We start from the raw sequence: 136,534 nt of genomic DNA, 5'->3' as shown, positions 1-136,534 counted from the left end.
GTTATTTTAGTGTTTTTTTTGTTATTTTAGTGTGTTTTTCTGTTATCATAGTGAGGTTTTCTGTTATTTTAGTGTGTTTTTCTATTATTTTAGTGTGTTTTTCTGTTATTATAATGTTTTTCTGTTATTTTAGTGTGTTTTATTGTTATTTTAGTATGTTTTTCTGTTATTTTAGTGTGTTTTATTGTTATTTTAGTGTGTTTTTCTGTTATTTAAGTGTGTTTTTCTATTATTTTAGTGTGTTTTTCTGTTATTATAATGTTTTTCTGTTATTTTAGTGTGTTTTATTGTTATTTTAGTGTGTTTTTCTGTTATTTAAGTGTGTTTTTCTATTATTTTAGTGTGTTTTTCTGTTATTATAATGTTTTTCTGTTATTTTAGTGTGTTTTATTGTTATTTTAGTGTGTTTTTCTGTTATTTTAGTGTATTTTTCTGTTATCATTGTGAGGTTTTTTGTTATCATAGTGAGGTTTTCTGTTATTTTAGTGTATTTTTTGTTAACAATGTGTGTTTTTCTGTTATTTTAGTGTATTTTCTGTTAGTTTAGTGTATTTTCTGTTATTTTAGTGTATTTTCTGTTATTTTAGTGTATTTTTCTGTTATCAATGTGTGTTTTTCTGTTATTTTAGTGTATTTTCTATTATTATAGTGTACTTTCTGTTATTTTAGTGTATTTTCCTGTTTTTTGTAGTGTGTTTCTTATGCCTGTGTGAGTTTTAAAGCTGGGTCAATGAGGATCTTCTCTCTCCTACATCAGCCGTAAAGAGGAGCATTACATCAGTGATGTTCTGTGATGGGAACCAGAGCAGCACATGTGGTGATTTCCTGTTTCATGAGGAGCAAAATGAAAAGTGGAGTCTGAATGTGGGACGTATGAAGTATGAAGGAGTTCTACAGAAACATGAGTCTCTGTTTGATGTGAGGACGACTGTTAGTGTTCTGTTCTGTTCACAGACTGAATGAGATCAACATTAAATCCACAACAAAATGAACACTTAGGATGAAACTTCATATTGACATTATTCAAGCTTTTTGGGTTTGTCAGTCAAAATGTAACCAATTTAGGTCACATGACAGATGGAAAACTTTATTTGTACCTGATCTGACAGTCACATGATCAACATTGACCAATCAGAGCATTGACACAGGAAAGAATAAAGGACATGTGTTTGTTTACAACATTTTTGGACTCATTTTGTAGAGTTTTTCATCTTTCTGTATTTGTTTGTTGTTTTATAATCATTTAATGTATTTAAGTTGTTTAGTATTCTATTTTTTCTGTATGTAATTTTCTATTCCTTAAACATTTCTTTATGTGTTTTTGTATAAAAATTGCATTTTGTTTGTAATTTACTAAAGAAAAATAAATATTGGTTGCATTTGTGTTAACTATGTGTTTCTGTCGTCATTTTGTTCAGTTTGGGACCAAATCTGTGTATTTATGTTTGTTTTAGAAATAAGTTTGTATATTTGTTGTCATTCTATTTTTTTCTTCATACATTTAAAAAAACGTTTTTCCACACATTTTCTTTGTGTTTTATCACCATTTTGTGTGGTGTTTTTGCAGGCAAAATTTATTTTATTTTATTTTTATTTTTTAAATACATATTTACATACATTATATATATATATATATATATATATATATATATATATATATATATATATATATATATATAAATAATAAGTAAGTGTATGCAGTTTTGTTGATTTTGTGGGTGTGTTTTTTGCAGTCAAATTACAACTTTGTTGGTAATTTAGTAAAATGAAAATTGGGTGCATATGTGTTGACTTTTTGTGTGTTTTAATTGTCATTTTGTGCCTGTTTTGGACCAATTTTGTGTAGTTTTTCTTCTTCATATATTTTTTTTTACACATTTTCTTTGTGTTATATTGTAATTTTGTGTTGTGTTTTTGTAAGCAAAATGTATATTTTTACTTGTAATTTGTTTAAAAAAAAAAAAAAAAAATATATATATTTATATATATATATATATATATATATATATATATATATATATATATATATATATACACTTGTGTGTGGGTTTTACTTGTCATTTTGTGCCAGTTTTGGACAGATTTTGTGTATTTATATTTGTTTTGAAAATCATTTTTGTATATTTTTTGTCAATCTGTTTTTTTTTTCTGTATCTATTTTAAAAAAAATATTTTTCTGACTTTTTTTTAGTTTTTGTTGTCATTTTGTGTGTGTGTTTTTTATAATAAATCAATAATTGGGTGCATTTTTGTGTGTTTTTGGAGTCATTTTGTGAATTTTCTTTGTGAGATGAACATTTTTAGACTGAGTGACATTACAAAGCACTAAATAAACCTCTTTTTGGAGCAGCTACTGTGTATATGCAGATTTTAATCTAAAGTATTTTCCAGTTCTTCTCTGATGATGAACGCTTTGTTCACGCCCTGACTCTACACTTCATTAACACATGAATTATAAAAAGTGTTTAATGTCAAGGGTTTATTTTCTGATGTCACGATTGTTGCTAAAATCACAGTTTGTTGGTAAAAGCCTGGTTTGGTTCTTTATTTTGCCATGAGTGCATCTAGTTTAATCATTTTGACATGGTTTAATTCCATAACTGTGTAAAACACTTCATCTCTCTCTATCACTGTTTCTGAATAACCTTTGAAAGGTTCTGGTCCGTTCCAACTGGTCCACCCACCGACACACGGCACTGCCAGGATCCTCAAAAACATGAGTGTCTCATAACTGCTGCATCTGCTCCCAGTCAGACCTGCTGCTTCTGCTGGCTTCACCAGTTCATTCCAACGCCTTCCATCTGTCACTTCTTCTTCTCTACTTCTGTTTCTGTGTCTGCACAAGTAGAGGAATATATCAAAGATAAACGACACGGCACCAACATGTGAAAACACAGAAAACGACTGCAATAACACACAATATAATAAACAAAATGACACGACAAACACGCAAAGCGACAAAACACACATAATTAGTGGGAAAAAAATGCACAAAATGACTTAAAAACATACAAAATGCCAGGTAAATACAAATAGCAAGTTTAAAAATACACAAAAGAACAAGAAAAATACACAGAAATTAACCCAAAATGAAAGAAAATTCACATTATGACAACAAAATCACACAATGTGCCAGACATATACACAAAACTGACTAAAACAACACAATTTGACCAACAGAGATACAAAAAATGACTTAAATATACAAAATGATACACAAATCATACACGCACAATTAGAGAATAATAAATAAATAAATAAAAACACCAGGTAAAAAAATACACAAAATGACAACAAAAATACACAAAATGACAACAAAAATACACAACATGCCAGACAAATACACAAGAATGACTACAGCAATACAAATACAAAAAATTACAGAAATATTCAAAATGACAAGAATTATGCACAAACCAACAAAGCACACACACACACACACACACACACACACACACACACACACACACACACACACACACACACACACACACACACACACACACACACACACACACACACACACTTAGAGAAAATACACAAAATGACTTCCAGAAACACATGACATGCCAGACAAATACACAAAATGACAAGAAAAATACACAAAGCAACAAAACACACATAACAGAGCTAGACAAATACTCAAGAATGACTATAACAACCACAATTTGACCAATAAAAATACACAAAATGACAGAAATATACGCAAAGCAACAAAACACAGGCATAATTAGAGAATAATGCACAAAATGACAGAAATACCTCACAAAATTACCCTTGAAAAACACAAAACAACAAAACACACATGATAGAGATAAAGGCACAAAATGACTTCAAAAGCATACAAAATGTCAGATAAATACAAAACACAAGGTAAAAATAGACAAAAATCACTCCACAACCCCCCACAAATATGAGTAATAATACACAATTTGACAACAAAAATACCCTAAAAGGACTACAACACAATTTGACCAACACAAATATACAAAATGATAGAAATGTACAAAATGACAAGAAAAATACACAAAGCAACAAAACAGACACAAAATTAGAGAAAAAAAATGCCCAAACAGAATGATAACGGATAAATACAAAAAACAACAGTACAAAATACACAAGGAATGCTCCAAAAATCACACAAAATAAAAAAAACACAAAATACAACAGAAATAGACAAAAAAAACAACTCTAAAAAGACAATTTAACCACAAAAGTACACTGAATGACAACAGAAGTACACAAAAATGACAAAAAAAAAAAAAAAACCACACACAAAAAACTACAAAAATACACAAAATTACTCCCAAAAACATAAAAATCAGACAAGTAGACAAAAAAACAAAACTTCAAATGTACTCTTAAAAAGACGACAAATAAATAATAATAAAAAATAAATTGTACAAAACAGGAACAGATGCAAAAATAACTGATGATTCCTTTGCAATAACTTTTACAGAAAGTGAAAACCTCAGGTTTTATTATGAAAGAGTAAATGATCTACAGTTAAAATCAGGTTCTCTTTAACTCACTGGGGTGGACGATGTGAAAACAGACGAGTTTATTTAGAGAAACTCAATTAATCTCCATAAATCAGTTTAATATAAACTAACATTACATTGGACCATCAGTTTCTCTCCCTCTGATTGGTGATTAAAGGAAACCCAGACCAATATTATCATATATTTAAGTCTCACTACTTATTTTCACCCCCTGTCTATTACCATATAGTGTGTGTGATAATAGTGATGAGGTGGATGTATCACTTCTGTCTCCTTTAGCTCATCTATTAGCACCGAGCAAGAAATGTGTACATTTCAAACATATCCATTAAATACATGATTTTAATTTGTAAAATAAGTGTAAAGGTAAAAAGAACCAATCTGTCACATGTCAGTTGTTGAATCACAGACTGATCACATCATGGTTTATGTATAATTAACCAGAGTTAAACCAACTAAAGTCTGGATTCCAGTGAAACTCTGCCAAACATTGAACAAACGAGTGGGAAACGTTCAAACATAATAAATCATAAACCAATTTCCTAGTGGGTGAAGTAGAATATGAAATATTTCCATCCAGAAAAATAAAACGATGGTTCTCTCCATGTTTTATTTACCTTTGGTTGACTTTCATCAGAACCTGTTTATATTTACAACTGACGGAGCTCAACCTTTAGCAGATTTACTCTTTCATTAGATCTCCTCCTAAAGCACGTGTGTCAAACTCAAGGCCCGGGGGCCAAATCTGACCCTTTAGAGCATATAATTCGGCCCGCAGGAGAAAGTTAAATGACAGAAAAAACATGTATTATTGTGTAAATTACACAATAATACATCAGTTGTAGATATCTCAGTCCCTCCAAATACACATTACAAATTTCCCACGCTTATGTCAACATGATTAGTCATTTTTCAATCTAAAATTCAAATTAAATATTGATTTTTTTTTTAATATATATATATATATATCTTGCAAATTATTCTACTAAATTAAATAACAATTGTCCATAATATCAAGGAAATGTAAGTGAATTTAAGTTTAAGGTCACTTAACGCTTGGATATTGTTTGTCTCATATACTCTGTATGTAATTTATATCTGTAAGTGAAAACTAGGACACAATAGTGTGGAAATTTCTCTTTTTCCTGCTAAAATCTGTGGCCCAACTGAGATCAAACAAGTCTGTATTTGGCCCCTGAACTAAAATGAAATTGATAGCACTTTCCTAAAATAAATCCATTTCTGTCAGATTGAACAACATTTTTTGAACTCATCCTCATCCACTCCTGAAACTGCTTTGACCCCAAAGACAACAACAAAGAGACATTTCTGATGTTTTCACAGATTGAAAGTTGAAAAAACAAACAAAAATAAAGATGATGAAACTGTGCCTTTAACGGAAAAACAGGAATACGGACGAAATGTAAAGAGTAGAGTGACGTCACAATGAATGCAATGAACAAAAGTTACGTCTAGCCAATCACTGTCCTCCTCATCTGGTGAAGAAACACAAGAAATCACATTAAAAATGAAGGAAAAACACTTTTGAAATATCAGAAATGTAACTTTGAACATTTGACAGGATTCCCAATCTCACAATGCAATGAGTTGAAGTCACATGACCATGAGTCAACAAACACTGGCTGTGTTGTCATTGAGTATATACTGTCTAGTATATACTATTGGTATGATTAGGATGATGAGCGTTCTTCCCACTGAAGTATACTTTTTTCCCAAGATGCATTTGGAACCTACGGTGTCAAAAACCTGAATCACACTGAGGATAAACATCTCTGTTGATTCTCCACCTTTACTTTGAAAGTTCTGAAAACATGACCAAGTAGAATATCAACATGTGCTCATTTGATCCATAAAACTCCAGTTGACACATTTCATTCATACATTTTTAGAGACCCTCCATTGGTCTACTGACTAAACTTCCTGTTCACTTCAAAATAAGAGCCCTATTTACAAAAGAGTTAAAAAAAAAAAAAAAAACTAATGAAAGACTGGAAGAGATGCTTTTATTTTGAAAAAGGGATATTTGATTTTTAGCCTGAAATCAGTCCCAGGACCATTTTAAATTCAGCCCCCAATGTATCATGGGACGGATGAGTATGACTTGTGTTTTCAAAATACAGCAAACGTTTATGACTTTTTATGTTATTGACGATTATAAATCAATTCTTAAATCAAAATATTTCTATTTAATACAAACCAGGTGACTCCTCCTTCTTTGGATATTTCAGTTACACTACATAATCAGCAAAACTAAAAAATAAACCTGATAATTGTAATAGTAACTGTTTTCAGTTCAGTGAATGCAAACATTATCATTAATTAAACAGCAGAGATAGGGCTGTGCATTGCCATGAATCTGACGATGCATCCCGATACTAAACAATACGATATACATTGCGATATATTGTGATATCAACCATGACAAATTTCACACTTCAGCTGGTTCAAAATGCTGCAGCACGTGTACTGACTAAAACTAGGAGAAGAGATCACATTACTCCTGTATTAGCCTCTCTGCATTGGCTTCCCATAAAATATAGAATAGAATTCAAGATTCTTCTTCTCACTTATAAAGCCCTAAATGGACAGGCACCAGTCTATCTCAAGGAGCTTGTAGTGCCATACAATCCCCCCAGAACACTACGCTCTCAAAATGCTGGACTACTCGTTGTTCCATTCATCTCTAAAAGTAGTATAGGAGGAAGAGCTTTCAGTTATCAGGCCCCACTTCTCTGGAACCATCTACCAACCACGGTTCGGGGGGCAGACACCCTCTCTACCTTTAAGGTTAGGCTCAAAACATTCCTCTTTGATAAAGCTTTTAGTTAGGAACCAGCTCATAGCTCATAATTAAGATGCAATAGGCATAGACTGCCGGGGGGGGGGGGTCTGGCATGCTCGGTTGGAGAGAGGTTGGAGAGGGCGTTAAGAGAGAGGTCATTTAGGTTACAGAGGGACCGGAGAGGGTCCCATTCCTCTTTCAAACACTCCCTCTTTGTCTGCTTCTTCCCTTGTGTGTTTGCTCCTGTACTCCTTCTGGCTTTTGTCTTGCAGGTCCGTGGGATCCTTAGTGTGGAGTTACAGAGACTCAGCGGCTCTGTCTCCACCCTTTTCTCTGCACACACCCAACACAGCATAACGTGGATGGCTGTTCATCATAGGAATGGGATCCACACAAGGTTCCTGCTGCTTAACAGAAGGTTTTCCTTGCCGCCATGATGAATTCATGTTGGGTGTGGGATACATATGTATGTGTATATACGTATATATGCATATGTGTGTATCCATAAAATGAAGAGTCCGTCCTTAAGACTGCTCTACTGTAAAGTGTCTTGAGATACCATTGGTTATGATTTGGTGCTATACAAATAAAGATTGATTGAGATTGATTGATTGATTTACAAGTACAAAATACTATGAAATACAATGTATCGGATTTTTTTAAACTTGTGAGAACAAGTAAAGGGTAACTAACTGTAATTCAGGTAAAAATATCAAAAACAAGTGGTATGTTTATCAAAGTGTCAAATTACATTTTTCATTTAACAACAACATTTAACTTTTGCTTCTACAACAGATTCTAATTCTGTTAAGTTCTTAAATTCATTAATAAAAAGTAAGCACATACATCTGTCAAAGTGTCCAGTATGTTTTTATGAAAATAAAGCTAAAAGTCATTAAGGAATGAGGTAGTTAAACAAGGTCTGATGGTGCGTTCACTGACATCTAGTGACTCGGAGTTTACGTGCTATGCTAATAATAGCGCAATAAAAACTTTTCTATTTGGACAGTTTTTTTTTTTTTTGTCATTTTGTAGATTTTTTTTTCTCTTATTTTGTATGTTTTCTGTGTTGTTTTGAGGGTCTATTTTGTCATTTTGTTTATTTTAGACAAATTTGGGGTATTTTTGTTGTCATTATGTATATATTTTTTGTCTTGTTTTGTATGGTTTTTTTTATGTTGTTTCAGGTGTTTTTGTTGTCATTTTCCATATTCTACTCTCATTTTATGTATTTTTGTTGTCATGTATAATTTGGCTCTTATTTTGTATATTTTTTATGTTGTTTTGAGTGTTTTAGTTGTCTTTTTATATATTTTACTCTCATTTTGTATATTTTTTGTTTTATTTAGTGTTTTTTGTTAGTTGTTTTTAGATTTTTTGAGTGTTTCCGTTGTCATTTTGTATATTTTTGTCTCATTTTGTGTACTGTTGTCATCATGTATAATTTTTTGTTTTATTTTTTTATGTTTTTTTAGATTTTTATGTGTGTGTTTTTGTGGTCATTTTGTATATTTAACTCTCATTTTGTTGTTATTTTGTATATATATATATACCTAGTACCACATACGTCTATCAAAGTGTCCAGTTTGTTTTATGAAATTAAATGTAATCAACTTCCAGTTTAACAAGGTCTGAAGGTGCGTTCACTGACACCTATTGACCAGCAGTTTACGTGCAATGCTAATGTTTGCAACATTAAATGGGTTTTTTTTTTCATTAAAAAACATTATTACAAAATTTGATTTGCCCATTTTTTTCGGGATCAATACGATAATCCCACAGTGAAATATCACGATATATCGCCAAATGGAGCAAAGATCTGGAAGTTTTCTTCACTACGCTGCCAGTGTTTAGAAAACTTTAAATGGAGTTTCTCATTGAGTGATGAAGACTGTGGAGGAAGGCCAGGAGTGTGTGTGTGTGTGTGTGTCATCGATGACGCTCACACACACACACACACACTGTGTCATTCCTCCTCCCCTGGTGTTATTCTAAGTGGAGAATCATTGATCCGCCTCATTAGTTGTGACCCTTGTTTATTATCAGAGGAGATCAACATTAGAGGCTGAGCTCTGTTTAACACAGGCTGGGCTTTACTAATCTGATCCATCACAGTTCATGAGCACTCACTGAGGAACATTTATGTAAATAGAACAATGATTTTTAAGGAAAACTGTATCTACGGTATTATCTGTATTAGTAAGTAAGTGTGAGTAACGTTTATTTTTATAGCACCTTTCACAGACAGAGGTCACATGGTGCTTTACATATCAACTCATTCACATTCACACACCAGTGGGACAGAGCTGCCATGCAAGGCGCTAGTCAACCACTGGGAGCAACTTGGGGTTCAGTGTCTTGCCCAAGGACACTTCAACACATAGACTGGTATAGACAGGGATTGAACCCCCAACCTCTCGCTCAGAGGATGGTCCCTCTACCACCTGAGCGATGGTCGCCCCATTAACTCTCTCAGCCTAATATCTTACCTGGTAACTGTGGTATCTACGAGACACCACTCGATTTTGCTCTAAGGCAAGGCAAATGTATTAGTATAGCACATTTCATACACAAGGCAACTCAATGTGCTTTACACGATCAAAAAGTGCAACAGAAAACATTCAACAGCTTAAAATCTATAAGAACATTTAAAATCATCAGTAAAATCATTTAAAATCATCAATAAACACATTACATCAACAACATGACCAAAAATCTCTCTCTCAATCATATGCAGTAGAGAAAAAAAATTCCTTTATAATGTGTTCTGATCTCTTTGTTCTGGTTAAGACCCGAGCTGCAGCGTTCTGAACCACCTGTAGATGTTTGATGCTCTTTTGGGGGATTCCTGTCAGAAGACCATTACAATAGTCCAGTCTGCTGGAGATAAAAGCATGGACCAGTTTCTCCTGATCTTTGTGAGTCATTAAACCTTTCACTCTGGAGATGTTCTTTAGGTGGTAGAAGCTGTTTTTGTGATAGATTTGATCTGACAGCTGAATGTAAGATCTGAGTCAATCAGAACACCAAGGTTTTTGATTTGGTCTTTAGCTTTTAAAGATCCAGACTCAAGATTCTTGCTGATAGCAGTCCTCTTTTCTTTGTTACCAAAGACAATCACCTCCATCTTGTCATGGTTTAGTTGAAGAAAGTTTTCACTCATCCAGCAGTTTATTTTTTCTAAACAGTCACACAACACCTCAATGGGACCATGGTCATCTGGGTTCAGTGATAGATATAGGTGTGTGTCATCTGCGTAGCTCTGATAATCAGCCTCACAGTTGTGTAAAATTTGTCCTAAAGGAAGCATATAAAGGCTAAACAGAAGGTGTCCAAGAGCAGAGCCCTGAGGAACCCCACAGGACATTGGTAATCTGTCAGATTCAAAGTTTCCAATGCTTACAAAATAACTTCGCTCCTCCAAGTATGACTTAAACCATTACTTTTCCATTTAGTCCAACCCATGTTCTACTGTAAGATATTTATCACGTGTTCACAAATTCCAGTAATTCTCAAACTGGGGTCCAATACGTGGCCCATAAAATACTGTAATAATAATTGAAAAAACTATTATTCATTCATATGGTATCATTATCATTACCATTACAAAAGTAAGTATATGTGTGTAAATGTTAAAGCTAAATCAAAATCTAATGTTAAATTTATATTTAATATTTAGATTTAACATTTATATTTAGATTTAATATTTAACATTTAGATTAATACGTAACATTTAGATTAAGATTTAACATTTAGATTTAACATTTAGATTTAACATTTGGATTTAACATTTAGATTTAACATTTAGATTTAACATTTGGATTTAACATTTAGATTTAACATTTAGATTTAGATTGAATATTTAATATTAAATATTAAACATTTAGAATCAGAATCAGAATCAGAATCAGAATCAGCTTTATTGACCAGGTACAGTTTAGAACAATACGAGGAATTTGACTAGGTAGTTGCAGTGAGAGGAGACACATCAACACACCGGAGCAGCCATTTGCGGCGCCCACATATTTAGGTGAAAAAAGGGATCAATAACAGGAGGAGAGGAGGGGTGAGGGGAAAAAAACTGCCAGTTTGAAACTGATTTCCCTAAACAGAGAAAACAGTGTGAAACCAGGAAAAAAACCGCCTCTGCAAACATAAATGTAAGCATGACACAGTCAAACAACTCGAGACAAGGCATGTAGGAAGGGTTGGGTGGGAGGTTGGCTGGGGGAGGGGGTCAGGTGGGAAGAACAACAGGAGTCCAGCCGTTTGGGGACATGGGCGTGCTGCCAGTCGGCGCTGCAACCACGCCTCCATGCAGCTGCGGTTGGGGAGGTGGGGAAAGATGGCCGACGAGGCATTTGAAGTTGATTGATGTTATATTTATATTTATATTTATATTTATATTTACATTTAAGATTTAGCATTTAACATTTAGATTTATATTTGACATTTAGATTTAGATTTAATGTTTAGATTTATATTTAACATTTATGTTTAGATTTAATATGTGATATTTAACATTTACATTTAATATTTATATTTAACGTTCTTATTTATATTTAATATTTATATTTAATATTAATATTTAACATTTATATTTAATATTTAATATTTAATATTTAATATTTAATATTTAATATTTAATATTTAATATTTAATATTTGATATTTAATATTTAATATTTAATATTTAATATTTAGATTGAATATTTATAATTAACATTGATCATTAATTTTCACCAGAAAAGTACATATCACAAATTTAGCAAACTACTGTAAATCTGGTCAAAAGTAACATAAAAAATTCACATACTTTTTTTTTTAACGTAATTTGCTGCTAAATTTGCAAAAAGTTCATTTTAGCATGCGCAACTTTACAACCAGCGGCCCCAAAAAAACTGCTTCAAATTATTTTCAAATAAATGTAGATATTTTGTTTGTTGATAAATAATACATTAAACACAAGACTCGTCCACATTCTTTCTCTTTGAGTTAATTTCTATAAGATCTTAAATATGGAAATGTTAATAGAATAGATCATTCCTGTGGTTTTAGTAACAAAAATAGCAGTAAATTGTGTTTAATTGACGTGAGGATTATGAGGAGGTTCTTAGAAGGTTTTCTCTTTGAGAAGCCCTGATTTAATGAGTAATTGCATGGCAAACTCTTAGGAATGTTATTACAGTTGATGGAAATAACATATAATAATATTTAAAATAGTTTTTACAGAATAATGATAGTAAAAACGAGACAAAAGGCAATAAAACAACCTTGAAAAAGCTGCAATGATTTGACTTTCTTGAATATCTCTGATAGAGCACGTTAACACTTGGTTTACAGTAATACCAGTAACAACACTGATAGAATCATCATCATCATCTACTGGAATCCTCATCATGTACAGACACATGCACATAGAGAGAAGGATTATTACTCATCTATTGTTTGTTTGCAGTGAGCCTATTGTTGCCCTCTGGTGGCTCTAAAGTGTTTATTTACACATTTAATCACTAACTTTACTGGATATGATGTGATTCAACACAATCAATAGAAATATCTACACGACGTCAAACTAATCAAAAGCTGTTTCTCATTTTTTAATTTGTAGACTTCCCATCAGATATTAGATAAATAAATTAATTAATAGCTGTGCTAACTCCAGGGTATTTACATTAGTTTTATTGTTATGGATGTTCTTTAATGTGCATTATCTACTAGTAATATATTAATCGTTCCTAACACACATCCATCTTATTAATAAGTAACGACTTATTGATTCTGCTCCATAATCATATATTAATCAATAATAAAATAGGGTGCTAGTGTATTGTTTTAAATGTTATACGTGGATATAAAGCCATAACCTCTCAAAGTGATTTCATCCACTACCATAACGACACTTAGAGCACAGATGGGCAACAAACATGTGATTGTATCTGATCTGAGGGTCACATGATCAACATTCATGTCAGCATTAGATTAACGATTGATCAGAGCATTAACACAGGAACAAACAAACAAATGGTTTGGTGTATTTTTGTTGTCATTATGTATATTTTTTCTCTTAGTCTGTATGTTTTTACGTTGTTTGTGTGTCATGGTTGTCATTTTACTGTCATTTCGCTTATTCCTATTGTCATTATGTATTTTTTTTTTTACTTTTAATTTTTTCATGTTGTATTGAGCATTGTTGTTGCTATTTTGTATATTTACCTCTCATTTTGTGTATTTTTGTTGCTGTTATGTAAATTTTTTTAATGTTGTTTTGTGTGTTTTACTTGCAATTTAGTATATTTTGGTCTTCTTTGATGTATCCTTTTTTTTCTATGTTGTTTATTGTATGACATTTTCGTGTATTTCTGTTGTAATTATGTAATTTTTTCTTTTAGTTTGTTTGTTTTTGTTGTAGTTTTGTGTGTTTAATTTCGGGGGCCGCAGAACATTGGACCGAGGACCTTATGTGGCCCCCTGGCCATCAGTTGCCTATGAGTGAGTTGTGTCGAAATGGTAATATAAAATTCCTTTGTTATTCAGACACATTCTGCATGTTTGTCTATTTTTATTGGGCACCATCTATAATGCTATTGACACTTTGTAGCTGTTGCTATGGAAACAAAATCTTCCCGGAAGTCCAGCCATGGAGCAGAGAAAGGACTTTGTTTACGGCTGAAAAACAAAGTAAACAAACAAAACGTGGGACTACACAATGTGTGTTTGTCTAAGAGTGTTGTCTATGTGTGTGTTACACAAACATGTCAACACACCGTGTGCACGAGGACAATGTTTACCAGAGAGTCTGTAAAATCAGGGGTTCTAAACCTTTTCAAAATAAAGGTCCCAGAGAGCGGGGACCCCCACTGTAGCTGAAGGTGTTTGAACACAGACATGAATATTGAAGAACAGTCATGTGGAGACAGGGTCATCTATAAGGGGGAATAAAGGGGAGAGATTTTTGGGGTTCATCCATAAAGTCAGCAAAATGATGGTCTATTGTTTATGAATCTGTGATAAACACATTTATTTATTCATCTGAATATTATCCACTGTTATCCAGGAAGTTTATTATTATTTTAGTCATCTTAAAGATGGAAATACTTGTTTTAATCAGAAATAAAATGGGTTCAAAGTGACGAAAAATGCTGGAAGAGGCGGTGAAACGGGATTTTAAAAAGCACAGAAATTGGTTCAAAGTTGCGGTAACATTCTCCTAGAAGTTTTATACATGAATGCTGACATTACGCTGTCGTTATTTTGACATGAACACCTGTCATTAGCATGAATTAGGTGTCATGAAGGCTGTCATCAAGTGTCGTTTGGTGCCCTAACCCTACCTAACCCCACTAAATCCCTCCACCAAACACTAAAAATGCCAACATAACTCGAAAGGTGTCATAATTTAGCAAGCAACACTTAAAGACACCTTATTCAGGCTAATGACTGTTAATGACAGCGTAAAGTTAAAAACTTCAAGTAAAGTGTTACCAAACTTTCAAATTAAAGTGCTATTCGGCGCAGAGACGTTCCGAGGGCCGTAGTTCATCCAAACTTGGAAAAAATGTGATGAAAAAGTGTCAGAAATGAGAGTAATATGTAAAAATATTTACAAGTTTAGTGTTAAATTGTTAAAACCGTGTATATTTTTAATTGTTCAGAAAATGTTCTTAGTTTCTTGAAGGGGGGGCAGTTACGCGCATGCGCACTGTGTGGGAATCTGGGTTGAAAACGGGCAGCTATGCCTCGCGCCGCAGGAAACGGGCTGGACTCGTTGACTCGGAGCTTCGGCGGGAGAACCGGAGCAGAACCGGAGGACTGAACCGGACTTAACCACCTCCTCCTGTCCATTAACCCTTAACCGGCATCCGCTTTTCTCCTCCTTCTTCTTCTCCTTCTTCTTCCTCCGCGTCGTCGTCTGGTTCGGTTGTTCTGGTTCTCCGAGGCGTCGGTGGTCGATGTGTCCGTAGCCGCTAAATGTGTTGGAGGAACCCGGGCCTCGGGCAGTGAATGTGGGGCTAGCTTCAGGCGGGATTCACCATGGTGGCTCTGGTTCCCCAGAGCTGCTGGATGGGATGGACATGGACCGTATCAGTGCAGCTGCTGCTGGGGATTTTATGCTCCGTGAGGGGGGAGGAACAACCGTTCAGTGTGGAGGTAAGACACGTTCACCTCACCATTTACATTATAACATTAATATAGTGTTAACAGCATTTAGAACTACATTATTATAGTGTTTTTAAACCACATCTATCATTCATAACAACAATAATGTTGTAATGTTGTTGTTATAAATTTTTTACAACATTATTATTACAGTGTTTTTAATATCTATCACCTCACTGTAGCTCATCTTCATCTCTGTCCTGAACAACAACAACAACAGAGTCTTTGTGATGCCCAGCTGAGCTGTTCACACTTCTTTCACCTAGTGCTGGGCAATATATCGAGACTCAAGAAATATCAAGTTTTCTAATTTGGCGAGATAGAAAATGACAGTTTAGTTTATTGCATTGGATTTTGTAGTTGTTAATGGTGTTGTCGAACAAATCATTTCTGTTGAGATTTGTTTGTTCGTTTGCATCTATTGTTTTATTTGTTCGTTCGAAATAAATGTTATAAATAATATCGCCAATAACGATATATATATATATGTATTTTTTAATTTATAGCTTATTTTGTATTAAAATACTCATTTTAGAAATCTCTGATTTTGCTACTTCTCAGAACAGCATTTAAAGCTCAGTTTGATGGATTTCTGACCATCATCTAAACAAGCCACACTATAGAACTCACTCACACATGCTGTCCCTCAGAGGAGTGGTTCTCAACACATGATCTCATCCTGGGACCCATATTTTGCCACGGTCATTAATCGCGACCCACTTTTTTTTTTTTTAGAATTCAACCAACCAAATGTATTTTTTCAAAAATAGCTGTTGAAAACATATGATTTTTTTTTTTTTTTTTTAACATAAATCTATATATTTTTTTGTGCATCATGCATTTCAAAGCATGCCCTCGAAATAAAACTTTCTTTCAAAATAGAAGACAGGTCTAACATTTATTTATTTTTTGACCAGCTGTCCTTGACCCACCTAGTACAGGTCTGTGACCTTCTTTTGTGTCCCGAACCACTAGTTGAGAATCGCTGCCTTAGGGCAGAAAGAGTTTAAAGTGTCACATATTGATCAGCTGTTTGTTAATAAATGTGCCTGTGTGGCATTTTACATCAGCAAATTTACCCTGAATTGTGTTTTTCTGGTCAGACTTCATTTGAATTAGAAATATCAAGACTTATATCGTATATCGTCATTTTGAGGAAAAAATATTGAGATATAAGCTTTGGTCCTTATCGCCCAGCCCTATTTTCACCCATTTCCTCCTCTTCCTCACTTCCTTCCTCCTTAACAGTCTCACAATGAGGAAACAGTCTGTCTTAGTGAGGATTCTCTTTATTTAGTATAATTACACGTTTTAACCTAACAATCTGTGCGTGACTACTGTTATAATAATGTAATGTCATATACTAGTCATTGTCGTTGTGACTTTCAGCATCACATCACATGTAATCACTTGTTTTTGTAACAAAGAAAAGGTTCTCACAGGGTGTCAGGAGCCACACGAGGCTTGTTCTCATCTCCTGTTTCCAACTGCCTGCGCTGCCAGAGATAAACATCATCCTCTTAAAACACCTGTGTCAAACTCATGGCCCGGGGGCCAAATCTGACCCTTTGGAGCATCAAATTTGGCCCGTAGGAGAAAGTAATAATGACAGAAAAAAACATTGATTATTGTGAAAATGAAACTCAACAATATTTGCAGGTTCTCACTGATTCATTCCTGTACCTTGTGAAAATAATTTCTTTAAACCTGTTTTTAAACTGAATTATGTTTGAACATTGTTTTAGCTCCACACGCAATCTGTTCCATAATTTTACTCCACAAATTGACATACAAAAACTTTTATAAGTTGTTCGGACACTTAAAATCTTTAAATGTAATTTTTTTTTTTTTTTTATCATTTTAATCCTAAACAGTTGAAAAATTCAAAATTCTTACAAAATCCTTAAATATTCCTCAAATTATGACATATTTGCCTTAATTAAATAGAAATCGGTCACAAAATGTAGGAAATTTAGGCCCTATGTTACGAAGCGAGATTTCGTCTTATCGCACTAACTTCCGGGATTTAATCAGTATGTGTTGGCCTATGAAGCTCGCTAACGTCTCTGGAGCTAAATCGCCATAGTAACTTCGGCTGAATGACTAGCCTGGTTGGCACCAGGTTATGATCTGGCTAGGATCTGAGTGAGTGCTAAAGCCCCGCCTCCTGACCAATCAGTTCTCTTAGAAAACAACCTGGCTATTGTTAGAAGATCCTGGTTGGTGCAGATCTGACTTCTGCATTTAGGAAAAGAGATAATTATTGGATAAATTATTCCATTAAATTACTGATGACATCCTTTAGGAAAGATTTATATCTGATGTACTGATCTATAGTCAGCTGATGAAGCTTGTGTCTCCGTATGCGTGGACGGGTGAATTCATTAATTCATACTCTATAGTGAGGCTGACAGCATCAACAGGAACATACTACAGTGAAACAATGTGCTCTCATCCCAGTGTGTGTGTGATAAAAAGGTCTACTTGAATAGAAAAACACGTGTGTGCTGTAATAAAGTTTAACTGATCAGAGCGTTTATCATCCAATGGATTAATATCATAAATAATGTCACGCTTTTACGCATTCACTGAGTCGGCAATTCACTGCCAGCATTCCCTCCCGGTGCGCTGCACTAACGCTGTTGCTCTTCACTGTCATCATGGTTTTGAATCCATTATATTTGTTTAACATCATGAGCTGTTCCTTCATTGTTAAAAAAAAGGTCCCTCTGCCAGGTTTCTCCATTGTTGTGATTGGTCAGATGCTGCAATCTCTGCCCCTTTCACGTGAGCGTGCACGTAGCCAGGCTGAAAACACTTGGCTTAAATTAGTGTGTTGTTATCAAGATTCGTAGGACAACTTCTCTCTGACAGGGAATGTTTGGTTAGGCGAAGCCCGCTAACGGAGATGAATCCAGGATATAATTATCTAGATTTGTAGCATAATAATAATAATGGCTTGGATTTATATAGCGCTTTCTTCGAGGAGACTCAAAGCGCGTTACAGAAACCATTATTCATTCACACCAGTCACTCACACAGTCATACCGGTGGTGGTAAGCTACAATGTAGCCACAGCTGCCCTAGGGCAGACTGACAGAGGCATGGCTGCCATTTCGTGCCTACGGCCCCTCTGACCACCACCAACATTCATGCACACTCATAAAGTGCCTTGCCCAAGGACACAACGACAATGACTTGGTTAGAGCGGGATTTAAACCCCCAACCCTTCGGTTACTGGACAACCCACTCTATCATATATTGTTGGTTCCATATTTAGTATTTTATGTATACGTAGAAGTATAAACTTGGGCAAAATAATGATTTAATTATTATTGTTTTCCAGCATATAGTCCGTGGCCCACTTAAGATCAAACTGCTTTGTATGTGGCCCCTGAACTAACATGAGTTTGACACCCCTGGTTTAAAACCATCAGTAACCATCAACATGTCTGTGTTTTTCTCTCCACCACCTTTACATTAGTGTGTGTTACCATACACACACACACACACACACACACACACACACACACACACACACACACACACACACACACACACACACACACACACACACACACACACACAGGCTGTTGTTTTCGTCCACCCTTCCACACTTGGTGCTCAGCGTTGCCAGATCCAGTCCGTCCAGCTGCTACAGGTTATTCAGTTAAAAAAACTGGAGGTCACATGACAGACGGAGCACATTTATTCCTTTATTCAAAACTTTCACTAGGTTCTCAAACTTTTACTTTTTGGCTCAAGTCCCCCTTTCTCTGCAGGGCTCTACACTAACTTTTCCAGTGGTGGCACTTTTTCAGTTGGTCGCACCAGCACAGAATTTGGTCGCACCCTTTTTTGAACGGGGGGTGGGGTGGGGGGTACAGCATAGCTACGCATGCTGATGAATAGTTGACTTAACTGGCGTACCGTAGTTTTGTATGAAGTAAAGATTGGCAATGACGAGATATTTGCAAAATGTTTTCAGGTTTTAGTGACAATATTAAGTTTTTCTGCAACAAGCAGTGGCTGAAATAACTGGTCATTTATTTTATATAATTTTAAAAGAAGACTTAACTATTTTTTTCTTTTAATAACAGCAAAGCATAACAACAGGTTACTTGTATTCTGTTTTTTTTTATTTTGCAGAAATGCTGTACTTGAATTAACTTAACAGTAGCATAACCAACTTAGCATCTGCATTGCTTCACCCCATGGAATTAAATGGTTAAAGGGTCCAGCTCTTATAGTGGGGTCTCCTAACCCGGTTAGCCGCTCCGTCCAAAATAAGGTCAACCATACGCACACGCACGGATGCGACCAGACAAAATTTTCACTCGCATATGCGACCATTTTGGTCGCAGTCTCGAGCCCTGTCTCTTGTTTTTCAGTCCAAGTCCCCCCTTATGTCAGACAACTATATTTTACTCAGAATTATATGAAAAACAACTATTACAATGATGGAATGAAAGAGTGACAATAACACACATTTTAAAGAATCTCATTTTATAAATAAGAGAATGAAACAGTATTTAGTGCCTCCTGAATAGATTTATTTTTTCATTTTTTTACATTTATGGTCATTTCCTGCATGATGTGGAACCAACACTGACCTTTGTATTTTCAGTTCAAAGTCTAATCAAGATCATTTCTATCATCATTTTGTGTGTTTTTGGGGTCATTTTGTGTATTCTGTTGTTGTTTGTTCTTTTTATTATTCAGTACATTTTTCTCTTATTTTGTGTATTTCCGTTGTCGTTTTGTGAGTAGCTGGTAATATTTTGGATGATTATCATTTTTAACTTAAAATTAACATTACACAACCCTGCTTTCATTTGTTTATTTTCCGCTCTCTCTCTCTCTCTCTTAAGTACCCCCTGTAGTGCCATCACGTACCCCCATTTGAGAAACACTGCACTACACGTTAGCTGCAGTAGGCTGACATGCTTGGATCACTGTGTGTTTTCAGCCACATTCTGTGAGGAACTGAGCACTTATAACTTATTAACCATTATTATTAGACTGTAGTATTTCTTTACCCTTTTCTTATACACCCACTGTCTTTCTATTGTGAGCCTGAACATGTTATCAGCTTCCTTCCTCCTCTATATCAGGAGTTAGAGGAAATTACACTTCCAGTGAGAATATTTCTCACAGAGAAAGTTGTATAAGAAGCGTTATATATTTATATATATATCGGTGAATGATCACAGGTTGTGAACGTCTGGTGGAAACCATTTGTCTTGGAACTAGGGTTGTCACGATACTAGAATTTCAAACTCAATACCAATACTCAGGAGGAAAAAAAACGATACTCGATACCACGGTAGGGCTGGGCAACATGGCCTTTTTTAAATATCTCGATATTTTCAAGCTATATTACGATGTGCGATATATATCTCGATATTTTGCCCTTGCCTTGAGATGCTTTGAAGCATACAATTCAACCAGAATGGCGTTATTAAATATATATTAATGTTTTCTCTGTGATGTAATTGGGGATTCCCCTAACTATTATAGCATAACGTCCCTGTTATGTTTCTTTTTTCAGAGGCAAACCCTTAAATTAAGGTAAGTCAGTTAAACCCACAAATGTCACACAGGAACCTTTATTAACAGAGGCGTAGAGAACAGTATCATAATTTATAAAAGAAATTATAAACAATAAAAACAACTTCAGCTGACCAAAGTGCTGTACAGTTTTTTTATACTATAATTAACTATCAATTATTTATTATTACTGACAATTGTGAATTTATCAGATACCGAATATATAAACAGTTGCCACTATTAACACGCGCACACACGCACTCACACACACAAACACACGCACGCTGTAATGATGGCCTTCTGAGGACTGTCCCTTTAAGAGCCATGGTAACGTAAGGTCAGAACTGCCTTCTTCCTGATACATAAGGAGCGCATGTATGGAGTTTATTGTTAATTTTCTGTTACCGTCCTGTCTAAAACGACATCGAAGCAGTGTTTGATCTTCCCCTGCTTACAATAAATGTGCAGTGTGACGGTAACAAGTTATTTTGAGTCCTGTTCGTAACGTTATCGACTAGGAGTGTGACGATATCTAGATATGGCGATATATGGCAATATTTTTTCACAACCTTTTCCGCTTTTTCACTAAAATGTGCTGGTAGGTGTTCACAGAAATGTTGTCACCGTTTGTTGAAGGAATCAATATATTACATTTTCAAATTATTCTTTTTTTCGCTAACCAACTGATCTGTTGCGCAGGCCCCCCAGCAGCAGCACTAGCCATGCTGCAGCTGTGCCGACATCAGCTAGTGTTATGATGGGGTAGTGTGTTCAGCTGCATCTGAGGGGAGGGGCTGCACGTTTGTCTGTTTGTGTCTGCAGAAGCGAATAAAGTTGTCAATTGAAATACGCGAGGGGTAACAAAACTGGAGATGAACCATAGATATTAAGAGATGAACACGGCACTATTAGTATCGATACTTTAGCAAGTGTCCGATACTCACCTTTTGGTATCGATACTTTATTCAGTATCGAGTTTTTTGACAACACTACTTGGAAATGTGCAAAAATATAAATAGTTACACATAAATACACTTAAGTTTCAAAAAAACAACCAACTATAGCTATAGTTTTTACATTTTTTCATGAGGAGGTTTTTCATACATTTCGATTAGTGCTGCACAATTTGGGGAGATTTTGCGATTGCGAACATGTACAATATTGCGATTTGATAAATGGTGTAAATAATTACGTAGTGTGGGATTTTTAACCAGATTATGACATATTAGTCAGTTTGCTACACTTGCTGGATATCTAGTTGTATGTTTTATGGGTTAAAATAGCGTGTAAATGGGCATGTGAGGTACATCTGGGTCATATCGGGGCGTGATTTTAAATAAAGAAAAAGACAAACCTTTCAGATTACTTTTTCTGATTCAGGAAATGAATTTTCGAAATCATGGAAAATCCAAGGTCCCAATTTTGGAAGTCGGCAGGTTAACGCTATAATCACACACCAGATTACGCTGCGAGAAATGTGCACTTAATAGGCACTCAGCTAGGTTTAGGAACCCAAACCCAGTACGAGTATGACACTGGTTCCTATGTAAACGCTAGTAACAGGAACAAATATTTCCTTGCCTCTTTTCATGACGTGTTACTTGATTTAATTCCGATTAATAAGGTTCTGAATCAATTAATCACGATTCAATTTCCATTCAGTATTAATTTTTTAATTTTTTCACATTTTACTTTGATATTAATAAGACGGTTCCAAACTTCTGACTTAAGTTGGGGCATCTTACCCAGCGGAGCTTTGTCTATATTCACCATGTTTGCCCTGAATGAACTCTCACGTGGTACAGTAGTCGACTATATCGCAAGACTACTGTGGTTAAGGTAAAAAAAAAACAAAAAACAAAAGCATCACCTATGAATTGATTTTGAAAAATGTCAATAAAATAGTCCATGACACATTTTTTACTCAGCCGTAGCAGTAATTAGTCAGCATAATCGATTATGTCGACTACAAAAAAAATCTTAGGAATTTATAGCATAGACGAAAAACCCAACCCTACACTCAGCCATCACTTTAAACATGAAATTGTTTTATTGGTATATAGGGCCCGTTTTTTCCACTTTAATTTTTTAAATTCTGTTTTTTTTAAAAATATTTCTCATTTTTTAAAGAAAATATTAGTTTTTAACTCCTGTGAGGAAACAAAATAAATAAAAAAAACTCATAATTAAACAAAAAATTATGTACAAAATAAAGTACACACAATTAAAAGGTAGATATAAATTGTAGTGTCATGGATTATTCTGACTTCTCATATGTTATATAAAGATGTATGAGAACAGCATTAATGTCACCTGATTTCCTCTCAGGGATCAATGGTTTACTGAATATGATCAGGTTTATTAATTAAGTTCTATACAACTTAGTTTAAATTAACCTAATTTAAATTATCCTATCTTCTGTGTAATGTGGAATTTGACGTTGACTAAGTGTTGCACTTTGTTACTTTTGTCCTCTATAGTCAGGACAAAAGTACTGTAACACCATGCAATACACTGAAGTTAAAAAACAAAAGAAAACAAAACACCTTTTTTAGGAAAACAACAAAACAAAACAATGTTCTGGCTAGTAAGCCATGCACTCTAAATAAAAAAGATATTATATTTTTCATTGCTTAATTAAAAAAAAAAAAAAAATCAATTAAGTATAAACTTAGATTGTTTTCATTATTGGGTTTCATTAGTTATTTTTTTATTAATTAATTATTTCAACATGCATTTTACTGTAGCTTTGATGAGATGTTAGAATGTAACATTCTAATAACGTTGCTCCAACGGACTTTTATTTTGTAAACCGGAAGTTCCCACTGAAACGGTTGTACTTGAGGTAGCTTGCTGACTGTGAATGTGTACCTATGGACAAAAGGCTGGAATAAAAAGAACTAAAAGACAACATGGACTGAGTTATTCTTAGTTAGCCAGGCATAACAGTTCGAACACTGAGCAGGTGAAGATGATTAAATCTGATCACGTTTTCATGGAGCACCGCTGCGCTACATGAAACACGGGCGGAGCTTTACAGGCACAGCAAAGTTAAACTGGCACTAGTGAGGAGTCAGTGATTATTTGTGTTGTTTTAGAGGGTGTTTGTGGTGGTTTAAGATGAGTTTAATGCAGCCATGACAGGAGGAGAGAGGGCGATGCTACTAATAAGCCGTCCCTGGAAACATTTCCCCATAAAAAACGTTCTTTGCACAACAGTGACAGCGTTTCATGCCGATTTTGTCCATTCCCACCTTTAAACGGTTTTATTGGTCGATTCGGTGATTCCGTCTGTGATTCCATTAACGTGGATTTTATAGGGCCCTATGGTCCCAAACCATGTTAGTGAGGTCCATGTTATAGAGATTTATCAATGTCACTTTCACTGAAATACTGTTTGCATTAAAATCCTGTGCAGCCGTGTGATCACGTAGTGGCACATTTTAAAAGAGATCAGTGAAATTTGACAAATTCGTTTGTTTGCATTTCTTTCTAGACATCACTTGTTTACTGGAAAATAGTGTCTAAATGTGTGATTTTGTCTTAAAACATACATGTGAAGTATATTTGTGTCATTCTAAGACTTGATTTAAAAATAAAATCAGTTTTCAGTTTGTTTTTTTTAAATTTCAGAATGTGAATTCTTCATTTTTTTGTGCCTAGAAGACAAAATAGTTCTGTGATCCTATACAATCTTTAGTTTGACACTGTTGGACCTTCTAGTGTTTTAAAAGATTCCGACATGAATTATTGAACTATAATAAAAGGTTTGTACACTTGACTCATCCTTAGCTTTAGCTTTAGCAGCAGCTGTTTGAACTCTGTGAACTGGTTTTCATCTTCCTCCTGTTTTTATATATTTATTTTTATATGTGTGTGTTTTCACCTCCACCACATGTTACAGAGGATAATGATAAGGACATGGATGAGCGCCACCGCTAACTAGCAGGTGTGGTTAGCGGTATGTAGCCTAGCATGTAATTGCTGGTCACTGCGGTCTCAAAAGCACTTTCTCTGATTGGAAGAGACTTCATGGCTTTTTCTTTCCTTTCCTTCCACTCAGAGCTCTGTCTGTCAGCACACTGATAACACACACGCACGCACGCACACACACACACACACACACACATTAATACTAAGTCACATGTGTCACAGTGTGTGTGTTCACTCCTCAAACTCACCAAGCTTTTGTTTTCTATTGTAACCACTACACAAAGTCATTAACAACGACACTGAGTGAAGTCCTTATTGATATTATGTGTTTGTGTTCACACTATGATATGAAACAGACTAATTACTAGCCACATAATGAGGATTTGATGTGTTCTTTTGTCTAACAGTGCTCATTATTAAGAGATTTCATTAGTTCTGTTCTCTCATTGTGACAAGCATCTTTATTTTTAATGAGCTTGGCTTGTTTTTGCCATTTAGTGGGTGGTGAAGGTGTCACATGTGGCTCCTCCCCTGAGGCCCCTTGGAAAAACAATATAATATTGTACGTACAGCACATATATTATTGTATGTAATTTCTTAAAGAAATTGTTTTTTTTTTTAGATAGATTAGGTACAGTAGCTGATAGGGATGTAACGTTTCACTCAACTCCCGATACGATTCGATTCACGATACTGGGTTCACGATACCATTCTGTAAAACAATTTACTTAAAGCAATTTAAGTAAAAATAAATCTTGAATGAAATAAATAAAGGAATAATACAAATGAAGAAGAAGCCTATTAATTTAAATTCTGGTTCTATAGTAAACAATGCAAAACTGCATAATTGTTAATTTTTCTTTTTAAAAGTGCAACTGAAAATGTATTCTGTGTCTTAACAATTGGACTTTAAAAAAAATAATGTCATTGCACTGATTTACGTCAGATACTTGTTAGGACCAGTAGAGGGCGCTGGTAACCCAGTGGTCGGTTGGCATGCAGAAATTCTTGCAGTGAAGAAGAGATGCTATGCTAGCAGACAGAGCTAATAGAAAAACGTGACTTTTACAGATATTCACGTAATATTACAGATATTCTTTCGGTGCTAAAGGGGTAATGAATCATTTATTAACATGTTTAAGTGTAGAAGGCGACCAGAAGGAAAGTAGTAGCAGATTCCGCCCGCCGGTACACTGCTGGACAAGAGAAGGGATAAATATATAGCGCCCTCTGCTGTTTAAAAAAAGTACTGCGATTTAATTTTCAAAGTATCGATGTCAATCGTGATACCTATGAATTGATTTTTAACTGCCTCACGATTAATCATTACATCCCTAGTAGCTGATAAATAATAATAAATGTAAAGCCTTCCATTTCATCATCTTACTATACTATACTTTCCTACTATTAAACTTCCTCAAATTGTACCGAACATGCTAAATAGACCTAATAGTCAACTACTGTTTTTAATTGTGTATTCATATGCTTCAGATGAGTTACAGAAGCCTGGAGGGTTTCACTGAAATCACATTTAAATGGCCGTTTGCTTCACTTCACAGTTTTACATGAAAAATACAAGTACATGAGGCTTTAGTCCGTGTCATAGAGATATTCAAATGTAATTTACAGTGAAATACCATCAAGCGCGTATGATTACGTAGCACAAGATTTTAAGCGACATAAAGTACAAAAATGACAAAAAATAAATAAAACTCGAACAAAAATACAAAAAAGTGACTAAAAATACATAAAAGGACAGAAACTTTTTAAAAAGGACAACAAAATTACACAAAAATTACTCCAAAAACACACAATATTAAATGTGGGAGTTCATTTGATATTTAACTAGAGGGAGGGGCTCATTTATACATCGAAGGCAAATAATAGAAATTACAGTTAAAAATAAGCCTGCTAATGAATGAATCAACATACATAAATACTGATAGATGCAGCTAGAGATGCACAGTTTTATCAGCCCCTTATCAGTGCTGATATTAGATGAATATCTAATTAGAAAAGGATTTAAAAATAATGAAGTTTGAATTCTGCTGCTAAAAATAAGAACAACATGAATCTGATCTCCAATAGTTTTATAGCAAAAATGTGTATTTGTTCAAATATTTCTGACATGATTTTAGTCCAGTATCGTTGACCTAAAGCTAGAAGCAGAGAGATGAGTGAACTCTGGTGACCTATGGTCTTTGTCAGACTCAGTGTTTACATCATCATCATCATCATCTGATGGTGACATCAGAGTGAGTGAGAGGAGGAATCCCTGCTACAGCTCATATTACTGTAGTTTATCATTTGAATAATAAAGTAGCTGCTGTGTCTCTGCAGGTCACATGGTACAACTTTTAATGTCAATTCATAGAGAAATGTGGCACAACTTTTATTTCCTCACATTAGCAGAGCCTCTTTAAACATTTGTTTTGTTTCTGTATCACATGTCATTGCAGGCTATTCAACTCCCTGAAATACACTGAACTATTCAAATTAATTCCATATTTCTCAGCTGTATTTGCACCAAACACACACGTTGAGAAAATGCAAGATTTTGCGTCCATTTGCTAAGTTTCCAGATATCAGATTACAGTGGAAATTTGCATTTACATGTGTGATATTGTTCCAAAAGATGTTGGTGAGGCTAGGGATGGGCAATATATCAAGATTCTAGATATGTTGAGATTTCTATTTTGGTGATATAGAAAATATAGAAAATTGCTGCTTTCTCTACTGCTCAGAACAGCATGAAAAGCTCAGTTAGATAGATTGATGACCTTCTCCTAAACAAGCCACATAGAACTCACTCACACATGCTGTCCTTTAGAGGAGAAACAGACTAAAGTGGCACATATTGTGCTGCTGTTTGTTAATAAATGTGCCTGTGTGGCAAATTTAACCCAGAATTGTCTTTCTTGTGAGACTATTGAGTTAAAAATATCAATATTTATATCGTCTATCAACATTTTGAAGGAAAATATCGATATAAGTTTTGGTCAATATCTCTTAGACCTAGGTGATGGTTTAGTTTGTCATATTTCCATTTAAGAATGTCAAGTCTGTTAAATCGACTCATATTATGTTAGATTTGCACGATAATTGACATTTCCATCTCTCTGTCCTCTAGTTTACCAAGATAAATTGTGTAAATGTTTGATGTGATTTTCCCAAAACATGCACGTGAGGATATATTCAGTGTCAGATTGAATTTTCCACTTGATTTTGTTCACATTAACAGTATTGCCATTTCTGTTTGAGGAAGTGAATTCTGTTTTTTGGCAGCCACGGTAAATGGGAGGCTCTACATCAGCATTAGCAACATCTCCGTATTTAGCTGTAATCTGTTATCAGTTTACGTTGTCCTCTATTATTGACGAATCGTATTTATGTCATTTACATGTTAAAGCAGTTTGTGAAGAACATTAAATCAAGCAGTGATCGATTATTATCCCAAATAATCAGGAAGTGTTGAGTTTCTTTGGCCATTTTCAGATTTTTTTTGTGTGATTTTGGAGTTAATTTGTGCATTTCTGTCAAATTTGAGATTTTTTCTATCATTTGTGTGTATTTTTGTTTTATTTTCCTGTAATTTTGTTAATTCTTGCTGTTTTTTGTGTTTATGGATACATCTGTGTGTTTTTGTTGTCATTCAATGTAGTTTTTTGTCAATTATTATATATTTCTGTCATTTGTGTGGATTTTTGTTGTTATTTTCCTGTATAGTTGTTCATTATTCTTGTCCTTTGCGTGTTTTTGGAGTCAGTTTGGGTTTTTTGTATTTTTTCCTCCTCCATTACTGAACGCTTCATGTGTCTAAACTCACTTTCTGAGAGTGCTTTATCATCAGGACACACACACACACACGCACGCACACACGCGCACACACACACACACACACACACGCACGCACGCACGCACGCACGCACGCACGCACGCACGCACGCACGCACGCACACACACACACGCACACACTTGTTTAATGCGGACCATGTCCAGCGTCTCCATGGCCCCATTAGGACAAAATGTCACAAAAATGTCACATATAAATGTCAGGGCCTGATCCTCCATACTGATCAGATCACAGCTGCTTTCTGTGGGCGTCACATTTGAATATGATGATGGAAAACGACGCACAAACAGATTTATTATTGCTTTAAATCGGGGGGGTCCAACTCATTTGGATAAGTTTGATCTGAAGTGGGCCCCACAGGTTGGGAATCAAAACCAAACAATTTCCACATTACTGCTTAGCGCTAATTACATATAAAGCACCGACTATATCCAAACAATTGGTGACAGCTAGTGACTATATTTATTTAATTTGGGGAAATTTTGTCAAATAATTTGAGGATTGAGCAGAATTTTAGATTCTTTCAATAATTTCAATAATTTGAGAGTAAAAATGATTTACATCATGAAAACTTAGTTTTATTGAATTTGTTATGAATTCAATGAAACGCCACTTGAATAATTGTAAAGTTCTACTTCCAAATAAATCTGTTGAAATATTACGGTTGTATTTAAAGTGTGTTATTTTACATGGAGGTCAATATTTATGTTTGGATATGATAGAATGATTTACATTTTTTTTTCTGCTTAATTACAACAAATAATTCCGATGAAAAGTTTGGATTTTTTTAATATTGCCAAAATTCCTGAGCTTAAGTTCCTGTGGAAATTTGTCAGATATTTTACACAGCTTTGCAACCCTACAGAGATATACACATATACTGTACATCATTTGGTCATTTTCACTGTTTTCTCGGACATTTTTACTTTCCCCAGCAGAACGATTTGGATGTTTTTAGGGGCCGGATTTGTTTTATTGTATGATTTAAAAACAATGGAGCGGGCACACACACACACGTCAAACAGCTGTGCATGTGATGCACCATGTGACCTCCTAATGTTACAGCTGTCAGTCACATTAAACATTTAGAAGAAGCTCAGAGGGCTGAGGATGTGACACGGAGAAGCAAACATGACATTAGCGTTAGCGTTAGCTGAGAGAGACACCCCAGTGAGGAGAAAAGCTGTTTGACTAACACTGCCAAATGACGTCAGCAGCGTGTGTGTGTGTGTGTGTGTGTGTGTCTGTGTCTGTGTCTGTGTCTGTGTGTGTGTGTGTGTGTGCATGGGTGGCTCATTGTACAGAGGACAGTTTGTCTAAATCTGAGACTTTTATAACAGAACTGTGATTGTATCTGATCTGAGAGTCACATGATCAACATTTGTGACATCATTAGAATAACGACCAATCAGAACATTAACACAGGAAACAACAAAGAAGGCTTTGTGTGATTTATGCTCATTTTAATCTATTGGTTTGGTTTGGTATTACTTTTGTTGTTGTTTTGGAGTCATTTTGTATATTTGTGTTGACATTTAATATTGCTTTTTGTCACTTTCTATATTTTTTTTATTATTTGTGTGTAATTTTGTTGTAATTTTCCTGTATTTTTATTCATTATTGTTGTCATTTTGTGTGTTTGTTCTGGAAGTCATTTTGGGTATTTCTGTTGTCATTTGATGTACTTTCCTGTCTAATTCCATATTTCTCTGTCATTTGTATGTATTTTTGTTCTTTTGTTGTCATGCTCCTCTATTTTTGTTCTTTTTTGTTGTTTTTTGTGTGTTTTTGGAACCATTTTGAGGATTTATATTTTTGTCATTATGTATTCTTGTCCTTTTGTGTGTTTTTGTTGCCATTTTTAAGATGTGTGTGTTCTGGAAGTCATTTTGGGTATTTCTGGTGTCACTCCATGTAGTATTCTGACAATTTCTATATTTTTCTGTCTTTCTTGTGTATTTTTGTTTTTTCAATGTCATTGTCCTGTGTTTCTGTTCGTTTTTGTTATTCATTTGTGTATTTTTGTTGTTTCGTTGTCATTGTCCTGTGTTTCTGTTCGTTTTTGTTCTGATGTGCTTTTGTTTAGTTTTTTTTGTGCGTTTACTAAATTAAACCAATTGCCCTCGAACTGGCAGTTTCTCATGTCAGCTCTACATAAACGTTGTGTTACTATTGATTTCAAAATAAAACGTAAAGTGGTAAATTAGAGAAGTGCATGTGCTGAGTGGCGTTGCGGTTACCATGACAACGCCACCACCCCAGTGTCCAGTGGTTGGCTAATACATTATTAAAGAAAGAATGGTTCATGCTAACACACACACACGCACGCACACACACACACACACACACACACACCGTGTGTGGTAAAACTGAGAATAAACTGTGGATCACATGATGTTACTAGACATGGTTTATGTAGCATGACTCATTAAAACCAGTGCTTTCCCTTCCAACAATAGTTACTTGTGGCATTTAAGACTCGGGGCAAGGTCTTTTACTTTGTGTGTGTTTGTGTGTGTGTGTGTGTGTGTGTGTGTGTTGTGTGCTAGCAGGGAGCTAATTGGTTCCAGCATTCCTCTGTGTAAATCATTCCCTGATTCGATTGGACGAGCAGAGCAGAAAGCCACCGCTGATAAGTGCTCGCCTCAAGCAAACCATATTCTTCTCCATCAACACTTGACCTCACACAGCCACTAAACACACACTAAGAATAAACTATAAAACAGAAATAAAACAAGAACAACACTTGTATATCATGGATTCAGAGGCTCAGACTTTATGATTCAACATTTTCACTGTTCCTTATCTTCCACTGTTTGAATAATTTACTGCTATTAAACTTCCTGATATCATACCAAGGATGTTAAATAGGGTTAACAGAGTCTTCTACTGTTATTAATGCTTCAGATGTATTGACATAAACAAGTAAATTACGCTGAAATCATCAAGATTGTCATGAGAAATTTTTATACGTTTGCTACATTTGTAGACGCTCACCCACAGAAATACACAAAATACGACCACAAAAATACACAAAAAATTACCAAAATCCCAATATTGCAACAAAAATGCACAAAATGACTCGTAAAGACACAAAAGTTTTCAGTTTTTTGTTGTAATTTTGTTGTTTTATGTATTTTTGAAGAAATTTTTATAATTTTGCGTATATTTTTCTATTATTTTGTGCATATTTTTGTTGTGATATTGTGACTTTAGAGTCATTTATATGTATTTCGTTGTCACATTATGTGGTTTCGAAGTAGTTTTGGGGGTTTTTTTTTGTTAAGAAATTTGATCTGTTTGCGACACTTGTAGACACCCATCCACTCGTTTTACACAACAATGTAGTGAGGGTTTAGTCCATGTCATTGGGATACTTTTATTTCAGTTTGCATGAAATCCTGAAATTGTTTCATTGAATTATTCACAGTTATATGGACTTAATTTACAATTAAAATTGTGCCGTTTAAAATCCAGCAAAGAATGTTTCAGTTAGTGTATTTAGTTAGTGTCCAGTCCTTTGTGTGTGTTTACGCTACTTTTATACTTTGTAAAAACACTTTGTTTTTTGTGACTTTATTCTCCTCAGCTGATGAAAAACACATGTTCACACAACACCATGAATAAGTCATGTGTTATTTCAGTCTAATTGGCCCTGAAACGTGACCCAGCGTTAGCGTTAGCATCACGCTGCGTTGCTAACAGAGCAGCAGCTCATCTATAATGAGTGATTCTGTCTCCTTGGCCTTTAAACAGCCTTTAATTATTATACCACCGTCTCAGTCCCAGGTGAGCCCCAGCAGGAAGGTAGAGCCACTAACATGAGATCTGAGGGTCACATGATCATCATTCATATCAGCATTATAATAACGACCAATCAGAGCATTAACACAGGAAATAACTAAGAGTTTGTTGTTGTTTTATGTTTTTTTTTTTGTCCCAAAATAACAGAAAATATACAAAACAACAACAAAATGACATAAAAAGACTCAACATAAAAAGAAAACAACAATACACACAAAGGGCCTATGTTACAAATCTATATTGGATTAATCTCCGTGAGCTGGCTTCAACTAACCAAACATTCCCTGTCAGACAGGAGCTATCCTACGACTGTAGATCACCTACGATCACAACACGCTAATTTAAGCCAAGTTATTACAGCCGCGCTACGTGAAAGGGGTGGAGATTGCAGCGTCTGACCAATCAATGGAGGGAACTGGCAGACTGAGTGTCTTTACAATGAATGGAGGAACAGCTAACGATTTTAAACAAATATAATGAATATAAATTCATGATGACAGTGAAGAGCAACAGTGTAAGTGCAGCGCACAGCAGGGGGCGGAGCTTTTATACTCGCTCAGATCTGATCCACTTCATAACTTGGTAGCGACCAGGTTGCTGAAGTTTAAAATGATGAATAATTAAAATCCATAATTCAGACCAAAGACAACCCTGTTGTTACAGAAAAGGCAGGAATGAGAGAACACAGGCAGGAAGCTGCTGACACTGTTAATGTGTAAAAGTGTGAGATTATTTATGATATGAATCCATTGGATGTCAACAGACAGCGCTCTGCAGTTAAACTTTATTACAGCACACACGTGGGATGAGAGCACATTGTTTAACTGTAGTATGTCTCTGCTGAGGCGGTCAGCGTATGAATGAATGAATTAATTAATTCACCCGTCCGTGCATACGATCGACACACAGACTTCAACAGCTGACTTTAAATCAGTATATCAGATATAAATCTATATCTTTCCTAAAGCATGTCATCGGTTAATGAAAGGATTGCATTTATAATTATTAATCTTATTTCCTAAACTCAGCTGTCAGATCTGCACCAACCAGGATCATCTATCAATGGGCAGGTCGTTTTTATAAGAGATCTGATTGGTCAGGAGGCGGGGCTTTAGGACTCGCTAACATCCAAGCCAGAGCATTAATGCAGCGGCGCTGTTTTTGGCCGTGTGCTGTTCTCCCCCTGTACTTAAGTCAGTTGCCTTCATCTCAGTTACGCACTCTGGGTGGAGCAGCCCTGAATTGTGGGCGTTCCCATTCAAATCTGGCTTTACACACATTCTCAGGTGTGCGTTAGTCCTTTTCCTCTTACGCGCTACTAACCCTGGAATAAGTGCAGCGCCCCAATAAGGTGAAACATTGTATTGCACTTTAGATGAAGCTTCTTACATTTGAAGCCACACCGACTTGTGCGTTGGGAAGCAGCAGCTGAATCACACAGCAGCAGCTGAGTGATCACAGCTGCTGCTGTGTGATTAATTAAAACTCTGACAGACGCAGACTTATGTCCATGTTGGTCACAGTGATTCAACTACTTTCATACTATGTCCAACGTAAAGTCACAGTTTGATCCACTACAGAGTGAAACAAGCTGTCATATGCGGATGAGGATGGACCACAAACTGTTCCCACACATATTTTAATGAGGCTCAACTCAGGTCGCTTTAAACTATTTATATTTAAAACTGTGTATTATGGAAGCCAATAGTTGTGTTTCACTGCAAACATCCCTCTGTATTAAAGCAGGACGCTTTAATTATGATCTGATCAATAATCTGATCAAATCAACCTGTTACATTGTTTATCAAATTAAAAGTGAACTTTATCATTTTCACAGATTTCAATGACATTTACAAGGGTTGGGAAAACTCCATGTTCCGTGATTTCTAGACAGCCCAAAAAAATGTCAGCTGCCTGGACCGGAGAATACGAGCAGGAGAGAAGTGCGTAACTGTAGGCGCGCAAAAAAGCACTTAAGTCCAGACGGGAAAATAGACCCCATAGTGATTAAGCTCCAGCGAGCTTTGTAGGACAGCACACACTGATTAAATCCCGGAATTTAGCGCAATAAGAGGTGATATAGATTTCGAGCATACCCCCAAAATGAGAGAAAGATACAAACTGACAATAAAAAGACATAAAATGACATAAAAGCGTAGAAAATGACAAAAAACATATTGCCATATTACTCCAAACACACAAAATGAATCAAAAACACAAAACAACACACAAAACTATTGAAAACAACTACAAAAACACCCAAAATGACAACAACAAGAAACAAAAAACTCAGACAAAATGAGAAAAAAAAAACACTATAAATACTCAAAATGACTTGTGAAACATAAAATATGACCACAACAATACAAATACAAAAATAGGGTATTTTTGTTGCTGACTTCTGTTTTTTGAGTCAATTAATGTGTTTTGTTGCCCTTTTGTGTGTTTTTTGAGTAATTTGTGCATTTGTGTTGCATTTATGATATTTTCTTCATTTTGGGTATTTTTGTTTTCATAGTTCTGTGCATTTTTGTTGTGATGTGATTTTTAGAGTTGTTTTGTGTAATTTGAATAATTTTTCATATTTGTTTTGTTTGTTGTTTTATGATTTTTATTCATTTTGTGTGATTTTTTTGTGATATTGTGATTTTAGTCGTTTTTGTTTTCGTATTGTGTGCTTTTGAAGCAGTTTTCTACATTTACTGTGGGGGCCACACATACAGTAATTACTGCATGTTACCCCTGTCTGCTCTCAGGATATAAATATATTTGACTGATTCCTGTTCTAATTACATTTATTTACTCCTAAAGTCTAATAAAAACATAAAAAAAACATTGACAATAAGCGTTTTCTACAGATATGTTGAGTGTGTTGTTTTATAGAGTCAGACGTGTTTGGAGATAGAAACTAAAGCACTTGAGTGGGGGGTGCACTGCAGTCAGTGAGGTAAAACTAGGCCCTCGGTGCATTTGGAGCATGAAACAAATCTACTTCAAAGTGGAGGGAAATCAAGTGTGGAGAACCAAAAATAGTCTGTGATGCATTTGAGAGATTTTCAGCTCAGCTTGTGCCATTGATGCTGGACATCTTCTCTTATCTTTCCACTTCAACTGTGCTTTTATTTTCTCTACCAGTTTAACCTCATTGCACTCACTGCGTTCTGCCTTCAGGAAGCACTTAGTGTTTCAGCTGCATTATTGTTGGCCTGCACCACATATTCAACCTTTTTTTACTCGCTGGAGCCTGGTTTAGGATCTCAGGTAGATTTAAAACAAAATGAATCTAATGTGTCAATGTTTTTAGGGTTAAAAACTTGAATTTGGTGTTTGCTGCATCTTAATCCACAATAAGGGAGGCACTTTTATTCAAAATGTACTTGTATAAGTGCCCCTAAATAAAATTAATTATAATGATGTGCATTCAAATCTGACATAACAGAGTTGGATAATTATAGAGCTTCTGATTTTCTGTTTCAAAATGTCCTTAATTCTGTATCAACCATCTCCGTGTAACGTAAATGTTAAGTTTCATCATATTTTCCTCTTTAAATGGCTTTACTGGGTATTACACTTCCTGAAATTGTACTAAACATGCTAAATGGGGTTTATAGAGTCAACTACTGTTTATAATTTTATATTTTATATGCTTTAGAAAATTTACGTGACCAAGTACAGGTAAATTACACTGAAAACACCAAGATTAAGAAAGCTCAGCATGACCGTTAGCGACGCTTTCCACCTTTAGCCACTAGTTTAATGGTAACAATCCTAATGAAATGTGTGATATGATCCGTAAACATTATTAGTGAAACCTTTAAATAGCACCAATTAGAGAATCACCCTCCTGTTTTGCACTAAATCCTGCACAGCGTGTGACTGTAGATGTTTTTGCTATGACGTGTCACCAGATAAACTGATCACCAGTTTAGCTAATACACCATCAGATAAATCTGTCTGTAACAGAGCCTTTCCACATTAAAATGCAGTCAGAATAATGTGAACCAACATATTAAAAACACACTTTAGATGAAGCTTCAGTCACAGGATAATATGATAACCAGTCCAACCATAACATGTCAGGTTGCACGTTTTGTGTCAGAACGGGAATTACGTTTTTTCCGTTTGTTTTCCGCAAAAAACCCAAAAACCAGAAAATCGGACGCCTTACTTAAATAGATGATGTAGATTAAATCTGCAACAATGAGTGATAATGTAGATTATAAAACTCTAGTTTTAACTATAATCTGTTTTTAGGATGATAAGGAAATGATGAACTCTAAAATAGTGAATGTTTAGTTCATAATTTTCCTGGTTTAACATTCATTCGAATCCTCTGAACATTTGTTGATGGATGTGATTTTATCTGACCTATTTTAATACATTATATCTGATAAAGTAACTCCGTGGTGTAGGTTGCAGATGCAGCCTATGAACGTCTGAACTAAAACCTACAACGTTGCATTTCTCCTGCTTTGATGGTGAGAACAGAGGCTCAGATGTAAACACTCTGCTGCTCATATCTGATCATTAACTATTCATCATGTTTTCTTCTTCCCCTCCTATGATCTGACGCTCTGCTCCGTAGAGATACAGTACGTGAAATAACCCGGGTAACCGAGCAGTTAACTACACCATCGATGTTTACAAGAATCCTTGTTTCAGGGGAGGACGCGGAGATGTTTCTGTGTTTCTGCTTCAAGAATTCCTCACACAGTGGAACCATAGATCACAGCGTGGAACCATAGATCACAGCGTGGAACAGTGGATCAATGAGGAGAGGTGTGTGTGAGGCCAGAGCTCAGATAACAAAGGTTTACTGAGAGATAAGGACAGATAGGAAAGAATTGTGGGATTTTAGTTTGTTGAAGAAACGTTAGAGTTGAATGCACTGATGATGAAACCATGACAATGAATGGATGATGGTTTCATAGAACATTTTATTTAGAAATATCATTTCTAACATATTGTGGGACTCTGAATTTTTACGATCGCAGAATAGGTGTTCTAACACGGAGAAATCAACCTGACCCGTTTTTTTTTTTTTAAATCTTTCTTTATATAAAACCATTCTCAGATGCATGTTTTCAGACAATACCACACATTTACACATTATTCTTTATCAGAAAACGTGTAACAAATGAACAAATATGTCCACTTCCACCAATAATCCTGTTGAAAATGTCTTGCTATGTGTCATGGTTCCTCTAGCAACCATGTTATCCTGTGATTTTATCTGAAGGATTCAATAGATGTTAAACCAGGAACATTATTTTTATCATTTCCTTATGATCCTAAAGCAGTTTTACAATATCAATGAACACACTCATTGTCGCAGATTTAATCTACATCATCATTTATTTAAGTAAAGCCTCCGATTTTTTTTTTTTGCGGAAAACAAACGTTAAAAAACGTTATTACTGTTCGGACACGGAACGAGCAAACCTGACGTGTTACGGTTGGACTGGTGATTATGATTATCCTGTGACTTCATCTGAAGTGTGTTTTTAATGTGTTGGTTTACATTATTCTGACTGCGTTTAAATGTACAAAGACAGGTTTATCTGATGGTGTACTAGCCGAACTGGTGATCAGTTTATCTGGTGACACGTCACAGCAGAAACATCTACAGTCACACGCTGTGCAGGATTTAGTGCTCAACGTGAGGGTGATTCTTATTAAAGGTTTCACTAATAATGTGTCACACAATTCAATGACATTTTTACTGTTAAACGATATTAACCCTCAGGGCACCTTTAACGTGGTACCCTTCGTAAAGCTGTTATAAAAATGTTGTATATAGTTTTCATTATATTTTGTGTTTTCATGTCCTTTTTGCCATAAATCCCTGCTGTTTTTTTTCAATGAGGAACTCAATATGCTGCCCACAGACAGACATCCACTCACACTTACTCAAACAGACAATTTACTGTAGCAACTCATACTATATACAGTATGTTTCCATTTTGCACAGTTATTTGGTGATATTACAACCTGTACGTGCAGTACGAGGCCGCATTTTATCACAGTCTCCGAAAATGTTTCTGGATGTTTCCGGGTTTTAGTAGCACCCCTTAAACCAGTGGCTGAGGGTTAGCAGTGTGGCTAACGTTGCTTTTGTGAGGATCCAGTTTACGTAAATCAGAAGCCTCTGACTCTATTAATGCTATGTATCATATTTGGTATGATTTCAGGGAGTTTAATAGCAGGAAAGCATCGAAACATGGAAAAACCAGAGCTTTGGAGGCCTTTAAAGTACTGATCAGATCTGGTTTCAGGAGCTAAAACACGACAGAAGTTCCTAAAAGTTTGAAACGTTGTCAGTGACAAAGTGACTAGAATCACAATAAATCTCTGGAGTGTCAGTGTTTTCATTAAAATGACTGGATGTTTCCCACCTCTGTGCTTCCGTGCAGTGTTTCTTTCTGTGACGCGTATATAAAGAAACGGTGACAGCTGCTTCCATAACGTCCTGTCTGTGACACACTGAACATCGGCTACTGCTTTGATTTTAGCTGCAACACAGAGTTATGGATCATTTTGTGGAAACTGAATTTATACACTATTATGTTGTATTTGTGCTTAACTCAAGTGCTTTGAGATGACTTTGTTGTAAGTTGCGCTACATAAATAAAGTTGAATTGAATTGAACTTCATTACATTGAATATTTTTCCATTTTTTAATGCATTTTTCACAAATATTTAAATTAATAAACTTATGTTTTAAACATATCTTCATACTTCCATTTAAAAAGATTTATTCCGTTTAAATCTTTCTACAAATTTTCACTCTTAATGTTCCCTCATGTCTGTTCTCAATTTGTGTTGTGTTGTGTTTATACGTTGGTTTTGAAATAAATACAGCTTTAGTTCACACAAAGAGGCAGAACTGTACAGGTGTTTCTCCAGTGTACCACCCCCAAAACAATTATACAAAATATATAATATACAATATATACAACAAAAACATAGACAATTACAGAAAACAACAGTGACCATAAAAACACACAACTTCAAAAGTATTAAAAAATAACAGATTTACAACATTAAAAACAGGGACAACTAAAAAACACAAAATGACTACAAAAATTCCACAAAAAATGCACAAAATGACTTAAAAAATACACAAACTCTTTGTTGTTTCCTGTGTTAATGATATGATTGGTTGTTATTCTAATGCTGACATGAATGTTGATCATGTGACCCTCAGATCAGATACAATCACATGTTTGTAGCCCCGCCCCCTGTGATAAACATGCCTACGGTTTAGTGTCACCAATGGGTTGATGTATAGAGATCCTTTTTGGGTGCAGATCAACTGAAATCTGGGAGTTTTAGGAAATAAAAGAACACAAAGACTTAAAAATAATGAAAGATTTTGGTTTTAAAAACAAAAATAAAATAAAACAGACCTTTAGGTGTGCCTGTGTCGTCCTATAAAAGGGACACGTGTCACACTAACCTTTGATGACCTCTGACTCAGCCAATCACAGCCTTCCTTAGAAATGAACACAATGATAAAAACCAACACAGACTAAAATAAGACTAACAGCACTGCTTGTTTAAAGGTTTCTGTGTCATTTTCTCTCTCTTTACCATAATTACTGAACATTTTCTGCTCAATGTTTACAACAAGTAAAGAAAATAAATCCCAACACAAACAGAGATGTAAACACTTATTGTGGAGTTACGGTAAACTCCAAAAAGGCAGGATTACGTCTTTATTTTCTTATTTTGTCTGGAAAGTGACTGAACTATAGATTTCATTGTTTTTATAACGTGGTTTAAGCTCGACTCAAACAAGTGTGGATTATCCTGTGGATCATCTGTGCTTTACACAGCTTTGTATTTACTTGAACCACTTTTCTCTGTTTCCTTGTCATTATCTCTGTCTCTACTCTTCATCTTCTCTATACAACTCTATAGAATAAAAAAAACAGTTATTTTTAATGCTCACGGTTTGTTTGTGCTCTACCACTTGTCTTTTTGTGAGATAATCTTCTGCTAACATTACATGAACAACAAACATCACTCCATCAGTTCCTTATTTAAATGAAGCCCATTTCCTGTAGAAATGACATAAAAAACATAAAACCACCAACCAATTGGACATTCTAAACAATTATCATATTTACATATAATGTAAAAGTAGTCATATCTAACAAATGCAGGTACAAAGATATGAGATGGTTTACTAAACAGAATAACAGTTTACAGTAGAGATAGACAACACAGGGGGCGGGGCCATAAACATGTGATTAGAGCATAGGAAACTAAGTGTTTGTCGTTGTTTTGTGTATTTTTATCTAAATTTGTGCGTTTGTTGTATTTTTGTTTGAAATTTCATGGGTTTTTGACATTTTGTCTATTTTTGTTGTAATTTTTATGTGCATTTGTTGTCGTTTCGTGTGTTTTTGTGTTTGTTAATTTCTCAGTCCTATTGTCCATTTTTCTGTCATTTTTGTGTTTTTGGTCATTTTTGCATTTTTTCATTGTCATATTGCATAATTTATTGACATTTTTTTTTTATTTCTGTTCTCATTTAGTGTGTTATTGTATATTTTTAAGAAAGAGAGAAATACGTTTTTTGTGTAATTTTAATTGTCATATTTCAATATCTGTTGTTGTTCCATGTGTTTTTGTTGTCATTTTTTGTATTTCTGTTATTTTTGGTAGTTTTTGTAGTCATGTGTGTTTAAGAGTTATATTGTATTGTATATTTTGTTATTTTGGAGTCATTTTTTTTGAATATTTGTTGTCAGTTCTTGTATGTAAATTTCTCTGTCATTTTGTGTGGTTTATTTAAGTTGTATTGTGTGCTTTTAATATATTTTTGTGTATTTTTGGTATAATTTTGTGTATTATTGTTGCCGTCTTGGGTAATCTATTGCCATTTTGTGTATTTTGTATATTTTTAAGTTATTCTGGTCAGTTTTTGTTGTCATCTTGTGTGTTTTGTAGGGATGTAACGATTAATCGTAAGGCAGTTAAAAATCGATTCATAGGTATCACGGTTGATATCGATTTTCTGAAAATTGAATCGCAGTACTTTTTTTAACCAGCAGAGGGCGCTATCCACAAGTGTAGGCGGCGGGCGGAGTCTGCTAATACTTTCTTTCTGGCCGCCTTCTACTCTTAAATATGTTAATAAATGATTCATTGCCCCTTTAGCACCGAAAGAATATCTGTAATATTACTTGAATATCTGTAAAAGTCACGTTTTTCTATAAGCTCTGTCTGCTAGCATAGCTTCTCTTCTTCACTGGAAGAATTTCTGCATGCCAACCGACCACTGGGTTACCAGCGCCCTCTGCTGGTCCAAACAAATATGGCGTAAATCAGTGTAATCACGTTTTTTTTTGTTTTTTTAAAGTCCAATTGTTAAGGCACAAAATACATTTTCAGTTGCACTTTTAAAAAGAAAAAGAACTATTATGCAGTTTTGCATTGTTTATTATAGAACCAGAATTTGAATTAATAGGCTTCATTTTCATTTGTATTATTCCTTTATTTATTTCATTCAAGATTTATTTTTAGTTAAATTGCATTGTTTTGAATAGTTTATCAAGGGATTCTTTTGACAATGAAAAATAAAAGGAAAATAATACAGTATTTTCTACAGTCCCATTTTGTAAAATAAATCGTGAGAGAATCGTATCGTGAACCCAGTATCATGAATCGAATCGTATCGGGAGTTGAGTGAATCGTTACATCCCTAGTGTTTTGTAATTATATTGATTATTTTATTTGCCCTTTGTGTATTTTTGTTCTCACGTGGCCTTTTTATATGTTTTTTTTTACTTGTGTGTGTTTTGGTGTAGTTTTGCGTATTTTTGTTGCAGTCTTGCAGGAATTTAATGTTTTTTTGTATATTTATGTTCTCATTTTGTGTATTTTTGTATATTTTCAAGTGATTTCTCTCGGCTTTTATAGTCATCTTGTGTGTTTTGGAGTTATAAAATATACAAAAGGCAAATAAACTAATCAATATGCCATTTTGTAAGTGTTTTGAAGTCATCTTGTGTGTTTACTGTGGGGGAGTCACACAAAATTACAGCGAGGCCTGTATTTGCCCACGTCTGCAATACGCTGTATAAACTTACTAATACTCTTTGTTTTTTGTCCTAATTTGACTGTAATTCTCTTCATATTTGTCATAACCATTGAAAAAAAGAAGAGAATACTACGTGGATGTATATGAAGTGTTTTCCAATTGTGTATATTGTTGACTTCACACCTAAAGCTGTCGTAATGACCCTAACATTGGTCTAATATCTGCCATCACAGCTGTCAGGTGTGGTTTCATGGCTGACTTCTCTCTGTGTGACGCTTTCAAAGCATTCATTCATGTGTCAGATTCCTGAGCCTCTTAAAAAGCGTAACACTTATGGTTGTGTTATTATTCCCTGACTCAGCTTGGAACAAGATGAAGGTAGAGAAACGAGCGTAAGAAAAGCAGCAGAGCTCCCCGTGGAGAAGAGAAAAGACACGAAGAAGAGAAAAGAGACGTTTAGTGTTTGAGAAACATGAAGTGAAGGGAACACACGTACACAGCTTTTATCATCTCATGATAATTCATCACTACAGTGGAGGAAAACACACACTTTTCACTGCTCTAGTTTTCCTCTCGAGCAGCGGTTCTCAACCTTGGAGTCGTGAGACACTGGGACAGGGTCGCCAGATAGGAGAAAATATTAATATTTTTTTTAAATTAGAGCCCATTTTTGCTTTTTTTAACCCTTTTTCTGCAACTACACCAAACTTGCCATATTGTAACCTATTGTCATCACTTTTTCTTGCCATATTTTTGTTCCTTTTAATGCATTTTTGCTACATTACTCCCATTTCTGACACTTCTCCATCACTTTCCAATGCCTTTTCTGCACATTTCCCCCACTTTCAAAGCATTTTCAGCACTTATAAACCCCTTCCACCACTTTTCCACCTAATGTCACATATGTTGACCCATTATTGTCACTTTTAACCTCTTTTCACCATATTTCATGCTTTATTTTACTAATTTTCTGTCTGTTTTTGCCCGCTCTAATCTGCAACTTTTAACCAATTTCTGTGGTTTTTAAATCCCATTTTACCGCCTTTTCTGCCATTTTTGGTCACTTTTAACTCATTTTATTTCTGATTGAAACAAGGATTTACATATTTAAGATTTTCCAAAATCGTTCAGCAGTAATTTTACGTCAGATTTAGTGTGACAATTGACATTTCTGTCTCCATCTCCATCTGTTTACTAAGACAAAATATGTGTTAATGTGTGGATGTTTTCTCTAAACATGCATGTGAGGATATATTCAGTGTCAGATTATAATCCCCGATTGATTTTTTTTCTTGAAAATCTGTATTTTTTGTCCGTTATACATGATGACAGACAATCAGAGGCCTTACAAATTGCTCTTCTAGAACATGAGTTGAAACACTTCCAGTCCTCAGTGGGATCTCCTCAGAGAAAGGCAGTGACAGGGTTCAGTGTGGGATGATTGGATCATCTAATGAGCGGAACTTTCCTTCTTCATGGATGTTTGTTTGTAGCGGTGGAGTCACAGAGAGTCACATAAAGTCACAGAGCTGCAGTGAGACGGCTGCAGCAGAGGGCTGTACTACACTTCCTCAATTTACTGGCCTACATTCTGGGTGAACTCATCTCTTAGTAACTCTGTAAGTTGATCATTTACACTGTAAAGGCGTCGCCGACTATGATATGGCCGTAGAAGTGATCAGCCCTCTCTCTCCACTGTTAGTGGCTCTGCAGACACACACACACACACACACACACACACACACACACACACTGAGTCTGTTCCATGGTCGTCACGGCACTAAAGCGATGAAGTGATGGAGTGACCAAAAAGCACCACTATATTGAAGTGACTGCAGTTGCTACAGTGGCGTTTTGAACGCACATTTATACGAATCCCAGAAACAAACGAAGCAATACAAGCCGCGGAAACAAACAAATGCGGGCATTTAGGAATCAGAAAAATAAATCAAAATTCAGACATCTTCATAACGGTTTTCGGAACCGGTTTCTATATGTAACCTGTTCTCGGTGACCCTATTTGCCACCGGGCCCTTCCAGGCCACGGTATGTTTGAGCCTTCATGCACAGCGGAGTCCGGACTGTTTGCATTCCTCGGAGCTTAAATACGTGGACGGTTATTACGGTTACGTAAGCAGAGGATGCACACAGCTAAGTGGCTGCAGGGGTCATCAGGTGAAGACGGGAGCGTCCAAGCAGATGGCCTGTATTAAATAGATGGTGCGGCTGATTAATGTGTTTCTGGGTTATTTAGATTTAAAAAGAGTTAAAACAAACCGTGCACACATGGAAGTCCCTTTTGTGTCCAAGTGAGGAACAATTATTATGACGGTACTGATTAAAAAAGAAAAAAAAACAACAGAAAATCCCCCCAACGTTGCTGAATACTAAACATAGGGGGCGCCATTGCTCCGTAGGGGAGCAAAATTACAATGTCGGGGCCCCTACGCTCAACAGCGCTGGCAAGAACCCTGGCATGTGGCATTTTTCCATCAACAAATTGAACCCAGAATTGTCTTTGTGATAAGACTTTATTGAGTTCAAAATATCAAGGTTTATATCGTATATGAGGATATGAGTTTTGGTCCATATCACCCAGCCCTAATAATTGGTCTATTTAGTAACATTTACCTCCACTGACAACAGTTAGAAAGTACCATCTTCTCCCATTGTGAACCAACAGCTTTGCTTTTCATGCGCGCGCACACACACACGCACACACACACAGTAATAATGTGCTTTTCTAAAGTCCTCAGTGCTGCTCTGAGTCTGAATTGATGATTTGTCAGTGTAACCAAAGCTGTTGGCTCACATTTGCTCCATTGTTGAGGAACGCGTTGCCTTTTTATTGCTTTCTATGTGTGTGTGCGTGCGTGCCCGTGTGTGTGTGTGCGTGTGTATGTGTGATGACTGAGACAGCTCCACTGTGTTTGATACCAGAATAGAATCTGTAGCTGTACAATAACAACACTTCACACCTGATTGGGTTTTTAGATCCTGCACGAGTCGTGACATTCCCTCTCCTCACTGAGTCAAACAATCATGCTGGCTTTTCATTGGTTGGTTGGATTTATGTTGATAAACACAACTGGGCTTTTCTGTGAGAATTCCTTTTCTGAAACAGAAAAAGCAATTTGAACTGTTGTTTTTTTTTTTTGCAACAATACCAAACATTTACACACATTTTTTCCCTGGATAACAGAAAACAGGTGATTGAATATTAAAGTTGTCTCTTTTCACACTTGAGGAAGATTCTTGGAGGATGGCCAAAATATAGTCAGAAAACTTCAATTCTGACCCAGATAGCAAAATAATAAAAATGTATCCATAAAAAGCCCGGTCTCAGTGTAGTTTTTGTAAATTTATAGAAGGAAACCAATGTTGGTGCAGTGATTGGCTCTGGCACACACAGGACTCTAGTGGCAGTGGACAATTTTATGAAATAATTTATTAACGGTATTATTGCAGTCCAACTCCAAACAAATCCGACGTTGCACATCTTTAAACCAAAAGGCAGCCATGTTAAAAGTCTTAAGAGAATCTGAGCCTGATCTGCAGAGCTATTTGAGCCACACAAAGACACACACACACACACACACACACACAGACAGAGATTCCTTGATTTATAGATAGATGTTATTAGCATTTTTTTGGAAGAAATTAAAAAAAAATATATATTTATAATTTCATTTAAAATCCTGTGTAATGTAATCACACGGTTGCACACGGTTTTATGCACAACTAAAGGGTTTGCATTATTTAATTGAAACTGAAAATGAGAGGGAAACCTCTCTATGACATGGACTAAACCAGAGATTTTGAACCTTGGGGTTGTGACCATAGACTGTACAAATAATGGACGGGACAAGCTCCCGGTGGAGTGCAGCTTTTAATTTTAGAGCTCCCCCTGCTGACTGGTTGCAGTATAGGTCATAAACCCCGCCTCCTCAACGATAACGGATGGGATGTGGGTCAAACTGTAAAGTTAAAATACTCGTCACATTTTTCTCCAAACCTAAACTCTGCTGGGATCATTAGTTCTTATCACCCTACATTGTATTCAAGTGCTTGTTTTTCTGTGAAGTTTGTTTTAAATAAGTTATTTGAGGTTGAAAAATGGGATTTTACATCATATGACGATGATTGACAGCCATGGATCTTGCGTAGCTCTCCATGGGCTCTATTCTCCCATGCACTTAAGCTCAAAAAGCCGCGCAGCTGCGCGCTATTCTCCCCTTGTACTTAAGTCAGTCGCTGCGTGCCTTCAGCTCAGTTACGCACTCTGGGTGGAGCAGCCCTGAAATGTGGGTGTTCCCATTCAAATCTGGCTTTACGCACATTCTCCTGTGTGCGTAAGTCCTTTTCCTCTTACACGCTTCTAACCCTGGAATAAGTGCAGCACCCCGATAAGGTGAAACATTATATTGCACTAGAAATATGGACTTAGTTACATTTGAAGCCACACAGACTCATGCGTCGAGCAGCAGCAGCTGTGATCACTCAGCTGCTGCTGTGTGATTAATTAAAACTCTGACAGACGCAGACTTGGTCACAGTGATTAAACTATTTTCATACTATGTCCAACGTAAAGTCACAGTTTGAAACAAGCTGTCATATGCAAATGAGGATGAACCAGAAACTCTTCCCACGCATATTTTAATGAGGCTCAGCTCAGGTCGCTTTAAACTATTTATATTTAAAACTGCGTATTATGGAAGCCAATAGTTGTGTTTCACTGCAAACATCCCTCTGCATTAAAGCAGGACGATCTGCGGCCGCGTTATTTCCTCATATCTCCAGCGCATCTAACTCGGTCACGCTTTACAGTGATGATGATGATGATGATGATAATCAAGGAAAGAGATTTTAATTGTGACTCAGTCACATTGCAATAATCTGATCAATAATCTGCTCAAATCAACCTGTTATTATGTTTATCAACGAAGGCATTTCATATTAAAAGTGAACTTTATCATTTTTTAAGGATTTCAATGACATTTACAAGTGTTGGGAAAACTCCATGTTCCGTGATTTCTAGACAGCCCAAAAAATGACATCACCACCTCCTTTCATTCAGCTCGCCTTTATTTACACATATACGCTTTTTGGCTCCTTACACATAGTGGGCGTGTCAGGAACCTGGACCGGAGAATACAAGCAGGAGAGAAGTGCGGAACTGCAGGCGCGCAAAAAAGCACTTAAGTCCAGATGGGAGAATAGACCCCTTTGTGAATAGCAGTTATGTCGTGAAGGAAAGCCGAGACGCCATTTAACTAGATATTTGAGTTGAAATATATTAACCTCTATGATCTGAACAAACCGTTGGTAGAATTTCCAGTGGCAAAGATACTTATGTTCTTGGCATAGCTGGGCAGCATAACTCATCAGGGCAGTATGCAAAATGGGCGGGGCATGTTACTACTCCTTCCGCCGGACCCTACTGCGCAGACTCTGGCTCCAAATGACGTCAAATTTCCAAGATGGCAGCGCCCCTTAGTGCTGTTTTTTGGCTTCAAGAACATTGAGTGGGAACAGCTACAGTGCACGCCCACTAATTGTGACGTTCCTGTTGTTGTAAATCATGTAAAGCATAAAAATATAAAAATAATAGCAGTAGTTGACTCTATCAACCCTATTTATCATGTTTGGTATGATTTCAGGAAGTTTAACATCCAGTAAAGTATTTACACATGGAAAGATGATGAAACAGAATTGTGGACATTTAGAAACAAACATCAGTCCCTGTAACCAGATCATCCTCAGAGTGTTTGCGGGTCCAGGTTCGATTCCCGGCCTGGGACCCTTTCCTGCGTGTCATTCCCTGCTCTCTCTGACCCCCTTCCTGTCAAGCAACTGTCATATAAAGGCCACTAGAGCCAAAAAAATCTTTAAAAAAAAAAAATAAATAAAATAAATCCCTTCTACTGTCTGAACTGTGATTTCCTCTGGAGGATTTTACAGTACACTTTAAGTTAGATTAGAACAACGCTCTTCACTAACAAAGAACATTAAACAGATGACGCTCTGTTGTTTTTAGGACTGATACAGATGTGTGTGCACCTTTAGAAAGAGTCAGTCTAACTCTGAGCTTTGCTCTACAGCTTTTATACAAATAATAACTCCATGACATTTAAATGTGTTGGAAGTCATGAAGAAAGCACAAAGTTTAGCAGTACAGTATTTTTAACTCAGAGGGTTTCTTTGATGATGCACCACACACTCTTTGGTTAATGAAGATCTCAGATACAAAGATAATATCAAGGGTAATGCTTTTCCTCAGCTTAAAGCTGATAACCGGAGCATGAAAAGAGAGAGAGAAAAGTCAAAAGCTTCCCTCCCTAAACAGCTCCACTTCCTCCCCCTGCCTCTGCTAATCTACCTGAAGCCACGCCTTTTCTTTTCTGCACGAGCATCGCGTAACATAACAACAATATTAAACACACCAACACACATGTAGTGTTATTTTTCACTAATAAAACACTTATGGTAGTTTGATTAAAACATGTTTATTACCTGTCCATGAGAAATGTTGCCAAATCCTGGTTCGTTCGGAATTTTTTTAAAAGCAGCTCCGAGATAAATTCTGTTGTGGTCACGAAGACGTTTATCCACAAGCTTTGTACCCAGACTTTTCTTTAGTTTTTTAGTAGAAACTTTGGAGTTTCGGAGCACTCCTCATGATGCTATGCAGAGTGATACCTGTTTCACGCGCATTCATTTTGATTGACAGTCTCCGCTACAGGAAGTCGAAGCCTATTGGCTGGGTGATCACTGCGCTATTTGCAATTTGTATAGGGGTCTATAGGACGAAGGATGGACTTATATACATTGACGTATATTAATGACCACCGGCAGTAGACCATAATAAAAAAAAACTAGTTAGGTATTTTTTCACATTTCAAAAGAATGATACATAAACAAAAAATTCTCAGAAACTCCTGGTATCAGCTTTAAATACACAATGTTTTTACATTTAACTTATTTTATTTTATCCATGCACACACCAAACATAGTACTACATGCCCCAAAAAAACCGTGTTCCACGGGCCAAAACTGCCCGTTTGTTGTCAACTTTTATTCTCTGGAGCGGAACATTGTTTACGGAAGCTCTGACGTGCACCGCCCCCTTCACACACCGCCGTGTGTGAGGTGCTCGTCCCAGCTACCTGAAGCTGCCGTGCTGCAATACATCATGGACCGCTATTTGGGTAAAACCAGACAACCATCCAACAAAGGGAACCGATTCAAGTTCCTCTGTCAGATCCACCCAAAGTTCCACAAACACGGGGACAGAGATGAACCTGTAGCAACTCAAATAAAGATAACTATGCTAAGCTAACACACCGACACACAGACTGGGCTGAGAGCTAATGCTAACCACTCCAAATAAGGAACAGACCAAGTAAAAAGATTAAAAGAACACGTCTTACTGTCATAAAGCCACAGGGAGCCACCGACTTGTTTATGGTCAGATTTAACACTTTACTATGGAATGATAAAAACTAACATGTCACATGTGTGAAATAAATGTCAGCATAAATACCAATTTCACTATTAATACGTCCCAATTTGTGAAACGCAATATTTTTAATTACATTTCACATGTTCACAGACAAAGCTGGTCCCATTAGACTAATGTAACTATTGAGATTATTACACATAAATATACTGAATGATTAAATCATCAGCTTGATCTGGTTTAATTATAGGAAATCAGAGTTATTTATCAATCATAACTGTATGTAACTCATTATCAGATAAATGAAATAAGATTCATCAGCAGTAAAAACACTAATGGAGTTATTTTTGTTTTTCATGTGCTTTTTTTTTAGAAAATAATTTTATTTCAGATGAGGAAATAAATGAATTACTTACAGTAACACTAATAGAGTGACCCACATGCACAAATATATTCCATAAAATATCGGCTCATGAACTCTTTGAGTCAGCAGCTATTGTAGCCTTTTTAAATGTGTCTAATGTTGATGTATTCACATTTATTTGTGTTTGTAAAGAACTTGTTTAGTTGTGATTTTTTTATTATTTTTTTTTATTTATAGTTTGTATTTATTGTGATTTTTATCGTTATCATGATAAATACCAGAAATTAATTACATTTTTTGTCAATATCGCCCATCCCTACGGTCCTCCATGACTGGAGAAGAAACACAACAGATCACTGTAAGAATGAAGGAAAAACACTTGGCCTCCACATCCCACAATGCAATGCAACAAAGTTTTCCAGTAACCTTTTTACATCTTTTTTATCAATCAAATGATCTGATTGATCAATCCATGTTTTGCTCTGATTATAAATGATTGTCTCCAGCAGCTTTACCTTCGATGAGCTAATTGAGCTACATGCTAACAGCTAACTCTCTCTCTGTGTGTAGGCGTGGCTTCAGAGGTATGGCTACCTCCCTCCTGCAGACCCCAGGATGTCTGTGCTGCGTTCTGCTCGTGTCATGCAGTCTGCTATCGCTGCCATGCAGCGTCGCTACGGCCTCAACGTCACCGGGACCCTGGACACCAGCACCATCGGGTTAGTCGCTCTCAACCAGAACAAAAAATACACCTCAACATGTCACTGACTTTCTACTTCCTCTGTCTTTGTTGTCACCTTTAGAAACGCTGCTTTTGTGTTGCCTCAAATTAGTTAGAAATGGTATTTGTTAACAATTAACGTTGTGATTAGGATTTAGGATTATATTCCTTGTATGAGTGTGCATTGCCATGAATCTAACGATACAATTCACAATTTGCATGTCACGATACAATATATCTCGATACTAAACAATACGATACACATCGCAATATACAAATACATAGATACAGATACAAATGTCACCTTTACAAGTACAAAATGGCATGAAGAAGCTCTCTGACTTTTATTTGTTCCACTTCCTGTCAGACACATAATGCTACCAACAGCACTGGGCTGTAAACAGGTGGTGATGTGTAACAGTGTAACAGGCCATCAGAGTGGTCAGTGATGTGAATACAGACCAACATGTGTCCAGCAGTGAAACGTGATAAGCTAACAGTGTGTGTGTGTGTATTTTCCTCCTTCTTTCTGCTTCTCATCACTGATGTAGGGATAATACTATCAGGTGAGACGCCCCTCACTGCCTTCTATCTGTGTGTGTGTGTGTGTTTTTCTAACATGGTGCGTGTTGTCCTGCAGGTGGATGAGGAAACCCAGGTGTGGTGTTCCTGACCAGATAGGAGGCGTGTCTAGGTTCAGCGTGAGGAAACGGCGGTACGCCCTCACGGGACAGAAGTGGCAACACAAACATATCACATACAGGTACGAGACACTACGGGGGGTTTCTGTTCTGGTTCAGTTACACACTCAGAGTGGGAAGAACTCAAAAACATTCAGTAATGACGGGAGGGAAAGTAAGAGACTAATAACCCTGAAAATATAAACATGGGCGACAAAAATAACTGAAAAAAGTACAAAAATACACAAAATTACAACAAAAACACACAAAACAGCAAAATGACTTCAAAATTATACAAATCCATGACAAACCATTTAAAATATGAAATACACAAAATGACTACAAAAACAAAACAAAACAACAACAAAAATATCAAAATGACTCCAAAACTCAGAAAATAACAATGAAATAATACAAAAGACTCAAGAAATCCACAAATCAACAAAAATTTGACAGAATGACTTTAAGAACATTGGTGACTCCAGAAACACACAAAACTGAAATAAAAGCATTTGAAACAAAAACATACATAACCCCAAAACACACAAAATGACAAAAATGAGAGGAATTCTGTGTGTTTTATGTTGTCATTGTGTGTTTTTAGAGTCATATTGTGTATTTTTGTTGTAGTTTTGTGTGCTTATTCTGCTCTTTTGTGTGTTTCTCTATCAATTATTTTATTTTCATCATTGTTTGGGGTAACGTTTGTGTTATTTGTTGTCATTTTCTGTATTTTCATTATTGTTTTGTTTGTCTTCAAAGTCATTTTGTACCTTTTTGTTGTAGTTTTGTGTATTTTCATTGTTGTTTTTTTCGTTGTTGTTGCTTTTGCTACTGTTTTGTGTGTGTTTCTGTCATTTTGTGTATTACCGTTCCTGCTTTAATGCATTTTTGGAGTCAGTTTGTGCATTTTTTGTTGTTTAGCGTATTTTTTTTTTGTCATTGTGTGTTTGTCATTTTCTTATATTTTCATAGTTGTTTTTTGGAGTCTTTTTCCTGCATTTTTATTCTTTGTGTGCTTTTGCTGTTGTTTAGCGCATTTCTCTGTCATTTTGTGTGCTTTGTGTTTATTCTGGGGCTGTAATGTGTGTTATGGTCTTTGGATCCCTAATGTGCAGCTGAAGCCGTGCATGCACATCACATTTAAAGAGTTACACTGATAATGGGTCTGTAGTGGGTCCCTGGTTCTTCATCTGTGTGTGACAGAGTAAAATGAGCAGCTTTAATGGATGAGTGGATGGTAGAGGAAGTGGAGGATGAAGGAGCAGCTGCACAGAGAAAGACGAGAGGATTGGCCTGATGTAATGATATGTTGGGAGCGTTTTGACCGTCTTGACTTGGACATGTGTGTGCGTATGTGTGTGTGTGTGTGTCCATGAATGTGAGTCAGCTGCTCTTTTATCTTCAATCAATGAAGCTGGTTACAGAACATATTCATTCATCTACAGACCTCACTAATCTCCTCCTCTAAAGGTGCTGCATGCAGCACATTTAACACCTTTATCTGCTAATAGGATATGTGCTTTCTGCTGCTGCAAATCCTTTTTCCTTTGGCTTCATCTCAGAAACATATTATACAGACTTTATCTCAAAGTGGCACTTTTACAACTTCAGCCGTTTTCACATATTTGCAGCATTACTGCTACCGGCTGCATGTGTGGATTAAAAAAGTAGATACTGCTAACTTTCTTATCCTAAGGTCATTTCTGCTATTTAATCCAGACGTTAGCTTAAAACTTTTATTTAAATGCTAGCTTCAAAATGTTATCTTAAACATTTAGTGTAAATGTTAGCTTAAACATTTAGTGTAAATGTTATCTTAAACATTTAGTGTAAATGTTAGCTTAAACATTTTATCAAAACGTTAGCTTAAACATTTTACCTACACGTTAGCTGAAACATTTTCTCTGAACGTTAGCTTAAACATTTTTTCTAAACATTAGCTTAAATATTTTATCTGAATGTAAACTTAAACATTTTATCTGAACGTTAGCTTAAACATTTTATCTAAACGTTAGCTTAAACATTTTATCTAAACTTTATCTTAAACATATTATCTAAATGTTATCTTAAAAACGTAATCTAAATGTTAGCTTAAAAATGAAATCCAATCGTTTGCTTGAATTTTTTATCTAAATGTTAGCTTAAAAATTAAATCCAAGCGTTAACTTTAAATGAGTAATCTAAACGTTAGCTTAAGATGTAGTCTAAATGTTATCTTAAATCAAGTAATATTAACCCAACATGTTAAAACATTAAAACGAATAAACCGGTTCAGAAAACTAGTCGATGCATCGGTTGATTGGTGTTAACGGAGCCATTGGATCTCAGTGTCACTAATTAGCGCTAGATAACTAGTGACGAAGGTTTACCAATAAGAAAAAAACGACCACAAGTGTCTAAAGTGTGGCACCCCTACACACGTACTTAGAACATTGTTTATGTTGTTTGGAGGAAAGAAGAACAGGAAGTTAGTGTTTTTTTTATAGCAGAACTGAAGAACAACCACAGGAAACACTTTATCTGAGGGTGTATCGCTTTGTCTGGTCTTCCTATCAACTGGTGACGCTCTAATGCCGTCACACGGTGATTTCTACTGCTTTATATTTGGAAACTTTATTGCTTTAACATTGAGAAAAACGATTATTATTTTGTATTTGGACACGCCCCTGACAGATTGTGTGTTAAAACAAAGCTACAAGCATTGACTAATATCAAAGCAAACCTTTAAAGTTAAATGTCAAATTGAATATTTTTTATTGCTGAAATTGGAGAAAATTTTTAGTTTTACTTTAAATTGAGCAATTGTTAAGCCATTACTTAAGTAATACTTATTTAAAAAGGTCATATGTTGTGAGAACATTCTACGTTTTTTTGTTTTGTGCAATACAAAGAGCTCAAAATTATTTTAAAAAGTTTAAGAAGCATAAAGACGCTAAATTGGGGATTCTCTTATGTGATTATTTGATTAATTGGTAAAAAAAATTGATAGACTAATAGATTACTTAAACATTATTTTACTGCAGCCCTATCCCATTTCAAAGCACCTCCTCCAACATAAACGTGATGCTGTGAACCCACCTTTACAGCCAAAATGTGATTTATAAATGTCTGAGTATGAAACTAACCCCCATCCGTCTCCTGTTCTGAGCTGATGATCCGTGTAGCTACATGTGAGGGTGGAGGCGTCATTAAAGCTCCATCTCCCTCTAACTGTTCCACACAAACACTGTTGGCATTTGCAGAGTTTAACAAATGCATGAAGCTATGAGCCCCCTTGTGTGCACACATGATTCCACTGTAGCCACATGCACTACTTACTTAGAATGGTGGGGGGCACTAATTAGCTTTAGCATCCCCACTGCTAACGCCGCATGCATCAGGCTATTACAGCTGCATCCAGAGTCATTAACGGCTCACGACGTGCACTTTAATACGTGCAGGGGATTCTTTTTATGTGCATGTGCTTTTCTGTGATTCTAAAATAGGACAAATGTATAGAGACACGTGTCTGTGTCCCAGATATAGAACGTTATCTTTCTTCCATCTGTCAGAACTGACGTTCAATTTCTCCACTACATCCTCCACAGTCAAACACGCAGCTTCAATCAATCCATCAATCAACACACACACACACACACATATATATATATATATATATATATATATATATATATATATATATATATATTATAAAGTGACAAAAAAATGGTGGCAATGGTGGTGAAATGGGATTTCATAAACCACAGAAATAGGTTAAAAGTTGCAACAAATTAGAGTGGACAAAAACGGACAGAATAAGTGGTAAAAAGGGTTTAAAGTGTCAATATCGGCTTAAAAGTGGCAGAAATCTGGGGAGGGGGAGTTTGGGGGTAATTTAATTTAAAAAGTAGGAACAATTTGTTTAAACTGGCAAATAATGGGCATGGTAGATTGTGAATGTGGTTAAATTGGCCAAAATAAGCATGAAATATGATAAAAAGAGGTTAAAAGTGACAATAATGGGTCAACATATGTGACAGTAGGTGGAAAAGTGGTGGAAAAGTAAGTGCTGAACATGTCTTTAAAGTAGGGAAAAATATGCAGAAAAGACATTGAAATGTGATGTAGAAGTGTCAGAAATAAGAGTAATGTAGCAAAAATGCATTAAAAGGAACAAAAATATGGCAAGAAAAAGTGATGGAAATAGGTTAGAATATGGAACGTTTGGTGGAGTTGCAGAAAAATGGAAAAAAAATGTAGGCTCAAATAGTTAAAAAACTATTCATAGTTTTTTTTAAGACATCTGGCGACCCCCTCCCAGGGTCTCACGACCAGCCACACATGAAGTACTGACCCCAAGGTTGAGAACTAGAGGTCGACCGATATGGGATTTTCAAAGGCTGATGCAGACAACGATTTTTTAAAAAAAAATTCAGCCGATGGCCAATATCCTAAGGCCGTTATTTTTTAAAGCACATTGATTATGAAAGACAATTGAAACACTACAAATTAAATTAAATATACCAATAGAACTCTTAACATTTATTGAACTTTAAATATACCCGTACACAACCAAGTAAAATGAAAATCCTTACCTATTAAGGATATAATAGGATAAGGCACTATTATATTATATCCTTATCCTATTATATCAGCTTTTTATTTGTAAGCCTGTTGGCTTCTAACTCTCCCATGCACATGCTATTATTATTATTACTTTTTTTGGTTGTCTATTCATACTGTACATCCAAATGGATGTTTTATGTTCCTTTTTTTCCTTTAATGGCTACTCTAAAGTGCTAAAAAAAAAAAAAAAAATCGAAAAAAGGTCCATATATCAGCCCCATATATCGGTTGACCTCTATTGAGAACCACCACGGAGGAAACGTAAATCATTGTGTAAATCAGAAACTAATATGTCAGTCAGTATTTGAGGGCTCTCATTGTTCCTGCTCCTTAATAACACAACTGCAGTCATTTTGAATCCCAATATAATTTGTCAACTGTTGACAGAACACCTCAGTCTTCTGAAAAACAAACAATCCCACAAAATTACCCAGAATTAAACAAAAAATGGTAAAAAATGATAGAAACTTTAATTGACGATGCAACACTGATATCTGTCATTTATTGTCTGTAGTATATATTATTTATACGTGGAAATGTAAACATGGTGTAAGAAATAGCTTGTTTTTCTACCTGAAATCTGTGGCCGTCTTGAGATCAAACTGCTCCGTGTTTCCTGTGAGTCATCAAAGTTATGTAATGTCAGCATAATTACATCTACTCTAGTGCTACTCTTGTACTATAGGAGAATATTTAATGCGTAAATCGAGGGCAAAACACTTTAAGATGAATTTGTTCCTGTGATGTAAAATGACAGCAGAGGAAAAAACTGTGAGATGTTAAACGTGACAAGCCTGGAAAAGACAAACAATCTATTTCGTGACACTGACCTTCTAACACAACACAAGTCATCATCAAGTGTTATGGTATTGCTGTCAGTTGCCTTAAAACATTGCCTGTCAACTAGATTAAAAAATAAACACAAAAAAAACAATTGAAGCCAGATCTAATCAATTTCATTTTCTTCACCGTGAGTTTCCGGTTTTTTTTAAATTATTATTTGATTATTTTTCTTAAAATTTTTAAAACAAAATAAGGATACATTTCATTCTGACACTGAATATATCTTCTCATGCATGTTTTGGGAAAATATATTACACATTTACACAATATTCGCCTTCCTAAACGGCTGGTCAGAGAGGCAGAAATGTCAATTCTTGTGCAAAATGCGATAATGTTAGCTTTTAGCATGTTAGCAAATGGCTGGACGTCAAATCTGACTTCAGCACGTTTGCTTTAGTGCATATTTATACTGTATATAGTATATAATCATGTATAAATAAGAAATTCATGACAATAGTTACCTCTATTAACCATATTAAGCATATTTGGTACGATTTTAGGAAGTTTAATAGTCTGCGATTAGTCTGATTACAGACAATAAAACAAAATGAAACAGAAGTGTGTAAACTGAGGTGGAGATGGGACAGTTTTGAAACAGAAACCTAGAGGCTCTACATCAGAGATTGGCCACATGTGGCCCTCAGTTTAATTTTGTGCGACCCTAAAGTAAATGCACAGAATGACTGCAAAAACACACAAAACGGAAGAAAAATCTAAATGTGGTTTCCGGAAAGCACACAAGAAATAAATTACTGAAAATTATATAAAGAATACAGAAAAATGACTCATAACACACAAAACAACAAAAAATGTACAGTTCAAGAGAAAATCTATGAACTGAAAACCAAAAATACACAAAACAACAGCGAAAATACACAAATCGTTCTTGCTTGTGTTAATGTTCAGGCATCTAAAGGCATTCATTCATTCATTTATTTATTTTTCTCGAACACAACAACAAAAAACAATCAAAGTAAGACAGTGTAAGTATCAAAATAAAATATATTTTACTAGGAGGGGTGCTATCTACAGCACAAACTAACAAAATTTCTTAAAGCACCAATAGTGTCCTGAGTTTTAGGTTTCCTTGTAGAGCAAAAAGAACACGTCCAAATGCAGCACCTTTGTAGAGATTTAAATGGCTGTGAATAGTGTTTGGTTGAAATGGGTTTGTCCTTCAAGAGACATCGGCTTCATTCGAGTCAGACGGATTCAGGTTGTCTTCCATTGGCTCAGGCTGGATCTTCTTTTTTTGGCCTGCAGTCCACGACTTTTAGATCCCTCTCTCCCCCTCCCTCCCCGCTGCTCTCTTGTCCTGCCTCCAAACTTTCCAAAGTCCCTCCCTGAGAGGAGCTAACAAGCTAACGTTAGTCCGACAACAACTCACTATCACTTACAGTAGCCATACGGCGGCTGCTGCGCACACACAAACAACACATGCACCACAGAGTTCTAGTGTAACAATTACAAATCAAACATAATGTAAATCAAGCAGCAGTAATTACCTTTCAAGCAGAAAAATTCCATCTTCTACTCCTCCAGACCATACACTGTAAAAGAGACGGCGCTACAGCTCCGGGAAAGGGGCGGGGCCTGTGAGCAACAGCTGTCAGACAGTCCATCAAAAACAATCCTGGCTCTGATTGGTTCTTTTTGCTCGGTCGCGGTGCATTCTGGCAATCTGCCAAAGGCTGCAGGAGCAGCAGGGGACGGGGCTCAATGAGTCTGTTTTTTTCACACAAACTACTAGTTTGATGTAAAGCTGTCCTTACATAGTGACAGCTTTAGCAAATATGACAATAAGTCACTTTTATAAGAGTTGCAGACTGCACCTTTAAAGCTCTAACAGAGGCCCATTGACTGGCTCTTCACTCCTGCTAGCTTTAGCTTTGGCATTAGCTTGATTGCTTGCTTCAAATGCTGCATGCTCAGCGGTGTGGTGGTTTCCTAAATGGCGAATGTAACGTTTTGTTTGCAGCTCCACCACCACTTGTTACTACATTATTACATGAATTACAATTTGCGATCCTTTGCTTTTTTTTTTGCATAAAACTGCTGAACTGTCGACATGCTAGGTTGTTGTTGTAACCTGTGTAGCAGACGCATGCACACATGACTTGGTGGGCGTGCCTGTCAGTCATCTCACAGCTGAAGCGGACAGTGGCTGACTCTGAGTCCTTTGCGGAGGTGGAAAAGATTGTCGGAAAATATCGATTTCATATGCAATGATTGGCCAAACACCGATCACCCAAAATCAGGGAAATCAAAGAAAACATAATGTAAGACTCATATTACACAGTTTGAAGATCTTAACTAGTTCTAACCTAGAGGCCCTGATGTGATAAAAGTGGGCTAAATTAAACAATTTTTTTTTTCAGAGGAAACAAAGTAAAAGGTGGGTTAGTGATTGCTCAAACCATGCAGCGTGCTTTTAATAATCCTTATTTAGAACAGAAAGAGTGCAGAGAGTAAACGCTTCACACCTGCAGCAGCTCAGAGACGCTCTTCCTTTTTCTGTAGCTCTGTGTTATCAGACTAAATTTAGATTTGATCTCAAATGTAGAGTTTCACGCTCTAAGATTAACACTGAATTCTCCTCATTTTTCTCTCTTGCTGACACAACAACACAGAGACGTTCACGTGTCCTTGTTTTAGCTCGAAGCGCTAAGAGAAAGCTCACCGTCACCTTTGACTGCTGAAGGAGAAAACGCTTCCCGTGCTGTAACATTCATGTGGTGTCCCTGTTCTCTCTCCACATTATAAAGAACATAACACATTAAGTTTGATTTCCTTGTAATGTCCCTGTTCTCTTTCCACTGTATAAAGAACGTAACTCCTAAAGTTACTCACATCCATGTATTTCCCTGTTCTTTCCCCAGTATAAAGAACGTAAATCCTAGTTTGTTTCTCGTTGTCTAACATTCATGTGGTTTCCCTGCTCTCTCCCCTTAGTATAAACAACGTAATTCCTAAAGTGTTCTTTCCATGGTCTAACATCAATGTGGTGTACTTGTTCTCTCCTCAGTGTAAAGAACACAACTCTTCCCGTAGTCTGACATCCATGTGGTTTCCCTGTTCTCTCCTCAGTATAGAGAATGTAACTCTTCCCGTGGTCTAACATTCATGTGATTTCCCTGTTCTCTCTCCTCAGTATAAAGAACGTAACTCCTAAAGTCGGCGCTGAGGAGACGCACGACGCCATCCGACGAGCGTTCGACGTGTGGCAGAACGTGACTCCGCTGCGTTTCGAGGCCGTGCCGTACAGCGAGCTGGAGAGAACCAAGAAGGACGTGGACATCACTATCATCTTTGCCTCAGGTTTCCATGGCGACAGCTCGCCCTTTGATGGAGAGGGAGGCTTCTTAGCCCACGCCTACTTCCCAGGACCAGGAATAGGAGGCGACACACATTTTGATTCAGACGAGCCGTGGACGCTGGGAAACCCCAACCATGATGGTACGTTATTGATTTATTGATCTGTGATCAGTGAATAATGGACAACAGATTGTTGAGATCGTTTTACTTTGGAATTATAATTTTCCAAGTTAAGATGGAGAAGAAATTAGATTGTTGAACGTGAACATTATGTTATTGTTTTTATTATTTTTCTTACTTGTGTTCCTGATAATTTCATTTATCACATTTATCCTTTTACAGAGGAGTGAACTATTTATTATGTTAACCTGTGCACATTTTATCAATTTCATAAATCAACAACGTCGTCACACACCGATGGTTCAACACTATGGACTTAAAGGGAAAAACAAAACAACAGCGAAAATACACAAAATGACTCCAAAAAACAACAAAAGAAAATTATCTCAAAAATACAAAAAAGAACAGAAACACTCAAAATGAGATTCAAAAAATATATGTAACACAACAAGAATACACTAAATGACCCCAAAAACCAACAGAAAAGTACAATAAATGACTCTAAAAGCACAATATATAACTAAAATACACAATGACACACAAAAATACACAAAATGACTCCAAAAACAGAAAAAAGAACAGAAACACACAAAATGAGAGAACACAACACAACAAGAATACACTAAAAGACAGTAAAAATACACAAAATGACCCCCAAAAAACACAGAAAAGTACAATAAATGACTCTAAAAGCACAAAATACACAATGACACACAAAAGGACAACAAAAATTCTCAAAATGACTCCAAAAACAACAAAAAGAATGATGACAAAAATTCACTAAATTACCCCAAAATACCCACAGAAAATACAATTCTCTAAAAGCACAAAATACAGCTAAAATACACAATGGTACTCAAAAAAACACAAAATGACTCCAAAAACACAAAAAAGAACAACAGAAACACACAAAATGATAGAAAAATGTAAAGACAACTAGAATACATTTTGCAGTTTCCTGTATTAATGCTGTGATTTGTCAATATTCTAATGCTGACAGGAATGTAGATCATGTGATACAATCACGTGTTTGTTTGTTTGTGATGCTGATGCTGATGCTGATGCTGATGCTGATGCTGATGCTGATGCTGATGCTGATGCTGATGGTGCTCTGCTGTTATTTAAGCTGTGATGTGCTGAGGCTCTTATTCTCTCTGTGAAAGTAGATCGTCAGACTTATCTCCAGTAATCACATCACCTCTCTCTCCGCTCTGACCTCGTACCCCCGCTGAGTGCTCGTTCTCTCAGTCCTGCAGCGTGACTACAGGCTGTTGTTAGGGTAGCCTGGGTAGCATGTTGAGCAGCTTTGTGATCTCAACTGGTGCCTGTTTGTGATTGAATGAATGAATGATAGCCACTCCTCTAAGCTCTAGTAGCATTAAAACATGCAGGACTGCGGCTCTCCAGGACCAACACTTCTCTAGGACCTCAGGTTTTCCATGATCGTGGAAAACGAACAGAAAAAACATAAGGGTAATTCTCTGGTTGGTACTCAAAGGTTTCACACATTTCTATAGGATTTTTCCTGTTAGACGGGAGGCTGAGGGTTAGCATTGTGGCTAACAGACATGCTAAGCTCTTGTGATGTAATTTCAGCCTAACAAAGCATATAAAATATAAAATGAATAGCAGTGGTTGACTCTTTTAACCCTATTTATCATGTTTGGTACAACTTCAGGAAGTTTAATTGGCAGTAAAGTATCCAAACACAGAAAGATGATGGTTAACGTGATGTGGAAATGAGTAAACCCTGGAATGGAATTTGGGAAATTTTGAAACAAAACCAGAAGCTTTAAATCTGTTGGAGTTCATTGTTGGAGTTTTATCTCTTATTGTCTGTTAACTAGTTAACTATCAACTAGTTAACTATTAACTAGTTAGATGTTGGAGTTTATTTCTCTTTTCCTCTCGTTTTTCTGACTGCTTCTTTTCATTACATCAGTGACTGCTGAAACACATCAGTTCCATTACCCTTGGAAATGCACAAAATCTAAATAGCGCAATAAAGACTGGTAATGGAAGCATCCAAATTTTGAAAAAACACTCAAATATCCCAAAAAAGGTTTTTACGCTTTGATGAGTAGGTTTTTCAATATTGAAATGTGTCGCAAAAGCGCTATGAAAACACTTTTTCCGCAAATACGCTTCACAGGATGTGACTTAGCTGGTCACATGACCACTGCTCTCCGAGTTAACATGACGCGGTACGTGTGGACAGAAGAGGACATTTTTAGCGTTATACTTAAAAAATTATTAATGCCACATTAGACGTGAAAAAACAAAGGAATAGAGTGTTATAAGGATGTTCTGAGCGTCCATCTTCCTGCAGTGACGTCTCATTGGATGAGATTTCACGGGAGTTACGAGGCTCCTCCCCAAAGTAACATTCAATGGAAACAAGTTCAAAGCGTAATTACACTTTGTCGACATTTAGAAATATCGCTTTTATTTTGCAAAAATATTTAATGGAAACCCAGCTACCATGTCTTTGTTTCCTCTGATTACGTTCATTTAAGGCACTTGTGTCAAACTCAAGGCCCGGGGGCCAAATCTGGCCCTTTTAAAACTCCCAATTTGGCTCATAGGAGAAAGGTAAAAAGACAGAATAAACATAAATTATTGTTTAAATGGCTAAATATTTCAGTTTTAGATATCTCAGCTCTTCTAAATACACAAATTTAATGAAACTCAACAATATTTGGAGGATAGCAATTTTCCCATGCTTTTATCACATCTAATTTTAAATCCTAAATTGTTCAAAGAACTCCATTTTCCTGAAATAATTTTACATAATTTACTCAAATTAAATAAAAATCCTGCAAGGACTGAAATCTGTCACTTATTGCCTGGATATTGTTAGTGCTTTACATACTTTAAATACTATTATACTAGAGCACATGAATGATAAATCTGTGGCCCACTTCAATATAAACTGGTCTGCATTTTGTTACACATTAACTGAGCTTTATACATGTTTTTGATTGTTGTTTGATCCAAATGATCAATATAATATATTCATGTTCTGTCGTATTTGTTAGTTAGAATGTTTTAAATGTGCCCTGGCCCCTGAGGAAGGAGTCGACCCTGTCACATCTGAGTCACATGTCATCACAGTGACAGTCACAACACATGCTCATTGGTTATGAGGTCACTAGAAAAATATAAAAATAAAGGATTATTAACCCCTGAGAGGAAACAGACTCCATGGATTCATGTTTGGAGTCAGAGAAGAAGAAGTGGAGCAAACATTTGATGTAGAGAAGAAGAAGAAGAAGAAGAAGAAGAAGAAGAAGAAGAAGAAGAAGAAGAAGAAGAAGAAGAAGAAGAAGAAGAAGAAGAAGAAGAAGAAGAAGAAGAAGAAGAAGAAGAAAAAGAAAAAGAAAAAGAAAAAGAAAAAGAAGAAGGAGAAGGAGAAGGAGAAGGAGAAGGAGAAGGAGAAGGAGAAGGAGAAGAAGAAGAAGAAGAAGAAGAAGAGCAGTATTTATATAGATGTAGTGAGGGCGTTGTGTTTCTGAGATGTTTTAGAGGCTCTGATGTTACATAATGAACAGCTTTAAAAGAACCTGGAATAATTGAACAGACAGGAATCACTACTGACCTCAAATCAACTACTGACATGATGAATAAATATGACCCACACACACGGTGCCCTGTAGGAAGGAGAAGCATCTGTCAGTGATTCACCCTCCCCCTGTCTGTCACAGATGTGTTCTAATGTTCCTGTTGGGTTCTACAGCTCATCACAGCTGCTGCTCACACTCACTAATGTTATGTAACTCCTCCCACTGTTCTCAGGTGCTCAGGATAATAGCCATGTTGGTTTCTGATTCAGCCTGAGAGGAAAAGCTTAAAAATAACTGAGATAAAACAAGTCCATCCTGATATAAAACATGTTTTAATGCATGTGTGAACACCGTTAGTGTGGCAGTTAAAAAACATTTGGATACAGTTTTCTTCTAAGCAGGCTGTTTTTGTAGCAATTCTCCTCAGAAAGGATCCTCTAAGACATATACCTTGAGGCCCGGGGGCCAAGTCCGGCCCTTTTGAGCATCAAATTCGGCCCACAGAATATTTTATGTAAAAATACATAATACAGATTGCGGAATAGGAGCTCCGCCTTCAGTTGGCATTCAAGGTCAGTTTCTTAAAGTAGGAGATCTGAAAAACCTGAGTTGCTTGAAGCACAGCTGAGATCACATTTGATCTCGTTGGATTACCTGAGATTTCTGTCTTGGAGGAAGATCGATGGGACTGTGTGTGTGTGTGTGTGTGTGTGTGTGTGTGTGTGTGTGTGTGTGTGTGTGTGTGTGTGTGTGTGTGTGTGTGTGTGTGTGTGTGTGTGTGTGTGTGTGTGTGTGTGTGTGTGTGTGTGTGTGTGTGTGTGTGTGTGTGTTATTGTAACGTGTGAGTCTGTAACACATAAATCTCTTCAGATTTAGTAAATCCTAATGTTTGTACTTTGCTTCTGTCAGAGTTGCTTCGTCATTTCTTTGCAGTGGTTGATAAACATTACAGACACATAAAGTTTCTTATTTTGGCGATAAATTACTATAGCACCAATATTGATATATATTTTTATTTTATATTTTAGAAGTTGCTGCTTTCACTACTTCTCAGAACATGTAAAGCACAGTTATAAAGATTACTGACCTTCCCCGAAACAAGCCACACTACAGAACTCACTCACACGTGCTGTCCCATAGAGGAGAAACAGCCTAAAGTGGAACATATTGATCAGTTGTTTGTTAATAAATATGTCTGTGTGGCATTTGAAGACGTAAAAATATCCAGATTCATATTTTATATCAACATTTTGAGCAAAAAATATTGAGATACGAGTTTTGTCCATAGCGTGCAGCACTAGCATAAACACACAGAAGGGAAAACATATAGATTCACGTGTGGTGACTTATTTTGTGACGATATTAAAAATTGATATTTATTCCCATGTGTTTATAGGTTAGCTCTACATGTTTGTGCACGTTCATGTGTTTCAGTATAAATAATAAACTGTGATGTGTGTTATTTGGTGCAACTATGGCTGATGTATTGATTCTACAAGTGTTTGATTAATCTGTTGTTTTGGGAATCTAAAGTGTATCGTCTCAGCTCTAATATGTCACTATTGTTTTATTGATGATGTCACTGAGGCTCACAGGAGGATTAGTGTGTGTCTTCAGGGAGATAGAGCTTATCACACACACACACACACACACACCTGCTCTCCTCTGACTGCAGAGCCATCTGAGGACAGGATTATTTTGAAGTTAAACTACGTATTTTTGGCTCACGCTGCAGTTACAGTGAGACTGGGATTAAATAATAATAATAACAGCCTGACAGACTTTATTCACATGTTTAATAAAGTACTTTATCAAGAGTGAGTTAGAAGATAATTCAAGGATTTGGTAAACGTTACAATAATTACAATTCACTCAGTCACTCGTTGACATCTTATTTTTGTGTTTATTAAGGATCTCCATTAGCTGTAGCCTGTTACCATAGTAACCAGCTTTTCTTCCTAAAAATGAAAATACAGATCAGAAGATCACATCAACTACAACTTATTAATATACTCTTTGTGATTGTTGGGTTAAAAGTCGCACAATTTGAATACTTTATTGTTCTTTATAACTTTGCATAAATGGGTCAATTTGTAAAATAACTGATTGTCTTTTTAATTATTTAATAACAGTAGAGAAAACAGCTCAGATTCACTCTACATTAACAAGAAATTGATTATTTGCATCACATTATCAAGGTTTTCAGTGCAGAGATTATTAAAGAGAGAATAAGGCTACGTTCACGCTGCAGGTCTTAATGATCAGTTCGGATGTTTTTGAAAAATTGTGGAAATGTTGCGGTGATTAGACGTTTGGACAGTGATCGCAGGTATTGTCTAATTTAGAATAACAGCATCGCAAATGTCTGGAGACAATGTGTATTAATAGAAATAACATCAAATGCATCATTGATTTATTGATCAAGATGTAACCCTGTCTTTATCTGATCGATAATGATCGTCTGCAGCAGCTTCAAGTCTCTTTAGGTCACTTTTGTGATTATTAGTTACTTTTGAATGTTGATTTGGCCAAATATAGTAACAGTATCTGTCTTTTTCCTACTGAAGGTACTGAACACAATCAGTCTTTGAGTTTGAAGTCTTTATTTCTCTTCACGCTGACAGAATTCTCAGCTCACAGTGTTCATAATAGATCAGAATCAGCTGCTGTTGTTTTATAGAGAACAATGATGATCAGCCTTCAAACACACTAGTTCATCTGATGAATGGATGGATGGAAGAAAGAGAGATGGAAGGAAACAGTGATGGAATAAAAGAGAGATGGAAGGAAACAGTGATGGAATAAAAGAGAGATGGAAGAATAGAGAGATGGAAGAATAGAGAGATGGATGGATTCTAAACGTGTAGAGGTATAAAGGGCAAAGGTTGAACTGAGAAAATACCCAGGATGTAAAATAAGAACGTAGACATGGAGCGCTGAAGGACAAAGAGTAGAGGATTGACTGTAGCTACAGATGGAGATGATTACATCAGTGAACCAACCTCTCCAAAGAAAAGACATTTGCACATTTTGTTTCCCGTCGTGACGAAGTAGGCGAGGAGCGAGAGACGAGGAGCGTGTAGCATCTGGGCTTCATCACAAGGTCATCTCTGTGGATTGTGTTCGTCTTTGTGAGGAATCAAAGAAATGCTCACAGCACAGCAGCTGATAACGTACAATCAGTTTAGACTGGAGCTCACTGGGAGGCTGATTGGATTTTAACGCAAAGAAAAGAAAAGAGCATTTTCCTTTTGTTACTCTGACAAATAACCAGCTTCACCCAAAGGTGACTGACGTTTAATATCAGTGTTATCACATCATGTGAGCAATACCTACACACAGGAGTCTACATATCTATTCTCTTCTTCACTCTGTAGGGCAGGGGTGGCCAACTCTATCACAGCAGGAGCCACAAACGTGATTAGATCTGATCTGAGATCTAGTCACATGATCAATGTTCATTTCAGCATTTAGAATAATGACCAATCTGAGCACATTTTTGTGTAATTTTATTGTCAATTTGTGCGTTTTTAGGGTCAGTTTCTGTATTTTTGATGTTTTCCGTATTTTTCTGCCTTTTTGTGTAATTTTGTTGACAATTTGTGTCTTTTGAGCTATTCTGTAATGTGTTGATGTTTTTGTAGTCATTTTCTTTGTTTAAGTGATTGTTGTGTCTGTCTTTGTTGTCATTTTGTGTATTTTTGGAATTTTTTGTGTATTTATTTTGTGCATTTTATTGTCGATTTGTGTGTTTTGGGAGTTATTTTGTGTATTTTGTTGGGCTTATTATTCCTCGCAACTTCTTGAATTATAATTTTTGGGGATTTGCTTTGTGGGGCACAAAAAGGCACAAAATGATAACAAAAATAAAGACCAAAGTTAGAGGGAAATGTACCAAATGACAACAGATTAAAATAAAGTAAACAACACAAAATGCTGTAAAGAATGTTGATAATGTCTAAAAATGTTTTTTGAAACTTTACTGTAGAATCTAAAGTGCACCCAAGCACCCCGCTTTGCTGAAATGGAACAATCCGCTATGGAGGCCGTTACCTGACAAACATATAGAAAAATAGATTCTTGAAAATAGAATCTTAATAAGAATGGTGATTCGGACGTTAATTGATTTTTTTAGGCACCCTTAAAAAGAAGTGTTCAGACTTCACTGTTTTGTGACTCAGAACACTGTAAACACTGTAAACACACACAAAAAGATATAGACGGTGCTAGTGGAACACAGGAGGAGCATATGGTGTCCTTGCAGGTTTATTTTTAGCTTTGTGCTCCTGCTGGTGATCAGAAGGAAGCTTTGGAGCAGGTTCACTGCCTTCAAAGAACCTCCTGAAAAAATAATGAGAACGAAAGAAAGAAGCAGCAACAACATCACAAATACAAACTCATTCAGACGTAGGAACAACTACGTGTTCACACGGGAAATAGATTCTATTTTTCCCGTGTGTTGTTTCACCTCTTTGTGTTGACGGTAACTTTAAAAAAAATGTATAAAACAGTTGTGGGAAACTGGCGGCTCAGGGGCCACACATGGCCCTCAGTGTAATTATATGTGGCCCCCAATTAAACGCACAAAGTGAAACTATGCATGTTATAAATTACACAAAAATAATATGGAAATACACAAAATAACAGAAAAAAACATAACAAACACAATACAAAATGACAACAAAAATAAACAAATGAGGAAAAATATATACAAAGTGACACAAAATGACAACAGAACTTAGAACAAAAATATACATAACTCCAAAAACAAAAATAAGGAAAAATGTATGTATAAAAATGGACAAGAAGAAGAGATGAACTGTTCATGGTTACATAACGAGCAGTTTGGTTTGGACTAGTAGACTCACTGATTCACACCCCGACAAAATAAAAGCCCAGCATTGTGTTCACATCCTCCTCACTGCCTACGGAGAGTAGCTACAGACTGTGTTAGAGAGACACACACACACACACACCTAAACCAGTGAACAACCAACTGGAGGCGTGGGGGCCATGAGTGGCCCTCTGTTTATTCTTGTGTGACCCAAAAGTAAATGGAACAAAAAGACTCCAAAATGACAGAGAAATACACAAAACAGCAATAAAAATATACCTTATGACAACGAAAAGCAAAACACACAATACTGCTATAAAAATACACAGAATGACTGAAAAACATATACAAAAGACAACAAAAATACACAACGTGACTTCATGAACACACAGAACAACTACCAAAACACTCCAATAAATGCACACAAAATGGCCGACAGAAAAACACGCAAAACGAATCCAAAAAACACAGGACAACAAATGCAGACAATATGACAAAAATATATATGATGCAAAAAATGCACAAAATTACTGGTAAAACACACAAGATGACTCCGAAAATACACAAAATATACAAGAACAAAAATATACTTAATGACTCCAAAAGGTAAAAGAAAACAGACACATACAAAATGACAAAACTGAAAAAATACACAATATTATACAAAATGACTCGCAAAACACAAGACTGCTTTAAAAAGACACAAAATGGCTAAAATAATTTACAAAAGGAATAAAAATATACTTAATGACTCCAAAAGGTAAAAGAAAACAGACATATACAAAATGACAAAACTGAAAAAATGCACAATATTATACAAAATGCACAAAATGACTCGTAAAACACAAGGCTGCTTTAAAAAGACACAAAATGGCTAAAATAATTTACAAAAGGAACAAAAATACACAAAATGTCTCCATAAACACACAGAACAACCACAAACTACAACATACACACACAAAATTGAAAAACACACAACGAAAACAAATGTACACAATATGAGAAAAATATATAAAATGTCAAAAATGCACAAAATGACTTGTAAAACATGCAAGAATATACAAAGAAAAAAGACAAACACAAAATGACAGAAAAATACACACAATATGACAACAAAAATGCACAAAATTACTCACAAAACACACAAAATAGCTACAATAATACATAAAATGTCCCCATACACACACAGAACAACAACAAAAACTACATTATACAAAAATTTCTTGTAAAACATGCAATATGATGATAAATATACACAAAATATTCTTAATGACTCCCGAAATCAAGAAAATAGACACAAAATGTGCAGTAGATATACCATAAAATAAATTTTAAAAATCACACAAACTTTTTATTTCCTGTCAGTGTCACCACTGGAAAGGTTTGTGTAGAGCTCTGTCCTCAGATCAGATACAATCACATGTTTGTGAGCTAGATAATGTGTGTATCTGTGGCTGAAGTCAAACATTGTGTTACTGTAGTTACAGTGTGTGCATGAGGAGCTGAAAGCAGCTTTTGTGAGTCTGTATCAAAGGTCACTCAGTGAAATCTAGTCTTTAGTGCCTGGAGCCCTCTGAGCCAGGCACTAGTTCACATCCCCTTCATCACATGCTTCCTGCTTCCTGTTTCCTGATGTCACGCTCTTTCTTATTTCTCATGACGTCTTTTTCTTCCTGGTTCAGTGATGAACTTTAGCCCAGTAAGAGGAAACAGCTGATTTCCTTCCTCTCTCTTCCTGTTCTACTTTACAAAGCTCTGAGTCAGCTAGCAACAGGAAAAAGGAAACAACGCCTCAATAGAATCTCTATTTAAACAAATCCAATGAACAATGACTTTACAATATTAATATTTTAGTGACGGTTCCTTGACGAGGTGCTTTTAATGTGAAAACCTATATTTGTGTTGTAGGTTCCCAGTTGGATGTCATTGTTCTCTTGACCTTCTTCCTTTTCTCTGCTGACTTCACAGAAACATCTATTTATTCAGTGACAGTGGGAGGAGCCTCTGTGGGAGGAGTTAGAGCTGATTGAACAATTAGAAACACTGGATCCTCGTCATTTTATGTACTTCTGCTGTTTCGTATATTTTTCTCTCATTTTTATATTCTTTGTTTTATTGTTGTTTTATATATTTTCTGTCATTCTCTGTGGTACTGTTGTCGCTTTGCATTTTTTTGTAATTTTTTGTGTATTTCCGAAGACATTTTGTGTATTATTACTGTTTTTCTATTTTTTTTTAGTTTTTCAGGTTTTTTTTGGTTGTAATTTGTGTAATTTTTGACTAATTTTGTCATTTGGTATGTTTTTGCTGTTTTGTGTATTTTTCCTGTACCTTTGTAGTCTTTTTGCAATTGTATCTAATTTTTTTACATATTTGTTGTTGTTTTGTATATTTATCTGTCATTCTTTGTATTTTTGTTGTTTTGTGTTTTTGAGTAATTTTTTGTGTACCTCTATCATTTATATTGTTATTGTCATTTTATATATCTTTGTCATTTTCTGTGCTTTTTCTTGTTTTATGTTTTTTGAGTAATTTTAGCTGTTTTTCTTGGTATTTTCAACACATTTTTTTAGTCCTTTTGTGTGTGCCTTCTTAGTAATTTCGTCTTTTTTTTGTCATTTTGTATATTTTTGTGTATTTCTGTATGTTTTTTTTTTGTTTTTTTTGTCATTTTGTATATTTTTGTGTATTTCTGTGTTTTTTTTTTTGTCATTTTGTATATTTTTGTGTATTTCTGTGTTTTTTTGTGATTTTGTATATTTTTGTGTATTTCTGTATGTTTTTTTTTTTTTTGTCATTTTGTGTTTCCTTTGGAGGGCCACATGTTTCTGATGTCTGCTGTATGTCATGAACACGTTAGTTAGCACATAAACGTTATCGCTTCTTCATCAGGAGGAAGATGTGATTCTAATCTCAGCCTGTGTTTACGTTAGTGCAGTACCAGGAGGAGGAACATGTGATCCAAACAACATGTTTCTATCTTCCTCTCATTAGTAAAAATGTTGACCTGCCCACTAAACATGCATCTAAACGCTGAATTATTTATTACTTTACTTTTAAACGTGGTAGATGATTTCACATGTTCAACATATGATGAGAAAACACTGATTCACAGCTGAACATTTATAAATACCAGATTATTTCCACGGACATGGTCATTCTATCAGATATTCTGCAGCTGTGTGGTGTGCCGTGGAGGCAGTTTAAAGATTGATCATCATCCTGAGCTCTAGATGTGTCTGTTCCAAGAACAAAGTCTTTGTTGTGGATCAATATTACATCTGATTTCTTTGTTCTGAGAGCTGCACACACACAGATCTACCATCACTGAACATCTGTGTTCTTCATTATAAGCTAACACATGTAACATCTGCATTCTTTATTAAAAGCTAACACACGTAGCGTCATCATTCTTTATTAAAAGCTAACACACGTAGCGTCATCATTCTTTATTAAAAGCTAACATGTAGCATCTGCATTCTTTATTATAAGCTAATGCATGTAGCATCTTCATTCTTTAATAAAATATAACATGTAGCATCTTCATTCATTATTATAAGCTAACACATGTAGCATCATCATTCTTTATTAAAATAAAACATGTAGTATCTTCATTCTTTATTATAAGCTAACGCATGTAGCATCTTATTTCTTTATTAAAAGCTAGCACACGTAGAATCTGCATTCTTTATTACAAGCTAATGCATGTAGCATCTTCATTCTTTATTATAAGCTAACACATGTAGCATCTTCATTCTTTATTTTAAGCTACCACATGGAGCATCGTCATTCTTTATTAAAAGCTAACACACGTAGCATCTGCATTTTTAATATAAGCTAATACATGTAGTATTTTCATTCTTTCTATGATTACAAGCTAACATATGTAGCATCGTCATTCTTTATTAAAAGCTAACACATGTAGCATCTGCATTTTTTCTATGATTACAAGCTAACATATGTAGCATCGTCATTCTTTATTAAAAGCTAACACATGTAGCATCTGCATTTTTTCTATGATTACAAGCTAACATATGTAGCATCGTCAATCTTCATTAAAAGCTAACACATGTAGCATCATCATTCTTCATTAAAAGCTAACACATGTAGCATCATCATTCTTTATTAAAATCTAACATGTAGCATCTGCATTCTTTATTATAAGCTAATGCATGTAGCATCTTCATTCATTATTATAAGCTAACGCATGTAGCATCATCATTCTTTATTAAAATAAAACATGTAGTATCTTCATTCTTTATTATAAGCTAACGCATGTAGCATCTTAATTCTTTATTAAAAGCTAGCACACGTAGAATCTGCATTCTTTATTACAAGCTAACGCATGTAGCATCTTCATTCTTTATTATAAGCTAACACATGTAGCATCTTCATTCTTTATTAAAATATAACATGTAGCATCTTCATTCTTTATTTTAAGCTAGCACATGGAGCATCGTCATTCTTTATTAAAAGCTAACACACATAGCATCTGCATTCTTTAATATAAGCTAATACATGTAGTATTTTCATTATTTCTATAATTACAAGTTATTATATGTAGCATCGTCATTCTTTAGTAAAAGCTAGCACATGTAGCATCTGCATTTTTTCTATGATTACAAGCTAACATATTTAGCATCGTCATTGTTTATTAAAAACTAACACATGTAGCGTCTGCATTTTTTCTATGATTACAAGCTGACGCATATAGCATCGTCATTCTTTATTAAAAGCTAACACATGTAGCATCGTAATTCTCCATTACAAGCTAACACATGTAGCATCTTCATTCTTTCTATCATGACAAGCTAACACACGTAGCATTGGTGTGTGCTCTGACTGAATGTGATTGTGTCTGATCTGAGGGTCACATGTTCAATTTTCCTCTTCTTTTGTGTGTTTTGCAGTCATATATTTAAGTTTTGGGCATTTGTTAAGCTTATGTGTGTATCTTTGTTGTCATTTTGTGTTTTTACTTTTTTTTTCTTCGTGTTTTGGTAGTGATTGTTGTCTTCATTATGTGTATTTATGTTTTGGGTGCTTTGTTGTCAGTTTGTGCATTTTTGCTGTCTTTTTTTGTGTTTTTGGAGTCATTTTCTAAGTTGTTGTTATCGTTTTGCATGTTTGTTATTTTTTGCGTTTTTAAAATTTTTTTAATATTTACTACACAAATCTGTGTTTTTGGTTTGTGTGTTTTTAGTGATTTAGTGCGTTCACTGTGGGTTACAAATGAGAAATTCTTCAGTATTTTCAAAAAAACTTGTCTTCTACTCTTCACCCAAATCTGCTCTTGAGGTCTGGTTAAGCAGCTTCACTTCATTATTCATTCATTCATTGGACAGTAGAGGCTCACTATAGCAGGAGTTTCCACTAACACGTGAAGCTGTTTTTATTCCTGAAGGAGAGACTCACATTGTTTCTGTCATCAGTTCAAATATTAGATCAATGTTTGCTCTCACATATAATAATAATAACTATCAAACTGTTTAATGGAATCATTTTCAGCTTATATTTTTTAGCACATTCTTGTGATTAGAAGGATTTTAATTCCTTTATCATTCTTATCAGACCTGTTCCTCACTCTCTGTTCCTCTTTCTATGTTCCTATAGGTATTGATATGTTCCTCTGTCTGTCTATATCTATAGGTAATGATCTTTTCCTGGTCGCTGTCCATGAGCTAGGCCACGCCCTCGGCCTGGAACACTCCAACGACCCCACGGCCATCATGGCTCCGTTCTACCAGTACATGGACACGGACAACTTCAAACTACCCATGGACGACCTGCTGGGGATCCAGAAGATTTATGGTGAGACCACCACGCTAATGTGTTGCTAACACACCCTGTGTGCTGCACGGACGCACAGTGACGTTTATCTGCCTCCTACTGGACACACTTCCTATAGCAGTGACTGAAAACTCTGGTTAGCACTGTCAAGCTAACAATCCAGCTAGCTAACACTCTGCTAACAGCTACTAGGCTAGCTCGTTGGCTAACGCCCTGCTAACAGCTACCAGGCTAGCTCTTTGGCTAACACTCAGTCTCACTCTCGCTGAGCTGTTTAAATTAAATCTTTGATTACCTCTAATTATGGAAGCTACTTGTAGATTATTTAAGAACAAAATCAATTACTCTGTGTAGTAGTAGAGTGGGACGATACACGATATATGCTAATTTATGAGATGTTGGGATTACGAAATGTATTTTATTTTAAAAAAGAAAAATCACAAAAAATAAAATTTCTCATGTTTATATTTATTATCATAATATGTATTTATTTAAATGTATTTAACTGAACTCTGTATGAGCTTTCCAAGTTTCAAACTCAATATGGAAAATAAAACAATTTTTCAATGTGTAAAACTCGTATTGTGTAGGAATCAGGAATAAAGCGTTGGGGATGTCCCACCTCTCTTCTGCGCGCGCCGCATGCCAGTGTGGCGGTCTGGCTGGGCCCTTGGGGGGGCCGCATCGTGCTGGCGGCATGAAAAAAAAAACAAAAAATGTGACTTGGGTAGCTGGGTAGCTGGGTCGGTGCGCCTGGGGGCTGGCGTGCGGCGTGCAGCGTCCCCTTGTTGCCCAGGGCGGCCGGGGGTGTGGTCGTTGTCCTTGGGCGGGCTGTTCCCGGTGCTGCTTCTATTCCGGGTCCTTCTGGCCTGGGGTCCGGTCCCTGCTGGCGGATGCCCGCCGGCTGCCCATTCGGCGCGGCTCTGGCTGTCTGCTGGGTGGGCAGGGGGCTCTCTGGGCCCTCCCCTCGGGGGATTGAGTGCGGAGGTGGGGGTGGTGGGGTGGTTGTCGGTGAAGGGCCTTGGGGTTGGGGGTTGGGGTCGGTGGCGGGGCGCGCTGGGTCCTCGGCTCCTTGGTGCTTTCTCGGGTGTGTATGTGGGGGGCAGTGGCTGCCTCTCGGCTTGGTGTCTTGGGGGCGTCTGGAGGACTGAGCGGCCGTGGGGGGGTTGCCTGGGCTCCCTGGCCCCCGCTCTTTCAGCTTGCACAGGGTTTGCAGTGGCGTTTCTTGCACATACATCGGTCTACGATGCACTGTTCTGCCTTGGACTGTGGGATAAAACTCGTAGTAGGCTTAACTTTAGACACGTTGATCCCAAATACCTGTTTTAGGTATTACCACTCACTCCTCCCCTCTGTCCACAGCCACCACCATTATACCTAAACCTCACGCCTACAACTTCACATCTCACTCTCACTTTACAATAATCAACTCTTTCCTACCCTTCCATTTTTCTACCTAGAATCTCTCCTCCCTGCTCCCTTCCCCCTCCACCTCCCCCCCACCTCCTCACCCAGGTGTAACACTGTCCTCTCTTTTTATATTCTCCCTTTCTTACCCTTCCTTAGGGAGGGCTGGTGATGGTCACAATTATGCAATAAAATAAATTCATTTATTTAACTGGAATAATAAAACATGCATTGCTTGTCTTAAAAAGATTGCACTTCATGTAGTGTTGACCTTTGACTGCATGTGCAGACAAAGTGGGAGAAAAAAAAAAACAGTGAGCGTTACTTTGTTAAATATTCTTCTCCTGAAACGTCGCAGCATAGGATTGACTAAATGACTAAATGTGAGTGTGAGGTAAATGTGGGAGGAGCTACATCCTCCATCACTGACACACACTGATTGCTGTCAGCTTTGTCTCCTCCTCACAAAGCTCCAACAGCTCAGAGTAACAGTGTGAAATTCATTTGGATGCTGGAGGATTTTCTATGAGCAGCAGCTCTGATTTACTCTGAGTCAGAGTTCACTTTAAGACCACGTGTTTAAAGTTCACGTACTGAGACGTGGATGTGTTGAAACGCTTCTCATGTTGTGTTAGTCGTGCATTAATATGATGTGAGGCGTGTTTGACAGATACGTTCAGAGATAACTGTGGTGTCCTTAACTCCTGTGAGAAATGAAAGCAGCTCCATCTGTTTCCACACACACACACACACACACACACACAGGGATCATGAGTTGAAGGGCAGGACATGATGCTAAATCCCTCACAGCCTTTTTTACTCAGTCACTGTAGAGCCTAGAGGAGGTAAAGATAATAACACATCAGAGCAGAAATGGAAGATTTGAAGTAGGTTTTAAATAAGACACAATAAAAGATCATTATTGATCCTAACCGTTCTCATAAAGTAAACAAGTTGAGAGATCATTTTTATTATTTATAAGTGTCGTCGTAAAAGTAATTAATAAAAACAAAATAATTTCATCACCGTCATGGTGACTGGATAAAATCAGACATTGGACACTGGCAGCCAGAAAAGAAACATACTGTCACTCGTAAAATGACTCCAAAAACACACAAGATAACTACAAAAATGTACAGAAATTACTTAAAAACATCTGAAAGACTTGGTGTCTGCGTCCCACACAAACCTACAGAGACACTGTTTAATCATCAGTAGCTGTAAATGCTACATGCTAATGTTGTTGTTAAAGAGTTTTAACTAAAGAAATAATGGCGTGTGATGTTAACAGCTTATGTATTTATTAGTTACTTTAACAGGGACAGTGTACATTAACATCACTAACATCTTTGAATTGATTGAAACGCACTAATCAGGTAAACGCAGGGTTGCAAAGGAACTTAAGCTGGGGAATTTGGGGAATATTAAAAAATATTATTTATTTGAATTAAACAGGAAATGGGAATAATTTTAAATAACTGATGCTGATATTTTTGCTGATGCTAAAAACATATTTTTCAACTAATTTAAACTCTCTGTTTAGGGCCAACCTCGAATATTGAAATCTTATCGTTTATTCCCATGGAAAGTTTTCAACTTTGAAAATTCCAGGAAATGATTTGTTTTGTAATTGTATTATTTTGAATGGATGCTAACGTTGATGTTTGGATATGATACAATTGCTTTAAATTATTTCCAATTTCCAGTTAGTTTGAATGTATATTTTTTAATTACAGTATATTTCCCAGAAATGCTTCGCTCCTTTCCAACCCTCTCGGTCAGTGGTTCCTAAAGCTTTTTGCTGCTGCGCCCCCCTTTCATTTTCATTGGACTGTGGATCTCTTACGTATATCTTAGATCTAAATCAGCCTTTTCATGGTGTTTGTGTTAAAGGTTTAATCCTCTAATCATGAGGTTACTTAGTGTGTTTCTCTGTGTTAAACTGTTGTTTCTCTGGTTTTCTGAATGATTTCTGGTGCTGCCTGTGAAAGACTGTCTGATGATGAACACATGCTAACAGATGCTAACCCATTTCTCACAGCTACACAGTGTTCTCTCTGTGTTCATGGTCATGTTAATTATTCATACACACTACCCACTTCAATGTTCAATCACACGTTCCAAACCCACATTTATTTATAGCGTTGTTTTTTAGGGTTAATCCTCATTCCCAACACGTCCTTCTACAATCTAATGTTGATCTTTAACGTAGATCTCTTTTTCTCACGGCTCTGATAAACGTCTTTGAATATTTAACAGAATGTTAAATATTTCTTATCGATGCTGCTTTTCTTTTCTTTGGATAGAAACACATAAAACATGTGAAGCTACTTTATGTCTGTTTTTAATCTTTTTACTCACACGTTCTAAAAGTGGGTCAGAAATGCTGTAACAAATAGATCTGCAACAGTCTGAGGTGTGATCTACTTCCTGTTCCAGCTGCTGTGAATCAAAAGGAGCCTCAGGGAATGATGGAACCTCTTCCTATTCTAAGAACTATGAGTAATCTCTCTAACTGATCACTGTGTGTATATAATATACTGTAGGTCTATTATAAACCATCATTAATTATTAATATGACATCTACTCATGTTTACATTTGATGTCTTTACATATATTTATTCATAAGCACATTTTAGGACGTCCATGTGGTTTTAAAAATGCAAACACAATGAGTTTAAAAAGAGAATAAAATCCACAACAACAAACAGAGAATGAGATTTTAATGTTTAATATTCAAAAAGGGCTTTAAACGTTTGAATTTTTGATCACTTTATTTATTAAGTGCCGTGTGGAAAGTATGCATATTTCTATTAGTTAATGGCACACAACGGCCTAATGTTTAATTTTAATTGATTTTAAAGCAATAGTGATTTTTAATTAATTTTTAAATCAGGATGAGCTCAGCACTTTCAGGGTATTTCATATTATTATTATGATACTGTATATGTATGTATTATATTTATAATACATATTTATATTATTATGTATATATTATATAGGCTTTACACGAAAAGGATTTTTGGGCCAATCACTGATCAGTGAGTTTTAAAAAAATCACCGATCATATGAATTCATGTTGTTTATTTTAGGTACCAACCAAATTCTTTCTGTACTACCTGATACAGAATCTTAGAATTTGTTCATAGAATATAGAGGATCTGGTAAACTATTAAATGATTAAAAATGACAGAAAGGGAAGTGACACGTCCTTCCTCTCTGTGTGATTTCTTCCAGGTCCTCCTGATAAACTCCCCCAGCCGACCAAGCCTCTGCCCACGGCTCCGCCCCCTCGCTCTCACCCTCCATCAGACCCCCGTAAACCCGACAGGCAGACGCGACCCCCCAGGCTGCCCCCGGGGGACCGACCGTCCCACCCCAACGCCAAGCCTGACATCTGTGATGGAAGCTTCAACACGTTGGCCATCCTTAGGAGGGAGATGTTTGTCTTTAAGGTAAATATAAATATATATACATATATCACATTCACTTTGTTTTTAGCTGTAGTTTCACAGCCTGCAGATGTTTTTTCATCTGGATGTGATGTGATGTGTGAGCAGAGGAATCAATCTGTGGAGGTTTAAACACTGTTACACGACGCTACGCTAACGGATAACCCAGTTTACTGAGAAATATAACACGTGCGTGCGTGCGTGCGTGCGTGCGTGACAGGCTGAATGAGGAAGGGATTGCTTGAAAGCTGAGGATTAGCTAAACATACAAAGGATGCTAATCTGATTGTGTGTGTGTTGATAATGTGGTGCAGCTCATTCTGATTGGACGTCCTTTGATCTTTAGGAGACGTTGGCAGGCGTTTTAAAGCAGGGAAACCAGATTTAAAGATTACACCTTTCATTATATACCCTTTTCAGTCTATTTGAGGATTCTATTTTGTCGTTTTTTTCCCTCCTTTTCTTGGTTTATTCTTGGTTTTCAGTATCTGAACGTGTTCTCATCACTTCCTAAAGCACAGAGAAGGAGTGTAGAAGATTGACGGTATTGTACGACACAGAGGTAAACTCAGTGTTAGCCCAGAAGCACAAAGACACAAGGTGCTCGCTACAGATTAGCTTTAGCTGTAAAACTCACAGGAAGAAAAGCTCACATCTTCACCTTTCCTTTGAGCCTGTGGGTTGTGAGGCCTGCTGCCTTTGATGTTTTATGATGAGTGTGCAAATAGATCAGGGTAATTGGTTAAATAAGAGGTGTGGAGAACAAGAACAATCCCTGTTTTGTGTGGAGATGAGAATCAAACCTTCAACCTGTGACATTAAATCTGATTGATTGATGGGATTCATGGGAACATTTCATTTTAGCACGAATTTCAGGAAGGAAAGGACACAAAACTTTGTTGTCATAGCAACAAGTAGAGACTTCGATTCTATCCTTCAAAGTTTTCTCAGCTCTTTTTTCATACATTTCCGTTTCCTCGTCTTTCTCTCGTCAGACTCATTACAGGCTGTTAAACTGCCTGGAATTTTTCCAAACATGCTTAACACGGTTAATGGAGTTAAATGTTGTGATACATTTTTATATTTATTCACACTGAAACAAATACACACTGTGATCACGTGAGATTTGACATCTAGTCATTAGCTGAGCTGTTTTCCAAAGCAAAATATGGAGGAAATGTGTTATATTATCCTAATGCATGTGGGGGTTTATAAAATATGAACAATTCATGAATCATGAATGTGGTTAAATTGGCCAAAATAATCATGAAATATGGTGAAAAGAGGTTAAAAGTGACGATAATGGGTCAACATATGTGACATTAGGTGGAAAAGTGGTGGAAATGATGCTGGAAAAAAAAAAAAATTCAGAAAATGCAATGAAATGTAATGGAGAAGTGTCAGAAATGGGAGTAATGTAGCAAAAATGCATTAAAAGGAGCAAAAATATGGCAATAAAAAGTGATGAAAATAGGTTCAAATATGGTGAGTTTGGTGTAGTTGCAGAAAAATTGTAAAAATAAGCAAAAATGGGCTCAAATTGTCTAAAAATATTCTTAGTTTTTTAAAAGCATCTGTTGACCCCCTCCTAATGTCTGGTGACCCCGAATGGGGTCCTGACACAAAGGTTGAGAACTCCTGCCTTAAATAATTTGGAGGAACTCCATCAGTATTGTATGTTCAGACTGAAATGAATCATAGATGGTGAATAGATGAGTTTTCTACAGACATTGTGCACTACTATAAGCCCCGCCCACCACTCAGGCTCTTGTTTTACGAGCTTTAAAATTTTGTTTTTCTCTGGCCCCGTAACACAAGGTCAGTCCAGGTTCACAGATGACAGAATGTATCCAATGTCACCAGTAAGTGTCCCATCAAACCCAGCCCCAATGGTCCACTGGTTCACTGTAGGTTCAACTCTCAATGAACCTGAAACCATCTGGTGTTCTTCTGGGTTTACAGCAGCGTACAGTACAGTACACTACATGTGGTTGATGAACACACAGCTTCCTCCATCGCTATCTATATCCTTGTCTGCAGCTGCATCACATCCACCCACTGTGATAGTGACACACACACACACACACAGACAGACAATCAAACACAAACACAAGGACAGGAGGAGCACAAACATGGAAAATCATACTGTTTACATTGGGATTTCAGACTCACGTTAATTGTTATTTTAAAATTCTGAAATCAGAGAAATGAGGCCATTTGTTTACAATAAAATGCTTTATATGTACATTTATATTTTCTGTAAATAATTTACAACAATATAAAACAGTAAGAGCAGACAGAGAGAGAGCAAACCTTTTCCATGAAGCTCATATTTTCACCTTTGTTATATGTTTATTTGTTTGTCTTTTAGTAGGATTACATCAAAAGTATTGAATTAACTTTGATAAAACCTTAACCAAAGATAGACCTTAGGCCATGGAAGATTCTATTACGTTTTGGAGGAGATCCAGATCAATAAACTGATTCTGATCAGTTTGGAAAATCAAAAAATTCCTATCTCTCATCATTGACAAAATTTAAAAATAATATCTCAGTTTATAATTAATTAAATTTGTGTTGGGTTTGGTTCCTCAATTTTCTCACCAAGTTTTATCTGAATTAAATCCAGATTGAACAAAGAAATGTGTGTCCATACATTGTGACCTACTGTATAATTATTAATGGGATATAAATGTCTTCCAAGCCTTTACAGTGTGAATGATCACAAATAGTATCTGAAAAAAAGCAGATTTGGATCTTGGAGGAGGTTTGTTTTATCTGGTTTTAGTTTTTTTTGTATTTTTGCTTTGGTTTTAAACTGGTAAAACAAAATAACGTATATTTGTTGTTTTAAATTTGCTTTTGAAACAGAATAGAGTCATTCAATGTCATTTCAACAAATTTCCAGGACATCCCACGCACTTCTGAAATCTGACATTTTTACCAATTCTTCAGTGATTATTCAATATTCACACTGTACATTTTTAGTTTGATCTGATCAATACTTTTTGAGATATGGACAATTTAGTGAGGAGGGTATGTGTACTTATTTTTCTTCCATGTTCAGCTTCCAATGTCTCAGGAACTACAGCACATAGTAAAGGTAAATATGGTATAGTAATATAGCTCCTCCTACTCTCTCAGAATATACAAAAACATCTGCTATACATCCTATCTGGTGGACAAACAGCTCCTCTAAATCAGTGGTTCTTGACTGGTCTCACCCTGCGACCCAATTTTGCCATCGTCATTAAATCGCGACCCACTTTTCTTTTTTTTATTCAACCAACCAAATTTAATATTATTAATCCATATAATCTTTTTTTTTAAACATAAATCTTTACATTTGCCTGTACAACAAGCAGTTCACAGCAGGCCTGTGAAAAGAAAAGTTTCTTTCAAAATAAAAGACAAGTCCAACACAACATGAGAGACATTAAGTATTTATTTATTTTTGACCAGCTGTCCGAGACCCACCCAGTACAGGTCCGTGACCCACTTTTGGGTCCCGACCCACCAGTTGAGAATCACTGCTCTAAATAGTCAAAAAGTGTGTGTGTTTGGGTCTAGAACATATTTGGGTCTTCAGTAAACAACTTAGCATATGCCTCAGTTCCCTGTAATTAGATCAGGTTAGAGCTATGAACATAGACTGTTCACATCACTAATGATTAGTCACATATACGCATTGGTTCTTGGGTGACACGCTGTGGAAATATGAACGATATACTTTAATAAACTATTTTCATTGGCCCATAACTGCATGTGGAAATGTAAGAAAACATTTGATCTGTTTTAAATTATAGTATAAACGTGGGATATAACATTATTTTTCTTTAGCCAACATCTTTGGGTTATTTCACCACTCATGAATAATGAAAATCATTTACATGAGGTCATTGTAGCTTGGTTCTGTGTCTATTAATCATTTATTGTTTATTCTTTTTTTATTAGTAACATAAAAAATTGCCTCCTCACCAAACTGTCCATATCTCAAAAAGCGTTCATCTGATTAAACTAAAAATGTACAGTGTGAATATTGAATAATAACAGAACAATTAGTGAAAAATACTGAAATGTTTTAGACTGAAGTGTGTGGGATTTTTGTTGAAATGAAATGGATATGACCCAATAACCAAAGAAGGAATGTGTCGTACACGGATTGATTTCATATAATACTGGACTTAACAAGAAGATATTCCATCACATAATTTACTTTCCAAAATTAGCTTATAGTTAAAGTCTCGATATGTCTGAGTTTTCTTCAAGAAGAAGGAAAAAGTCTAAATCAAACTGTAATCCTCCACCAGAGCTCCTGGTACGCCGTGGGTTCCTCACACTGATGTCAGAGCTGTGATTTGATTCTTGTCATCCAGTAATGATCCTGTGCTCAGAGCAGAGTCAGGAGGACGTATGTCTTCTTCTTCTCTCTGATGGTGTGAAACAAACCAAGGACCAGACGCCCTCACGCAGAGGCGCTTTGAGTCTAAAGCAGACTTTTATTTTGAAGCCTGAGGTTGTTTCCTCTGAGGATGTCCTAAATCTACACCGTACTGTAGCTTCTGTGTTAAGTTAATCCAGCCTCAGCTTCTTTACCTCTTACATCATGTGATCATGTGATTAAACGGTTTAATGTGAACCGTTTAATCACCTGATCCATTGAACACACTGAACATCGTATGCCTACGCTACACTTTACTGGGAACGCTGAGAGGTCAACTCCACCGTCACCCTCACACACCTCTACACGCACACACACACAGCAATGACCTACATGGCACCCAGGGGTGTCTCAGTAACCTCCTGGTTTCAGTCGTGTGTGACATGATGACATCATGTACGTGTCAGGTTTTATGTATCACATCCAAGCTGTTGGTTCCGTTTGTTTCTCATTGATCCTGTTCTTATAGAGATTTGGTTTATTGCAGAGGTTCTCAACTGGTGGGTCGAGACCTAAGGCCCATTTTCTGTGATCGAGGAAAACAGACGGAAAAATCTGTCTGTTCTGTTTATTTAAAATCAGGCCCAACATGACAATTAGTATATTTTTGTTGTCAATTTGTATATTTTTGTTGTCATTTTGTATATTTTTCTGTTGTTGTGTTGTCAGCCTGTGTAATTTGTGAGTAATTTTGTGCATTTGTATTGTCATACTGTGTTTTTGGGTCATTGATATGGATTTTTGTTGTCATTGTGTATTTATGTGTCAGCCTGTTTGTTTTGTGAATATTTGTGTGCATTTTTGTTGTCATGTGTTTTTGAGTCATTGTTGTGTATTTTTGTCATTGTTTTGCATATGTTTATGTTGTCATTTTGTATATATTTCTCTTATTTTGTGCTTTTACCCATGGGGGTGGCTAAATCACTAAAAGTGCTGAGCAGAATGTTCCTGTTTTTATGCATTAAACTAACCCCCAATTTCCATTGGATGCGGCTCTGCTGCGTTACGTCACCACCGTGTCACCAGAGCTGATAGGTTTCCACTTTAGTCTAAGTGTTAATTTCCACCGGGTCCGCTACGCTGCGTGTCTGCTCCTTCCCAGCTGCGGTAATCCTGTGCTCTCCACTAGATATATGCAGGACTTCTATTTGTGGTGCACACCGGAGCACGATGCATTAGTCAGCACAGAGCAAATTAAACTAAAGAGGAAATTAAGCACTTATTCCGCAATAAAATATTGGGTTACTTTTCAAAATAAAACACTTCAGATTATATTTCAAGTAACTACATCACCAAAACGTCATAATGTGTAAAAACAAAATCACATTCACTGTATTGTTTCCTTTCATACTGTAACTGCTTCGTTAGGAACACTGGCCTGTTTATCTGTTTATTGTCGTGTGTTTATAACACATACCTTTAACTGTGTTCTCGCACGATTATATAAATATCGTGAGAACTCCTCTGTCTCGTGACATCACAGTCGTCCAATCAGAGTGCACCGTGGCGCACTCAAAACGCAACCAGTGGGGATAACCGGACGGCGTACAGCGGTGCCGTGGCGCAGCGGAGACGTATCCAGTGGAAACCCCCAGTAACGGTGTTTCAATCATTTTGGACACTTGTGTTTTTTAGTGTTAACAGTCATAAAATCATTGTTTTGTTCTAGTCCTGACATGAACCTCACAGACAAATTGACGGGAACGCTCCAGTTCCAACGTGTCGTCTTAAGTTGATTGTGTTTTACTGTTGATGTATTAATATCATTATTAATAAATGATTACAGGCTAAACTGCTGCTGCTTTATGGCTGACACACGTTTTAAACTGAAATGTAAATAATGAGGAGCTGTAGTAATGAGAGCAGAGAGAAGATTGTCCCACAGAAATAATGGAATTAGAAAAGTCTCTCACTAAGTAGTGATGATGATGATGATGATGATGATGATGAGTCCTAATGGCTCTCACAGCTGGGCTTGACGCACCTTCCACTGGTTTCACTCCCATTAAAGTTAAAAGTGAGTCTTTATGGTTCTCACTTCTTGATGTTTAACTGCTGAGTGGACTCATCATCATCATCATCATCATCATCATCATCATCATCATCATCATCATCATCACTCTGAGTTTTGATGGAAACCATTGGAGGAAGTTTTACTGCTAACTGTGCAGCTGTTGGTACGTTACACTGATAAGCTGTGTGACATTAGACCTGACTGTTGTTTCTTCGTGGGAAAAATTAGAATTTATTGCGTTTCAATTTCTCCGTCAAATTCAGAGCGTCTGATTTACGATTAGAAATTTAACAGATTCTAGTTTCCACGCCATGTTTTGCATTTACATTTCATAATTTTTCCAAGTTTAGATACATTACTGGTTAGTAAACTTCCTGAAATTCTACCAAACATGATCAATAGGGTTAATAAAATCAACTACTGTTATTAATTTAACATTTTACATACTTAAGATTTACAAAAACAGGATAGTTGCAATGAAATCCTGCGAGATTACGTCACAAGAGCGACGTTAGCTTAGCTACAATGCTAACCCTTAGCCACATGTTTAACAGGAAAAAAATCCATAGAAATGTGTGATATGATTCCAAAAAACCTATAATTTCCTCCAACCAGAGAATCACCCTCATGTTTTAAAGTAAACCAACGCACAGCGTGTGATTTAGTGTTTCTACTGTGACGTGTCACCAGATAAACTGATCACCAGTTCAGCTAATACACCATCAGATAAACCTGTCTTTGTACCAGAGCCTTTTCACATTTAAATACAGTCAGAATAATCTGAACCAACACATTAAACACAATACAATATTATATTTCACGAAACAGCCGCAAAAGGCACAAAATATCAACAAAAGTACACAAAGCAACAACAAAAAGATTCCAAACACAAAAAATTGCAACAAAATTATACACGAAACAAGAAAATGACAGGAAATGACTCAAAACATTCACAAAATTACAAAAACACACAAAACGACAAAAATTCCTCGAATGACCAAGAAAAAACAGTGTGTAAATGTGTGATATTGGGGCTAATTTTAAATAAAGAGATATATTAAGAAATGGGAAAGATCACTTTTTGAATTCTGGTTTGTTCTTTCTGTTTTCTGTGATCACAGAGAATCAGATTCCCTATAAATACAGTTTAATCCTAAACATGTCCAGCAGTAAACACTGATCATTATACTGAGGCAGAACAGTAATGTCTCAGAGTTCAGACCATCACACAGTTGTGTTTATTAACTAAATGTGTTTGGTTTTTTCTTCAGGATCACTGGTTTTGGCGAGTGAGAGACAACTCTGTAATGCCAGGATATCCAATGCTCATCAGCGTCTTCTGGAGAGGTCTGCCCCCCAAGATAGACGCCGTGTATGAGAACAGCGAGGGGAAATTTGTCTTTTTTAAAGGTGAGGCTCCGCCCACTGCTTTTGTCACACACCTACTGCTGTGCAGAGCTATGATCAGGTTTTCTGCTAGAAACACATGTTATTTTCCCTAATATAAGTTGCTACTTTTTACACTTAAAAAGTAGCAAAAATCTCTTTTTATGAACTTGTCTTTTATTATCTGATGATTGTCTTTCATCAAATACTGTTTTGTTTTTTAATGTTATGTAATATGGAAGTGTGATGTTATTATGTAGCTACATTTTTCACTATGTATTTTACTGTATATTATTGATTTGTATTCTTTTAGGGTGACATTTGAACATTCTGTCCAGGGATTACAGATGAAAAATAACTTTCTGGCTAAAGATGGTACATTTTCTATCTGGATATTAATGTACACTGTCCATGTTAAATAAACCAATAAATAAATAAAAGTAAATAGGCAACGTTTACACCAGAGCGACTTATCTAATGGCTTATCTGTTAATTGTCAGCACCAGCTGGTGAGTTAAATGTGAATCACACGTAATTAATCATACGTTTTAGATGATTTACAGAAACAGGGAGAGTTACGCTGAAATCACATGAGATTATGTTGCGATAAATTTGACACTCAGCCACCGTTTAACAGGAAAAATATTGTGGAAATAAAAACTGACCAAAATATTTAAGTGAGGTGTTTCCTTGTGGTATTAGGGCCAGAATTTAAATATAGAAAGAATAACCAATTACTTTTTCACTTTCAGAATAATAATTCAGTCTGTTTTTTACAATCATGTTAGTAGATGCTCGTAGAAACTCACAGGAATTCAGTGAATCTCACTTATGTCAGATTATAGTCGCTGACTCATCTGTTCAGGTTGTTTTTAACCAATGGCGTCCACACATATCCAACAGAGGCACACAATTGGCTGAAGATGATGTCATTAAGAAATCAAATCAAAGCAGCCTCGCGTTTTGCGACTTAAAGTGGATTTTTTACAGGAAAATTAAACAATGCCTGGAGAAAATATGGTTGATGTTTATCATTTTCCAGAGAAATTTAAACTTATTTCTGTGTCAGTTTATCCTTTTTGTTTGTTTATTTTCCTAATCAGATTTAATATTTGGCTTTTAAATGAAAGTTACTAAAATCGTACCAAAATGTTGCGTGATATTTGACGTGAGTTTTTCACCTGTTGTATATGATATTGTCCCAAAACATTCATGTGAGCCTATAGTCTGTCATATTTAAATTTCTGCTTGGTTTTGTTAAAAAAAAAAACATATAATAAAATTTGAGTTCCATGTTTTACATTAAAAAAACCTGTGGCGTTAAATACATATTTAATATATTCTCAATGATATTGCATGCGTGCACTAACTGCTAATGCTGCTGTGTTTTATGCTAGCTCTAAGCCCCGCCTCTATGCTGAGTGTGAGCTAATGTAGATTAATGGAGTGTTTTGCTCTTATTAAAAAGCCTTATTAGAGCCTCTTTGATGCTTTTCTCTGTGTAATTCATCAGCTGCAGATGAAACTAAACCAGCTCATATCAGAAATCACAGCATGAAGCTCCTGCTCTCAGCGTCTAATAACGACTCATTTAAGGTTTTTCTTAAATGTTGACAAAATCATCCTTAAAACACAGCGCTTTAAGCTAATTATGGCTAAAGCTGCAAAGTTACAGACAGAGGGAGGAAGAGAGAGAGAGAAAGGGGGAGGAGTCAGCTGATAAAATCAGACGTAAGTGACCATTGAGCATCTACAGGGATCAACTCTACAAATCTTTCTATTTTCAACACCAAACACTTCCTGTAAATACAGGCCACGCCTCCTCTGAGCACAAAGCTCTCACACTAACACTTTGTTACACACATTTTTATGCACACGCACACTGGGTAGGTTTGGTTTCCCATCAGAGGGTGGAGCTACTTCCTTTTCCTCTTTAGTCTTTGATCTCAATGTTTTATTCTCACATTAAACAATGATTCACTGTGAACAGACCTGGCAACGAAGAAAATTACACAAAATGACTCAAACACAAACTAAATTACACAAAAAAATGTACAATACACAGAATAAACGTATTTGTGGTTGTTTGGTGTTATTATTTTTATATCATTTTGTGTATTTCTGTATTCACGTTGTGTGTTTTGCGATATTTTGTTTATTTGTCTGTTACTTCTGTGTACGTTTGTTGTTGTTTTCTATGCTTTTCTGTCTTTATTTTGTGGCCGTCTTGTGTTTTGGAGACATTTTGTGCATTTTTGTGATCCTTTTGTACATTTTTGTTATTTCTGTGTATTTCTTGTTTTATGTTGTGGTTTTTTTTTTGTAAATTTGTGTATTTTTGTTGTTTTATATGTTTTTCTGTCATTTTGTTGTCGTATTGTGTGTATTGTGAGCCTTGTTGGGATCATTTTGTATATTTATGTTATTACAGTGTACTGTATATGTCTTCCTATTGTTTGTGTGTATTTTTATTCTTGTTTTGTTTGTCCGAGTTGTCTGTGATGAAATCACTTCTGCAGTGACATTTCAAAGCCACACTTAGTTGGAAAAGGTTTGTCTTCTTCTTTAAACCCATAATGTGTAAATGTTCCTCAAAAGTCAAGCTCGTATTAACCCGGATTAAAAGATTTAAGTTGATGTGAAATCATCGTTTATTTTTGACCTCGTCAGTATTTAAAGGTAGTTAGTAACAGTCGTGATGAACATGAAAGGAAACTCTTCTTCTATGAATGTCTTCTGCTTGTTCACCTTCACACTGTGTGTGTGTGTGTGTGTGTGTGTGTGTGTGTGTGTGTAAGAACAGTGTGTGTTTAGTTTGCAGTGTGTGTGTGTGGCTCGTGCTCTCTTTGGAACAAATCTCTGTCTCATAGAACACTCATACACTGGAGGGCTTGCGGAGGATTAGCAGACGCTCTCACATCAAAGGAAGTCAGAAGATGAAGCTTCACTTTGATGTGGAGCGACTAGTTCAGTCTGAGCAGAAGAAAATAAACGAGAGAATCCAGTTATTGTTGGATAGAAAGAGAGAATTGTGTTAATGTGAGGGCGTGTTGTGTTACAGTAACACACACACACACACACACACTGAGCAGGAGGTTAAACACATCTTTAATATTTAATTCATCACCTTCATAAAGTCTCATTTTAGACACATCTCCGGTTTTTATTAAAGTGCTGAGTTGACATTAATCCTGACCCTGAACATCGTTCACATCATTTCACTCATACATTGATTTATTTAATTGTTTTTCAACCTTGGGGTCGTGACCCCATGTGGGTCATTTGGAATAAAAATAAGGTCACCTGAAATGTGATGAAAGTAAATAACGGATTAAATCTATATAAACAATTTTTAATTATTATTATTATTCTTTTTTAAATAAAACACCACACATAATCTCATATGTAATCTATACTTTCACTTTCTCAAATATAAATCTAGTTCAAATCAAAAGCAGTATAAAGATATCTGAGCTGGAGCATCTTGTCACTTTGTGCACTAAAATTCTGTATTTGTTACGCAGTATGACAAACTTAATCAAAAACTAATAATTCTAAAGAAAAATTGTCTCTGAGTTTGCCAGAAATTTGTGATATAAACATGGGGTCATGACCCAAAAAAGGTTGGGAACCACTGCTTTATTTAATTAACTCTTTAAAATAAGGAGCGATGCTACTCTACGTTCAAATGTTTGATTCTGACGTTTTCTGCAGGAAAAAGTGTAAAATATTTCAACGGAGAGTCTAGTTTTGAGTAACACGACAATTACGGCCTCTGCTTTCGTTTTTCAAAATTTACCAAAATCTGTTTCAGTTTTTACCAATTTTTTACTCTTCTGTTTAAAGCTAGGGTAGGCAATTTTCTCCAGATGCACTTTTTAAGTTTTTGTTTGAAATCGTCTTTATGTCCTGACAATAATTAAGATATAATGTGCTCTGAAAAAGGAAAGAAGAAAATCCATCAACTGTAGCAGCAGTAAACTTGTAATAACAAACAGGTTTTTTTAACCAATCACGTCTCCCTGTTTCCCTGCTCGTTCTCCACCCCTCGCATGCATGAGCTCACATTGAAAGCGCGTCACCGCTGACAAACTTTTTGGTCACGTTTTTTAACATACTGTATATAATGATAAAGTTTATTATTTACTTACTGCTGAATGAGACAACAGCGTTTCTACACAATACAAGTGATGAGCTCCTCTTCTGCAGCAGCTGTCCACATGCATGTGAGTGAGACGGAGCACAGAGGGGAGTGGCGAGGGGGGTAAAGGCGGAGCCACCAGGGAGGCTACATTCAAAATTATGCTAGCTTTTGAAAATTGCCTACCCTAGCTTTAACATTTGTTTATTTTATGTATTTATTATTATAGACAAATGCATGTGACATTGTTCCATCATCTTTTTCCTGTTCAGATAGTTTACTGCCATTAAACATTATAAATAGGGTTAATAGCATTAACTACTGTCATTCATTTGTGTAGAAAATGTATGTGGGGATTGTTACACTGAGATCACGCACGATTAGGACGTTAGAGCAACGTTAGCCACATGCTAACCCTCAGCCTCCTGTTTAACAGGAACAATTCCATAAAACATTGTGAAATGATCCCAAAACTTTATTAGTGAAAGCTTTAATTTCCTCCAACCTCATGTTTTACACAAAATCTCACAAAGATGTGTGATTTGTCACCAGGGAAAGTGATCACCAGTTCAGCTAATACACCATCAGATAAAGATGGGCCTTTTCACGTTTAAATGCAGTCATAATAATGTGAACCAACACATTAAACATTATGGCTGGAATTTCTGGTGTAAAATAGTGAGTAAATGTGTGATATTGTCCTAAAACATTCATGTGAGGCATTTCTGTGTGAGTTGGGGCTGTTTTTTAATAAAGAGAGAAAGAAATAGATTTATCTTTCAGACGTGATTTCTGTTTTTCCCCGTTTGTTATTCTGCAATCATAGAGAATCCAGCAATTTCTTTATGGAGAAATTAAATCATTTTTTTCTCAACTGTTTGTGTAAACGTTGTCCCACTCGTGGTGTTTTTGACGTCTTTTTTTATTTTCATTTATATTAAAAACGTTTCCAGCCTCAGGCCTTATGATTAATATCTTTTGTCCAAAGAACAGAAATGAAAGGATAAATGTGCGCTGCTTACGGCTTTAGATTTAATCAGGGTTAGTTAAGAAAACTAAACTTTTGTTGATGTTCTGTAACTTCATCTCTGCCTTTCCCCTTGATTTGCTGTTTAACTGTTATGTCTAACGCTGTGATGGAGACTTTTGCTGGGACGCCCATCATTACACTTTTACTATCGATGGTACATCAACGCCCCTCAACTTCAGTCAGGCAGCCAATGGTAACGCCAAAAACAGCTCATGAGCACACGTGTTTGTAGAAAGATCTCTAATTGGCTAAAGTCCAGATTCCTTATAAACTTAATTTTCAGCCACGAGAAGAAGAATACATTTACTGTCCACTCAGAACACTCAAAGATCATTATGGTTTTTTAACCAAATGATGCCAAAAAAAAGTTACATTCTGCAACTTTAACCTGCTCCTCCCTCTCTGTGATTCTGTAGGAAAGCAGTTCTGGGTGTTTAAGGACACGGTTCTCCAACCTGGGTACCCTAAAGACATCACACAGTTTGGCCACGGGATGCCAGCCCAGAGCATAGAGACAGCCGTGTGGTGGGAGGACGTAGCCAAGACATACTTCTTTAAAGGAGACAGGTACGTTAGTTAACGTTCTTTAAAGGAGACAGGTACGTTAGTTAACGTTCTTTAAAGGAGACAGGTACGTTAGTTAACGTTCTTTAAAGGAGACAGGTACGTTAGTTAACGTTCTTTAAAGGAAACAGGTGCGTTAGTTAACGTTCTTTAAAGGCGTTAGTTAACGTTCTTTAAAGGAGACAGGTACGTTAGTTAACGTTCTTTAAAGGAGACAGGTACGTTAGTTAACGTTCTTTAAAGGAAACAGGTGCGTTAGTTAACGTTCTTTAAAGGAGACAGGTACGTTAGTTAACGTTCTTTAAAGGAAACAGGTGCGTTAGTTAACGTTCTTTAAAGGAGACAGGTACGTTAGTTAACGTTCTTTAAAGGAAACAGGTGCGTTAGTTAACGTTCTTTAAAGGCGTTAGTTAACGTTCTTTAAAGGAGACAGGTACGTTAGTTAACGTTCTTTAAAGGAGACAGGTACGTTAGTTAACGTTCTTTAAAGGAAACAGGTGCGTTAGTTAACGTTCTTTAAAGGCGTTAGTTAACGTTCTTTAAAGGAGACAGGTACGTTAGTTAACGTTCTTTAAAGGAGACAGGTACGTTAGTTAACGTTCTTTAAAGGAAACAGGTGCGTTAGTTAACGTTCTTTAAAGGAGACAGGTACGTTAGTTAACGTTCTTTAAAGGAAACAGGTGCGTTAGTTAACGTTCTTTAAAGGAGACAGGTACGTTAGTTAACGTTCTTTAAAGGAAACAGGTGCGTTAGTTAACGTTCTTTAAAGGCGTTAGTTAACGTTCTTTAAAGGAGACAGGTACGTTAGTTAACGTTCTTTAAAGGAGACAGGTACGTTAGTTAACGTTCTTTAAAGGAGACAGGTACGTTAGTTAACGTTTGTTAAAGCAGAAAGGTACGTTAGTTAACGTTCCTTAAAGGAGACAGGTGCGTTAGTTAACGTTCTTTAAAGGAAACAGGTACGTTAGTTAACGTTCTTTAAAGGAGACAGGTACGTTAGTTAACGTTCTTTAAAGGAGACAGGTACGTTAGTTAACGTTCTTTAAAGGAAACAGGTACGTTAGTCAACGTTCTTTAAAGGAGACAGGTACGTTAGTTAACGTTCTTTAAAGGAGACAGTTACGTTAGTTAACGTTCTTTAAAGGAGACAGGTACGTTAGTTAACGTTCTTTAAAGGAGACAGGTACGTTAGTTAACGTTCTTTAAAGGAGACAGGTACGTTAGTTAACGTTCTTTAAAGGAAACAGGTACGTTAGTTAACGTTCTTTAAAGGAGACAGGTACGTTAGTTAACGTTCTTTAAAGGAGACAGGTACGTTAGTTAACGTTCTTTAAAGGAGACAGGTGCGTTAGTTAACGTTCTTTAAAGGAGACAGGTGCGTTAGTTAACGTTCTTTAAAGGAGACAGGTGCGTTAGTTAACGTTCTTTAAAGGAAACAGGTGCGTTAGTTAACGTTCTTTAAAGGAAACAGGTGCGTTAGTTAACGTTCTTTAAAGGAGACAGGTACGTTAGTCAACGTTCTTTAAAGGAGACAGGTACGTTAGTCAACGTTCTTTAAAGGAGACAGGTACGTTAGTCAACGTTCTTTAAAGGAGACAGGTACGTTAGTTAACGTTCTTTAAAGGAGACAGGTACGTTAGTTAACGTTCTTTAAAGGAAACAGGTACGTTAGTTAACGTTCTTTAAAGGAAACAGGTACGTTATTTAAGGTCCTTGTGTGTGTGTGTGTGTGTGTGTGTGTGTAGGTACTGGCGTTATAATGAGGAGATGAGGACCATGGACCCTGGGTACCCTAAACCTGTCACTGTGTGGAGAGGAGTTCCTGATTCACCACAAGGAGCCTTTGTGGACAAAGCACATGGTACACACACGCACACACACACACACACACACACACACACGCACACACGCACACACAAACTTAGATGGACTTTGTTTAGGAAAAAGGAAATGTAATAATTTAAAAAATGTGACAAAGCACGAAGAGATAACGAAACTCGTGGACAATTCTGAAGAAATAGGACGTTTTTTAATAATATATAATAATCAGGATGTTTTTGTCACTGACCCAGTGTAAGTGGTTCTAATGGAGCTCAGCAGGGTTGGGGTCAAATATAATTGTAATTGCGTAATTGATTATTACAATTATGGGGTAATTAAAATTGTAATAAAAAATATATTGCTGTCATAATCAGAATTAAATTGTAATTGAATTTTGATAAATGACTTTAGTAATTGTAATTACCAAAAAAATTCTATAAAAATTGTCAATTATAATTTAATGCTAACCTGGGGAACCATGTTACAGTTCTACATGTAGTTAATAATTCATATCAAGCTTTCCCACATTTTACCCAAAAATATTACCACCTATATTTTCATTGATTAGAAAGCTTAAAGGGGTAATCAATAGATAGGAAATAAATTAGTTTAGATATTTGTTTTTTTAATGTATTTTACAGCTGATTTAAGACACATTAGCATTAAAGATGCTAACTGAAAGCTAACACAAGAGGAAGGTTAACTTTTATTAGGTTATTTATTTCAGGCTCAGTAATTGTGATTCATTGTAATTGACTTTCTTCAGATAAAAGTGTAAATTAATTGTATCTGAAAAAAATAATTGACCCCAACCCTGGAGCTCAGTGTGTTCCAGTCGTGATGGAACCACGACTGTATGGGTTTAGATTCAGGTCAGTGTTTTTTATGCTAATTACACGTTCAGAATCAAAATATATGATACACATATACATATAATTATAGACGATCTTTGATGGAGCTTTCAGATAAAACTCACTACAGATTATCTTTACGTTCACCAAAGATGCAACACAACAAAGGAGGACATGAGGTCACATCCTGTTAGCATGTCCATGTTAGCACGGCAAGCTATTAGCTGTAGCTTTGCTGTTAGCATTATGATAATTAGATCTACTGTGTAGCATTTTAGTCTGTCACTGACCTGACACGGACAGGAAGTGACTCAAACTGGACAGGAAGTGACCTGCGGGGACAGGAAATGACCTAACCCAGACAGGAATTGACTTGAACTGGACAGAAAGTGACCTGACGCGGACAGGAAGTGACTTGAACTGGACAGGAAGTTACTTTGCCCAGACAGTAATTGACTTGAACTGGACAGGAAGTGACCTGACACGAACAGGAAATGACCCGACCCGCACAGGAAGTGACCTGAGGTGGAAAGGAAGTGACCAGGCACGGACCGGAAGTGACGGATGAGCAAACCAAACCCAGCTCTGAGCTCACATGTGTTGTGACGATGTAATGATGATGTCATGTGTTTTTCCCGTAGGGTTCACCTACTTCTACAAGGGGAAGGAATACTGGAAGTTCAACAACCAGTTCCTGCGTGTGGAGCCTGGTTTTCCTCGCTCCATCCTGAAGGACTTCATGGGCTGTGATCTGACCCCCCTCGGCCCAGCGCGGCCCCCCCTGGATGACGGTGGCTCTGATGTAGTGATAGAGCTGGAGAACGAGGCCAGCACGGTGCAGGCGGTGGCCATCGTCATCCCGTGTGTGTTGTCGCTGTGTCTGATGGCGCTGGTTTACACCGTGGTCCAGTTCAAACGTAAAGGAACGCCACGACACATACTGTACTGCAAACGCTCCATGCAGGAGTGGGTGTGACCCACGGACCAGGATGTGACCTCACGGGACCAGGAGAAGGCTTTGATCAGAGCCACAGATGAACCGCACGCCACCCGTTGATGACCCGGGTCGTGGACTCAGAGACTCTCTGTACTGGTTCAGAACTAACATAAAAGGGTTAAATATGACTTTGGATCTAAAAACTCCACTTCCTCTCCCGTCGCTCTTTGATTTCACAGCTTCTAACCACAACAGGAAGTAGTGCGCACACTTCCTGTGAGGCACTGGACGCTCCGCGGTCATATCAGGTTGTTGGAGAACAACTCTTTTCTATTTTCTAATTCTGGTTCCCTTCTTCCAACTCGAACTCTGGTTCACGTCCTTTCATGGTTTTAATGGTGGACTTTTATTGTGAAAAGCCAAGCCTCACCGTTTCCCTTTAAGAGCCTCAGAGGATGAAACCAAATGAACTGTCCCTCCTCCTGTCGGCGACACAGGGGCCAAAACGTTTCTGCAATATTTTAAAGCGCCTTAATTACAATTGTTTTGGCTCTTCTTGGCGTTTTCGTCTTAATTTGTGTTTTTTTACATCTTACACTTTGCTTTTGTCGCTCTTTTAGTTTGTCGAGGAGCTTGTGAAGCTCAGCACACACACACACACACACACACTGACTGTACAGGAACAAGAACAGGACGTTGGATCAAAGCCACTACTTTGTACTGTGTGTGTGAAGGTTTTTATTTCCAGTCGATGATGACGATGGTACAAAACGACAAAGGACTCGACTTGTTTGTCTCTTTATCTCCTGCGACTGCCTTGTGTGTGTGAAAGAAACTACAGTTCCCATGATGCTCCTGTGAGACACTAAGTGAAGATCAGTGCCTGTGTGGACGCAACGTGCATGCCTGCGTTTACTGTTCAACATCTGGTTCTGGTTCTAGTTCTAGTTCTGGTCCTGGTCCTAGTTCTGGTCCTGGTCCTAGTTCTGGTCCTGGTCCTAGTCCTAGTTCTAGTCCTGGTTCTAGTCCTAGTTCTAGTCCTGGTTCTAGTTCTAGTCCTGGTTCTAGCTCTGGTTCTAGTTCTAGGTCTGGTTCTGGTTCTGGCTCTGCTCAACGTGGCTTTGGTTTAAAATAAATCCATCCTCGTTATTCAGGTACAAACATCTAACGTCACGTTGTTTTTCTGGTTGTTGTTGTCGATCAGTCTCTGAATGTGTGTTTGATTCATCACATCGTGGGTTTTTTTCTGTTTTTGATCAGAAAGAATTGGAACAATTTCACAATGTTTGACAGAAAAAACATCTCAACTGAATGAATAAAGTGATGATATAACACAAACAGACTCGGTTCTTCTCTAGCAATGGATAAAAGTCACGTTTCACACGTTTCATCTGTTGCAACACGAGCGACTTAAAAAAGTCTGCAACGGAATTTTAAGAATATTGATAATTATTAACTTTTCATAGGAATTATTGTTTGGAGTTAACAAGAAATTGTAATTGAGTTTTTTTTTTTTTTCCTTAAATTGGGAGTAATGAAAAAATAAAATAGGACAATTATAACTTTTTTATTATTAAAATTGTTCTTGATTCTTTTTTAATTTGGAAATAATTATTATTTTTTTAAATTGAGTCATTTTTTAAAAATTGATATTTATTTAATTAAATTAGGAATAATTACATTTTTTTTATTTATTTTATTTTTAAAATTGAGAGTAATAAACTTTTTTTTAACTTTTTTATTATTATGTTCTCAATTTTTGCAAAACTGGGAATAATTATCTTTCTTAAATTGAGAGTAAATATTTTTTTAATTAGTATTTATTTTTATTTAACTTTTTAAATTCTCATTTTATTTTTTAGATTGGGAGTAATTCATTTTTTTAATTTATTTTATTATTTAATTGGGAATAACTACATTCTTTATTAAAGTTTTGAGTAATTTTAATTAATATATATTACATATCCAAACAAACATAAGCATCAATGCAAAATAAAAACAATAATAATTGATAAACAATATCCCTGGGTTGCAGAGTTCCAGGAAATTTTAAAATGAGAATTAATGAGAAATTTTCAAAAGTCAATGTTTGCCCTGAGCAGAGATGTTAAATATACATAGAAAATATAGTTTAGCATCATCTAAAATATCAGCATCAATTAATTAAAATGAATGAGGTTTCTGTCCCTTTGCATCACCATCACACAAATATGATATAAAATAAAAATAAAATCTACCTCATAAAACCTAGCATGATTTATTTTCTCCTAACTTGATTGTTACATTTTGAAAGTTTTTACTTTATAGTTACAGCTAACATTTGATGCTAACGTGTAGTTAGCATGTCTCAAAGTGAAACAACCTTTACTTTGTTTATGAGAAATGTGTAAGCATTAGGTAGTCACAGGGTTGTTAAATGTTGCACTTTAATCATCAGTGAACTGGTTCATAATAGAATCTAAATGAGACGAGACACAACTGTTCTGCAGACCCCAAAATAAACACAGAAATTACTCCAACGTTATTAACAAAGACGACAAAAACAACAAACAAATTGATGACAAAAATGACTGAAAACGACTCAAAATTCCAGCAAAAATACGAAAATTTAGAAAAGTCTACAAAATGATAAAAAATACACAGAATGACTCCAAATACACAAAACAAAAAACAATAAAAGAAAAGCATCTAAAAGCACATTTACATAACATGACACAAAACAACAACAGACACAAAAAGAAAGAAAAACACTAAACTGTGTGTGTGTGTGTGTGTGTGTGTGTGCGTGTGCCTGTGCGTGTGTGTGTGTGTCTCATAGGCTTCCTGAGGTTCTGCCCCTTCATCCTTTGTTTCCTGTTGCTACACAAACGTAATCTGCTTCACACTGGATACTGAGACAAATGAGTTGTTAAATATCGGATTCCGGTAAAAAAAAAACTCCAATATCGTGCATCCCTACAATATAAAGATTGTTTGTGGAAAAATGTGAAGATGAACCAATAATTTAAAGATGAGTCCATGATTCAACACACACATTAGTGTGGTTTATTAACATATACAAGTTTCTCCCCAGGAATCCTTCACAGCATAGGGGGATCGTGTGGTGCGCGAGGAAGTGCCACCAGCGTGGAAAATGTTTTTAACTCTCAGAGGGTCAAATTTAATGAAGTAATGGGTTATTTTTTTAATCTTTGTAATCTTTTAAAGATAAAAGTTATTTGTTGAAATGGTGAATTTGATGACAAATGTAGTTACTCATGCTTGGTATATAATATATAGGTCCTCCACTGAAAGGGCAGAACCTCAGGAAGCCTCTGAGTCTCACACACACACACACACACACACACACACACACACACTAGAGCTTTAATGCTGCGTTCACACCGAATGCATCTTTTGCGGCACCGGACGCATCTGCCGCATGAAACGTTCCGCAGGTTTTGCAGGATCAAAAAATTTCCCCATTAGCTTCATACGCACGTTTGAAGTGAAGCCCCGCCCACCAGAGACACACCCAACTCAGTGAGTTTCACTTTCTGCTGAAGCGAGGAGCTGTGCTCCTTTTTCTCCTCTCATAAACATAAACCACCAGTGATAAAAGCCAGTGTGATTAGCAGCTAATGCTAACCTAGCTCAGTGCTACAGAGAGAACTTTTACCTGCTACTACCACCTCCTCGCTGATTCTCCTCCACACCTAATCCTTCCTAGTCCGATCCTGGTTATAAAGGCCGTGTCATACAGCTCCAGGTGGTCACACACAGCTTCTACTCCATGGTTGAATGGGTGAACAGACCAATGTCCGTGTTGACGGCCTGACGTCATCGCCAACAAAGACTCGGATTGACTTTTGTCATGAGAAACAGTCGCGGGAGTTCAATATTTTTTCACACTTTGCGAATGTGCGAATATGACAAAAACGACCAAAGCTCTTGACACGCGTATCAAACGGCACCGCCGTACAGGAAAGATTTCGTCTCTGGGCCGTGTCTATCCATTGACTTTGTATGTAATCTGGTCGCACGAACATCATCCGGTGTGAACGCAGCATAAGGCTGTTTTATGCCTGACGCATCTGCGAGGTCAGCACGGCTCCGTGCGTACAAATGACGTAATTTTTTCTGCCACACTTGGCAAAGAGGAGGCATGGGTGAGAAAAATCTATAAAAATCTATGGGACAGACATGTGAAAGCAAAAAAAAAAGGCTTCAAAGGACACAGTGGAAACATGTCCCCAGGACAGTTGAGCTGACTCACTACTTTCATAAAACACAGGGGAACTCAAATTTCTCCCCAGATGAGGTGAATAAAATAATTATTTTACAACAAAAAATGTAGCACTGAAATGCAAATGTTGGTTATAGATTAATTACATTTTTATATTTAAAGGTTCTTGTGGAGGAGTTGGAAGTGAATCTACCTCTTTATCCTCACCATCACATTTGGCCAAAAACTCAAACCTGGATGTCTGCCCATCCCCCTCACCTTCGGCCTCTTCAGATGTGTCCACAATCTACTCATGTGTGGAACCACAGTTTCCTACCTTTAGTGGGAATAAGTGTTTCTAATTTCTCCCAGAATGAACACAAGTGGTTTTTATGTCATTGTTTACTTATATCACTTCTACCTTTCTGCTCAAGTAAAATGAGTGCCTCAAGGAGTGTGTCGGCAGAACCAGAGTCAAAGAAGAGTAGGAAGAGGGATGCTGACACGCTTTAAAAGAGATTAGTAGATATTGAGAAAGACAGAGCGACCATTAAGGACACCGTTAAGGACACCATTAAGGACACCCAAGGTTTAGAGGTTTACGCAGTTGACGTAGCACTCTTCTTCTCTACCGCCAAGAAGCCGCAGCGGTCATAGATTTCTTCGGGTCACAGACTTTGGCACAACACCGGCAGCCCCTGGGACACTGGACATGCTATAGAAGCTAAGTAAACCCAGGACCACTGCTGCTTTGCCTACCATGAGTCTACGGTATCTGTTGAGCCCAGAGGCTTCCTCAGAGGGGGCTATTTTCACGGTAGCTTCGGCTACCGTGAAAACTCTGTGTTTGTAATACACTGCCCCCTGCAGTTTGGTAGCAGAAGCAGCACGGAGTATAAATGCAACATGCGTTGTTTCATGCTGATTTCGTGCGTCTCATTTCTGCGCAGCACGATGATGCGTCAAGCATAAAACAGCCTTTAATCTGGCCAAAAAAGAAAACCCGGCCCGAGAGAACACGGCCTGAACTTGTCCAACCAGAATGAAGCCAGTGTCTCTTTAAAGGGGACATATCATGGTTTTAAATCCTTCCTTTTTACATATAAATCATACAGTTGTGGTCTATATAAAGCGGAACTGCACTGCTTGGGTCTGAATTCCTCATTATTATAGCTCCACCCCTTTTCTACCCTTTTCTGATGTGCTTCTGAGAGCAACTCGTTTTGGTGCGGTCTCTTTAAATGCAAATGAGACACTCCATACCCCGCCCCCTCTTCAGGTGACACTCGGTTCAACTCCACCCTGCACTGCCATTTTTGTAGTTTGATAGAAGAGATACGGCTATGTAGCGGCGCATAAACTTTTTATTCACACATTATTTACAAAATGTCAACAACAGAAGACTTGTCCATCCAGCCTTACATGTTCGAGCCAGAGTCTGACCCAGTGGAGCGAGATGAAAATGAAGATGATGAACCTGCAGAACCCTAACAAGTGAGCTAACACAAGCACCAAGCTAACGCTAGCGCCAAGCTAACGTCACGAAATGCATTTTAAGACAGTCTTTTCAAAGACAAAAACGGCAAAATGAAATGACTAATGAAAACTTTAGACTTAAATTAAACCACGTAGGCCATATCATCAAGGATCTAAAACGAGCACACAGCGCTAACATATGAAGACGGTGCAACTGCTAATGCTAACAAAACAATGACAGGGACGTCTTATCATCACACTGTTTAGCGTTATTTACAGCTTACCGAAGTGCTCTGTTCGTCGTCTCCAAAGATAGAAGGAATTGAACCCTCAATCAGACAAAGTCTTTCAGTAAATCCTTCTTTATACTGGTGGAGGTTGCTGAAGCAGTCATCCTTGAAGTGCTTCGCCCACACAAAAATGACCTTACCCACAGATGTGGGTACATTTCAGTGAAAAATAAAACTCAACCAGGCACTTTGAAAAGGTTCTGATGCTGGGAGACGGTGTAATGAAGCGTGTGGGTTACTACATCCAACAACCAAACATTTTGACTTATCCTCTTGTAACTTCGGCATCCTTGAGCTTGGACTACAAAATAAAAGCGAGAAATAAAAATGGCGGATTGCTCGAAGTGTTGGACCTGGAGTTGATGTACTAATTTGGCAGTTCTGCTGCAAATACTGTGATGTAGTAGTTCAAAAAACGTAATAGAGAATAGAAAAATCGAAACAGATTGAAAAATATGACCAAAACAGAACATAAAGATATCTACGGAGCACCTGAAGAGACTAATTTGATTTTTTCTGTAATTCTAAACACTCTAAATATACAACAAAATGCATTTAAGGGATAAAAAAGTTGATTTAACATGATATGTCCACTTTAAGCCTAAACACGTTTCAACCAGACGTTGTTTACATCCGTGCGCGTGCATATAAAATAATCTGTTGGAGTTATATACATGACGAGCAGCTACACGCTACGCCTGGTTGAAGCTACACTGTTTATATCCGAGCAGATCTTCTGTATTAAATAGACGGTGCGGCTGATGTATGTGTTTCTGGGTTATTCAGATTAAAAACAGAGTTAAAACAACCCATCCACGCCTGGAAGTCTCTTTGTGTCCACGTGTGCAACAATTATTACGACTGTACCGATTAAAAAAGGAAAAAACAGAAAATCCCACCCACGTTGCTGAAAACTGATGGGGGGGGGGGGGGGGGCGCCATCGCTCAACAGCGCTGCAGAGAACCCTGAAACATTAGTGATTTATTAACACTTACACAAAGTATCAGACATGTCTTTGATTATTTCTGTTTGAACAGAGAATCTGTCAGAATGAGACAGTGACCGACTTTAAGACGTTTACGACGATCGCAGATCTCCAAAAATCAGGGATCGGTTGGTGCACCCTTATAATAACTTTACCAACCCATAATTAGGACTTCTCATATTTGTTTCTATAGTGGTGGAAAAATACTTTTTATACAAATACAATGTTTTTTTTTTCTACCTAGCCCATTAGCTAACATTGATCAGGTGCAGTTCCATGTTTAACTGTTTAACTTCTACTGTGACCAATGAGACAATAACCAAATATCTCTCTTTAGTGGATGAACATGATAAATGATACTAATGCTAATCCACGCAACCGCTGCAACGGATGGAGTCGCCGTCTTTTCTGCGCATGAGTTCGGCTGCAGCATAAATCTCTCTAAATGTAATTAGATTACAACACTGTTACTTTGCATTCAAATGAAATCAGATTCTTTTAATCCCATGTTTATGTTTTAAACTAAAACTAAAACAGTGTTTAGTGCTCCGAGAAAAACAGAAAAGATGCAGGAAATAAATATGGCAATGTAACGAGAAGCTTTGAGCTGCTGCACACACACACACACACACACACAGATAAATAGATGGTATAATGTGTCCAGCCCACCACATTAGCGTAGCATGCTATCATCCAAACCTGAGCCGGGGGGGTCAACAACAATCTACATTTCAATTAAAGCAGGAAATGCGTCCGACGTAGACTGAACGAATAAAAGAAGCAATGAATGAAAAAAAGCATTTGGAGGGGAAATTAATTTATTTCATTATGAGGAATCCTATGACAGCAATTAGAGGTTAAACCTGTGGAAACAATTATTATTATAATTACTATTACAATTAGAATCTGTGGCCTTTAGAAAGATGAGCTCCATCAGGTCACATCAGGACATTTCACACAAAAGAGAAAATCCACTTCTGCTCTGTCTCTGACCCACTAAACATCCTCAGATTAGTGAGAAAAAACACACACATTCTGCTTTAAATGTGCAGCAGCAAACATTAGCAATACAACAAATACCTTTAGATACACAAAATGACAAAAATACATGAAACGACAAAACAAAAGCAAAAATACACAAAATGACAGCAGCCAAACACCCAAAACAACAAAAAGGCACAAAAACTAAAAAAAAAATATTCAAAATGGCCATAAAATGACAATCCCCTTTGTTTTTGTCCAGACGGTCTCATGCAGCTCTAAGGCTAATTTTGTGCGACCCCCAAAGGAAACACACAAAATGACTCCAAATACACAAAAAAGATGGATTTACAGAACGACAATAAAAATACACAAAACAAGAACAAATATAAATGAGCCTAAAACTATACAAAATTATAACAATCACAATATGGCTCCTAAAAGTACAACCAACATCCACAATAATAGTCCAAAAACGCACAGAGCAAAATATACAACATGCAACAAAACCAACAACAAAAATTAAAAAAAATAAAAAATTACTCAAGTCAAAATAAACAATGTGTTCTATGTGAGAACATATAAAAACATGGAGCACATACAGTTCTAGTAAACACACAAAAATTGTTTTTTACTTGTTTTCCTTGAGTTTTTAATTAAAATGTAATAGATGTTTCAAAATAAAAGCCTAACCAGGAAAGATTCAAAAATCTATTCTTACTTCATTAATCTTTAGAAAGTTGGTATTATTTTAGTTTTCTGACCAAAAAGATGTGTCCTTTATTACTTTGACATTTAAGATTAAGGAAGAGGTTTTAAAACCCAGTTTTATTGCATATATAGATATATGTCCTGTATATATTTCCACGATTTGGGTGAAAGTGATAATAATTGCTCTTTTATGTCATCATCACTGCAGGCTGTTATCATGGCTTTATATTAATGTTATTATGAATCTGCAGAGATGATAACGAGAGGCCGACTAATAACTTCTGTTGATTTGTTTCTCAGTCATTAGGAAATGGAATGAGCTTTTTCTCCTTTTATTATTTATATACTGTATACGCTAGCATTTATTCTTAGCTTAGCGCTCTTATTGTTTGTGTAAATAGGTTTAACTTGTTTGATTAATAAATGTTGAAACTTGCTATTTGTCAGTGATTCATCCAATAACATGGTATGTTTTTGAAGAGCAAAACGTTTGGCAAGAATTCACTCATTAATATTTCAGGTTAGTTTATTTAGTTATTTTAGAGTTAGTTTAGTTAGTTAGTTTAATAAAGCAATGAATTTTATATAGTGCTTCATCATAGACACTCAATCGCTTTACAGAATTAAGGCATTATTAATTCTTAGTGATGGTAAGCTACTATTGTAGCCACACCTGCCCTGGGGCAGACTGACAGAAACGAGGCTGCCATAGTGCGCCATCGGCCCCTCTGACCACCACCAACACTCACTCACACTACATTCATACTAGGCAATGTGGGTGAAGTGCCTTGCCCAAGGACACAGTGACAGATACCACTGGAGTGACTGTCTCCCACATCTGGAATTCTCAGTGGTCTCCATCCAACTATTAACCAGAGCCAGACCTGCTTAGCTTCAGAGATCTAACCAGATCACATAATCAACATTCATATCAGCATTAGAATAACAACCAACCAAAGCATTAACACAGGAAACAACAGTTTGTTTATTTTTAGTATTTTGTTTTCAATTTTAAGTTTTTATTGTGCTTTTAATATTTTAGTTGTTTTGTGTCTTTTTTTTTAAGTAATTTTTTGTATTTTTGTCATCATTTTGTAAATTCTTTGCTCATTTTGTGTATTTGTCATGATTTTGTACATTTTTGTCATTTTCTATATTTTTTGCACATTTTGTGCATTTATGTCGTTATTGTCAGTCGAAGGGAGACAGAATATGATAACATTATGTCTGTGTAGTAAATGTCCCACTAATGTTCTATCCACTACAAACTCATAACTGAAAATGTCTTTGTTTTATTTATGGAAGTATTAGTTGTATTTACCGACAGTTTTATGATTTGTGTACGGCACGTTGGCCAACTGTAAACTTTTTAAAGTGCTTCATAAATAAAGTTGGTATGGTCTAGTATATACTGTCTAGTATATACAGTCTAGTATATACTGTCTAGTATATACAGTCTAGTATATACAGTCTTGTATATACTGTCTAGTATATACAGTCTTGTATATACAGTCTAGTATATATTGTCTAGTATATATAGTCTAGTATATACTGTCTAGTATATACAGTCTAGTATATACTGTCTAGTATATACTGTCTAGTATATACAGTCTAGTATATACAGTCTAGTATATACTGTCTTGTATATACAGTCTGGTATATAGTGTCTAGTATATACTGTCTAGTATATACAGTCTAGTATATACTGTCTTGTATATACAGTCTAGTATATACAGTCTAGTATATACAGTCTAGTATAAACTGTCTAGTATATACAGTCTAGTATATACTGTCTAGTATATACAGTCTTGTATATACAGTCTAGTATATATTGTCTAGTATATACAGTCTAGTATATACAGTCTAGTATATACTGTCTAGTATATACTGTCTTGTATATACAGTCTAGTATATAGTGTCTAGTATATACTGTCTAGTATATACAGTCTAGTATATACTGTCTTGTATATACAGTCTAGTATATACAGTCTAGTATATACTGTCTAGTATATACTAGAAAGTATATACAGTCTAGTATATACTGTCTAGTATATACTGTCTTGTATATACAGTCTAGTATATACAGTCTAGTATATACAGTCTAGTATATACTGTCTAGTATATACTGTCTAGTATATACAGTCTAGTATATACTGTCTAGTATATACAGTCTAGTATATACTATAGTATGATTAGGATGATGAGCATTCTTCCCACTGAAGTATACTCCCAAGTTTCCCAAGATGCATTTGGAACCTACAGCGTTAAAAACCTGAATCACACTAAGGCTAAATATCATTGTGAAAGTTCTGAAAACATTTGAAGTGAGAAAGTGACCAAGTAGAATATCACCATGTGCTCATTTGATCCATAAAACTCACGTAGACACATTTCATTCACACATTTCACACATTTTCAAAGACCCTCCATTGGTCTACTGACTAAAGTTCCTGTTAACTTCAAAATAAGAGCCCTATTTATAAAAAAGTAAAAAATAAATAAATAAATAAATAAAAACGAATGGAAGATGAGAAGAAATGCTTTTATTTTGAAAAGGGGATGTGATTGCCCGCAATGCATCATGGGGCGGTTGAGTATGACTAGTACAACTTAGTATGAGTAGTATGATGTCGTATATTTTAAACGCGGCTCAAAAGCACAGAAAGCAATAGAAAAATACACAAAGACAGAAAAGTATGTAAAATGACAAGAACAAAAAACGCACAAAATGACAAAAAAAGAAAAAAAAAATACACAAAACTCTGAAAACACGCAAAGCAACTGACAAATACACAATATGATGGTGAAATACACTAAAGACCCACAAAAATACACACGCACAGAACAGTACACACAATTATGGATAAATAACACAAAAAACAACAAAAATACACAAAATATCAACATGTGCTCATTTGATCCATAAAACTCACGTAAACACATTTCATTCACACATTTTCAGACCCTCCATTGGTCTACTGACTAAACTTCCTGTTAACTTCAAAATAAGAGCCCTATTTACAAGCTCTGAGCTTCGAGGAATTCTTCTTTCTGTGAATCCATCACAGAGCAGAATAAATATGACCTTATTCTGTCAGAGTTGATGTGATAAACTCTGATGACTCAGCATGTTTCTGACAGGAAGGAGAATAACAGAGCTTTAACAGTCTGTTATTAGACTATTAAATTAACCACAGACATGGACAGGTGGGACTTTAACTCATTCATAAAAAATAAATGATTAGCACAATTTATGTTTCAGGGTTCATGTAGAGCAGCATTATCTTCTAAACACCTATAGACTTTAGACCATCCCATTTGGCCCGCAGGAGAAAGTAAAAAAACATGAATTATTGTGTAAAGGACCAATATCTCAGCCCTTCTTAATACAATAACTCAATGAAACTCCACAATATTTGGAGGATTGCCCTTCTCTTTTATTTTGACAGCTAAACTATCATTATCAGGAATCCAATGATATAAACATAAATAAGCTAGATCCAACCGCAAAATTGTTACACTGGAATTTTCCAAGTGATCAGACATGAACGTTTTATGAAGTTAGTGTGAATTCATCTTTTTGAAACCATCAAACGTGAGGCAGAGCTGAATGAAAGTAGAGACTTTTCTACCAGAGCGATAACAAGAGACCATTTACAACCTCCTGATGTCATGAGATCAGCCATGACACTAAATAAATAACACCCTCTACTCTTCACCCCAACACTTTCTTTAAGAGATTTTCCAGCGATGATTCGAGATGCTCATCGTCATCTTTCATGTATGAGACCTTGTTGAAGAGCCAAATGTCTTTTCTGCCCATGTTTCTAGGCCAGGGGTCTCCAACCATTACTCCCAAAGGAGCCATTTTGCCTAATCTCACCTGGATTAAAATCCTTCTGGAGCCAAAAAAAAAAAAAAAAAAAAAAAAAAAAACCTTCTTAATGAAGACAATTCAGTGTATAAAATAATATACAGTTAAAATAATATTGAATAATTTTATGAATTATTGGATTTAAAGGGCTACAAAATATAACTTGAATTTGAGAACACGAGATCATGTCGGTCAACACAAACTAATTTCTTGCAACATATCAAGCATGCATATTAAGCCGGCATGTTGACAGTTACTTAAAATAAATCTTTACCCTACACGTATAAAATCTCAATTTTTTTTCCAGAATAGTCTTTTTGTTAGTTTAGTTATCAGTTAGCAGGCATTTAAAACTCCAGATGCAAGGAAAGTTGATGTCGCAGGAGGTGAAGTAGGAAAGGTGTCAGACTTATTGGGCAAATTGATTTATTTTTAGGTTATCGAATTATTTCGCCATAATTTTATTTGAAGTTAATCGTCAATACCAACTGTAAGAAATAACAATTCATTATCATAATCATAATTAAAGCTATAGGGAGCCATTGCAAAATAGTCAAAGAGCCACATGTTGCAGACCCCTGTTCTAGGCGGTGTGGAGGCCAGTAGCTAATGCATGTACGTGACGGTGTCTGGCCAAGCTGGATATGTGCTGTGTTAGTTGCATTTTCATAGCAACTACATTGTTAGACTGCCTGATGTGTACAGAGTGTGTTTTTTGTACAGTTTTACAGTCATATTTGCGCCTCAACGTAGTTGCCATCGTGCACATTGTCCCTCTTTTCCATTATGTCCAGCACACACTGGGGGCATTGGATTCCTCGGCCCTGAAAATGGTAGATTAGCTGTCAAAATAAAAGCTCCAGGTTATTTTGACGCTGAGATATTGACAAAAATGTTTTTCACGGCAGCAAAATTGTAAAATCCAAGATGGCAAATGAAAACATTGCTTTTCTGACTTTATATTATAAGGTTTCTAAAGTTTTCATACTTTCCACAAAAAGTTCAAATCTAAACATGGTGAACCTGACTAAATGGCAACAAGATGAACATAAATGAGTGATTGGCTCATTTGGAACGTATCAGGGACACATAAATGTTCCTATCATGGATTGATGTTTCCATCCTGAAAAGCCTCACTTCCTCTAAGGAGAGAATCACCCAACAAACAAATGGAGGTGTAATGTTTTGGAACAAAGTGCTGAGGCTCAGCGTAGCAGCTCCATCTGACACAAGGATTTATGAGAGAAACTAAGGCTGACAGAGAACAAGGGGAGGAGTTTACCTTCATCATTAGTTTGATTACACGTCTCAACATCAACATGGTAACATTTACCTCCCACTACTTTAATAATCTGTTTAACCTACATTGAAATCCAACGTCCAGCTCAGACGTTCTCAGGCCGTTGTTAAAGCACTTATGTCAAACTCATGGAACGGGGGCCAAATCCGGCCCTTTAAAGCATTCGATTCGGCCCGCAGGAGAAAGCAGAAATCAGAAAACATTAATTATGGTGTAATTTATCAAATAATTCAGTTACAGATATCTCAATTTCACAATTTTAGTAACACTGCAATATTTTTAGGAGCTTGCCATTTTCCCACGCTTATATCACATGAATGCAGTCATTTTTAATCGCTAATTGTGAAAAAAGAACTGATATCAAAAACTATCAATCTTATTTCTAAAATCTGTGACCAATTCAAAGTCAAATTTAAAGTCAGCTTTATTGTCGATTCCACAATATGTACAAGTCATGAAGAGAATCTAAATTACTGTTCTCTCAACAACAACACAAGTATTTACAATATTTACAGTGAGATTAAACTGGTCCATATTTGGCCCCTGAACTGAAATGAGATTGTTAGATTGTTAGATTGTTAGATTGTTGGATTGTTAGATTGTTAGATTGTTGGATTGTTAGATTTTTAGATTGTTAGATTGTTAGATTGTAATATTGTTAGATTATTAGATTGTTAGATTGTAATATTGTTAGATTATTAGATTGTTAGATTGTAATATTGTTAGATTGTTAGATTGTTAGAGCAAAGGAGGAAACAAGGAGAATGGAACGCTTTGGTTTTCCAAACACTAACAGGTGGTGAATGTTTTCACTCCAAACCTTTGACAGAAAACGCAGACTTCCTCCTCTTCCTCTTTCCTTCCTTTACTTTGTAACAAACCAAAACATTGAGCTGTATCTAGTTTCAATTCCCTCAGGATTAAACTAACCTCCTGTGTAGGGTTAGCATGTTAGCAATAATGAAACACTTGAATACGCAGATTTTAATGCAACATTCTACAGTCAGTGAAGGACTTCACATTCCATTGTAACATAACGGTTTAATATAATTGTCAACCGGGGGCCACATGTGGTCCCTTAGCCTTATTTTGTGCACCCCCTAAAAAGAAAATGCATAAATTGACTCCACAACAACACCAAACAAGGAGTGAATTATACAAAATGACAAAAAAAAACCCACAAAACAACTCAATAAACAATGACAACAAACGCAAAAAAAACAAAAATAACTCAACACAGAATAAAAACTTAATACACAAAATATAAGACACAAGGCAAAGAACAAAAATCGCACGAATACACACAAAGCCCTTCAAAAAACGCACAATGACTGAAACAAAGTACTTCAAAAACAAATTGAGAAAAATGTACAAGAATCATATACAAACTGAGCATAAAGTACAAAAAAAAACAAACACACAAAATGACTAATATAAATGTGTAAATTCAATTAGTTTGCGTAGTAAAGTTGTGTATTGGCATTTGTGGAATATCTTAATTTTTCGTCCAAAATGTTTTTACTTTATTCTCACACAGCTACATTATAATTGAACCCATTATTTTTTTCTTTGTTCCATATTTAGTCGACCAACCAACCTTAGGTTAAGTTAAATCCAGGTTCATTTAGATACTCATTAAGTTTACAAACGCCTATAAATAGGGATGTATCGATTCACTCAACTCCCGATACGATTCGATTCGCGATACTGGGTTCACGATACGATTCTCTCACTATTTATTTTTCAAAATGGGACTGTAGACAAATGACTGAAAAATATTCCTTCATTTTTTGGGGGAAAAAAACTAGAAAATACTGTACTATTTTCCTTTTATTTTTCATTATCAAAAGAATCCCTTGATAAACAATTCATAACAATGCAATTTAACTAAAAATAAATCTTGAATGAAATAAATAAAGGAATAATACAAATGAAGAAGAAGTCTATTAATTAAAATTCTGGTTCTATAGTAAATAATGCAAAACTGCAAAATAGTTATTTTTCTTTGTAAAAGTGCAACTGAAAATGTATTTTGTGCCTTACCAATTGGACTTTAAAAAAAAACAAAAAAAAAAAAACAGTCATTGAACTGATTTAGGTCAGATATTTGTTTGGACCAGCAGAGGGCACTGGTAACCCAGTAGTCGGTTGGCATGCAGATTCTTGCAGTGAAGAAGAGATGCTATGCTAGTAGACAGAGCTAATAGAAAACCGTGACTTTTACAGATATTCACATAATATTACAGATATTCTTTCGGTGCTAAAGGGGTAAGGAATCATTTATGAACATGTTTAAGAGTAGAAGGCGGCCAAAAAGAAAATAGTAGCAGATTCTGCCCGCCACGTACACTGCTGGACAAGAGAAGGGATACATATATATAGCTGCTCTGCTGTTTAAAAAAAGTACTGCGATTCAATTTTCAAAGTATCGACGTGAACCGTGGTACCTATGAATCGATTTTTAACTGGCTTACGATTAATTGTTACATCCCTACCTATAAATGATCACTAGTTAAACATAATAACCAAGTCTCACAGGAGAAGCTTCTTAGTTTGTTTGTTCATTCCATCATTTTATTACAATTGACCGGCTGCTAAAGGCTAAGGTCAGCATTTAGAGGAGGCTTTTAATGACATTTGACATTTTCAGCTACAATGGACCATTTCTCAGAGGTAGACAATCAACATTTCAGTAGATTGTGTTAAAGGATGAGTCAGCAACATGCTGGAAACTATGACTTTGCAACACAATGTAGTTAAAAATAACAATGATAATATATTGGTTTGATGTGCTGTGGTGCTTAAATCATAACAGCCATCAAACCATGACAATGCAAAAGCTCAAACCATGACAACCACATGTGAGTCTTCAAACCATGACAATGCAAAAGCTCAAACCATGAAAGCAACAATTCAGTCTTCAAACCTCAAACATGAACACAATACAGCCCTCACACCATGACAACAATACGGGCCCTCAAACCCCGACACAGTGGAAATACAGCCTTCAAACCATGACAATTCAGCCCTCAAACCATGACAATGCAAACCTCAAACCATGACAATGCTGCAGTGCTTAAACCATGACAAAAACCACAATACAGCTCTCACCATGACGACAACACAAACGCACAAACTACCACAGCGGAAATACAGCCCTCAAACCACGACAGCAACAAACAATTCAGCCCTCAAACCATGACAATGCAAACCTAAAACCATGAAAAAAACCACTAGAGCTCTCACACCATGACGACAACACGGGTGCACAAACCACGAAAAAGCTGAAATAAAGCCTTTAAACCATGACACAGCAAAAACGCATCCATAGAAACCATGACAGCAAAAATATATGCATAGAAACCATGACACTGTGAAAATACATGCATTAAAACATACGTAGAAACATGACACGGTGAAGATATATGCGAAGAAACATGACAGAGCAAAAATACGTGTAGAAAGATAATGCAGCAAAAACAGATGCGTATAAACCATGACACTGCAAAAATACATGCGTAGAAACATGACACCAAAAATACATGCATAGAAACCATGACACTGAAAATACATGCATATAAACCACGGCACTGCAAAAATACATGCATATTAACTAGGGATGTGACGATTAATCGTAAGGCAGTTAAAAATCGATTCATAGGTATCAAGGTTCACATCGATGCTGTGAAAAATGAATCGCAGTACTTTTTTTAACCAGCAGAGGGCGAGTGTTGGCGGCGGGCGAAATCTGCTAATACTTTCTTTCTGGCCGCCTTCTACTCTTAAACATATTCATAAATGATTCCTTACCCCTTTAGCACCGAAAGAATATCTGTAATATTACGTGAATATCTGTAAAAGTCACGTTTTTCTATTAGCTCTGTCTGCTAGCATAGCATCTCTTCTTCACTGCAAGATATCTGCATGCCAACCGACCACTGGGTTACCAGTGCCCTCTGGTGGTTCAAACAAATATCTGACCTAAATACAGTAAAATGACTGTTTTTTTTTTTGTAAGTCCAATTGTTAAGGCACAAAATACATTTTCAGTTGCACTTTTAGAAAAAGAAAAAGAACTATTATGCAGTTTTGTATTGTTTACTATAGAACCAGAATTTAAAAAATAAGCTTCTTCTTCATTTGTATTATTCCTTTATTTATTTCATTCAAGATTTACTTTTAGTTAAATTGCATTGTTTTGAATAGTTTATCAAGGGATTCTTTTGACAATGAAAAATTGTACAGTATTTTCCCAAAGAAAATAAAGGAATATTTTTCAGTCATTTATATACAGTCCCATTTTGTAAAATAAATCGTGAGAGAATCGTATCGTGAACCCAGTATCGTGAATCGAATCGTATCGGGAGTTGAGTGAATCGTTACATCCCTAATATTAACCATGACACAGCAAAATACATGCGTATAAAGATAATGCAGTGAAAACACGTGAATAAACATGACAGTGTAAAAATACATGCATAGAAACATGACACAGCAAAAACACATGCATAGAAACCATGACACTGGAAAAATACATGCGTATAAACCTTGACTGCAAAAATAAATGAGATGAAAAATCACGACACAGCATAAACACTTTTTTGTCAGGCTGTGGTGTTTGAACCAGGATTCAGTAATTCTGGTCCTTTTTTCCCAGAGTTGTAGTTTAAACAAAAGCTATGATTCTTGAACCATGACTCAGCAATTGATATGGCTGTGTTTGAAACAACTAATGGCCAATGTTTGGTTGAGCTGTGATAGTCGAACCATGACTGCAACTACAATAACACAAGGGCTAAACACAAAGTCAACAGAACCTGACAAGGTGGGCCAAAGATTTTTGGTGAGGGGAAGAACAATTTTAACTTTATTGTGCCCTATTTTTCAACATTAGTTCAATTTACTTAAAGAATTGTTGATTTTGTTATCAATTTTTGAGTAATTTGGAGGAATTTTGTGGAATTGTTTGTGAAAAATTGCGATATTTGTCAAAAAAATTGAGAGTTCTTTCCACAATTTGGAATTACAAATGACTGTATTAATGTGTTATAAGCAAAGGGAAACTACAAAATGTTGTAGTTTAGTTAAATTTGTGAATTTGACATATCTATAACTGGATTATTTTGGTCATTTATTCAATAATTCATGTTTTTTCTATCATTTTTACTGTATCCTGCGGGCAGAATTGGATGCTCTGAAGGGCCGTATTTGGCCCCGGGCCTAAAGTTTGACACGTGTGCTATGAAATAAAGGTTTAAACAACAACAACAAAAAAGGTATAAATAAATAACGGTTTCACATGAACCTCTAAAGCGGTACATTTAGCAAAGCGTTAGCATAGCATATAGCATTGACATAGGGGATACTTGTCATCCTGCAGTCTGTTTAAATCATAACATTTTCCTCATCAAAGATCAAACCTTGGCTGATGTTAGAGGCATTTCTCTAACATCAAAGATATTATTTGGATGTTTGGCCCATTATTTGATGAAGAGTTTAAAGCTTCCTGCGGGGGGCGGTTAGATTCTCTGATTTGATTTCCCCAACGACAACTTACATCTGGAATAATCTACAGTGAAGTTCTTCACTCTGGAGCAGAAACAAATGATGAGCAGTGTGTGTGTGTGTGAACAAAGACACAAAGCTATGTAATAAAGTCTAATGGGAGGAACTGTAAAAACACTGCAGTGTAAATGTTCAATAGGTGCCTAACCTATATTAGTTTAATAAAACATACAAAACACTCCTTTTGACACTTTTATGCATTTTCTCCTCTTCATATTTAGAAACACATTTAATAACGTTAATAACGAGATGTTTAATATTCCACTGCTGGTATTGTATGTTTCACTTGTAAAGGATAACGTGGATTATTTCACCTGTACTGCTCACCTAAAGCAGTAAATGTAGAACACATGTCAAACCCAAGGCCCAGAGGCCAAATCCTTTAGAGCCTAGGTTCCCAAAGTGAGGTACGGGTACCCCCAGGGTACGTGAAGTGTCATGGGGGTACGTGAATGAAAATTAAAAACAATGACAACATTGAAAACTAGAATATAAACAGGGCAGTTAATATTAATGCTATCTTAATGCTAATGCTAGGTTAATGTCAATGCTTGGTGAATGCTAGGCTAATGGCAATGCTAAGTTATTGTTATTGCTAGCCTATTGCTATTGCTAGGCTAATGCTAGGTCAATGTTAATGCTAGGCTAATTCTATTGCTATGTTAATGTTAATGCTAGGTAACTGCTATTGCCAGGTTAATGTTATTGTTAGGCTAATGCTATTGCTAGGTTAATGATAATGCTATGTTAAAGCTAATACTAGGTCAATATTAATGCTAGGTTAATGTTAATGCAGTGCTAAGGCTATTTCTATGCTAATGCTATTGCTATGCCAATGTTAATGTTGTAGCTAGGTTAATGCTATTACTAGGTTATTGCTATAGAATGCTAATGCTAATACCATTGATAAGCTAATGCAGTGTGACGTGTGCTAGCACATCTTTTGCATTTTCTCCAGGAAATGCAAATATTCTACTTATTATTATTGTATATTATTCTTCAACAGGATAGGTGAAATTTACTGTAGGGCTACATTGTATATGACATTACATTATTATGTTTTTGAAGTGTGCAGGAGTTGGAGGTACGTGGCTTCAGGTTAAATGTCTGAAGGGACTGTGAAAAGTTTGGGAAACACTGCTTTATAGCATCTAATGTGGCCCACAAGAGAAAATATAAATCATTGTGAAAATGACCAACTAATTCATTTGTATTTGGGTCAATGACGTATAAGGATTTTCACCGCATGATATTTCATAAAATGTTCATCATCGACCAAGGTTTGTATGAATGTTATAATGAGAATAAAAATAGAAATACTTCTAATCTTATACAGGACTATAATAGAACTAAAATAGGGCAGAAAATAAATGTGAATAGATTTAGGGCAGCACTCGTGGTCAGACTGTCTCACCACATGATATTTGGACACTTTGAATAACAGAAGTCATTTAGTAAGTAACGATTAAAAAACATAATCAAAGTGAGCACATACTGTATATACTAAGTTGCTACATATTTGGACTCTTTTTATGCTGTTATGTTGCAAGGAGTGCAACACAACCAGTTGTAATGGTGAAAAAACTGAACAATTTATTTATAATTTAATAAATGTAGCAATCATTCAATCATTCAATCAGTTTAAAAGGACCTCATTCACAGCGACTGACTAGCAGTTTGACTCGATTATTGTCCCCGTGTGAGATTCGTGTGTGTTTGCTAAGTGCTAAAGTTAAGGTTTTTGATTTTTTAGAACATTGTAATCCACTGGATCCAAACTGCAGCGCGTTTTTGTTGAACACCTTCATAGTCTTGTGCACATTGTGATTTTGTTAGTTGTTTTTTTTAATCACAAGGTGTTGTTCTTAGGTGGATTTTTGCCAAGGTGTTTTATGACTGTTTGCACTTGTTTATTTGATTAAACACACACGCACACACACACACACACACACACACACACACGCACACACACACACACGCGCGCGCACACGTAAATCACAGTAAGAATGAGGTGAAAACATTTCAATGCATCCATTCCCAGAACTCCACATCCCATAATGCAATGTGTGAAACTGATTTTGGAGAAGATCAAAACAGACTTTCAAACAGCAAATTAACTTTGATTATGTTTATACATGGTTTATTGACCTATAAGGCCTACACTTTGTCTTTAACTGTTTACAGCACAGAGTGAGTCCAGGTCCAGCAGCCATGACACATACAGACAGCAAAAAATAAAAATAAAAGGACAGAGATGGACTCTTGAGAAAAAGATTAAAAAATGGAAAAGACGAGAGTTTCTCTTTGACAGTGAAGCAGAAAGATGGAAGGAGAGAGAAAAACCCTTTGAAGAATTAAAGCCTGTGACGCACGCACACACACACGCACGCACGCGCACGCACGCACACACACACACACACTAATAGTATTTGCATCAAACTCCACTTCTGTTTTCCTATAAAATGACTCTTCACAGTGCTTTGGGTTCTTTACTTTTCTCTGTCTTTCCTCTCCATAAGTTGCTTGAGTTGGGTTTTCTATATTTAATAGAGGCGGGGCTAGTGCAATAAACAGAAGGATATGGAGCACCTGTGTGGGTTAATTGCCTCAGAAACTTTGAAAGAACAGTTAGAATAGCAGGAAAACAAACGACAACGTCTGAAACAAGTTATCATTAGTTTATGGTCTGTGTTTTATCTGAAGAGCCCAGAGCGCCCACAGCAACTGGAAGCTAACGCTACAGCAGCTGGAAGCTAACACTATAGCAACTGGAAACTAACACTTGAGCAACTGGAAGCTAACGCCACAGCAGCTGGAAGCTAACACTACAGCAGCTGGAACCTAACACTATAGCAACTGGAAGCTAACACTACAGCAGCTGGAACCTAACACTATAGCAACTGGAAGCTAACACTACAGCAGCTGGAACCTAACACTATAGCAACTGGAAGCTAACACTACAGCAGCTGGAACCTAACACTATAGCAACTGGAAGCTAACACTACAGCAGCTGGAACCTAACACTATAGCAACTGGACGCTAACACTACAGCAGCTGGAACCTAACACTATAGCAACTGGAAGCTAACACTACAGCAGCTGGAACCTAACACTATAGCAACTGGAAGCTAACACTACAGCAACTGGAAGCTAACACTTGAGCAACTGGAAGCTAACGCCACAGCAGCTGGAAGCTAACACTACAGCAGCTGGAATCTAACACTATAGCAACTGGAAGCTAACACTTGAGCAACTGGAAGCTAACACTACAGCAACTGGAAGCAAACGCCACAGCAGCTGGAAGCTAACACTACAGCAACTGGAAGTTAACGCTACTGCAGCTAACAGCTAACACTACAGCAACTGGAAGCTAACGCTACAGCAGCCGGAAGCTAAAACTACAGCAGCTGGAAGCTAACACTATAGCAACTGGAAGCTAACACTACAGCAACTGGAAGCTAATGCCACAACAGCGGGAAGCTAAAATGATAGATTCATCCATGATGGCCGCATCGACTGACAGTGGAGACGCTGTTCCTCAGCTGCCGCCAGAGAAAGTCATGTTACTACAAGATGCCAACAAAGAAATGACCAAACTATGGGAGATGAACCACTCACCAAGTATACGGACACGGTCGTACAACAGTCGATAGCGCTGTCGTCCTTCCTTAGTACTCTGTGTAACAACAACAACAGTTCCATGGGAGAATCAGGGTTCAGGATTATTCTGTTTAATACAGAACCAGTCATCATGGGCTGAGGTTGTCGTTTGTGGACAGGAACGAAACACAGAAAATGGCGTTCCTCCTCCGCTTATTCTCCATAATCGCTTTGAAGCCCTTTCATACAAAAAAGGAGACAAACTCAGTCCAATTAAAGGTGCAGTCTGCAACTCTTATAAAAGTGACTTTTTGTTACATTTGCTAAAGCTGTCACTATGTAAGGACAGCTTTACATCAAACTAGTAGTTTGTGTAAAAAAAACAGGCTCATTGAGCCCCGCCCCCTGCTGCTCCTGCAGCCTTTGGCAGATTGCCAGAATGCACCGCGACCGAGCAAAAAGAACCAATCAGAGCCAGGATTGTGTTTGATGGACTGTCTGGCGGCTGATGCTCACAGGCCCCGCCCCTTTCCCGATGCTGTACAGTGTATGGTCTGGAGGAGTAGAAGATGGAATTGGTAATTTTTCTGCTTGAAAGGTATTTACTGCTGCATGATTTACATTATGTTTGATTTGTAATTGTAACATTAGAACTCTGTGGTGCATGTGTTGTGTGCACGCAGCAGCCTCCATTTGAGCTGCTGTAAGTGACACCGTGTTGTTGCTGCTGCTGCTGAGGTGTGTGCACATTGAGAGAGAAGCGCTGCAGTAATATGCTTTTAAAGAGCATGTTATATTACTGTGATGTTGCTGTTGAACTAACGTTAGCTTGTTTGCTCCTCTGAGGGAGGGACTTTGGAAAGTTTGGAGGCAGGGCAAGAGAGCAGCGGGGAAGGAGGGGGAGAGAGGGATCTGAAAGTCACGAACTGCACCTTTAAGCTGTCTGAAAATGATGCCAGGAAAACACCACAAATCCTCCTCCACAGCTCATCGGAAACTTCTCAGAGCAGCAGTAAGGAGGCACTCTACCTACACGTACAATCACCGCTTCACTCCGTCTATTGCTGACCCGCTTGATTGCCAGCCGTCCTCGGGGGATCCCCTGCGGACATAAGCGACCCCCTCGCCGTCAGACACAGAACCGTTTCAACGCCAACCGGAACCGATAACGAAGAATTCTCTGCAGCCTTCAGCCTCCCGAACACAAGCAGACATTCCAGCACAGCCACCCCAATGCGAGCCATCCAAGGAAACTCAACTACAACCAGAGAACATAATACAATCTTCCATTGCGATGCCGATGATACACAGCTCTATTTGTCAATGAAATCAGATGAAACTCATCAGTTATTAAAACTCCAGGCTTGTCTTAAAGTGAGATCAGTGAGATGTTGGTCATGTACAGTATGAACCCAGTAGGTCACTTAGATCTATGGACACAGGTCAGATAGTGGAGCCCAAAGTTCACAGTAACCATGGTGACGCTGCATTTAGTTGTTTTGCTGCAAAGAAGTGGAACAAACTGCAGCTGAGCTGAAGTCAGCATCACATGTGAACATTTTTAAATCAAAGTTAAAGGCACTTTTTTTTCTCTACTGCGTATGATTGAGAGAGATTTTTGATCATGTTGTTGTTGATGATTTTAAATGTTTTTAATGATGATTTAAAACATTTTTACTGATGATTTTAAATGTTTTGTTGCCTACTTTAATGTTGCTATTGATTTTAAGCTGTTGTCTGTTGCACTTTTTGATCATGTAAAGCACATTGAGTTGCCTTGTGTAAGAAATGTGCTATACAAATAAATCTTGCCTTGCCTTGCCATCACAGCCTGGATCCGTAACTTTCTCTGTCTTAACCAGGATAAACTGAAGTGATTTTATTTGGTCCAAAACACCTCAAAGAGAAATTATCAGAACAAAACAGTGTCTCTGGATGGCATTACTCAGTCACCCAGCATCACAGTAAAAAAGGCGTACAACAACCAGGCTCCTTGCCTTTGGAACCAGCTCCCAGTCTTAGTACGGGAGGCTGCTACTCTATCCACCTCACCAGCTAAACTCAAAACCTACTTATTCGCAAAAGCGCATATCGTATAATAGCAATAACCTAAAGCGGACATAGTCCTTGTCTGTAATGGTCCACAATCACTGACCATTACATGTGCCCAGTACAAGTCAAAGTCTCGTCTGTAGTGGTAGCATTTCAGACCATGGCAGACGGTTGCAAGACGTTGGGCGTTAACCTAACCACTAGAACGAAGCCCAAAACCATGCAGGCAGACCGGTTTAATAGTGTATCATGTTTTTCTGCAGTCAGTGCCTTCTCCTCGCCCTTCTCTCTCTGCTCTGTTTCAGGTGTTTTGAAGCTGATGATGGCAGTTCCTGATCAATGGTTCACGGCTCGACTCGTCTGAGACACTATGATGTTCTATCTCTTTATCCTGTTCTGTTGGTCCTTCTGTTCACTAACCCCAACCAGTCGACGCAGATGGCTGCCACCTCTGAACCTGGTTCTAATGAAGATTTCTTCCTGTTAAAAGGGAGTTTTTTCTTCCCACTGTCACTAAATGCTTGTTCATGTGGATCTTGTTGGGTTTTTTTTCTTACCATGAACTTTATATTTTGTTTACCGCATTGAGATGACTTTGTTGTAATTTGCACTATATAAAAAAGTTGAATTGATTTGAATTGAATTAACGTGACTGCAGCTAACAGCTAACGCTGGAAGTTAACGCTACAGCAGGTGGAAGCTATCGCTACAGCAGCTGGAAGCTAACACTACAGCAGCTGGAAGCTAGCGCCACAGCAGCTGGAAACTAGCGTCACGGCAGCTGGAAGCTAGCGCCACAGCAGTTAACAGCTAACGCTACAGCAGCTAACAGCTAACACTACAGCAGCTGGAACCTAACACTATAGCAACTGGACGCTAACACTACAGCAGCTGGAACCTAACACTATAGCAACTGGAAGCTAACACTACAGCAGCTGGAATCTAACACTATAGCAACTGGAAGCTAACACTTGAGCAACTGGAAGCTAACACTACAGCAACTGGAAGCAAACGCCACAGCAGCTGGAAGCTAACACTACAGCAGCTGGAAGCTAACACTATAGCAACTGGAAGCTAACACTTGAGCAACTGGAAGCTAACACTACAGCAACTGGAAGCAAACGCCACAGCAGCTGGAAGCTAACACTACAGCAACTGGAAGTTAACGCTACTGCAGCTAACAGCTAACACTACAGCAACTGGAAGCTAACGCTACAGCAGCCGGAAGCTAAAACTACAGCAGCTGGAAGCTAACACTATAGCAACTGGAAGCTAACACTACAGCAACTGGAAGCTAATGCCACAACAGCGGGAAGCTAAAATGATAGATTCATCCATGATGGCCGCATCGACTGACAGTGGAGACGCTGTTCCTCAGCTGCCGCCAGAGAAAGTCATGTTACTACAAGATGCCAACAAAGAAATGACCAAACTATGGGAGATGAAACACTCACCAAGTATACGGACACGGTCGTACAACAGTCGATAGCGCTGTCGTCCTTCCTTAGTACTCTGTGTAACAACAACAACAGTTCCATGGGAGAATCAGGGTTCAGGATTATTCTGTTTAATACAGAACCAGTCATCATGGGCTGAGGTTGTCGTTTGTGGACAGGAACGAAACACAGAAAATGGCGTTCCTCCTCCGCTTATTCTCCATAATCGCTTTGAAGCCCTTTCATACAAAAAAGGAGACAAACTCAGTCCAATTAAAGGTGCAGTCTGCAACTCTTATAAAAGTGACTTTTTGTTACATTTGCTAAAGCTGTCACTATGTAAGGACAGCTTTACATCAAACTAGTAGTTTGTGTAAAAAAAACAGGCTCATTGAGCCCCGCCCCCTGCTGCTCCTGCAGCCTTTGGCAGATTGCCAGAATGCACCGCGACCGAGCAAAAAGAACCAATCAGAGCCAGGATTGTGTTTGATGGACTGTCTGGCGGCTGATGCTCACAGGCCCCGCCCCTTTCCCGATGCTGTACAGTGTATGGTCTGGAGGAGTAGAAGATGGAATTGGTAATTTTTCTGCTTGAAAGGTATTTACTGCTGCATGATTTACATTATGTTTGATTTGTAATTGTAACATTAGAACTCTGTGGTGCATGTGTTGTGTGCACGCAGCAGCCTCCATTTGAGCTGCTGTAAGTGACACCGTGTTGTTGCTGCTGCTGCTGAGGTGTGTGCACATTGAGAGAGAAGCGCTGCAGTAATATGCTTTTAAAGAGCATGTTATATTACTGTGATGTTGCTGTTGAACTAACGTTAGCTTGTTTGCTCCTCTGAGGGAGGGACTTTGGAAAGTTTGGAGGCAGGGCAAGAGAGCAGCGGGGAAGGAGGGGGAGAGAGGGATCTGAAAGTCACGAACTGCACCTTTAAGCTGTCTGAAAATGATGCCAGGAAAACACCACAAATCCTCCTCCACAGCTCATCGGAAACTTCTCAGAGCAGCAGTAAGGAGGCACTCTACCTACACGTACAATCACCCGCTTCACTCCGTCTATTGCTGACCCGCTTGATTGCCAGCCGTCCTCGGGGGATCCCCTGCGGACATAAGCGACCCCTCGCCGTCAGACACAGAACCGTTTCAACGCCAACCGGAACCGATAACGAAGAATTCTCTGCAGCCTTCAGCCTCCCGAACACAAGCAGACATTCCAGCACAGCCACCCCAATGCGAGCCATCCAAGGAAACTCAACTACAACCAGAGAACATAATACAATCTTCCATTGCGATGCCGATGATACACAGCTCTATTTGTCAATGAAATCAGATGAAACTCATCAGTTATTAAAACTCCAGGCTTGTCTTAAAGTGAGATCAGTGAGATGTTGGTCATGTACAGTATGAACCCAGTAGGTCACTTAGATCTATGGACACAGGTCAGATAGTGGAGCCCAAAGTTCACAGTAACCATGGTGACGCTGCATTTAGTTGTTTTGCTGCAAAGAAGTGGAACAAACTGCAGCTGAGCTGAAGTCAGCATCACATGTGAACATTTTTAAATCAAAGTTAAAGGCACTTTTTTTCTCTACTGCGTATGATTGAGAGAGATTTTTGATCATGTTGTTGTTGATGATTTTAAATGTTTTTAATGATGATTTAAAACATTTTTACTGATGATTTTAAATGTTTTGTTGCCTACTTTAATGTTGCTATTGATTTTAAGCTGTTGTCTGTTGCACTTTTTGATCATGTAAAGCACATTGAGTTGCCTTGTGTAAGAAATGTGCTATACAAATAAATCTGCCTTGCCTTGCCATCACAGCCTGGATCCGTAACTTTCTCTGTCTTAACCAGGATAAAACTGAAGTGATTTTATTTGGTCCAAAACACCTCAAAGAGAAATTATCAGAACAAACAGTGTCTCTGGATGGCATTACTCAGTCACCCAGCATCACAGTAAAAAAGGCGTACAACAACCAGGCTCCTTGCCTTTGGAACCAGCTCCCAGTCTTAGTACGGGAGGCTGCTACTCTATCCACCTCACCAGCTAAACTCAAAACCTACTTATTCGCAAAAGCGCATATCGTATAATAGCAATAACCTAAAGCGGACATAGTCTTGTCTGTAATGGTCACAATCACTGACCATTACATGTGCCCAGTACAAGTCAAAGTCTCGTCTGTAGTGGTAGCATTTCAGACCATGGCAGACGGTGCAAGACGTTGGGCGTTAACCTAACCACTAGAACGAAGCCCAAAACCATGCAGGCAGACCGGTTAATAGTGTATCATGTTTTTCTGCAGTCAGTGCCTTCTCCTCGCCCTTCTCTCTCTGCTCTGTTTCAGGTGTTTTGAAGCTGATGATGGCAGTTCCTGATCAATGGTTCACGGCTCGACTCGTCTGAGACACTATGATGTTCTATCTCTTTATCCTGTTCTGTTGGTCCTTCTGTTCACTAACCCCAACCAGTCGACGCAGATGGCTGCCACCTCTGAACCTGGTTCTAATGAAGATTTCTTCCTGTTAAAAGGGAGTTTTTTCTTCCCACTGTCACTAAATGCTTGTTCATGTGGATCTTGTTGGGTTTTTTTTCTTACCATGAACTTTATATTTTGTTAACCGCATTGAGATGACTTTGTTGTAATTTGCACTATATAAAAAAGTTGAATTGATTTGAATTGAATTAACGTGACTGCAGCTAACAGCTAACGCTGGAAGTTAACGCTACAGCAGGTGGAAGCTATCGCTACAGCAGCTGGAAGCTAACACTACAGCAGCTGGAAGCTAGCGCCACAGCAGCTGGAAACTAGCGTCACGGCAGCTGGAAGCTAGCGCCACAGCAGTTAACAGCTAACGCTACAGCAGCTAACAGCTAATGCTACAGTAGCTGGAAGCTAACACTAACCTTTAGATATCCTTATAGTTAAAAGATCATTTCACTTTTTGTTTTAAGATTAAGGCTAATTAAAAGACATATGATGGAATTAACTTCATTTGAGGGTTATAGTGATTCTGAGGAGTTATACTGACTCTGAGGGGGTATTTTTGGTTGTCTTTTTGTGTGTTTTTGGAGTTATTTGTGAATTATTTTTTTAGTATTTTGTGTTTAAAATTGAACATGATGTGTTGTTGGAAAAAAGACACTTCTTAGATAACAATCGTACACACACACAAATACACTAACAGGAGCAAAGTACACACTAGAGTAAACCAACCATATTACATTTAGTCACTCCTACATCAGTAAAACATGATGTGAACTCTTTCCTTTGTGCTAAAACATCTGTGAATAACATCTGCAGTGATAAACATTTGATCCTCTATCATTGGTCACGTCTATTCTTGTTTTTAATCATTTTTAAAAGCCTGTCACTTCTTTTATTGACGAAACAAAAGAAATCTGTGACAGTTATAGAGCGTCAATCAATCACATCCAGTGAATCTTTATAAAAGGCATCATTAGTCACAGACACATAGAGAATGGAAACATTGTTAAAAGCTACAGATGATGGAAGTTCGAATATAAATATGAAACTTAAATAAATTCCATTAACAGCTTCATTCTATGCTTTCAGAGCAGCTGAAATGACCACAATTTACCCTTGAAGTGAGAAAATTAAGGTTAATTCACCATCTTAGAGTAAGTCCCAAATCCCACATCCATTAGCTTTAGCCTTGGTTTAACTTTAACTCCACAGCAGCATTTGACTTCTCTCAGGAAGATGTTTCTCCAAAGAAATGACTCCATTTATTACTCAATTTATAACTAAGCTTAGCCGCTGGCCTCAATACGTAGCTTTAAAAGTGTGTGTATGAAAGGAGCAGGAAAGGGTGTCACTAAAAGGATTGTTTTATTCATTTATCTGGAGTTTATTTCAGTTGTTTCATTGAACTATTTATTTATTCTGTCATAATCAAAGGATCACGTTCATTCTGTCCAAAAACACTTTTTACAATTTACACATTTCCATTACTGTAATAATGTCTCGGATTTATATAGTGCTTTTTTTTTCAAGAAGACTCAAAGCACGTACAGAAACCATTATTCATTCACACCAGTCACTCACATCAGTCATACCAGTGGTGGTAAGCTACATTGTAGCCACAGCTGCCCTGGAGCAGACTGACAGAAGCGTGGATAGAGTGGGATTCGAACCCCCGCAACCATCTGCGTCGACTGGTTGGGGTTAGTGAACAGAAGGACCAACAGAACAGGATAAAGAGATAGAACATCATAGTGTCTCAGACTAGTTGAGCCGTGAACCATTGATCAGGAACTGACATCTCCAGCATCAAAACACCTGAAACAGAGCAGAGAGAGAAGGGCGAGGAGAAGGCACTGACTGCAGAAAAACATGATACACTATTACCAGGTCTGCCTGCATGGTTTTGGGCTTCGTTCTAGTGGTTAGGTTAACGTCCAACGTCTTGCGCCGTCTGCCATGGTCTGAAATGCTACCACTACAGACGAGACTTTGTCTTGTACTGGGCACATGTAATGGTCAGTGATTGTGATCATTACAGACAAGACCATGTCCGCTTTAGGTTATTGCTATTATACGATATAGTGTCTCAGACTAGTCGAGCCGTGAACCATAGATCAGGAACTGCCATCATCAGCTTCACGACACCTGAAACAGAGCAGAGAGAGAAGAACGAGGAGAAGGCACTGACTGCAGAAAAATATGATACAGTATTATCAAGTCAGCCTGCCTTGGCCTTGGGCCTCACTCCCAGTGGACTAGTCAACACTTATCGTAAAGGTGACCAATCTCTTCTCGTTTATTGGTAAACTAACAACGACTCCAAAATCTGTAAATGTGACCGTTTATAGACGAGCCCATGTCCGCTCTAGAGGTTCATGTTATGTTATGATTTGACCTGTTTTTATTGCACTATTGAGATTTTGCACATTTCCAAAGGTAATGGAAACACAGCTAGTGTGTCAGTGGTGTGAGGAGGAGTTTTATCTCCACTGGATGTAAAGGCAGCTCGACGAACCAGAGCAGAGCATTCAGCTCTAATCTTAGAGAGATGAGCTGCTCTCTCTCTCTCTAACACACACACACTCCCATGGTAGTGTGACCTAGTTCTCCTCATGTTACCTGCTGTTATAATAGTTTCTCTTCTAGTGTCTGAGGGATGAGGCCATTTAGGGTGAGCTGTGAGCTCCACACACACACACACACACACACACACACACAGAGTGCCTTGAATTACAATCACAAACAGATCAGAACAAAGAGAACAAGAATGTTTCAAATGAACCATCGAGAAATTACAGAAACACTCAAAAACAAAGAAAAACCCTTCAATGAGTCAACAGACAGTCTGCGTGTGTGTGTGTGTGTGTGTGTGTGTGTGTGTTCTATGAGGACATACTTTCACCTTAAAGAAGGTCGTCTTTGTTTAATGTACTTCATGTTTTATTCACATTAGCCTTAGCATTCTATATGCATCTTCATATATTTATCCATCCATCTATTCATCCATCCATCGATACATGTATTCCTCCATCCATCCATCCATCCATCCATCCACAGATACATTTATCCAATCATCCATCAATATAACTATCCATTCACCTACAGTATCAATTGATAAATTCATCCAGCAATAGATTCGAAACATCCATCTATTTATACATCCATCTACCAATCCATCATCCATTGATACATTTATCCATCCATCCAACCATCTATCCAACTATCCCTCAAAACATCCATCCATCCATAATACATTCCTTTCATCCATTCATCGTTTATCCATTAATTGATAAAACTATCCATCCATCATCTACCAATCAATCATCCATTGGTTCAGTTATTAATCTATCCATACATTAATCCATCCATTCAATCACCCATCAATACATTTGTCCATCCAACCTAGTGTAAATGTTTGTGTGGCGTTTGCATGTTCTCCATCATTATAAGATTTCAACACGTAATTTAGGTTAAATCTGTGGATAAATGTGTAAATAGAGGATTTTAGTTGGTTATACGTACAAACAGTTTTAGTTTTATAGTGCGTAGCCACTAAACCTGTAAACTGCTTTGTTTTGTTACATTTTATTTTGAAAATGCTTCAGTAAAGCTCTCCCAGTTTAAATTTCTGGAACGTTATTGAGATATGGAGGTTTTCTCCATCTCTACCACTGATGTCATCCATCATCTCAGAAATCTGATATAAATCATGAATGGACTTGTTCTGATGATTAAATCCACATGAGAAACGTAACCTTTGTGTCTAGATCTGCTTTGTTGTATCACTGCACACATGGAACATAACACGCGTTTCATTTTCTCTGAATTATCTTCATTTAATCTTTCCGCCTTCAGGGATGATAGAATACATCCCACAATAAGACCTTTGATCAAACAACAATCTCCTTTAATTAATCACAACTTATACATTTTTGGCTCAGAGCGAAACACACTGAGGAGGTTGAACTCAGTGATGAGGACGAACGTCTGTACCAGAGTTAAAGAACTGGTTCCTGCCAAAAACGCTGAGAGGAAATAATATTAGACTGAGATATACATCTATATAAATACATATATACATATATCTGGGCTCAGACTAAACACAGGCCCACCATTTATCATTTCAAACACTACAGCGCACTGAATAACTGGGAATAACTGGGACGTTTGTGGTATAAAGCAGAATAAATCAGCATCTGAGCAGCGTAACATCATAGGAAAGTCAAATAGAAATACATATTTGTGATATTTATCAGTTTAACGGGAAATGAGACGTTAGAGAGCGAGGCCAAAGGAAACAAACGTGAGCTAAACACACTTATTTATTCAGTTAAAGCCAATCAAACAAAGAAAGGAGACGTTTAATGAAAACACAAGCATGCTGATGGAGAAGACACACACACACACACACACACACACAGTGATGAATGAAGGTTGAGCTTCATTAGGGAGGAGGACGAGCTCTGTTTATGCTCCTGCTCTGTGAGATGGTGAGAAACGTCGGTCCGTGTCACACTGAGGGTCTGAACCCTCTCCCTCTGAGGCCACATGTTTCTCACACTCTCCATCACAGGGTGATGATTGATCACCATTAAACGCTGCTCTGTTTATTATTGTCATGTGTTAGCTGTTAGCCTCAGGCTACGCTACAGGAGCTAATGTTTGACTAATTAGACTCGTCAGGGATTAAAGTCATTAATAAAGAGATAATATTATTACTGCTGCTGATTTTACACCTGTGTGTGTGTGTGAAAACGCTGTTTGAGCATAAATGTGATATCAGTGATATTAACCATAGATCTCCTATAGTGCAGTGGTTCCCAATATATTTTGTCCTGTGTTCCTCTTTGCATTTTCAGAATCAGAACCAGAAAATACTTTATTAAACCACCAGAGGTAATAAGAATGGCAAAGAGCAGCATATTAAAAAACAACACTAATAATAATAATAATTATACACATATTTTTGTCAAATCAAGTATACCCCCTTCATATCATAAGTACCCTCTCCATAATTTAGATTTTAGTTAAACTACTACTTTTATGTGATTACTTCAGTCGTAAGTAAATACAGTTTCCTTTGTAAAATGTAGCTAATTATTGTCTCCTATTGTCAGAAGTGGGATTAAATGGCCTCTACAGCAAAAAATAATCCTGTTTCAATAAAAAACAAGAAAATGTAGTATTTTGATGAGCAATAGTACTGTTAGTTTGTGGTGAATTTGTAAAAAACAAAAGAAAAGAAAAACAGCCTAAAAAGGAACTCGGAACATTTCCAGATTATTTTTAAATTAGTTGTTAAATCTTTATGAGTAACCCCGTGCCATGTGCTCCTGTACCCCAGTATGGGAACCACTGTGCTAGTGTATGTACTCAATATAGGTTTACTAGTGATGCAAAAGGTATCACTAATTAGCATAATTTGCTAATTAGGGGGTGGGGAAAGCAAATACAGGCTTTCCATTGGCTTCTGAAAGTATTTCAACCAATCAGAATCCTGGATTTGGTTCTAATCCCTCCTAATTAATTTGCATTAGCTCTACTAGTACTAGTAGTAGATTAAAAACATTCTACTATGATATTATTAGTGTACTAATAGTACTAGTCATGTATTTTTGTTGATGTTTTGTACGTTTGATAACACTTTACATAAAGGCTGACATTACGCTGTCATTATTATGAAATGAACACCTGTCATTAGCTATAATAGGGTGTCATTAAGTGTTGTTCTTTACCCTAACCCCACTAGATCCCTCCATCAACATAGCTCCAAAGGTGTCATAATTTAGTGAACGACACTTAATGAACGTCTTCATGACACCTTATTAATGCTAATGACAGCGTGATGTCAGCCTTATGTAGAAAACTTTAAGTAAAGTATGTTTTATTTTGTTGTGTGTGCTTATTTGAGTGGTTTTTTGAGGTGTGTATTTTTATAGTCATTTTGTATGTTTGTTTATTTTAGACATTTTGTGTGTTTTTGGAGCCATTTTTTCTATTATTTTAGACATTTTTTGTATTTTTGTTACTGTATCATGTTTTTTGTTGTTGTTTTTGTTCAAGTGTGTGTTCTTTTGGGTATTTCTGTCGTCCTCATATCTTTCTCTGTCATTTTGTGCGTTACTGTAGTCTTTTTGTGTACCGGCATCGTACTGAGATTGTATATGCGCATGCGTGCACATGGGCACTACCGGAAAATGTATTTTTGCTAAAAAGAAAAAAAATAATAATTTTTGTTTATTTTTGTTTTCAAAGTGAACGGACACGTGTTTTATTTGTTTATAGGATTAGGTTAGGGTTACAACGGAGGTAAACTCAGTATGTGACACCGGTAATTGTTTTCGGGGCCACTCAGAATTAACAGTGAGGGCCGTGTGTGGGCCCTGGACCTCCAGTTGCCTATGTCTGCTGTAGATCAGTGTTATGAAAATGTAAAAACAAACATGTGGAGTGAAAAAGCTTCCGTTTATAAAACGAAAAGTAGCAGCGGCAGCAGAAACGCTTTCTCTGATAAACTCACAGACGTTAAAGTGTACTCTAATTACTCGATGTAATCTCTCCTCAGCTATTTTCATCACGCATCGCCTGCTCACTGTTTTCTTTTCCTCAGCCCATAAATGCTCAGACTAATAAAAAAAGGCCTAATTTGGCTTTTTTTTAACACTCAGAGCTGCTTTAGGTTCAGTTCAGGTCTCTGTGTTTGTTACGTTCTTTATTATCTTCTGTCCTTCACTGACATTCTGACCTCATTCATATTTAATCTCATTCTTTTGGTACGACGGGACTTTCCAATTACTTTGTTTAAATAAAACAACAAGTAAGAAGTGTGGGAGTATTTATTCACAACTTTATTATTGTTTAAAGAAACAAAGCCAATGACTTAGAATGACTTCCACACAATAATACTCAACATCTGAAGCTCCAATAATAATAGAAATAATAATATTAATAATGTATATAAAAGTTGAACGTAGTGACAGTTTCTGATGGATGCTTTCCCTCGGTTTCATGTCAGAATTTGCTTCATTTTAGTCATTTTGAATCAACAAATTAGTGTTTGGAGATGAAATCTCCATTGTTTATATTATTTATGAACATCTGTTTGTCTGCTCAGAGACGCTTTGATTTATATTAAAAAAAACAATAAGTTACTTGTCTTGCTGAATTCACAATAATGAATAAGAAGTCTGGCTTTTGTTTGTTGTTGTTTTTTGGACACAGTTAAGGTAACTTTACACTTTTTATAAGGACATTCTTTTTTCTTTTTTTTAAGTTTTCCCTTTTTTTACAATTTTTTTTCTTATTATTTTTTGGATAGTTTAGCTAACTATAACTTTTTAAAGAGTTTTTGTTCTCCATTTTTTTGATTTCTACTTTAATTTATTTTCTTATTTTTCAGACAGTTTTGCTAATTCTATATTATAGTTTAGGTAACTACATTTTTCTACTTTTTTTCTTATATTCCATTCACAGAACAATGGGAAAGGTTTCATATCAAACGCTAAGCTACTTGCTAACTGTAGCTTTTATGCTAATCTTTAGCATCAGTCGGTACACAAGCTGAGAACGGATTAGTTCATCCTTTTTTAATTTTTTAATATGGCTGAAACTGGACATTGATTTTTATTTTTTTTAGAGCATACACCTTGAATATTCCAATCTTATTTTATTGTAAAACATTGAACAATATCCACAAAACAATACAAATGTGTTATTTTACCGACACATGAGGTAGTTAACTCAAATTATAAATTAAAAGTTAAAGAACATTGCTGTCTAAAATACTAAATTAGACCACTTTATATCACAAACTAAACGTGTCCATCAGGTTCCACTGCAGACCTGTTTTCAGCTTTTTGCCAAAAACAAAGTGCACAGTCAGCAGTATTTTGGTTTAACAAGTAAAGAAAATCACAGGGTTTGGGGTAGATGATAAAATAATAATCTACAGGACAAACTAACAAAAAAAAAAAAAAAAAACATCTTCAACCACCAATAAAGTGGATATTTAAATGTAAAAATATAAATCTCAAAATAATCTGCAACAGTTTACAAAATAAAAGCTCCTAAAAGTCAAACATTCTCAAAAATAATAAAGTGCATCATGTGTAACATTTTCATAAGTCAACGTGGCACAGGTTAGTTGTTCTCTCATTTATTACAGTCACTTGTTCATTAGTGGAAGGTTTTTATTCATGTACAAAACGATAAACTCCATCATTTTATTCATAGTCGCTTTGTTCTTTTACTCTAACAGCAGACCAATGGCTCTTTGCGCTGTTAGCTTTAGCATTAGCTTGATTTCTAGCTTCAAACGCTCCACACTCAGCGGTGTGGTGGTGTCTTATAGTGAATGAGGTAGCGTTGTTTGCAGCTCCACCAGGACTTATTTCCGCATTACAGGAATTACAAATTGAGATCCTTTGCTCTATTTTTTTGTGTACTACTGCCAAACTGCGGACATGCTAAGCTAACCGTGCCTGGACATTGAACTTTGACTTTTTTTACACATTAAAATGGCCTTAATCTGATTTTGAAAAAAGCAAGCACAATTATTTTAGTGAGAACATCATTCTGATTATATAATGAGTCAATAACTGATACTAGTGCCTCTTGGAATAAGTTGGATTGGACTCTTTTTAAAGCCAAATGTCAACCTATTTATCCACATCATTTTTCAAAGGTACTGTTGTTGTGGTTTCGAATGGAATGAGACGGAGTCCAGCTGTAGGGTTACAGGTCAGATGCAGACACAGGGTTTATTTGGTCAGAAGGGGTTTTGAGGCAGACTGGTCTGGGATTCAGAGGTTTCCATGTGTGTGTCCCAATGAAACTGTAGTTGTTCTGTGCTCTCAGGGCTTTGTATGCTGCTGATAGCGCTAAGCATAACAATGACAGAGCCTCTAAGAAGAGACCTTGGCAAATGTTATTAATGTACAATGGTATCTGGCCTGCTTAGGGTAGTGTGACCAGAACCAGGAGAGATTCTGTAATCACATATCAGGTGCATTGTCAATTATTTGAAATGTTTTGCACTGTGTGTACAATACCATTAATTTTGGGAGTATTGTAATGTTTATACGTATGTAATATTTAAGTTCTTGTTGTTGTGTGTGTGTTCGTTGCTTAGTGGGAATTAAGGCTCGACATTTTACATTATTTCTCAAAAAGATCACAGAGCATAATATATAAATGTTACTGAAATACACCTGGATATAAACTTAGTGACTGTAGATAATACTGAATAATGATTTGTAATAAACAGAAGCACATACACACACACACGCTACGTGACTGCGTGCAGGTTTGCAAAGCAGCTTCAAACGTTTAATGTCATATCCAAACAAGGTCATGGTCATGACGTTCAGATGCCAGAACGACCGACGCAATATGGACGTGATCTGGAGGTCTGTGGACGTCGGATGTTTAGTGGGTTGAAGGCTTAGTATTCAGGTCATGACTGTTTAAGCACAATAACTTCCGGTTTATTTAAAAAAAGCATTTTATAATGGGCCGATCAATTTCTGGGAGTTTTCCATTTCAGAACGCTGCAATAATACAGTTATAGGACACAATATTCTTAAAGTATCTGAAGTTCCTTTAGCTGCTATAGAAATGTGTAATGATTTCCCCCGACTATTGAAAGTCTGATATCGCTGATATCAACTGTAGAAAAATAAACTCACTTTTATTTTATTATTGTGTGAGCAGTGTTTTATTTTTGCTGAATTTTCTAGTACTAGTAGAGTTGAACTATGGTTGATATCACTGATATATGTCTATAGATTTAGCCCAGACATGGGCAACTGGTGGCCCGGGGGCCACATGCAGCACTCAGTCTAAGTTTGTGCGGCCCCCAAAGTAAACGCTTAAAATGGCAGAAAATACACAAAACAAAAACAATGATACACCAAAATATAGCAAAAAAATGAAGAAAAGAGAAAAACACAGAATGCACTCCAGAAACACACAAAACTACTACAAAAACGACAACAAAAAATACACAAAATAACTCTGCAAACCCACAACAGTACTACAAACAAACAAAATGACAACAAAAAAACACAAAATTTACACCAAAAAAAGGAAAATAACCACACAAATACACAGTGAGGTCATGATTCTAAATGAATATACATAATGTGGCCCTTCCATCTTCCGTCAAACAATCATTTTTGCGGCCCCTGTTGTGATAGAAGTTCCCCACCTCTGATCTGGAGTCTGTGGACAAAGAGAAAACAACATGTCGCATGCAGCAGACTCAAGCTATTCATTTCTTCTGTTCAATCCATTATTCAGTCTACTCCAGCTATTACTCCACCCCCCCTCATCACTGGGATCACATTTATGGGAAACAGATAACCAATCATAGAGCAGATCAGACACACGGGACGATTGGGACGAGAAAATAAACGAGCCAATCGATCTACGTTAATGTTTATGAGTGGAGAGAGAGAGCCTGTTGTTCCTGTATTAGCTCCTTAAAGTGCACGTTGGTGTGCACGACAACGCACCGATGGATACACAATACATGCACACACTGATGCAACAATTGAAACATACACTGATGCA

At 36.7% G+C, this 136,534-nt stretch overlaps 1 protein-coding gene across 2 annotated transcripts; it reads left to right on the top strand.

Annotated features, from left to right (window-relative positions):
• The first annotated feature begins 15,022 nt into the window (after window positions 1–15,022).
• On the top strand, window positions 15,023–98,249 carry mmp16a (matrix metallopeptidase 16a (membrane-inserted)). Of its 2 annotated transcripts, XM_028434587.1 has the most exons (11): window positions 15,023–15,455; window positions 51,049–51,197; window positions 51,751–51,765; window positions 51,840–51,962; window positions 60,482–60,786; window positions 74,812–74,973; window positions 79,597–79,814; window positions 87,538–87,676; window positions 93,240–93,390; window positions 95,133–95,248; window positions 96,701–98,249. In XM_028434587.1, the coding sequence occupies exons 1-11, from the start codon at window positions 15,339–15,341 to the stop codon at window positions 97,033–97,035; spliced, it is 1,830 nt and encodes a 609-aa protein (XP_028290388.1). In that variant the 5' UTR covers window positions 15,023–15,338; the 3' UTR covers window positions 97,036–98,249. The 2 variants fall into 2 exon arrangements, with proteins under 2 accessions (XP_028290388.1, XP_028290389.1); XM_028434588.1 differs by lacking the exon at window positions 51,751–51,765 and having other exon boundaries at window positions 96,701–97,035.
• Window positions 98,250–136,534: the final 38,285 nt, after the last annotated feature.

This window comes from Gouania willdenowi, chromosome 20 (assembly GCF_900634775.1).
Source record: "Gouania willdenowi chromosome 20, fGouWil2.1, whole genome shotgun sequence".
In the NCBI taxonomy this organism is placed as follows: Eukaryota; Metazoa; Chordata; class Actinopteri; order Blenniiformes; family Gobiesocidae; genus Gouania; species Gouania willdenowi.
Note: the sequence above shows the minus strand (reverse complement) of the source record. Positions and strands in the feature narration are given on the sequence as shown.

What these genes read in the sequence shown, in the direction of transcription:
- mmp16a (XM_028434587.1), top strand. Translation starts at nt 15,339, where the DNA reads ATGGTGGCTCTGGTTCCCCAGAGCTGCTGGATGGGATGGACATGGACC. An exon ending in GGGGATCCAGAAGATTTATG is followed by an intron (nt 74,974 to 79,596) that starts GTGAGACCACCA and finishes GATTTCTTCCAG; the next exon opens with GTCCTCCTGATAAACTCCCC. An exon ending in TACTTCTTTAAAGGAGACAG is followed by an intron (nt 93,391 to 95,132) that starts GTACGTTAGTTA and finishes GTGTGTGTGTAG; the next exon opens with GTACTGGCGTTATAATGAGG.